Source organism: Lepidochelys kempii, chromosome 9, assembly GCF_965140265.1.
Source record: "Lepidochelys kempii isolate rLepKem1 chromosome 9, rLepKem1.hap2, whole genome shotgun sequence".
NCBI lineage: Eukaryota > Metazoa > Chordata > Testudines > Cheloniidae > Lepidochelys > Lepidochelys kempii.
The window spans coordinates 28611990-28756168 of record NC_133264.1 but is presented as its reverse complement, the minus strand read 5'-3'; the positions used below and the strand labels follow the sequence as shown (position 1 = coordinate 28756168).

General features: G+C 41.3%; 3 protein-coding genes and 2 long non-coding RNA genes across 12 annotated transcripts; 3 read left to right on the top strand and 2 right to left on the bottom strand.

Moving 5' to 3' along the window:
- Positions 1 to 7583: 7583 nt before the first annotated feature.
- Positions 7584 to 24123, top strand: LOC140916885 (mast cell carboxypeptidase A-like). Its single transcript, XM_073358775.1, has 11 exons — positions 7584 to 7654; positions 7743 to 7818; positions 9977 to 10101; positions 12322 to 12424; positions 13086 to 13187; positions 14550 to 14651; positions 15896 to 16006; positions 18015 to 18105; positions 18285 to 18490; positions 21661 to 21745; positions 23935 to 24123. The coding sequence occupies exons 1-11, from the start codon at positions 7584 to 7586 to the stop codon at positions 24120 to 24122; spliced, it is 1260 nt and encodes a 419-aa protein (XP_073214876.1). The 3' UTR covers position 24123.
- A 23134-nt stretch (positions 24124 to 47257) lies between these two features.
- LOC140917277 (uncharacterized) lies at positions 47258 to 51108 on the bottom strand. Of its 2 annotated transcripts, XR_012160769.1 has the most exons (3): positions 50452 to 51092; positions 49665 to 49874; positions 47258 to 47366 (listed from the first exon to the last, which is right to left on the bottom strand). It is a non-coding gene; the product is annotated as an uncharacterized lncRNA (long non-coding RNA). The 2 variants fall into 2 exon arrangements; XR_012160768.1 differs by having other exon boundaries at positions 49665 to 51108.
- Positions 50245 to 75687, top strand: GYG1 (glycogenin 1). 4 transcript variants are annotated; one of them, XM_073359726.1, is made up of 9 exons: positions 50484 to 50798; positions 56627 to 56750; positions 56908 to 57043; positions 62013 to 62187; positions 62487 to 62649; positions 69549 to 69675; positions 73256 to 73475; positions 75117 to 75167; positions 75416 to 75687. In XM_073359726.1, exons 3-9 carry the CDS (start codon positions 57039 to 57041, stop codon positions 75599 to 75601), a joined length of 927 nt encoding a protein of 308 aa, XP_073215827.1. In that variant the 5' UTR covers positions 50484 to 50798; positions 56627 to 56750; positions 56908 to 57038; the 3' UTR covers positions 75602 to 75687. The 4 variants fall into 4 exon arrangements, with proteins under 4 accessions (XP_073215824.1, XP_073215825.1, XP_073215826.1 ...); XM_073359723.1 differs by lacking the exons at positions 50484 to 50798; positions 56627 to 56750 and adding an exon at positions 50245 to 50359; XM_073359725.1 differs by lacking the exon at positions 56627 to 56750 and having other exon boundaries at positions 50483 to 50798.
- An 8409-nt stretch (positions 75688 to 84096) lies between these two features.
- Positions 84097 to 132409, bottom strand: HLTF (helicase like transcription factor). Of its 4 annotated transcripts, none has more exons than XM_073359718.1 (25): positions 132245 to 132409; positions 129398 to 129608; positions 128269 to 128435; positions 125226 to 125359; positions 123001 to 123098; positions 121910 to 121984; positions 121441 to 121632; positions 121256 to 121351; positions 119329 to 119377; positions 114517 to 114607; positions 112660 to 112739; positions 112539 to 112583; positions 111354 to 111443; positions 111036 to 111133; positions 107768 to 107911; positions 105137 to 105275; positions 104009 to 104144; positions 103556 to 103735; positions 102038 to 102162; positions 99483 to 99661; positions 94294 to 94419; positions 92945 to 93057; positions 92495 to 92675; positions 89520 to 89600; positions 84097 to 85808 (listed from the first exon to the last, which is right to left on the bottom strand). In XM_073359718.1, exons 1-25 carry the CDS (start codon positions 132355 to 132357, stop codon positions 85656 to 85658), a joined length of 3096 nt encoding a protein of 1031 aa, XP_073215819.1. In that variant the 5' UTR covers positions 132358 to 132409; the 3' UTR covers positions 84097 to 85655. The 4 variants fall into 4 exon arrangements, with proteins under 4 accessions (XP_073215819.1, XP_073215820.1, XP_073215822.1 ...); XM_073359719.1 differs by having other exon boundaries at positions 111354 to 111440; XM_073359721.1 differs by lacking the exon at positions 132245 to 132409 and adding an exon at positions 132190 to 132218.
- Positions 132410 to 132501: 92 nt separating this feature from the next.
- Positions 132502 to 143908, top strand: LOC140916884 (uncharacterized). Its single transcript, XR_012160679.1, has 3 exons — positions 132502 to 132805; positions 133831 to 133939; positions 143570 to 143908. It is a non-coding gene; the product is annotated as an uncharacterized lncRNA (long non-coding RNA).
- The last annotated feature ends 271 nt before the right edge of the window (positions 143909 to 144179 follow it).

Below are 144179 nucleotides of genomic sequence, written 5' to 3'. Positions count from 1 at the left end.
ATATATGTCCATATCTCCTGATCCGTACTAATGAAGAGTTAGATGCACATCTCAACTTTTTATACTTGAATTTCACTTTTTTTAAAATAAAAGTAATGACCAAGGAGCATTTCATACCTGTAACTGAAAAGTTCGTGAAAAATATGTTACCTTTAAAACAGTAAGCTATTGTGTAGCTAGAAGTGGTCAAATACTGAAATGTTATTCATTTCAAATCTCCAAAACCCAGTGTGGATTAAGAGCTGACATGTTTTTTAAGACAATTTACCCTATACATGCCAGATTTCATAGTCCATGTGATGTCAGAGTGTTTATAATAGAAATGCCAGATACAGTTTTCAGAGGCCTGAACAATGGGTGTGCTGCACAAATTCTAAGTTATTGTACACACAAACCAGGTAGTTGTACATGCAGCCCCAGTAGCATGTATCCATTTATACAGGTGTTTGAAGATTTGTTCAACAGAGTTTAAAACTGTCAATGTCACTAATGAGCTTCAAGAGCATTCTGAATGTTGCAAAGTCAAGCACTCAGAAAATAGGAATTGTCTGTGCAACCTAATTCTGCATCTCCTAAATTCTGAATGCTTGACTTTGAAACCTCATTAATATTTTTAATATAGTTCATATGTTATTTCCTAGGTTTTTAAAAAAGCAAACGAACAGATATTCAATCATGTGCCATCATATGGAAACCACGAGGTCCTCAGTCGGGTTGAAATCTTTAGATCCATAGCACATATCTCTGCCTCTTGAGCTAATAGAGTAACTGATAGCAGTTGTAGGTTGTCTTCTTTTATGTGAACTAATCACTAGAAGCGAATGAGACTCAGTGAGTTTCACAGATATTTGCTAACAGCAGAGCAAAGGTGAGACTCAGGAATCTTGAGGTCCATTCCAGTCTCTGGAAGGCAGTGTGTTCTAGTGGGCATGAACCTTTCTGCCCATTACTCTAACGTTTGACCCCCATCTGCCTCATCTCCTCCAACTTGTCTTGGTCATAGACTTGTCTTTTCCCCACCCCTGTATCCCCATCCCATTCTCCTCACCTAACCAGTCCGAATCACCACACCTTAGGCTTCCCAGCCCAGTCCTACTCTCAGCTCTCTAGGAACCTTGACTCAGTCATAGAATCATAGAACCATAGAATTTGAGAGTTGGAAGGGACCTCCGGAGATCATCTTGTCCAACTCCCTGCTCAAAGCAGGACCAATCCTCAATTTTTGCCCCAGATCCCTACATGTCCCCCTCAAGGACTGAACTCAAAACCCTGGGTTTAGCAGGCCAATGCTCAAACCACTGAGCTATCCCTCCCTGCAGGTAGTCCCAGTCTACCCTCCCAATTTGCAGTAAAAGTATCGCTGCACCAACTCCCAGCCTCCTTGCCCAGACATTCATCCTCTAATTCGTGGCTCTACCCACAAAGTCCCTTGTAAATTATTATAGTTTCATTTACTGTCAAAAGTTTTTTCCCCAGTATGTACACAAGACACCTATTACACCTGCACTTCTGATGATCTCAGACTTTACAAACATTAATGAAATAATCCTCTGAAAACCACTGTGAAGTAGGTGAATGTTATTACCCCCATTTTAAAATGGTGGAAATGAAACACAAAAAGATTAAGTGGCTTCCCCAAGGTCACACAATGAATTTGTGGAACAGATGGAAAGAGAACCCAGATTTCCTGACTCCTAGTCCTGGGCTTAACCATCAGAACTTCCTCTCTAATCATTTGCTTTGTGATATTTCTCTTTCACATAATCTTTGCTATCTCTATTTTACGGACCCTGCTGCTGGTTCATCTGTAGACTAGTCTTATGATCAGAGCATTAAGTATGCCTATGCCTTTGAGTTCCATGGCAAGGGGAAATATGGAAATATGGGGAAATATGGAATCTCAGATAAAGTCAACCTGTAAAGAAACTATGCAGGCAGACAAGTATATTGCCAATTACCTCCTTAGCTATGTTTTATGAAAGCTTTCTATTATTATGAATTAATGAAATATACTAAAGATATTTGCTTTTCTTGCCATTAAAATTTTCTTTCTTTCTGAAACTACTGTATCTCAAATACAATAGCAAGTTAAAAAACAGTATCCTGTACTTGATTTTTATGGCTTCTTTTATATTTTATACCAGCAGAAAGAGATAACTAGAGAGTACATATCAAGTGCTGAAAGTTTAGTGCTTCATATATTCCAGTTCCAGTACATCTCAAATCAGAAATCTGAGGCATTTATGCTATCATTTTTTCTTTTAAAATATTCATGTACATAACACTCGACACTAGCTTTTCTATACGTTCTGGGTCTGCTTCTTTTCTCTGATCAGTTTTATGACAGCTTAATACCATTGTAAAGTTACTCTTGATTTGTCCTAGTGTACTGAGGTGGGAGGCAGACCCCACTCCAAAACCAAACTAGAAACAGAGGAAATTAAAAATAGTAATAAGTTATAACATTTAATTGTATTTTCTTTTCCCTTTTTGTTTTCATGCTGCTTCTGCCAATTCTTCAGTATTTTTTAAAATGTGACCATTAAATGATTACGTAAATTGTCTGAATAGTAACCGTGCTATTTTATACCGATTTCAAACAGATATTCTTATGTTTACTCCCTAAAAATGGAAATACTGTTCATGGAGCTGAAAGTTGCTTTTAAAAATCCTAAACAGAACATTTCCAGTTCTAACAGAGCTAGACTTTCTAATGACAAAGATGTTTTACACTTTGCTCTGCTTCTTTGAATGTGCTTCTCTGAATCATGTTTGAAGAATTACAATATAATCCTTATAAATGAAATGTAGCTTTATGTAGTTTAAAAGGAAGACTGGATAGAAAAATGTTTTATGTTTAGCTTTGGTCACCATTATTCCTTTCGCACTTTCCAGTTGTAAGTTGTGCTGTCATAGACAATCGTGGTGGTGACAATATACTCTGCAATAAAAAACTTCTTTTAAAATAATCAGCATGTTCAATTTTTCTTACCAATTTTTTGTAAGTCCACACAAAATGAACTTACATCACATTTCTTTCAAATAAGTCAAACATTAAAGAAAATTCACACTGAGACAGTTAAATAGTTAAAGAGCTAGATTCTGACCTCCCTCGCACTGACGTTAGTCTAGAGTAAATCAGTGGAGCTCTATCTATATACCCGTGCAACATCAAATTCTTTGGGTCAGATACTTTCTTAACAGTTTTCCAGTCATTTGTACTAAACAGACTCAAAGTACTAATCAAAGCCTTTTTAAAAATTATTATGGGCCAAGTGACAGCTGACTCAGTATGGGTGTGCAGTGAGCAAAGCACTCAGGAGCCTGTCCTTCTCCTAGCACTTGTACACAGGAGTCAGCCACAACAGAACTACCTGCATTCTCTGAATGGAAGTATGAGGCCTCTGCTATCGCTAGCACTGATGAGTGCCCTAGAGGATGCAACACAGGTGACTGTTGTCCCCTCCCGCCGCAGAAGGGGATGACTAGTGGCTGGAAATGCACCAGCAACACTTTTTGTAAAAATATAGCAAAGTACACTAGTTATACGTGACAGGTTTCAGAGTAGCAGCCGTGTTAGTCTGTATTCGCAAAAAGAAAAGGAAAGGAGTACTTGTGGCACCTTAGAGACTAACCAAAGGTGCCACAAATACTCCTTTTCTTTTTGCGAATACAGATTAACACGGCTGTTACTCTGAAACCTGTCAAAAAGAAAAGGAGTACTTGAGGCACCTTAGAGACTAACAAATAAATTGGTTAGTCTCTAAGGTGCCACAAGTACTCCTTTTCTTTTTAGTTATACGTGGTTAATTACTATGATATCTGATGCCCTGATATGCTCCTGGCATCCCCATGCATAAAGCCTCCAGCTATCACCACTCATGTGGGGCACCTTCACTCCCTTCCGAGTGGCTCTGGGTACTGGAAATGATTTATTTACTTTTAAATCCTGGAGCCCTGGCAGACTTTCTTCTAAAAAACAAAGATTAAAACTAACAGTCAAGTTATTTGTATCCATTGCCATGTCTCTAACACCAGATACCAGTCAATCTCAGTGTGTTTTAGTGTCAAATGTGTACTTCTCACACAGAACGCTCCAAAGTGTAAGTCGCTTCAAGTGCAGCTGGAAAAAGGATATGTCGCTATTCACACAGATGATGAAAAACAGAATGACTAATTCATACGTATCCACGTTCATAAGGAAGAAACACGTCGCTGATTCTGATCTCACACCAATTTTATACCTTTTGTTTCAGTGGAGATGTGAGAGCAGATTCAGACCCACTATTACCAGGAATTGTTAAGACCCTTCCAGTAATGTTCTGTGAAAGTCCTCATTGATGACCATTTTCATCCAGAGTCTGGATTAGCAGTGGGCAAGCAGATTCCTTCATTCTGCCTGCCCTCTCCTAAGGTAAAACCTCACTGAGCAACATTCAGCCCTAGTGACCTTTTGTTGTGACTTATACTGTTCCTAATAGCTTATCTTTGACATTTCCCCCCAGAGGGATATTGATTCCCTCCCAATAAAAAACCCCAATTATTTTTTCCTAAATTTATTTTGCTCAGCCTCCCTGCCTCACCTCTATGAGACACAATTCAGGAGCCAGGGATCTATGTCACACGCGCCAAAGAATTTCCCCAATGTGTTAGCTGCAGCCAAATCCTCAGAATACTGTCAGAGCCTGGATTAATTATTACAAGGACTGGTTCACTTTCTCATCTCCAACATCCCTAAGAAATCTTGGAGTCTTGAAGATTTATTTCCAGAACTGCTGCTAAACACTAGCAAATCTTGTGTAATTCACAGTAGGTCTTCTCCTGGTTATGTCAGGTGAGAGAAATCCTCAGGCAGTTGAATGTAAGGAATGTAAAAGTGTGCATCATATGCATGGAATGCTACTGCATGATGCTCATTGGAAATATTCTTTGGTTGCTATGGAGCCTCCATCTGTTTATAAATGTAAAGAAAAATGGGGATTCAGTATTCCTTTATATGAGAAAGACTTAAAAGAGCTTAACAAGTTTTTTTGGTGGGGGGAGATAAGAGAGAACATAGCATAAGGTTTCTCTACAGTCCGTGCTGTACCTCTCATGCTGTTCTTTCTTCCTGAGAGAGAAGAGAGACTGTTTCATCTACAGTTCATGTGAGGAACTGCTAGGTAGAAATAGGTCAGAGTAGATAAACTCAGCAGCTGTTTATACCCATAAATGACAAAATATTACCCATTTTCATAGGCTGTATAACTACATTTGAATGACTAGGACTTGGAACTTAACTCTAATGCCCGAAAAACACTAACAGAAGCTGAGAACTAAAAAGAGACTGATATACTGAAAGCAAGGCAATTAACACAGTTCCCAATTTATTTATGCACCTCCTAGAATGTCCACAGTTTCTACATTTGGAGGATGATAATCCGAGCAATAGTAAGAGCTAATGGCATTATCAGACATAGCTATAACTACATTGTATTTGTGGCCAAAGGCTCAATGTTGCTCTGAACTTAATTCTTTCAGCCATCAGCAGAGAGAATTATGTACACAATAATGCAAAACCCAGGATTCTTTTGAATTGAAAAGCAACATTTTATCAGAGAAATGGACTTCATCCTTACCAAAACAAGTCTGACTACTAGTGTGGAAAGTAATCTGGCTAGCATTTTAGATCAATGAAAGAGAGACAGGAAGAAGAATTTAAAGGGAAGTTCATGGATCCCTAATTAAGACCCCAAACACTTACACATGTGCTTAAATTTACTATCATGATTCACTGCACTGAAGTGAGTGGGACTGTTCACAGTTAAGCACAATAAGTATTTGTAGGCTCAGGGCCCAAGGATAGAGAAAGGGTGAATAAAGGGGAGGTAAGAAGGGAAAGTGCTACAGAAATGTTAATTCTTTTAAACCGAATCTAGAAATACTGTATGCATATGACTGCTGAATACTTTTTACTTCGTAAACATTAAAATAGCAGAGATATGGTTGAACAAGGAAAAATGGAATTTACATGGTATAAAACTTTTGAATAGATAAGTAAATACTTTTAAATAACAAATCTAGTAGAGAGGAAGATTCTGAAACCTATAAAAATAAGTATTAAAATAGATCATTAAAACAACATCAAACTGGAAAGAATATTCAAACAATACATTTAGCAAACATATCTGTAGTACATGAAAGTAAAAATGAGAAAGTGGGTCAAATTCAGCCCTGGTGTAAACAGGCAAAACTCCATTGAAATCCATTAAGCACTACCTGCTTATATAAGCGCTGAATTTGAAAAAATGGGGAAAAGATTTCTCTCAACTATACCTGTGTAAATGTGAGGTATTGATTTTATTATTTGTGCAGCAGTAGCTCCTGGAGTCCCCAGCAAGAGACAGGGACTCATTATGCTAGACACTGCACACATATAATAATGAAAAGACAATCCCTGCTCCAAAGACTTTACAATCTTTCTCTAAAGTTACAGGGGTGTAACCGAGAGCAGAATTTAGCTCGCAGTTGATAGCAGAGAATGTGAGGAAGTCAATGCATTGGTAAGCACTTTTGCAGAAGAGTTAGATAGTACACATGTAACAAAGGAAATGGATATGAAAGACTACTATTGACAAAAAGTACTAGATCCAGATAAGACACAGTATGTGTATATGTGATAAAGGACATGGGGATAAAAATCAAGCAGGTCTTAACCATCATTTTTGACATTTTCTGATGGCAGTTTAGATTTCTGAGGAGTGGCTGACACATACATAACACTTGTCTGAAGAAAATGTGTCAGCCATCTAAAGACGTAGTGCCAAATCCTGTTCCCATTGAAATCAATGGCAAAACTCCCATTGACTTCAATTAGCCAGAATTTGACTCAAGTCTAGAAAAGGCCACAAGCAGAAATAAATGAGTTATTTAAATGAGCAAGTTAATCTAGACACAAGCTGGGATAACTCTGTGACTCCACTCCCATATGCATCTGCACAGTAAAAAAGGAGGGGAAACCACAGACATCCCCTGAAAAAAAATCTAAATAAGTGTGTCTTATTTAACTTGCCCATTTCCCACAGTCCTTTTAAAAATAAGCTCCCATTGACTTCAATGGGAGATTTGTAGGTGAAAGGGCATGGGTAGCCTGTTGCTGGCTGGGTTCTAATTTATACAAATCACATCTTCATTCAAGTAACTGTTTCTTATTGTACCTTTTAGCCAGACTGACCTTACTCACAATGAAGAGTACCTTGCTTACACAACTAACTGAAACAAATGAGACTTCCTGTGGAGTACGTTACTAATCACTGAGACTTTTATTCACAAGCCAACCTCCAGTTGTGGGGTTGGTTTTTTTCAGATGTTAAATGTAGATGATCACACAAAGTAGGCATAGTGTTCTTCTCCCATCTAGCCTGGAATAATTAATATGAATCTTAATTACATTAAATATGCATGTAGGTTAAGTCACAAAACCTCACAAAACCACCTCATGCTGTCCAATAAAACCCCAAGAGGAAGTCAGTTGCTCACAGAGCAATAAGAAGACGAGTAGAACTGAGCTGACAGACAGTATTTGCTCTAGAGAAACAAGAAACATGAAGTCTATGGTGCCTTTAGGCTTGATTGTAGCTACTTTTGCTCTTACTTCTTCTTGCTGTTTTGACAGGTAGAGCTTTCTCACTTTAACTGAACCTGGATAGAAACATTTTTGATGCTCAGATCTGTTACTCACTTCTTTCCTTTATGTTTTGAAGTGCAAAGGTATACCGTGTGAAGCCTCAGAATGAAAAACAAGTGAACTTCTTGAAGTACCTGGCCAACATTAAACAGGTGAGAAATTTTATGGGGGATTTGGGTTCTGGTTATTCAATACCTGGTACGTTGTGGTGTGGAAATTTTTAAATAACACTATATTACAACTGCAAAGAGTCCTGTGGCACCCTATAGACTTACAGACGTATTGAGCATAAGCCGTTAGTCTGTTAGCCTATAAGGTGCCACAGGACTCTTTGCCACTTTTAAAGATCCAGACTAACACGGCTACCCCTCTGATACTTGACTATATTACAAGACAATGTCATATTTTTATTGAGTTCTGACAACGTGCTTGGGACTGTACAGACATTAAACAAGACACAGCCCTTATCCTCAGGGGCTTCCAATCTAGCTTAGAGACAGATAAAGCAGTTAAGACATCACAAATTCTGTATTAACATATATATGCACAGCTGCCATTGAACTCAATGGAGGTTGCTCTGTGCTACACAGGGTAAAATAATGCACCCCAAAAATCCCCTACTCCCACAGAGGTGGTCAGAGCTGCAGCTCTGCTGAATTCTTCCCCATAGTCCTAGACTATTCAAAAGCTCTTTCTCTTTGCAAACTAGACAGATTTCCAACTGGAAATTTCTGCTGATTGGACAAAGATGCAGAGATCTTGAGGGATCTATGGATTTAATGGGAAAAATTCCCATGCCAATTCTGAGGAAAACCCATTTCTCTTCCCAGATGGAATGAACCAGAGGAAAATATTTTCTAGCTGCTATGTGGCCTTTATGTTAACATAAGGGTTTTCTACATACAGAGCCTTTTAGAAAGTACTGTACCTAGCATTTTAATATTACAGCAACTCCAGGGCTATTTTACTTAGGAGTCTATCAGAAGTTTATAAATCAGTCACAAAATGTTGCTCTCATGTGAACCTTATCATAAAAAGATTTCTGTTCAGAAAAGAGGGCACTAAAATAGATATATGGCAAATTCAGCTGCTTTCAGCACACTTACCTTTCCATATCAACCTTTGGGTTTATGTATGTTCAAGATGTTTATAAAGCAAAACTGTAAAATAGTTTTTGAAAACCATGCAGGGGTTCCACGACATTTTAATGGAACTGTTATGACTTCAGTGGCAGCATGACAAGCTGACTTTTCCACACTGTAGCCTAAGGACTTTTCAAAAACTATGTTACTATAATTAATCCAAATAAATAAAAGCAAAAAGAAGCACTAGTTTATAATCCAAATAACATTGAAGGGCTACAAAAATTTTTCAAATTAAACATATTTTTCCTCCCCCATCAAGAAAACATCTAAAGTCACTTAAAAATACTGAACAAAACTGGACCATATTTTAGGAGAATAAAAAAACATATTGTTTGAAAGTTTCCATAATTTTCAGCATGATGCAATGTAAATTGTATGCAGTCTACATCTCCAAAAAGAAGTGTTGATCTTGGAATGCCTAACACATTATTAACTATACTGATGAAAATGAAATGCTGTGCATTTACATAATATCCTCTTGAGAGCCTGGTCTTTCTCCCATTGAAGTCAATGTCAACATTCTCTTTTTGTAATGGGAATTTTGCCATTGGCTACAATAACAGAAGCATTGTGATTTCTACTATAATATGAAAAGAAGTTCTGCTAACATCTAAACAGCAGCAGAACTGGAGCATCACCTTTTCATAAAAGCATGGGATGAATTTTAGATTCATGCTTACATGTTTTAAATGAAGGACCCTCCTGATCGAGCTCCAATTGAAATCAATGGGAGTTTGAGCAGACATGTAATACCTTTTCATTGGGGCCCCAGTTTCAGTTTCTTCGAGTTTGTTGATACGCTAAAACATGTTTTGTGCGACTGGAGCAATGATTGCAGTTCTTTTCTCCTGTTTGCATTCAAGGGAGTATTTTAGGAAAAAATATTTTTTTAAATCATAATCTAAAATGACACCAGTTATGATTTAGCAGTTATTGTTGAATGATCAATCCCAGAGCAGTTGAAAAACAGTCCTTCATAGCAGACTCGAACTTCTGAGATGGTTCCATTCTCAGAAATATATAGAAATAGGGCTTTATTTCAAAGAGAAAACAAAACACTGACCGACAATGGTTCTCCTGAGCATTAAACTACTCACCATTCACAAGTGCATGCTTGACTTGACTACATACTAAAATGAGACAATTTGAATTTCTCCCTGTGCAGCTTGACTTCTGGCACCCAGATTCAGCCCCTCATATAGTCACTCAGATGCAGGTGGATTTCCATGTCAGTACACATCAGTCTAGATCTGTCCAGACCCTCATGGAACAGAATGAAATACAATATGAGTAAGTTTTACTTAATTATTCTAGCCCAATGCAGAATAAAAGGAAGTTGTCTGGAGACCAGTGAGGGGGTTTTCAGAAACACCTAAGTGTCTAAGGAGCTCACATTCCTCTGACTTTCAATTAATCCCATATCTGTTGCACTCCACTCAAACAAGAAAATCTTTACACAGGAATACCATTGTTTAGGGTTGTGAAATGTCCAAGGATTTAGATTTTACTTTGGTTCCGAGTGCTAAGATTTTTGCATTTTTCCTAAACCACTTCTCTGATTTGTTTTAGTGCTACAGAATCCCAACAACACAACCAAGGTCCCTAGTATTGTAAAGGATGTATGGGGCCAACCCTTACATATACATGGAGTCCCACTGACTTTGATGAGCATTGTGGATGTGCAGTACTGCTGAAAATCAAGCCCAATGTGTCCTCAGATGGATACCCCCAAAAAAGGGAAATCTGGGTGTTAACCTGCTTGTCACCATCTGTAAAATGAGGATAATAATTACATCACAGCGAGACTTAATTCATAAGTGTCTGCAAGTGCTTTGACATCCTCAGATAAAAGACCCTAGAGAAATAGCACACGCTATTAATATAGTGGGCTCAGCAGAGAGAGAATGATTGAGTACCTAGAGACCTAAAACTTTCGTCACCGCTTTTAAGCCATCGTCTGAAGTAAACTCAACTATACTAAAAATAATGTCCTGGAAGTTTATTATCTTTCTGAACCAAGTACAAGGACTTTACTACAGTTAGTCTGTACAGCGTTTTTCTTTGGCTTGATAATACTATGTTCTTAAATATACCTGATCAGAGAGGAAGGATGGTCCAGTAGTTAGAGTGCTAGCCTCAGAATCAGGAAACCCACAAGCTCAATTCCTTGCTCTGACACATAATTTGTGTGTGACCTTGGGCAAGTCTCTTAGGGCTTGTCTACACTTAAAACTCTACAGTATGCTTAGTGCCCTTAGATCTAGTATGGGTGCTCCACTGTAGGTGCATCTGTGCCTCTAATCGGAGAATTTTGGTAGCAGAGTCCATCTGGCCCACACATACGCCCTCCCTCCCTCATGCTCTGCCATAAGGCTATCTAGCGCTGCACAGGCCAACTGCCCTTTGTTCCTTCTCAGCCACCCTTGCCCTGAGACGGAACGAGTAGCAGTCCAGTTTACTTACTTACGTTATATTTAATAGTGTTAGTTTATAGTTCTTCTTAGAGTTTCCATTCTTTTTAGTAGTACTTTAAAATTTCCGTTCTTCAATTCAAAAAAAAAATCCTGCAGAAGTGCACCTTCTGCCAACAGTTGAAAGCTAGGTCCCGAAAGAACTGGGAGCTAAAGCTGAAATTCCTCCTCATGGAGGGCACTCTTAAACCAGCATCTGACCCAGTCCTAAGTCCTCTCCAGGACGCAGATCATCCCCAGAGCTATGTGGCACTCTATTGGCAATATATGTAAAACATGCATTCTATATTGTTTGTCATAACTTTTGTGTATCTCTGATGAGAAGGAGAAAGTGTGTGCAGGCATTTATGACAACTCTTAGTTCCAAAAGGTTGTTATGGAGAAACAATTCCATGAGAGACCACTTGCCCTGGATTTTGCGGTCATTTAGGTGGGCTTCCCAGCCTATTAGAGAGGCATCTGTTGTTAGAATCAGTGTTGGTGGGGGTTGCATGAAAGGAATGACTGCACGGACGTTGTATGGTTCTTGGATGTTGTTTGGTACAGAGGTGGTAGCTAGGTCGACAGAAGAATTCTTCTAATGCTATCTACACAGGGACTTAGGTTGGATTAGCATCACTGCATGGGGGCGTGGATTTTTCATACCCCTCATCAGTGTAGTTAAACTAACCTAATTTTCTAGTATAGAGTAGGCAAAAGTATTTCTGTGCCTTAGATCCTCATCTATAAAATAGGGATAGTTCTTCTCTATCTTACAGAGGTGTTGTAAGAATAAACTCATTGAAGTCTGTGAGGTGCTCACAGACTATGCCAATGAGCCCTATAATTACCTTAGATCAGTGGTTTTCAACCTGTGGTCCGCAGTCCCCTGGGGGCCCACAGACTATGTCTAAGATTTCCAAAGGGGTCTGCTCCTTCACTTGAAATTTTTAGGGGTCCACAAATGAAAAAAGTTTGAAAACCGCTGTCTTAGACGGACTTATTGAATGTGATTAATATTTTCTTTACCAGCCAGCATATATATTATTTTGTATTGTAGAATTGTATTGCATAACCTGCAAGAAAAGATTGAAAAACAGTTTGATGGCAAAAGGAATTTTACTAGCAGACACAGTTACACGAAGTACAATGACTGGTACAAGGTACGGTACAAAGCTTATGGATTTACGGGCAAATCCTGGTCTCCCCTTCACAGCTGCAGAGGTCTCTTTGGCAGGATTTGTAGAGGCCTCTCCAGCAGAATTTGAAAAGGCCACAGAGAAAGTGTACACCTTTTGTACAGCATGGGGCCCCATCCCTGTGGGTTAGTCATGTGCAATGGGGTTTGGGAACGGGACATTGTGGGGGAGAAATGGAATCAGATAATCTGCCACCATACAAATCTTCTAGTCCTGCTCTCTGCACAAAGGGAGTGGGAGGAGGGGGAGAAATTACTGAGAGGCCATTCCAGCTTCCAAGTAGCCACCAAGGAGCATCTCTGCAGTTCCCCTGAAGCCTGGAAGAGGGAAGGGGGAAATGAGATTGCTCCAATTTTCCCCTGTATATAACCCAAGCAGCCAATCAAATTACTCAGGTTGGGGAAAGGATATTTAACCCTTTGAGGCAAATGGAGCCCTGAATCAAGAAAACAAGAAAGCATGTGCTTAAGTCCTACTGGCTTAAATTTAAGCATGTGATTACATGCTACCCTGAATGAGGATGCTTTCCTGAATCAGTACTGTAATCAGAGACAGCCTCCCTTTGATTCTGAATCATATTTAATCCAAAACTTGTTCCGTAACTGCACATGATTTGTTAATCTAGATTGCTGCCTGGACTGCTAGAATTACTAAAATTTATCCAAAACTGGTCTCCCGCATCCAGATTGGAAGTACTTTTGAAAAGCGACCTATGTACCTCCTTAAGGTATGCATTTCTTTCCGGTGAGATTACGCACATGAAGAGTGGTTCAGATATTCCAATATATAACAAATTAATTAAGTAGAGGTGAAAACAGCATCATACATAAATAATACTGCTCTAGTCTATTACATTTCCAACGCTAATATGAAGAAACACATTTAGATGACATATTGCCTGAGAAAGTGACCAGATTTAACACTGACACTGCAGTTGGGAAATAGCAATGGAGATACAGGGTTTGCAGAGACAGATAGGATACTGCAGTGATGTATGTGGTAAAAGGACCCAGACAGACGGATATAAGCCAATACTGAGTACATTAGCTATGGTCCCTTAAATATGGTCTAGATGCTGAATACCTAACAAAAGATCTATGAAAATACACAGATCAGCGGGTCTTCATTTAGAGCCAAATCCCGTAAGCCTTACTTAGGCAAGACTTCTGTGAGAAGGACTCAAATCTCATGGATCGCACCCACGAGGTGAGGATGGAGTGCTGCTCTCATAGCATTTCCCTCCTCTTTTGGGACCATGGAGAAACTCCTCTCGTGCACAGGGACTCTGTGGCTGACAGAAAGAGAGGTGGAAGAGAGGCCCAGCCACTTTCTGTGACACTGTCTCATACTGAGGCCATGGATATCCAATAAGGAATTAATCCTGCTTGAAATAACATTTCCCATCAAGACTTTTCAATTCGGTGTCAGAGGATAAAGGCATTAAAAAATGCTGCAGCCAGTATAAAAGTGAACTGGGTTCTAGCTGTACACAAAATACCTACGGTTTAAAAGCCCAGTATTCTTGACTCTCAGTTACCCCATTCAGACTAGGGGCAAAATAAATGAGTTTGATGACTGCATTTTTAACACTTGATAAGTTTTCTGCACACAAAAACTATATACTTTCAGCGTGAATGACTTTCTGTAGGTTAAGAGAAAACAATCAGAACAAAAAATAGTAAAGTCTTCATGAGACAGCAGCGTGTTTCGTGTCTCACGAAATGGCAGTTGCTTCTTCAGACAATAGTCTATGTGATATTTAAAGCAACCATAAAAGAAAACAAAATCATAGTAGTTATATAGCTGCAAGCACCATAGGTAACTACACCGACATTTTCCTTCTACCATACAGAAGAGAGGGGCAGGTTTCATGACATCACTATTCATATCAGATCTGAATGTTCTACATATAAAGTGTAGCATTCACTACTTTGGATACTTTTTTTTTCCTGTAAAGTTCTCTCAAAGGGCCACAGGCTAAAAGGGCCATGTTTTTTCTTGTAGAAGTGTCAGTGTGGGCTCTACAGGGCCCAGTTAATAGAGGAACAGCTCCACAACGAAGAAGAGTAACATCTTTGTCTTTGAGCAGGTTGGGAAGGAGAGCGGCAGGAAGAAGGCCATTTTCATGGACTGTGGGATCCATGCACGAGAATGGATCTCACCTGCATTCTGCCAGTGGTTTGTGAAGCAGGTGAGCAAACATGATCTCATTCAGATACTCCACATCCAGAATTTTGCTAGGGGTTACATCCTGGCCTACTTCCTTTGCTGTATGGAGCTATGTAGGCCTAGCCATGCTCAGTTACCACAGAGTACTACTCGTATCCTATAGTGGGCGCTCCACCAAGAGTAGCCAAATATCCTTTCCCCAGCAATTAAATGGAATGTGAAAGATACCTCATAGACTGTAATAACTGTTCTGTAGGAGAGGGGAAGAAAGCCAAATTGGAGACTTGCCCCTTTTCTCCGATGTGGCTGTTGTGGGGGTGGAGTAAGGGAAGCAGGATCTGAAAAAGACCCCTCTGGGTGGGGTTTTGGTCTAAATTAAAAGGCAAATTTATAATGAAAAAGATCTTTTTGATCTCTTGGCATATTCTGTGTTAAAGTACTTGTTTGCTGAAACTCATCTGTATTTGTGAAATCATTTTTTTATTACATAATTGGAGTCTTCAACAATGTAATGCTGGGACAGAGCTGCACTAAACCAGTGGTTCTAAAACTTCTTTTCTGGCGACCCAGGTGAAGAAAATTGGTGATGCCCACAATGCAACGGAACTGGGGATGAGGGGTTTGGAGTGTGGGAGGGCGCTCTGGGCTAGGACAGGGGGTTGGGGTGCAGGAGGGGGTCAGGACTTTGGGTTGGGGGTGCTGGCTCAGGGTGGGATCAGGGTTGAAGGGGTTGGGGGTGCAGGAAGGGGCTCCTGGTTTGGGGGGCTCACCTCGGGCAGCTCCCAGTCAGAGATGCAGCGGGGATGCTAAGGCAGGCTTCCTGCCTATCCGGGCACCGCAGACTGTGCTGCACCCCAGAAGCGGCCAGCAGCAGGTCTGGCTCCTAGGTGAAAGCGCACAAGCAGCTCCATGCGGCTCTTGCCTGCAGGCATCGCCCCCTCCCCCAGTTCCCATTGGATGGTTCCAGGCCAATGGGAGTCCGGAGCTAAGGCAGGGGCAGTATGCAGAGTCCCGTGGCTCCCCAACCTAGGAGCCGGACCTGTTGCTGGCCGCTTCTGGGGCACAGCGTGGTGTCCGAACAGGTAGGAACTAGCCTGCCTTAGCCTAGCACGACCGACAGGACTTTTAACGGCCCGGTCAGCATTGCTGACCAGAACCACCACAACCCAGTGCTTTACATTCCACGACCTAGTACTGGGTCGTGACCGTCAGTTTGAAAACCACTGAACTAAACCATACTTCTGTGTACATGTCTCTCTCTTACAGGCAGCCAGCACCTATAAGAAGGACAAGATCATGACACATCTATTGGACAGTCTGAACTTCTATGTTCTCCCGGTGTTCAACATTGATGGCTATATCTGGAGCTGGACTCAAGTACTATCCACATTTAGTTATTTTCTATCACTCACCTATTTTAGTGTCTGAGAGTCATTAAGATTTTACATCCCCACTTAAAATAAAAACATCTCTCTATGACCTTGAAGTTATTATTCCTGAGAGTACAACTTAGAACAATACTGTAACCAATTATTTAATAGACCAAGGATTCCCTTAGATTGCCAATACTTCCCTCTAGTGCAAAGTAATGTACATTGGAAAAAATTATCACAACTATACATACAAAATGATGGGGTCTAAGTTAACTGTTACCACCCAAGAAAGATCTAGTTGTTATTAGGATATTAGAAACCATTAGCAAAGGGATAGATAATAAGACTGAAAATTATAAATCCATGGTACACACACACCTTAAATACTGTGTGCAGTTCTGGTCAACCCATCTCAAAAAAGATATATTAAAATTGGAAAAAGTACACAGAAGGGCAACAAAAATGAGTAGGGGAATGGAACAGCTTCCATATGGGGAGCAATTAAAAAAACTGGGGCTGTTCAGCTTAGAAAGGAGACCAACTAAGGGGGGATATAATAGACGTCTATAAAATTATGAATGCTGTGGAGAAATTAAATAAGGAAGTGTTATTTACCCCTTCACATAACACAGGAACTAGGAGTCACCTGATGAAATTAATAGGCAGCAGCTTTAAAAACAAACAAAAGGAAGTACTTCTACACAATGCACAGTCAATCTGTGGAACTAACTGCCAGGGGATATTGTGAAGGCCAAAAGTATAACTGGGTTAAAAAAAGGAATTAGGTAAGTTCATGGTGGATAGGTCCATCAATGGCTATTAGCCAAAATGGTCAGGGATGCAACCCCATGCTCTGGAGGTCCCTAAACCTCCAACTGCCAGAAACTTGGCCTGGATGACAGGAACTGAATCATTCAAAATAGTCCTGTTCCGTTCATTCCCTTTGAAGCATCTGGCACTGGCCACTGTCAGAAGACAGGCTACAGGGCTACACGGATCATTGCTGTGAGCCAATTTGGCTTTTCTAAGTTCTTGTTCAAGACTGAGAATCACATCATTTTCCATGTAGAGGATCATAGGTTTTTTATTTTTAGTTCATGTCACTATCAAAATCTTAGGATAAAATTAACCCAGGTAAAGTAGGAGTGCTTGATCAAAGTCCTTGATACCGTACAAGTCCCTCATTGACCTTTTGTGGAGATGGGGAAATGGATGAAGAGGTTACACAGCCAGTCTTTTGCATCTTCTGCTAACCATAGTGGGGCTCTACACTGGCCCTAAACAGGCTGGTGCAGAGAAGACTATTTAAGTTGGAATGGGATGACGATACGTGGATCCACACTTACACCAATCCAATTGCCCCAACCCCATGCATAGGGGACACCAAAAGCTGTGCTCCTTATTCAGACAACATTGGTGGAGGGGCTGTGTTGCAGTCCATGGACTGGATGTGAGGGGTAGATTCTATCCCCTGCCCCTGTACAAAGCTTGATTACATGGGTTATATGGATCAGGGGGTATATATGAATTTCAGCCATTAATAATTACTCCATTGCTTCTCAAATATGATAGATTGTTCTAAGGATCAGAACAGGACGCTTTCTCTTTGTATTCTCTGCAGTTCTCAGTACTTTATCTGCAGTCACATCAGGTCCTGTGTTTATAGTTACTTGAAAGCATCATATATAGCCAGCTGGGAACCGAAATCCAAGCAAATGGGAAGAAAAATGCCTGTTCTAATTGTTCAGTTCTTTGCTAACACATTGTAGACTTGAGGTACAGTTCATGCTTTGGAGACTCAGACTGACACAGGAAAAATTCATTAGATGTGCATTCCCTGTGGACTGCTTTTCCTTTGACTGGTATTGTCTTTTATTTTAAAGATGAAAGTCCTCCTGTTAACCATGTGGATTTTAGACAAGTTCTGAATCAATTTTTACCTTCCACACTGTGCCCAATCTGAGAAAATAAGGAAGATGAGGTTTAAATACTTCAATCATTTTGTCTTGCAGGATCGTATGTGGAGAAAAAACCGTTCCAAAAACTCCAGCACCAAATGCATTGGCACTGACCTGAACAGGAATTTCGCTGCTGCGTGGGGCAGTAAGTAATTTAACTAAAATAAAGAAGATATTAAAACTAATCAGCAGGAGTTGGTTGATGATGTGGGTAAATTGGTCAGTCAATGAAAATGAAGAAGTTTAATATTCCAATTAACACTTAACTGAATTTAGGCTGCAATTCAAATAATGATAAACTGTGAATACGAATCTTATTTGCAGCTACTGGTTTCATCTCAGATGACCCATGCAATGAAACCTACTATGGATCTGCACCAGAGTCGGAGGATGAGACTAAAGCTGTTGCCACCTTCATTCGTAACCACCTCTCTTCCATCAAGGCTTACCTGACCATCCATGCTTATTCTCAGATGTTGATGTTCCCTTATGGCTATACTTTCCATAAAGCACCTAATCACGATGAACTGGTATGTAGAGAAAAATAGACCCATGATGAGTTTGTAAGGGCTGAATTTGATCTCATACATCACTGACTTCAGCAGAGCTATTCATGCTTTACACCAGGAAAAATGAAATCAGAATCAGCTTGGGTAGCGTACTCATGTAAACTTTTGGAAACTATGTACTCTGAGATACTGAGACCTTCACATGGGTTCTTGTGTGCCTTCAATTCCCATTTAGAGCTGGTGAAAATTTTTCAACTGAAACTTTTTAAAAAATCAAAAAACGTTTTTTTTTAAATGTGAAATTTTCACAACTTTGTGTTGCTTATATTTTTTATGGAACTGGAAAATGAAACATTTAGTCAGATTTTCTTTCTCATTTTCTTTTCAATTTAGTATTTTTTCTTTTTTAGAGGCAAAATAGTAGAAGGAAATGAAGGTGGAAAGAGGAAAGAGGGAGAAATGGGGAAAATAAGATAACTTAGTTTTTTTTCATATTCTGTTTTCAACAAATATTGTGAAATATTTCAAATAATCAGAAACATTTCTTTTCAAAACACATGGAATAAACATGACTTCAAGTTATTTGTGATTTTCCCCCTCCCCATTATCAATCCATCTCTGCTCCCATTATCTACACAAAAATCCATTAGCACCTCAGAGGAGGAGATCATACCCCTCTCTACATTTTCAGCCAAACTCAACCTTTTCTTACCGGATCACTGTCAAATTTAACAAACTCCAAACTGCACCCTCTCTAAATGTCCACCCAATAAAGAAAAAAAATATATATACTGTGACAGGGTCAGGCCAGATGGCTACAGGAGAGTGATCCTATTGAGATCCGGGAAGTGGTCGGGCAAAGCCTGCTCACTGCTAAAGGATCCCCCCCCACCAGCCTAAGAGGGGGATCCACAGGACCTGGCACCAAATAAATACGGGGGACAACTAATGAAATAACAGGGACAGGAGTGTGGTCAAAGGGTCAAACAAAGGGAACCGGACGGGGACACCGAGCAGAGAACCCCGGACAGCGCCCACTGCTTCTCAAAGGCATCAAGAGAGTCAGTGGACGCCGCCCAGAGGAACTCTGCCTGGATACGTGAACGGACCAAGGATTGGAAATAGGCCCCACACTCACAGGAGACTCCATCGGCCAACCTCCTCACTCTGGTTTTATAGATGGCCATTTTAGCTAGGGCCAGGAGGAGGTTGACCAGGAGATCCCGTGACTTTGTGGGACTGTGGATAGGGAGTGTATAAATAAGAAGGTGAGGGGAAAACTGCAACCAAAAGCATACTAAAATATTCATGAGGAGCCGGAATAGGGGCTGCAGCCTGGCACACTCCAAATATATGTGTGCCAGGGTTTCCCTCACACCACAAAAGGGGGCTACAGGAGTGTGATAGAAGGCAGATATATTAGCCCCAGGTTAAGTAGGTCCCTTTTCCCTGGGTAAGGTAACAAGGAAGGTTCCAGAACAATCAGGAACTTTCTGGAAACAATTAAGGCAGATGGGCTGATTAGAACACCTGCAGCCAATCAAGAAGCTGCTAGAATTAATTAAGACAGGCAGGCTAATCAGGGCACCTGGGTTTTAAAAAGGAGCTCACTTCAGTTTGTGGTGTGCGTGTGAGGAGCTGGGAGCAAGAGGCGCAAGAAGCTAGAGCGAGAAGGCATACTACTGGAAGACTGAGAAGTACAAGCATTATCAGACATCAGGAGGAAGGTCCTGTGGTGAGAATAAAGAAGGTGTTGGGAGGAGGCCATGGGGAAGTGGCCCAGGGAGTTGTAGCTGTCACATATCCGTTACAGGAGCCACTGTAGACAGCTGCAATCTACAGGGCCCTGGGCTGGAACCCTGGAACCCTCCATTCCTCCAACTCCCTACTTGATACCGGAGGAGTTGAACTGGACTGTGGGTTCCACCAGAGGGGAAGGTCTCTGGCCTGTTCCCCGATCCACTAGGTGGATCAGCAGAGACTGTGAGGAATTGTTCTTCTTCCTTTGTTCTTCTTCCTTTTCCCCATGCTGGCCAGTGATGAGGTTAACTGAGTGAACGGCAGATTTGAGCCACGAAAGTGGCCAAACTGTGGGCTAGTGTGAATCTCTGAGGCGAGCAAATCCGCCAATAAGCACAGAACCCACCAAGACAGAGGAGGAACTTTGACACAATACCAAACCCTCCAATATAAGTGTCTCCTCCAGCTGCTTGCTTAGCTAGGCAATCCAACAACAAAGCCAGGGTTATTAGATTGGCTGGACCTTTTTATTAGCTGCTTGTTGCCCCATTTCTCTGTTTGCCAGCTGCAGGTGATCAACTCCTGTTAAATATCAGATTTTATCGTAATTGTTCCGTGAGTGAATTTAGAAAGGTGACTGGCTGATCTAGAGCAAGCCCATCTGTAGGGATAGAGGTCTGCTTGCTGAGTCCTTACCCACTCAAGTAAGACTGCCACAATGGCATTTGTGGTTTGGACACAATAGGAAATATCCTAAATCCACCAAATGAAAAATAAAACTGGCCACTAAACAACAACAAATGTCTAATCATTCACTACCCTACCAATTTGTGCCACATTCAGACCAGTGATTTAGGTCTGGGGCAGTACTGCAGTTTTATTCCAAGTTAACTCCAAAGGAGTAACACCAATGCAGAACTGGAGTAATACAATGGTGAACTGGTTCAAAAGGATCCCCATCCAATTACCAAGCCCCTCAATCTTTGTAATCCTTCTTCCAAAAGCTACTGAATGAGGCCACAGAATAAGTGATTCCTTGATGACCATTTCCTTGGCCACTTTTGCTCTGAACTTAATTTGTAATTTAAGAATAATGTAATCTATCCCCTTTCTTACAGTATCACCTGCCAGATGCCATGTGTGGAGACGAGACTCAATCCCGCTCTGCTGAAATCAATAGCAAAACTCTTGTTGATTTCACTAGGTGCAGGACTGAGCCCCTAGTTACCAATAACAACTTTTACACATAAGAGTCAATGTATCTTTCCATAGTTATGATGTAATGTTCTCCGAGAGTACAGGCAGAAAGAGGCAGGCACGTTCTAATTGTTAAGAAGACAGACTTTGTTCAACAAACAAATATGCTTTCATGGCATTTGCTCAAAGTATTTAAATCTCCAAACAACTAGCTCTCCTTTTCACTCTCTCTCATTCTTCCTGTTGAAAACCAGACCGAAGTTGCAAAGGCAGCCGTGGAAGCTTTATCCAGCCTGTATGGTACAACATACGAATATGGTGCATCGGCCACTCTAATCTGTAGGTGTCTGAATCCATTTTCTTTTAAACACAAACCACTCATACCACAGTTATTTAGTAATACAGGGACTTGCTGCCCCTTCCACCTCCAAGAGAGAAGGACTGAAACCTGGGCAGGCCCCCAACTGGGTGCTGGCAAGGACAGGGCAGTGAGGAGTGTTGCCTCTCGTACCATTCCTAACTCCCTTCCCTGACCCCATGGGAGATACTAAATCTGTAGCTGGGGAGGGGATGGTCAGGAAGTGTGGGGTGGCTACTCTCTGTCCAATCAAACCTGTAGGACATTAGTATTAACCCCATCAGCTTTAACTTTAATTAAATGAACTTTCCTGCTTTCATAGTAATCCCTCCAGAGGAATATTTTCTGGAGCAAGGTAAACTCTCTGGTAGCCAAGGAGGCAGAAGGGATCAAAAGGAGCCAATGCACACGCACACACACACACACTCACACACTTAATGTGCCTTACCCTGCTGCCCCACCCACTGGAAGATAAAGATTTTCTTCTCTCCTACATGGGAGAGACCCATGTGAAGGACAGTATGTTCCTCTGGTACAGCTCTCTCATACACAATTGCGCACAGTGTTTGTGAGATCTATAATTGGGTCTGATGGAAGAAATACAGCATGAAGCCCAGGTTTTGCCATGTTTGTCTCTACCAGAGAAGAAGAGTAGAAAATTACATCAAAAATTATAATAAAGAATGCAAACTCATCAATATTTTGATCACCCAAAAAGGAGCAGCTTTAGTGTACAATTGTCATGCAAAGATGTGAGATAGCCATATATAATTTTACAGTAAGATTCAGGATCCAAAATGTATTTGGTCCAGGAAAGACATTTCACTATATGCTGCTAGCATTTAAGTTTGCAAATTAAAGCATAGTAAATAAGAGAACCCAAACACCCTTGGCAAATAAATTCACTGAGCAAAAGCTTTTTTTTAAAAAAAAAAAAAATTAAAAAAACTTCTAGGCTATAACAGCAGAGACCAACAGTTCATGTGGACTGTTTACTTGTTTTATTGTTTACATTTACTATGTAATGATTGGAATTAAAATGTCCATTTTGCAAGCCCAGATACCATGAGGAACATGGATCATATTAGAGAGACACTGTCAAGTATCCAAACAGGTTTTCTTTTTTATGTAACTTTCCACTGTTTGTACAAAAGTTTGGAAGCTTGAAATCAACATTAGTTTTATCCTTTTTATTTGGCAAATGCTGATTTTGTTTTCTTACAGCATGTAAACCAACCTACCATAGTTTGCTAAGTGTTTATTCTTGTCATCAGCATTAGCAAACTTGTTATGAAGAGTGTCATCATGGTTTTGGGAATAGGGCTCATTATTAATAGGCTTCTCATTCTGACTGGTGAATCAAAATATTACATGGTCTTGCATGAAAACAAAAAGGGTGGTACATTGAACTATGTGACTTATAATTTTGCTCTAGAGATTATATCTTTCAAACAGAAAGCTTGTTTTGATACATGATGCTTTTTAAGCATCTATCTGTTAAGTCCTTGTACTTCTTCTTGCCCAGTTCCAGTAGAAAACAACACAGTAAACATGGCAACTGTCACTCATTCCACCAGTGTTAGAAAAATAGGACCTTTTCCTGCCACTATCTTCAATAGTATTTCCATAAAAATTGTGACACGAATTCTTCCTCTTGTCATTATTAGAAGAGTAGCCTCCTGCTTTCCCATAAGTAGCCACTATACCTTTTCATTTTTGTTTTAAATTCTTTTTAGCCAGAAGGACTTCTTCACTATCGCCGAATGAATTTGTCTTTGTTTAGATATCATCATATTGTTACACTTCCCATATTCAATGAATGGCCATATGCTTTTGATCAAAAGTACCTTTATTTTAGATTAAAAGAACAACACAGGAAATGAAGTAAAATCTCTGAGCCAGATCCTCCCCTAGTATAGTTCAGTCCTTTTACATACTAGTCTAATACATACTCCTGCAAGCTCTTCTGGGCAGGGACCTTGTCCTCATGCTTGACTACTAAGCGCCTAGCACATTATTGGTGCTATATACACAATAATAATAATCTCAATGACCTCCCCATCCCTCTGACACACAGACCCTCCTATTTAAAAGGGTTTCTTGCCCCTTTTCTCCTGTCACTATGTTTCTGTAGTACCAACTAATTATGCTAATATTGTATGTTTTACAGACCCTACTTCTGGTAGCTCTGTGGACTGGGCTTATGATCAGGGCATCAAATACTCCTTCGTCTTTGAGCTCCGTGACAAGGGCAGTTATGGTTTTCTCCTCCCTGAATCTAAGATAACGTCTACTTGTAAGGAGACTATGCTGGCAGTCAAGTCTATTGCCAATTATATCCTCAGCTATGCTTCATGACTCTTGCCATATGTACAAAGTATATTTTGTTTTCAAATAGTTAGAAATTGATTCCCTTCAGAGCCACTTTCAACCGATAGAAGAAAAAACAGTACCTATTAGTAGCATTTGTTGACATATCGCTGATATTTACAAACCAATAAACAAGTTTTTAAAATAAGCCAACAGAAATTGAGTTCAAGAAAACACTAATATTGAGCATAAGAGCACTTCTCATTCTTAAGCCCAGATTCAATAAGGTTCTTAAGCATATGCCTAAATTTAAGCACATGAATAGTCCCATTAATTAGTAGAACTGGTTGAAAAAACAAAACATTTTTAAAAAGACATTTTCTCTTATTTTTTCTGGAAATGTTAAAATTTCCAACTCCCCTTTATAGATGAGGAAATTGGGATACAGAGCATTTGGGGCACCAAATTTTTTACATTATTTTACAAAAAAGAGCAACTAATCTTTCACTTCCAATTCCAGATTTCCTGTATATCATTTTGCGCCTTGGGCTACAGGAAACCACCCCTCATGGATTAGATTTTTAGTCCACTATGAACATAAAACAGTTAGATAAATGGGCCCAGCTTATTTCCTCCATTTAGGTGAATGGCAAAAATCCAGTGTGGGTGGAGTAGAATCCCCTCACTTTTGGAGTGGAGGGAGAATCATGGGACACAGTGGAAACTGTTACACTGGTCTACCGGGAGTACTGAGCTCCTTGGGTTTTGAGAGAGAACAGCTGGGATAAAGATGCTTTCACCAACACCATCGCCTGTTGGCCCTGTGAATAACCACATGAATATCCCAATGAGAGTTAATGCTGCCTCAGGCAATGTAAGCTTCCGGGGCTATTTTGGTTTGCATTTGGTTGGTCGATGGAAGGGGAGCACTTCAAAAACGAGTAAACTGTATCAGCTTTGAGACACTCCCCCGCCTCCCTGCAGGTGTCCACCCAGCATGGTGCCTGTGCTGGGGAGACATAACAGTCATCCACACACAGGAAGCCAACACAAACACAAGAGTAAATATAGAAGAAATCAGACCAAACGAGTACTGAGCGTACAGCTCACTGCAGTGCTCTATACCCTGGCACCACAGGATCTCAACTAGTGGAGCAGGACATGTGGTGTGCTAGGAATAGATCGCTGAGCACATGCAGCCAAGTGCAGTAACAGCAGGGGGAGTTTCTCCCTCAGTACGTCCATGTTTTCAGTCGCTTTGTTACTGAAGTATGAGCTATAAGAGAGAGACAAGGTGGGTGAGGTGATATCTTTTCTTGGACCAACTTCTGTTGATGAGAGAGACAAGCTTTTGAGCTTCCACAGAGCTCTTCTTCAGGTCTGGGAAACTAACTCAAGTGAGGGAGGGCAGGCAGCTGCAGCCCCCCGGGAAGGTGGGCAGCACACGGCCCCAGTCTCCCCAGCCCCAGCCAGAGCACTGGGGACTGGAGGACTAGAGCCAAAGCCTGCAGACATATCTCCACTGTTCAAAGATCAACACACATACACCCCGAACACACCTTTCAAGATCTGTGGCTCCTACTCACACCTATAACAACATGTGGGGCACCTCATCCAGTGCACTAAATGCCCCAATAGCAACTAAGTGGGTGAAACCAGACAATCACTACGCTCTTGTCCACCTTGTCTCTCTAATATCCTGGGACCAACAAAGGTACAACACCACTCCATTTTAGCTATAATGGCAGAATAGTCACAAGTGTATGATGGACAAGTTTATTTGCATGTGTCATACAAGCACTTCATGGGCCTTATTCTGCAGCCGCTGACCTCAGTGGGAGTTGTGCTGTCAAGTGCACGTACAGCATCAAGCTTAATGAAACCTGGCAAACCTGTTACACAGCTATACACACCATTTTCATTAGAACACCATTCTGGGAAGCCATAGGCTTTGAATGAGAAAAAGAATTCTAAGGTGCTTACAATGGGGGAACAGCACATTTGGGAACCAACGTTCAACAGCCATTTATCACGCAGAGACCAAGAGGTCTTGAGAGTTCAGGTGACGACTGACACAAGAAACATTTCATAATTTTGCTTCTCTTTATATATCTTCCGCTGCCAGAGAACATTCTAAATTGGATCAACAGTGACACTCTGTGGGCAGGTTTTGCCACAACAGCTTAAGTTGTTCAGAATGGTGCTCTCTCAGATGCTTTCAGACATGTATACTGAAGACCAGTTACTATAATTCCAAGGCTAACAAAGGCCAATTTCCTCTCTTTTCATGCTCAGATACCATGACAACCCACTGTGCCATAAATACATAGACAGAGATAGAAAATAAACAGGTAAATTATTCATGGGGCTGCAGTTGCATAGCTATGAGGGTACAAGCTCAGTGATTTGTGCAGTCAGGAGTCAATCATCCAAATCCTTCTTGTGTTTTATTACATTTTAATGGATTTAAGTTTTAGATTTACACCCAGCATAGACTTCTGCCCTTCCTCTTTTCTCTTTAGCACCGTTTTCATCTCTCCCTCTGCTATGACCCTTACCCTTACCTGCCCCAGATGTTACAGTTTAGATTTTTCCAAAGCCCCAAAATTTTCTTGATTGCTGCTCCCTCTTGGGGTGGTGGCTGCCACTTCAGAATACCTCTCAGCCCCTCTTCTCAGATCTTTTATGGGCTGGCATGAAAACGCAGCAAAGGAGATGGTGAGGAAGCCATTGGGTGGTGAGACAACTCTACGGCTGGCTGACTTGAGTCCTAGTCTCTTGTGGGCTGTAATATTTTGGTCTAATTTCAGTAGTTGAATTTATTGTGCAGGAGTTGGGTGGTGTTGGCGTTCTGTGATATATAGGAGGTCGGGCTAGATGATCTGGTAGTTCCTCCTGGCCTTAAAGTCCTTGACTCTATGTGCAGAAGTGGAGCAGACAACTTCTCCCCTATTCTTGAGTTACAGGAAATAGTGGTTGCCCATTATATTAAAGTAAGGGAGACAGCAGTATTCCCTTCGCAACCAGGGATGGCCTACCCTGGCTGGACACCACTGAAATAGTTGGTTTGAAATTACTTCAGTTGGCAGGAAGCAGCAAAGCTGCAGTGGGGAGAAACTGTGGGGTCTAGAAGTAGAAAGGACAAAATAGTCTTCTTTCCTGCCCTGACTATTCTCATGGACTAGAAAATGGTTGGAGAGAGAAGCAGACCAGGGGAAAAAGGGAACATACAGCTCAACCAGGCCAGCTGAGTCCAGGAAGTCTAGGCAAGAGAAGAGTTAGCAAGTGACAACTATTTGTATTCTGGCTTATCAAAAAGAAGGGGCCAAGACAGACCTGGTATAGAAATTTAGCTAATAAACAATGGGCACAAATGGGCTGACATAGATCAGATGGCTGGCCTCAGGAGAAGGGGCCCTCTGAATACAGACAACGAGAAGCACACAGCTCACAGCCAGGCCTAAACTTGACTTCCAAAAGAAGTTCCAGACAATAGGTCTAACTGCCAATGGAATCTAGAGCAGTGCAGACAAACCAGATAGAACAGAATCTTAGATACAGCAACCAATTTACCTTAGACCAGAATCAGCTGCAAAAACCTAGCAAGTTTCTGCTCCAGAATTCATCAAAAACCCTAAAGGGTAGATGTACCAGTACTAGGGACTGCAACTGGAAAAGCAGTTTGGACTGTGTTTGTGATATGAGTTGGGGTCCTTGCTTGTTAGATAAGAATCTAAAGACAGTTGTGTTCATCCTGTTCTATTATGACAGCGCCCCCTCTGTATGTGTGTCTGACATGAACTTCCCTCAAGGGTATGTTACATATGCAATCAGATGGGTGTCAGTAAACTCCACAATGGTCATTACTGCATAGAGCTAGTCAAAAAAGAAAAGGGAAGAGATTTGCAAGAAAAATAAAATAAGAGTTTTAACATTCAAAATGTCAAAATCTGAAAAAATTTGACCAGCACCATAGTTGGTTAAAAATGAAGGGAGAAATTTTTCCTTTTTTATTTTTCTCTTCAAAATTTCAACATTTTGAAGTTCTGAAATTTTGACTCTCTCTCTTACCTGATAATCCCTCATCATTATACGTGTCATCTCCTCATTGTTCACAAGATACCTCACAGAAGAGTATGACCACATCCCTTGGGTTTTAAGAGACTGTCTCTTCCAAAGGGAGAGAAGGGACCCAAGTAGGTTACATAGAATACAGAAACATTTCTCACTCCTTAAGTTTGGTGAGTGGGGGACAGCCAAAGATGCCTTCTCCAGGGGAACCCCCATCATAGAGTCAAGTCTATGATGTGCTCTCAAGTTTTAATTGGATATATTTAAAAGTCAGACTCTTAGTGAGTTAAGTGCCTTCAGGACATCATACAAACCAGCAGTCTCAACTCATGATAAGACAATAGAAGCCACCAGCATTAGCATGGTTAAATGACAAACAGTCATATGAAGGTTTGGGAGTTATAAATTAGGTTATTGCAGCAGGTGCTGAAAGCAAAGCAAATCTTAAGTTCCTGGTTTGGCTGGAAGATTTGAGAATAAACTCTGGCTCTTGGCTTTAGGGCTCAGCAAACAGAGACCTCTTCATGTTAGTAGAGACGTTCTGCATCTCATCAGAAGCAGCGCAACCCCACCAGGGACTTCTCTATTGCTAACAATTTGATATGGAAGGCACTCAGATACTACAGTGATTGATGGGCAGTAGCATAAAACCCTAAAATAATCATCACTGCTTTTATACCTGATCCTTAATAGCTCCCATTTAAGTATGCTCTTTCCGGGGCTGGCAACTCAAGGAGATTCTTCAGGATGGGGCAAATTTTCTTGCTATCTCCAGAGACAAATTTTATCCCCAGCCTTGCTCTGCTGGTATGGAGTACATACACTGCATCACAGCAGACTTCCCTACGCTGCCCTGCCTCTACCCTGATCCAGGGCTCGTCTACCACACAAACACTCATGGCAAACTGGGGTGTAAATCTCCAGCACACTAAGTGTCCATGCAGACCCTGCTGCCAGTCATTAAAAGTTCCTTAGTGTGCTTAGATCTACCCTGCTTTGAAATGACGGGGCCAAATTAAAGCATAGTAGGAAACTTTCAGTGCGTGGCAGCAGAGTCCACATGGACACTTGGCGCACAGCAGGTTACTGCAGGGTAGATTTAAACCCCAGCTTACTGCAAACTATTTGTGCAGACAAGCCTCCAGAGGAACCAGCTCATGGACTGAGAAGATAGGTTGGGCATTATTGACCTTTCAGTCCTGGGTTAAATCTTCCTGCAAGTGGTTAGTAATAGTGTTTTGAAACTGTTATCTAGGAGTTAGACAGAGATCCCCCAGCTCTGTTTGCACAGCCAGGAGATAGGAAAGATTTTGCCTGTTTTGTTGGTAACAATTATTTCAGCTTTATCTTAATAAATCAGCTTTGTGCACCACTTTCTACCATGATGTCAGCACAGCTCTGAGTAAAGTGCTTAGCTGCTGCTGCACAGCCAGAAAGGGAGCAAAAAAACATTATCAAATAGCAAAATTACTGGACTGTTTCCTCTTATTTCTCCACAGTGGGGTGCTGGTTTAAATATATATATATGCTTAAATTAGAGGGCTCTTCCCATTCAATTAGTAATGAGATTGTAGGTCAGATCTGGAGCAAAATCAACACAGTATCACATAAAAGAAGCAGGTTGCTTGCCTGGACAATTTTTGGAAAAGCGAGACAGCATATGTATGAAATGAAGCAGCAGAGCACACTCTTACTTCAGACTGACCTCATCTCAACTTTTAGTCCCTGATCTTCCATGAAATCACCACAGATTCCTTCCTAGATGGCTCACGGCTATTTCAGCCACACTGTGTGGGAAGCGGGGAGTGACTTAGAGAAAAAGAATTAGAGCAATGGCCATATTAAGAGAATAGAAGGGCCTGTGCTTACAGTCACAGGCAGCTTTTGAGACTCAAAACACAGAACCAGGGGTGGAAGGCTCCTTAATTTGTGGGAATAGCATTGAATTTAATCCCAAGCCGAGGGGTCTGCTCTTGTTTCAGTGCACCATTTGGTGCTTTGCTACCTATGTCTAGCCTAAAGCACAACTAGCAGAGGTAAGGTCAGGGCACTCTATGCGAACCGACCTCCTTCTGACCCCTAAGGGGCAAGATGCTTTATCTTCACTCCCTCACCTGCTTAGGGAGTTGAGGATGGTAAATAGAAGAGTGGAGATAAGGCAGAGGAGAGTGTGAGGGGAGTTATGGGAAGGACTTTGAGTAGAATAACCTCTGGGGGCTGGGGGAGGGTAAGTAAAAGACACTACGTTGTGCAGTGTGTACCAAGTGGGATTTGATGGTACTTCTAAAGGGCTTACAGCATCATTCTCAGTAGAGACTTTAAAATCATAGATTAGCCAAACTCAGGAAGGCTGATCAAAGCTGTTATCACCATTTCTGAAAGTGTCGCCTCCTTAGTCCTGCATTCCATACAGTCTTCCATTAATTATGTAATAATCAAAATATGGTGCACTCCTGTTCCTCAGGATTGGTCACTACAATGCTGGCTATTGGTGAAATTCCTGTAGGGGCCTTGATAAGAGCCAGGGAGTCTCTATTTGGCCCATCTCAACTCAAAGGACCAAATGATCCCACCACTGTGTGCGCCATGCCACTCAGCAGCATTACTGAACACGGAAGCAACACACTGACACAGAGCCTCAGGTCTATTCAGGAAGCACAATGCAGCTGGAAAGCTAGATAGCTGTATATCCAAGGGCTCCCATAGTTTAAGTGGAACCCCAGTGTGGCATAGATTCTTTAGGATGGCACAGTGCCTGCCCCCAGCATAGGGGATATTTGTCAGGAGAAAGGGATGTGCATCCCTATGCCCCAGCAATTCCTTGCTGCTGAAATAGACACATTTGGCCATGGTGTAATTTAGAGCAGGACTGAGGTTGGATTGATCCCTGTCTGGCCCCAGAAGTGGGGAAGCATAAAGCGGCATACAGCCATATCTATATCTCCCCACACTCCTTGTAAACTAAAGTCAGTGCAGCTTGGATGCAGCCCACGATAAGGCCAAAGTACTATGCTGAGGCGGCTCTCCATCAAAATTGTAGGTGGGTCACTCTGGTTCTCCTTAGCCCCTTAGCATCTGCTCTGGCTGGTGGGCTGTTCTCTGAATTATGGATACTCTTCCTGAGTTTCTGCTGTTGCTTTTAAAGATTCATAGATTCCAAGGCCAGAAGGGACCACTGTGATCATCTAGTCCAGGGGTAGGCAACCTATGGCACACGTGCCAAAGGCGGCACACAAGCTGATTTTCAGTGGTACTCACACTGCCCGGGTCCTGGCCACCGGTCCAGGGGGCTCTGCATTTTAATTTAATTTTAAATGAAGCTTCTTAAACATTTTAAAAACCTTATTTACTTTACATACAACAATAGTTTTGTTATATGTTATAGACTTATAGAAAGAGACCTTCTAAAAACATTACAGTGTATTACTGGCACGCGAAATCTTAAATTAGAGTGAATAAATGAAGACTCAGCACACCACTTCTGAAAGGCTGCCGATCCCTGATCTAGTCTGATTTGCTGCATAACAGGCCATAGAACTTCCCCAAAATAATTCCTAGAAAAATATCCAATCTCGATTTAAAAATTGTCAGTGATGGAGACTCCACCATGACCTTTGGTAAATTGTTACAGTATTTACTCTCACCATTCAAAATGTACATCTTATTTCCAGTCTGAATTTGTCTAGTTTGAGCTTCCAGCCATTGGATTGTGTTATACCTTTCGCTGCGAGATTGAAGAACCCATTATTAAATATTTGTTCCCTATATAGGTACTTATAGATTGAATCATGTCACCCTTCAACCTTCTCTTTAAGCTAAATAAATTGAGCTAACTAGATTGAGTATCACTATAACGCATGTTTTCTAATCCTTTTAGAATTCTTGTGGCTCTTCTCTGAACCTTCTACAAAATATCAGCATCCTTCTTGAATTGCAGGCACCAGAACTGGACACAGTATTCCAGCTGTGGTCACACCAGTGCCAAATAAGAGAGGAAAAATAACCTCTCTCCTCCTATTCGAGATTCCCCCATTTATCCCAGGTTCACAATAGCTCTTTTGGTCACAGCATAACGTTGGGAGCTCATGTTCAGCTGATTATTCACTACAACGCCCAAGTCTTTTTCAGAGTCACTGCTTCCTAGAATAGAGTCCCCCATCCTGCAAGTATGGGCTGCAGTCTTTTTTCCCCATATGTATATGTGACACAGCATGCCATGTTCTTCATAGGGATGATAATATGATATGATTATGGCACAATTTTGATGCATTTTATGCAAGATGGGTCGTGTGAGATGTCATTGGAAAAGTTATGATTTGCTGAATATGATTATCCTATTTATGTGTACATATTATTTTTGTATCTGAAGTTATGAATATTGACTATGTAACTGTATTTCAAATGTAGTTACACCTGGATAACGCCCACTAGACAAAATGCTTTCAGTCTAGATAGCTGATTAGGAAGGACCTATTCAGGGCAATGAGCCATTAGGGAAAACAATACGCCTTAAGAGAAGCTTATCTCCCACCTGGTGAGTCTTCCTGAGAATGCTTCAGACAGCCTGTGAGTGATGGCTGCTATGACTGTACAAGGACATGTGACCAGGCCACATGATGCTGGACTCCATCTTGGGATGTCAGTATTTTTCCACAATCTGGTCTGGGAACCAAGCTTTGGAACAAAGAGTTCCCGCCATATGCAAAAGCTATATAAGGCAGGGAGTGACATCATCTGTGCTTCTTCACTCCCCATACTAGAAGACTCCTGGAAACACCTGAGGAACAAAGACTGAACTCGGGGAATTGCTGGACCCAGGCTAACGGGATTTCTAGCCTGTGTATCAAACACCAGGAGATTCCAAGCTGTAAAGCAAATGAAGCTTGCCCCTTAAGAATCTGCAGCCTGTTGTACCATCAGTTAGGTGAAAATCTGCTATTCATATCCAATCTATTGAGTACATTAAGCTTAGTTTGTGTTTTTGTTTATTTGCTAGGTAATCTGCTTTGATCTGTTTACTATCACTTATTATCACTTAAAATCTATCTTTTGTGGTTAATAAACTTGTTTTTGTTTTAATCTATACCAGTGAGCTTTGACTGGAGTGCTTGGGGGAAATCTCTGCTAGGTTACCACAAGTATGCATTGTCCTCTTCACACTGAGGGAGAGGAGGACCGGGTATTAAACCCATATACTGTCCAGATTTGACCAGGATAGGACAGTACAGCTCTGGGATCCTAGCCTGGGAAGCTGGTGGTTAGAGAGCCTGCATCTAACTGCAGCTGGGTGTGTCCCTACCTGTGTGAATGCTAGTGAAAATGCAGACTGGAGGGCTTTGCAGCTTGTCACAGCAGTACAGAGTGAGAGGGAGCCCAGGCTGGTGGGTCAGGGGGCTGAGTGGTACCCAAGTTCCAGGTGACACCCCAGGGGGAACCAGTCACAGTGTACATTTAGCCATATTAAAACACATTATTTGCTTGCACCTAGTTTATCAAGTGATCCAGATCACTCTGAATCCATGGCCTGTCCCCTACATTATCTATCACTCCCCCATTTTTTGTGTGATCTGCAAACTTTATCAATGATAATTTTATGTTTTTTCTAGATCATTGATAAAAATATTAAATAGCATAGGACAATGAACTAATCTGTTCTGGAAGCACACCCATTCAATGACAATTCCCTGTTTACAAGTCCATTTTAAGACCTATCAGTTAGCCAGTTTTAAATCCACGTAATGTCTTCCATGTTAATTTTATATTGTTGTAGTTTTTTTTTTAAATCAAAATGTCATGCAGTAGCAGTTAAACGCCTTAGAGAAGTCTAGGTAGATTACATCAGCACTATCACTTTTCACAACCAAGCTTGTAATCTCATCAAAACAAGATAGCAATTTAGTTTTACATTACCCCCCTTTAATTCTTTATTAATCAAGTCCTGTATTAACTGCTCCATTATCTTGCCCAGGATCGAAGTCAGGCTGACAGGCCTATAAATAACCCAGGTGATTCAGTTTACCATTTTTAAAATTGGAACAACATTATCTTTCTTCCAGTCTTTTGGAATTTCTCCAGTGCTCCAAGGTTTATTGAAAACCAACATTAATGGTCCAGCAAGCTCCTCAGCCAGCTCTTCTAAAACTCTTGGATGTAAGTTATCTAGACCTCCTGATTTTAAAATGTCTAACATTAGTAGTGCTGTTTAACATCCCCCAGAGACACTAGTGGAATGAAAAGAGTGTTAGCAACAGCAGCTGTATCTTCCGTAGCTCCCTGCTGGAGTGTGTGCTACACAGTCTGTGGCACTGCATTGCAGCTGTCCCCAAATGGACACTTCTACATGCTACATGGCTAAATAGCTGTAAATGATATATCGACTTGGGGAGTTAAAATAAAAGTAAAGTAAATGTTTCACTTAGTGGGAAAAGGCCCCAGGTGTCCCAAGGGCAGAACTGCCACTGGTTCCAGCAATGAGCTTAGAAATAATTATTTTACAAAAATTGGAACATCAAGATCAGAGAGACCATTGAAAAGAGAGGCTGATGCTGTAAGATACTTTTCACATGGCAAACGACCAAAGTGGTAATGATTGTGTATATCACAGTATACAGCGCCAGCCATATATATATATATATATATATATAAAGGAAGTGTGAGAATTGCCTGGGGAAACTAATTCCTTTATTCCCCCGCACTGTACCCCCCATCATTCCTCCTAGGCCCCCAAAGCTCAAACAAAAATTGCTTTATGGCTGCTTAGGGGGTACCAGTGTCAAGGGCTGGCATGACCCTAGGACTGGCTCTGCTGCAAAGCACTGTAGAGTTAAGCTGTCCATTTTGAGATTTAAACAAATAGGACTTGGTCCAAACTATACTGAGATTGTTCTGTTCTCAAATAAGCAATGGCGGTGTGCCAGTTCCCATCATCAGGTGCAAGTCAAGGATACCCTTTGTCATCTCTGCTTTATGTTCTGTCTCCAAGATGTCTGAATTACGCTCCCCTGGGTTACGTGCCTGTAGTTTTCCAATCAATAACAGGCAATTCAGTTTCTAAAAGAACAAAATAACTTTGTAGCGCACTATTATAAACTTTTAGCAAATCTGGTAGGAGGATCAGCACAGTTACTTTCCCTGATTAGTAATTTACTGAGTGCCAATACTGTGCATGGTGCTGTACAGGACATGGTCCCTGCCCTAAGAAATTTACATTCTAAAATTACACAGAAAATACAGTTTAGATACAGTGCATCAGACTTGCCAGGAGATGCTGCAGTCCCAAAGAAGTGCAGATTTTTTTAATGTTCGTCTGGCTTTGGTAGATTAACGAGGGTAGGCTTTGAAAACAAATGTGTTAAGGAACAACTGGAATAAAAACAAGGTGGTCATTTGACCAATGAAAGGCAGGGAGTTCGAAGAGTAATGTGTGACATGGGAGAAGGCACCACTACGAGAGTGGCAGAAGGAAACAAACAGAAAGTTAAGGAAGAAGGCATGGGTGAAACTGTGGCAGTAGGTGGGAAGAAGGAGGATATGAGAGCTACAAACTCCCCACCAGACTGCCTTTCCAAAGCAATTTCAATGAAAGCAGGAAAGGCTTTCATAGGACTCATCAAGCTTGAAGGGGTTGACTGTTGCAGCAAAATACTACCCTGAGTTGGGGTGATGCAGACTCACACCACCTCCGTAGAAGCTACAGAAGGGATTGAGGAGCCTCAGGAAGGTACAATCCTGCCCAAAACACTCAGGTGCCCAGGGTAGTGTGCTTATTGCATCATCCCTTAGTGCAGAATAATCCCATCTCCACAGCCAGATAATGCTGCTGATCTGGTGGTGGGAGGGGGGCTCCCCTGCCCGTTTTGGGATAACATATTTCTAGAAGTGCTAGGACACACGGGGAGTGCAATTGTGCTAGGACACTGCACAAGGAGAACAGTGTGGGGAAAGCTTCTTCCATCTTCCCTCTTGCGCAGCTGGTAAGCAGCAAGCCACTTGACCTGAAAAATTTACACATGCCTTCTGGAGGGCTTCCACTGGAATAACAGCATACAAAATACACTAGTACTAGACTAGAGTACGAGCTGCAGAGCAGTGTTAGAAAATGTTATCCATGGGTGTGATGTCTCAATAAAAGGAGCTTTCAGGTTCTCAAGCTAATTTAACAAGAACAATCTCTGGATACCAATAGGGAAAGGACACATTACCTGCCATACACACTCTTTAAAAGAGAAAATTAGAACATTAAATACTTGTGAGTGAATATATCTAAATCTCGTAATGAACTTTAGTCCCTTCATTATTAACCTCCCATAGCCCAAACTAAAGCCAATTTGTCAACAGGATTTATCCTTGCCCTGTCTGCAGTTGGCAGGCTTAGTATGATAAAAATGAATGTGCTGGCAATGTTTCTCCCTCTCTCTCACTTGCCACTGATCTGTACAGACAATTTCTAAAACAAATGTTGGTCAGTTTTATTTGGAATAATTGCGTTCCTGTTCCAGACAGACAAGAAGCAAGTCTCACATTTTTGAGCAGGGTCTCTGTTCATAGCTGGCTGTAGGAGTTGAAATCTAACTAGTGTTTATGGAGCTTTACTCTGGGGGAGGATACAAGTCTTCTGCAGTTAATAAAACCAAGAGTTTGTAAAACTGAATCCTGAGGAAAAGAATGTTGTCACTATTGAGGATCTGACTCTGGCCTATAAAGGGGCCCACTCTACACCTACTTTATACCCATCTACTTTACATCTCCTTTCCACTGCCAGTGCGGTATACAGTAGCTAGGATTGCCATCTGGTTCTTTTTTGTACTGCTTTGCCAGTTAAAACATTTAATGTGCCTTTCTCTCCCCAACCCCACTTGGAACACGTTACAATTCGCTACAGTTCACACCCCTGTAGACCAAACTGTGGTGCCGTGTTAGGATAAGGTCAGAAAAATGATAAAATAACAAAAATCCACATATTGTGGGTTTTTTGGTGTAAAATGGTTCTCTAAAACATTTTTGTAATAATTAGCAATAGTCAGCACTAGGGCACTTTGTGTTGGCAGTGGGTTGCCAGAGGTGGTTTTTTCTGTCTCTCAAAGGTGGCAAGCCAAACAGCAACCTTAGTACAAATGAGAATCAGGACCTAGGTCTGCTGAAAAAAGTGTAGAGAAAGGGGAAGAAATACAGTTTTATCAACTGAGATTTATAGCAGGACCCTTAGCCCAGTTAACTAGTTTCTAGGATTTCACAAATGTGACTTCATTTATCTTTGGCCAGAGGTTTATATATTCAAAATGTGTCTTAAAATTATTCAGCAAGTCACTGACTTCACTTCAGTGGAGTTACATCAGGGATGAATTTAGCCCACTGGGCTTAACCATTTTTTACACAGTAAACCACAAGGGCATATAAATACCTCTCTTCAAATAAAAAAAAAATAAAAAATTGGCAACGCATTCTGTTGCAACCCAAGAGTCATTTTCTGTAAACCACACTAGTATTCATAGTGACCAGTGCATCAATGGCGCCCTTGATCCTTCCAAGCAAAACATTCTTAAAAGTAAAAATATCAATTTATTTTTATGTTTTCTGAATGTCGATTATGGACAGAAAGGGCCTGTATTAATTTCTTAGAAAGTATGGACTTCACCACTCCACCCCTCAGCTAACAGTGGGTGCATTTTACTTTATCCTGTTTGATGATTTCTTAAGTATTTACATGTTATCACCAATAACCCATATGTATGATCTGGGGATTTCTTTTACACACAGTGCCCAATGTTTAAATCTAAAATCCTATAAAAAGATAGATTTAAAAAAATCCGAGCTGAATCCTCTTTTTGCATCACCCGTACAAGACTCTTCCAATGATGAAGGCTCTCGGCGTATACATTTTCTAGTTTTCAACATGAACATTGCTCAAACAGTTATAAATAATGTTATCATCCATGAAAAGGAGGCAGGACTATGGAACAGCAAGAGAGAACACTCTGAAGAATAAAATCACTTTTATAGTATAAGATTTTCATTCTTTCAAATCTTCATACTAATCCAGGGGGGGAGGCAGAAATCCAACAAGACGTGCATTTTGAATGACTCTACTTTTGTGCACAACTTTGCAAATCTGACCCATCCTTAAGGTTCTCCTGGATATTCAAAACCAAGTCCCAGTCACTGAACAATTTACATTATTCATTATTTCAAAGGAAAACAAAGGACAAAGAACACTAGTAGCAGATATGTCTCAAACGCTGAGGCAATGGTTCTGTTAAGGAAAGATGGTTTCACCAAAGTTGGAATGAACAAACCCATACCCCTGAAGCGCCATAAGACACACAAAACCCCACTGAGATTGCCAACACAAGTTACTTCCTTCTCTCTTGCTCTCCACAAATTCTCTGGGCTCACTTTGGCCTCTGCAGCTTCTTCTTCTAAAGAAGAGTCTTTGGCTGACTGCCATCCTTCCTTCACAGGGCTTTCCTGGCAGCAGTTTTTGGAAGCCACTACAAGTTTTCACCCACTGGAAAAGCACTTCTGGCCTCCTCTTCTTCCCCTCTAGACTTCTCTATTTAAAATCCCTCAGCCACCTCTATCTCATTCATCTCATTCCCCCAAACTTCTCTCTCTGCTCTCAGCACCCATCTCTTTTCTGAAATTCACCTAATTCCCTCCCTTACCCCAAACACCTAGTTCTCTCCTCCCTAGCTCTCTAAATAAGTCTCTCCTTCCCCAACTGCCCTTTCGCAGTTCTCACCTTCCCCAGCCCCAACCTCTCCCCACCTTCTCTTTTCTATTTCTGCATATTCCCCCGGCCTAAAATTTCCCGAGTTTCTCCTTCCACACCTTTATAATCTCACTTATTCTCTTCTCACAATTGCTAGTGCCTGTGCCCTCTCCCAAAAATCCAGTCTCCTGCCTTTCACTAAATTTCCCCATCCCCTTCCTTTCCCAAACTCACCTCATTTTCTCTCACCCCAAATCACTTCAGAACTTGTGTTTTCCTTCCTGTATGCATTCTCCCTTCCCCTAAGGCTCTTCCTGCAATCCCAGCTCACTGCTTGGTTGCAGAAAAGTGGGTTGCAGACATGGCAGCTGAATACATCTCCTCTCACTTCAGCTCCCTTACTGCATGCCCTAGCTGCTCTCTCTGCTCTACCCTGTAATAAAGCAGAATGCTGCAGTGTGGCCCAGAGAGGTTGCTGTCTGATGACAGACCTAGCTGTCTCTCTTTGCCCAGCCAGCAGGGGATCGGATAGGACTATAATGGCTTGAGGGAGGTCACTCAGAAACCTAAAAAACAGTCAGGGTCAGCTGAGACTGGAAAAATGGGAGCTATGAGGTAACAATTAGAGTTGGGCAAATAAGGGATATTTCAGTTTGCTGGCAATTCCAGAAAAAAAACTAAAAAACATTTTGTTTTAGATTGAACTGAAAACATTTTTTTTTTTTTAATTCTGGTAACTAAAGGTCAGGAAAAAAAATCAAGTAAGGTTGAACAAAATGTTTTGTTTGACCCAACTCAAAATTTTTCATTTTGATTTTGGGTATTTTAACAAAAACAAACAAGGCCTAGATTCACAAAACAGCTGGAGGAGGAGTACCCAGTTTCTCTGTAACTTTTAGCCCAGTGGTTAGAGTACTCACCTGGGAGGCAGAAGACCAAGGTTTAGTTCTCCCTTTGCCTGATATGGAGAATGGAGATGAACTTAAGTCTCCTACATGGCAAAAGGGCATGTTAGTCACAGAGCTATCGAATATTTTGAGGTGTGCTTTTTCTCTCAAGCTCCCCTGCTGAAGATGTTCCACCTTGTATAAATAATAAACTAATCATTTGAACTTGGGTCTCCAATTTACTGGGTAGGTGCCTGAACCACCAGGTTACAGCATCAGTCCTAGTACTGCTCCCTGGCACAATGACTAATCATTGTCACTATGAATTACTATGATTTGTAATGATGAATGACTATGAAGTACCACTATGAAAGACAATGAATAGTCATTGGGCGAGAGAGAAAGAGTAACAATTCTGTTATAATTCAATGGTGTTACGATGCTCACCTAGAATGTAGGGTACCTACCCAAGGTTATAGGTTGTGAGAATGAATGTTTGTGAAATGCTCAGATACTACAGTGATGACCACCACAGAGAGGCCTGAAAATATGGGTCAAATTCTATTATCCTTAATTAAGAAAACCTCGCATTGACTTCAATTTCCAAGTTGGTAGTTTTGTTCAATGAAGGACTATGAAATTTGACCCTAAATATATACTGCAAATACAGATGAGGGCATGACACTCCTCTTACAAATACAGTACAATGGTATAGGTATTTTTAATTAATATCAGAACATAACAATGGTGGGTTGGGTTTTTTCCCCCCAAATCTTAACCAATTGACTAAATGGGGTCCAAACTCAATTTTCCAAAATATTGAAAATAAAATATTCTCACTCAACCCAGTGAAAGGACTGCTCTGAATCTCAGGACATTAAGAAACTTCTCAATGTCACTTACCAGCTTTGCTAGAGAATACTCAGAACTCACTAGAACTTATAGGGAAGTGATCCTCCCTATGAACTCAGTATGATCTCTGTCAATTCAAATGTTCCCAGTGTTTCCCAATCTCTAAGAATTAAAAATACCATTTTGAAATCATCAATAAGTATAGAAGGAAAAGTCTTTCATAAATTTACCTTTTTCAGAGGTCGACTGTAATATATCATTCGTAGTCTGAGGAAAAACTACGTTTAGCTAAACTAAAGATGGGTCTGACTCTGACCCACAAAGTTTGTTTACCTTTGGATTTTGGTTTAGGCAATTTTAGAAATGAAGTGAATTTCAAATCCATATATAAACTTCTCCAAACTTCAGGGATATCAGATTTGGTACTTCGGTTGGGCTCAATTCTAATCTAACAGATTCTGAAAACATAACCATCTAAGCATGACATTTTCTTTCATAAATTGTCACTTTAATTTCCTTTGAAGACATATAGCTTTTTAAATGTGGGGTTAAATTCTTTGTCAAGAATAAGAAGCTGTAAGCCTGCCAAACAAAAGAATGTTGGTCTGAGCAGTAACAAGCATAAGTGTTTCCAATATTTTTTTCTAAAGCTGTACAGTAACTCCTCACTTCAAGTCATCCTGGTTAACCTTGTTTAATTATTACATTGCTGATCTATTAGGGAACATGTTTAAAGTTGCGCAATGCTCTCTTATAAGGTTGTTTGGCAGCTGCCGGCTTTGTCCACTCCTTGCAGGATTCCCTGGAAGAGCAGCCCCTCCTCATGGAGATTGGGGGGGGGCAGCAGTCCCCTCCCCCCCCCCCATCAGCTCCCCTACATTCCCTGTAAAGTATGTGGCTCGGCAGCTGCCCAGCAGCAATTCAGCTGTCCCTCCCCCCACTGCCATGCTGCTCCTGCCCTGCCCTCTGCCTTGGAGCTGCTCCCGGGAGCTTCCTGCTTGCTGGGGGAGGCGGGGAGAGGGGTGCTGATGTCAGGATGTCCCCTTGTTCCTGTCCCCTCTCCCCCTTGCGCCATACCCCTTCTCCACAAAGTGGAGGAAGGGACAGGGCTGGGGACAGAAGAGGGTGGGGAAGCTTGCAGGAAGCTCTTGCTTCCCGTGTGAACTGACTGATCTGCTTAAAAGGGCAACATACTTGAAGTAGGGTCAGCACACTTAAAGGGGCAATACACGTCTCTTTCTCTCACTCACGCATGCACCCCCCAGCACTTTGGAAAGTCAACACCTGTGCAGCCGTACATGTGCTGTCAAGAGGAGGGAGTGGTGTGCTTCAGCTGGATAGCATGGGCTCATCATCATGTTCAGATTTTGCAGGGAAGTGTTTGCAGTTTCTGCCCTGCATCTGTTGTGTTTCCTCCCTCCTGCCTCAGTCCATGCTGCCATGTAGAGTGTCAGGCTACATTAACAACAGCGTATTAACCCTTGAGGGCTCAGCCGAGTGCTAGTTCATCATTTAGCAGCAAGGCATTCCCTGGGAAATATTCCACCCTCTTACTCCGCCACCTCAACCAAGCTTTACAATCATTCATTGCTGTGTACAATATTAAACTGTTTGTTTAAAATCATTTAAAACTTATACTGTATATGTATAGAATGTCTTTTGTCTAGCGAAAAAAATTTCCCTGGAACTACCCGCCTCCCCCCCACACATTTACATTAATTCTTATGGGGAAATTGGATTCGCTTAAAGTCGTATTTTTCAGTAACATAACTACAACGTGAAGTGAGGAGTTACTGTATCAATAATTTTCATTAGAGATTTCTTAAACCAGTGATCAGCCAAGACTCCATTTCCTTTGGGAATGAAACTGGATACCAGAGGGCCATGATTTTTTTTTAAATCTTCTTTTCTCCGCAGCTGTACGTCAAATGCTGCTTATTACGCAGCTTTGTACTAAGGTATGGAAACTGAATATACTTGCACTCTGTAAATGTTGGCCATGTATAAACTTGGTTTTCTGTTTCTCTGTCTTGTTATTCCCTCAAAAGTAATTTAAAAATTGTATTTTAATTACTTTTAGATGTACATAAATACAGTTTCCTTCCCACACATGTGACAATGTGGCACAATTAAAGCCTTTCCACACGTGACTCAAATATTAGCTGTGGCCCTCAAATAAACCTAAAATATCTATAATGGGGTGGGGGAGGGAAGAGCAGTAATTTTAATGAAGATACTGATATTAAAGGTAATTCCAGAACTAAAATATATCTATCATCTTTCTTCAGAACTGTAGTTTTCTGGACCAACTGAAGTCAACTCTCTGTTTCTTTTTACTGACAGAACAAAACATTTCCCCAATCCATGTTCACGTAAGTGATGCTCAACTCTGTCTATCCAAATGGTCTTCCTGAACATAAGCCATATCAACATTAAGTGCCTAATACAATACAGGCTAAAATCTATGCTCTCTCAGCTGGACAACTATATCCATTAACATTTAATGAAACAACTTTAACTTTATCTATAAATGTATTCCATCTTATTTTTCTAGCAACATTCTTAACACAAATCAGCCAGTATTAGAAGCAATAAAACAAAATTTAGATTTAAAATAATGGCTGTGAAACTCCCTAGCTATAAATTATTTTTATAAAGATGTTCAGTAAAGTAGGCATGCTCTCAGTGGAAGATGGGATTATTTTAAAGGCACATTTTGATCTAAACTATGCTGCGTACCTTGTAAAACAGGACTGTTTCAAGGTTATAGAGCACCCCCTCCAAATATCAAAACAGGGGCCTCTGAACCATTTAGAAGACATTGAAAACTATTCCCACTTTAACCAGTGCTTCTGTTTAGAGATACTGGAGAATTCTGAAGTGGGAGGGTATCTACAATCTATAGTTACTATTTTACACAATGTAAAATTAACCTGTGGGAACTCACTATTACAAGACAATACTGCATCCAAGACTTTGGCAGGATTCCAAAATGGTTTATTTAAATAATAAAAACACTCACAGTTACATCAGACAAGATTCAAAAATTATGGAAGACCAAAAATTACTCAAAGCCACATGCCTCAGAGAATAAGCACTGACTACGCGGTTATGTAGAAACTTCCGCAAAAAACATGCTCTCTGAAACCTGTACATTACAGGATTTCTTGCATCTTCTTCTGAATCACCTGGAACTGGTCAGATACAGGGTACTGGACTTGGTGGACCACTAGTTTGATTTGGCACCAGATCCAAACTTCCACGGGGTTTGGATTCAGGTTTTGGTTCATTCCATTATAGAGCTATGGGCCAGCCACCTAGGGTTAACCAAACCTTCATGCAAGATTCAGTGTTGTTCAGATCTGAGGGTTTGCTTTAGGCCCATCTAGAATTTTGACATTGTTCAAAGCAGGAAACAAAACATGTCATGAAAGACATTGTCTTGAACTTTAAAAAACAATTAATAAATTTCAGTAAATATATATGCATCGAACGACATGTGGTACTACCACTCAGCAACATGTATGTTACCACTGATCCTCTCACACCTACACTATTCCCAAGCGAACTGTTTCTCCCTATAAAGAAAGGCTCTGTGAAAAACTGCACAAACCCAGTTTCTTGAAACAGGTTACAATTGTGAAGTTTATTTATCAAAATTCAATGGAGTCAAAAAAGACTAAAAATGGGGAAAATATGCAGGGAGTAAGATTAGAACCACGGGGCCAACAGTAGTCAACATAAATAACATCTTGGAAAAGAAAAAAGTGAAGGAGGGTTTGTTTTTTTAAAGTGGGGTGATATGAACTAAGACAACAGAGGAGTGAGTTAAGTACATTATGGGCCTGCCACCTTATGCGGGGCAAAGACAGGTCACATATGAGTACAAATAGCCATCAAGCCAAGTCATGAAATGCAAATGTAGGCTAGGTCTACACCATTAAGGGATTAAAAATCAACAGCAACCACTTAAATTCAGTCTGCCACTTTATAAACAGGAAACAGGGCAGGTGTAAGATGACTGCAATTGCTCAACCCAGTGAGAAAACATGCTGCTCCATTCTGAACAATCTGCGAGCAACAGAGATGCTGAAAACCTCACAAGAAGGAACTAAGTCGTGCAGTGAAAAGGACATGAGTTGCTGTTGTGTAGTCTGTGCAAACCATGTGGAAAAACACCTTCATACTATCTCTGACACATGGGGGCTAATTTCTGGAAAAGGCATAGTCAAAAATGATACCAAGTTTCTTAACTTGAATCACTATTTTAAAGAGATAAGGTGGGTGAGCTAATATCTTTTATTGACCCAACCTCCGTTGGTGAAAGAGACAAACTATGGAGCTACACAGAACTCTGAAGAAGAAGAGCTCTACATAGCTCAAAATCTTGTCTCTTTCACCAAAAGAAATTGGTCCAATAAAAGATCTTCTCTCACCCACTTTGTTGCTCTAATATCCTGGGACCAACACCACTACAACTCTGCTATTTTGAAAGCATTTTTAAAATTGCATTGGATGTATGCAAGACTCTTAGCTACAGCTAACAGATGTGAGGACTGTGACACAGGGAGTAAATTCAGATATTGAACAGTTAATGTAGGGGGAGTTATTTGGAGCGATACAGCTGAGATGGCAAAGATACTTGGTACAGCTGTTATGGAAGCTGTAAATGTGACACAGTAGGAAGTTGCTTTCTATATTTTGAAGCAAAAAGAACAATTATTTATCTTATAAGAGCTATACTATTACTATAATCTGATTTGGGAGGGAATCCTTGGGGTCTGGTTTAGTTAACATTTACTTCTGACCCATGTAGTCATTACTGTGGCAGGACATCTTCCCTTCAGTGTATATATGCTGCTTACATGATAGGCTTTAAATTCCATCAGTGCAGCCTGTTTGCACGGCTATACAGATGATAAAAGGGACCTCTCTCCAATCATCACTCTAGTTTAAGCCTTGACTAATGAATGGCCGCTTTTATATGCAGACCTGCCAGTCCTAGAGATTTCAACTTTATGAAACTGAACTCCTATAAAAAGGAAGCCTTATTAATCTGCCCCCATGCACTGACACACCTAGGTCAAGAACCCAGGAGTATCTACCTGCAGGCTCACACTAAGTCTACTGTGTAATATGATGAGTAAAGGCTTGATGACTGAGAACAGATCTAGGAGTGGGTTCTTCTGAATTCTGATCCTAGCTGTGCCACTGATTTGCTGCATAGTCTTGGGCAAATCACTTAGGGCCAATGCTCTAATTTACACCAGTATAAGACTGAAGTAACTCTCTTGAAGTCAATTAAGATAAACTCCAGATTAACTCCACTGTATTTTTACACTAGCATAAATGAGTAAAAATTATGCTCTTTAATCTCTATGAGCCTCATTTTCTTCCTCTACAAAATGGGGGTGATAATACCTGTGTCATAGCTGTGAGGATTAATTGATTAATGTTTACAGAGCCATTTGAAGAAGGTAACTGCTAAGGCCTATTCTTACTGTACTCCCTACCTTGCAACACTGAAGCTGTTTGCACTTTTGGGGCATGAAATGAGTGGACGTGTCTCAACTTGACTACAGCAAATGAGTTTTCCCAGAGGGGTGTAACTGACAGAGTCAAATAAATACAGTCAGAAACAAAACTGATCAAATCTACATTGGGTCAGTCATTTCCAGCATGTAATCCCTTTTCTCAATCACTGCACCAGCCCTTAGTAAAATCCAAGAATCGCCAAACAGGGTGGGTGGAAAAACAAGGAAGTCTCAGCACAAATATTAAATCAAAGCCTTTTCTTAGGTTTGATAACTATGAGTAAGTATCACCCCTGCTTCTTCCCAACCTCTAGAAAGATGCCTACACTTCCTGATCTTGAGATTTCAGAGAATCGCACCATTTTCTGTGCTGTCTGCTGTCAATTTCAGGGCTTCCTGGCAGGAGGGATGCAATAAATTCTGAAATGCAAGATGCCTTACAGTTCATTCAATGTTAAGATAACAGCACAACAATGCTCACCAGAGAGAGTACAAGACTTTAATATTATTATTCACAGCACCTAGAGACCACAACTAAGGAGAGGATAAACTAAAGCTTGCTGAGTAGTCTGGGGCAAGGTTGGTTCAGATGATAAATGGTGGTTAAAATAAAGTATAAATAGTACAACTAAACCATACAATATGCCTCTTTAACAATCACAGATCATTGTGGACAGAATAGCTCATACTCCCTTCAGAATCAGAAAGTAAAATACTAAAGAGAAAATATTTGCATTTTAAATACTAAGAACTACATTATGGTAGCCCCCAAGCAGGGACAGTGCAAGGTTCAGCAACTGTGGAACATAGTTACTAAAGATTTGAAATCAGAAAATTTTTGTTGAACATTGTGGGCACTCTGTATCAAGGACAGATTGTTATAGCAGTCGCACTGTTGTAAAATCTGGAGAATCAGCAGTGAGGTCAGTGGAGTTACTCCAGATTACACTTGTGTAAACTCTAGCAAAATCAAGGGAGTTACTCTAGATCTAGATTTATATCAGTGTAAAACTCCAGTGATATCACTGGAACGACTACACATTTTACATGGGTGTGAATAAGAATCTTGCCCATAGAAAATAAGCTGTGGTAGACTGAAGTGAATAGTTGTGAACATAGAAAGACCAAATAAATAGTTTGAACATTTATTACTTAAAAGCTTAGTGTGTACAGAAAACTTAAATCAATGCACTATTTTAACTCTGATAGGGTTTCAAGTTTGGAGGAGTCCAAGGGAGATCTGAAAAAGGTTAAAAATTTCTGTTTAGACAGTCAAACAGTTTAGACGCTTATTCTCCCTTATACAAACATTTTTAAGGTTCCCTTCTTCTACCAATGCTCCTTCTTCCTCCCTGTTTCAAAGTCAGCTATATTCTCCTCATTCCCTTCAAAAGCCCCATGCTTCCCCAGAACTCTATCTCCTTCCCAACAACCGCAGTTCCCTCTCCAAGGCCATGTTTTCACTAGAAAAACAGGTGGGGTTTTTTACCATATGTTAGCTAACAAACATGGTAGAAGACTAGTGTGGACAAGGCAGGTACAGTTCTAACATAGGTTAGCACATTGAGGTAAACATTAGGCTATCCCCTAATGTGGTTTAAAAAAAAAAAATCACCTTTTTTCCTAGTATGGATCTACCCCAACTCTGCCAAGCCCCTCTCTATAATCCCTACCTTTGGGGATGCTCCAAATGGGTGATAGTACAATCCAGTTCAGAGGTGGCCAAACCATGGCTCACGAGCCGCATGCAGCTCTTTTACAGTTAAAGAACGGCTCACGGAGCACCCCCACCCCATTCTCCACCTTCCAGACTGGGGTGGGGGGAGCTTAGGGCTTCTGCCCTGTGGGGAGGGAGGGTCTTGGGCCTTCAGCCCTGCGGGAGGCACCTGATGCTCCAAGCCCCAGCTGACACGCCTCACAGGGTTCAAGCCAGGAGCCCCGACTGCCACACCCAGCTCTCAAAACTTCTGAAGATCATCATACACAGCTCAGAGAGTCAGTAAATTTGGCCACTCCTGATCTAGTGGCTAGGTCACTTTCAGAAGGATCCAGAAGACCTAAATTCTAATCCCAGCTATGCCACTGATTTGCTGTGTGGCCATGGGCAAGTTGCTTCACTTTTCTCTGTCTTTGTTTCCTCCCATCTTATATATTTAAACTATAAATGTTTTGGGGCAGGAACTGTCTCTCACTACGTGTTTGAACATCACCTAGCAATGAATCAGTGCTCATCCCTAGCCTAAAAAAATAATCTAAAGTAACTCCTCGCTTAACATTGTAGTTATGTTCCTGAAAAATGCTACTTTAAGCAAAATTATGTTAAGCGAATCCAGTTTCCCCATAAGGATTAATGTAAATAGAGGGGTTAGGTTCCAGTGAAATTTTTTTCACCAGACAAAAGACATATATACACACACACAGTATACGTTTTAAATAATTTTAAACAAACTATTTAATACTGTACTCACCAATGATGATTGTGAAGCTTGGCTGAGGCAGGGCGTAGTGGGGTCAGGGCAGGGGCTTGCCCCATTCTGCCTGTCCAACGCTCCTGCTGGGGAGTAGGGTCAGGGGCTTGCCCGCTCCCCAGCTGGAATGCTTGGTGGGCAGAGTGGGATAAGCCCCTGCACCCCAACCCCGCTCCCTGGCAGGAGCACCAGGCAGGCAGGAGGAGCAGGGTGAGTCAAACAACCTTATAATGCAGGGGTGGGCGAAATTGTATGGCGGGCCGGGTAGGGAAGGCTGTGCCCCCCAAACAGCCTGGTCCCCACCCCCTATCCGCCCCCTCCCACTTTCCACCCCCTGACTGCCCCCCTCAGAACTCCCAACCCATCCAACCCCTCCCTGCTCCTTGTCCCCTGACCGCCCCCTCCCAGGACCCCCCACCCCCTATCCAACCCCCCTGCTCCCTGTGCCCAGACTGCCCCATCCCCTATCCACACCCCCTCCCCCGACAGGCCTCCCCTGGGATTCCCACACCCTATCCAACCCCCCTGTTCCCTGACTACCCCTCCCCAGAACCTCCACCCCATCCAACCGCTTCCTGTCCCCGACTGCCCTCCGGGACCCCCGCCCCTAACCACCACCGCGCGCACCGCCACCACCCCCTTACCATGCCGCTCAGAGAAACAGGAGCTCACAGCCCCACTGCCTGCGCTGCAAGCTAAGACTGTGGGGGAGAGGGGATAGCAGGGGAGGGGCCAGGGACTAGCCTCCCCAGCCAGGAGCTCAAGGGCCTGGCAGGACCGTCCTGCAGGCCGGATGTGACCCCCGGGCCGTAGTTTGCTCACCTCTATTATAATGGAACATTGCACAACTTTAAACGCATATGTTCTCTAATAGATCAGCAACCTAATAACGAAACAATGTTAAAGGGGACAACTTTAAGTGAAGAGTTACTGTATCACCCTCAATACAGTGCCTGTGGGTTAGCCGGTTTGAGCACTTTCGTTTGGCTCCTGAGGAAATGTATTTACTTCTAGTCACAAAAATGACTATGTAAAAATGTTAAGCAAATTTACTTCCTGTAGCTACTCACCTTACTGAATCAAATAAGATTTTATTTGTGTTATCCCTGCAGAGCCAACACAGCTTTGGAACAGGCAGCTGGATTCTCTCTCTCTCATATGCATCATCAACAGAATCCTTCAGGGTGGAGTTGTGATTGCCCAATATTTATTAGCAGCAGTGATGCAGGCAACAGGCAAAATCCAGCCTGACTCTCAGGTCCTAGGTGGAGATTGCAGCACTAGGAGGTAGAAAACATATATTTTTATTTGTAAGGTGAACAAATTGGACCTGGAAGTTGTTGAGAAAGAACAATACAAAAAACTCACTTCACGGGGTCACTTATCAGAACATAACCTGTGGCTGGCCAAAAGCACAAGCAAAGAATAGGAGTACTCGTGGGACCTTAGAGACTAACACGTTTATTTGTTAATCTTTAAAGTACTACAAGTACTCCTTTTCTTTTTGCGAATACAGACTAACACCGCCGCTACTCTGAAACCAAGCAAAGAATAGAAACTGTTTGGGGTCACATTCTTGGTGGGAGTCTTGCACCCCACACAAACCCTGCAACGCATAGGAAGGCTACAAAACTCTTCCTAGCAGTGGGAAAGGAAGAGGAGGCAATGCCACCCCCCTTCAGCAAAGCAGGCGGGAACCCTTTCAGATACCCCAGCAATGAACGTGGCGGAACCATCTTCATGTCGGAGAATTCCCTAGCACCAGGTGAATCCCCAGCGAGGCAGCCAGGGCAGCTTTCCGGCTGCACAAAGCACCTGGGAAAGGAAGGGAGGAACTGGCCTCTTAGCACACGGTACCTAGACCAGGGCGGTGGGTGCGTGCAAAGCAGATACAGGGACTGGAAGGAAGGCATTAGCCCGAGGAAAGGCTGTTCTCAGGCAGGCCTGACACGGGGGATAATCCAGCTGGCGCCGTGTCCGGGGGCTACCCCGGGCGGCTCCTCGCCCCGTGCTGGGAGCCCCACGACCGGCGAGACTCCCCGCGCCAGCGCCGCGAAAGGCTGCCTAGCTGCGGGCAGCGTACGTGCCCCACGTGGCTCCGCCCGCCCAGATATAAAGGGCGGCTCCGGTCGCGGCTCGCGAGTAGCCGGCGGCCGCAGCATCTGTCCCGGGCGGAGGGGCCAGCAGCACCGGCACCATGGCTGGTAAGTGCGCCCTGCCCGAGCCGGCCCGGCCCGGCTCGGCCCGGCCTTGCCAGGCCTGGCCGCCCGGCCGCGGGGGCTGATCGGCGCTGACGGAGCTGCGGGAGGGCTCCCGGGGGCGTCTCCCGCGGCCGGGGCTGCGCTGAGACCCCTGCCCGCACGGCCCCGGGCTGGCGCGACCCCTGGCTCGGGCCAGGTAGCGGGAGAGCGGCCCCTCCCCCAGAGCGGGAGCTGCCGCCGGAGGCTCGCGGAGCAGGAAGGAAGCGGAGCTCGGCCTAGCCCGGTCCCCGCTGCGGGGACCCAGCGCGCGCTCGCTCGCTCGCTCGCTCATGGCGGCCCCTGTTTTTAGGCTGGCTGTGCTGCCCGCCTGCCCCAGGGCTCCCCCCGGCCAGCGGGCGCCTCTCCCCCGCTGGGCAAGCCCGTCACACAGGGCCACCCCCGGGTGGAGGTCTAGGAGCCCGTGTGCGCCCAGCTCGGTTCAGCTTCCTGGGAGCGTAATTTACAGAACCGATGGGCCTGGCCCCAGATGTCCCCTGAACTTTGGGGGAAGGTCGGGGTGTGGACTTGACGCCTATGCCTTGAAGTGGAATCCAGGGGGTGTATCTCCAGGAAGTCAAAGTCCTGTTCAGCTTCTTGATCGGGGCTTGTCAAACAGCTCAAGCTTAAATTAGAAAGAGAGACAAGTCGAAATCTAGTTGCCCTAAAACGACTTAAAACTACCTTCTGGTGCTATGCTTGTTCCTGGGGTCCTTAGCAAAGTTCTCCCTGTTGTGCTCTTAGAGACAGCTGCCCCCCAGCTGTAACACCCCTGTGCATGGTGGAAACTGACAAGACCACGTCCTCCCGATTGCATGAAGTTTAACAGCTCTGATCCTTCAGCTAGAATACTAGCTCTTGTAATAGCAAATATCTCTCAGAAAAGTGTGGCTAACAAAAAATGGAGATACTTTTAAATGGGTCTGAAGATGTTCGTTTGATTCTGCTTTGCAAATGCTAAAGGGATGCTGTCCACTCAAAACCTTTATTAATCTTTCCTAATAACACTTAATCACAAGAATTTCTTATCTGTCATTACTAGTGGCCCAGGCCAAGAGAAGTGGAATGAGGAAGTCAGTTTTGCTTTCAGATTATTAGTACTGCTTGTCTGGGTTTAACACACTTCATGGTAATTATTATTATTTAAACAACTTTCCTTGCAGCAGCTCATACAGATGCCCCTATTGATCTGACATAGATTTTTCTAATTAAACTTGTATTTGCAGAATTTAAACTTATTACCGTCCAAAACTCTGAAAGGCTGAGTCTGAACACACACACTCTCTCTCTCTCAAAAAGAAACTACCTAGAATGGAAACAAAGAGCACATATAGACTTGTAAATATAATGACCTCAGGCATATGTGAAGGAGGGCTGCTCCAGGGAAGGTGTTCGGCCAGTCACAATTGCTTTTAGCAACAGGTCAGTCCTATATAGCTCTACACTGGCTAAGACAGCCTTTTGAAGGGAACCAAAAGCTTTATGTTCAGGCAAGTAAAGCAGGTGCCCCTAGGCTATAGATCTGCACATGTGTCCACAGTACCTCTCTGACACACTACTATGCAGGGTACTCCCCTGTTCAGCTGCTGTAGCCTATAAATAGAACAAAGTGGGGAGGGGGGAAGAAATGATAGCTAGGGGACTGAGTTGATGGAAAGACGTTACCAAAAAGTCAATTGACAACATAGCCGGTTGATAGCACAGTTTGGAGCAACTTCATTATTTCTGACAACTGTTGTTTATTCAAATTTAAAAGTGGCCTGGATCTCCACACAAATACAAAACATTAATAACCAGCCTAGAGAGGGTAGATTCCATGTTAATACTAACATGTCCTGTTTCAGACTGCATAGACTTGAGCTATGTCAAATGACCCTCCTCTGAAGGGGTTGCCAGCACCCCACTTCGGTTAAGCAAAAGTAAATAAAGCCTTGCTGTCCCAAGGGAGAAAAACTAGCGAGTAACTCAGTAGTTGGGATTTGCCTTATTTCTAGCTTTCCCCATACTTCCTCTGTTCATCCTCAAACTTAATTTAATGTTTGTCTGACCATAAACCCTTATACATCTTATGTTGGCTACTCTAAGAATTTTCTGTATTGCTCAGTTGTCCTGTTGGGTTAGTAAATCCAGCAGTGTGGGACTTGAATATGCAGTTTCAAAAAGGCAGGCAGACACCCTCCCTTCCCCCCCCCCCCCCCCCCCCCAAGGCCATACAAAGATCTTAACAAGTAAACAAAAGGGTGTTAGATCACTGGAAGAGCCATGTTGCCTAGAAAACATCTGGACAAAGATTTTTAGTTTGAATGATGGCACAAGCGATGCAGTCACTTGTTTGCAGACTATTATTGTCTGTACAATCCCTGTTTTTAAGTGTAATACGCTGGTGGCTCAGGCCTAGTGAATTCTTAGCTTTTCAAGGCAAAACTTTTCATTTATTGGGAATGTGAGAAGAGTAATTTGCAAATCCAGGGACAAGAACACAAGTGTTTGCTACTAGAGGAATGTTTACACTGCTTAAGACACTAACAACTTGCTTGTCTGATACAGTTCATGCAAGCAGTTTATATAACTTCTGCATTCAGACTGGCTCCTTGGGGGCAGAATGGAAAAATAGTTCTTCAGAATTTTACCAGATAACTACACCTACAGTATGCATGACTTCTAGAGCTGTAGTTTACCATTAGTGCTACTAATTTCTGAAGTTAACAGACTGGGAATTGTTCTGTCTATACAGGCCCTAGGTACACCAAGCAATATGGACTACTACAAATCACTACTCAGTGAATTTAAGTAGGAAACCTATCCCCTTCCATTCATGACTCTGTAGAAACTCTTCTGAAGTCTAAAACTTGGTTAGGTTGAAAACATTTATAAATAGCTTGAGAAGCACTGATCTAGATTACGCTATCTGATGTGGGGGACTGGCAATTTTTTCCCCCCCAATATGCACGCAGACTGGCAGCCGATGGCTCGCGGACCGGCACCAGTCCATGGACCACCACTTTGAGTAGCACTGATCTAGATGACCCAAGATTAAATTAATTTTGTTGCTATTCTAACCAAAGGTTCTCAGATTGATTTAAAGAACTTGTTGACCACAAGGGTACTGGCTATGTAGGTTCCAGGTACTAAACTGCCCTAAAGTACATCAGACTCTTACAATTGCTTACAATTTGCCATATAGGCAACTTCTGCTGTAGTTGGAAAAAATTAACATGTATGCCTTAAAGAGGACCCCTTAACTTCTCACTTCTAATATCAAAGATGTGTCCCACCCTATGAGATTGAGAACACCACTTCCTTCATCTACAGCAGCTTGTTACACTAGTCAAGATTGACTCCACACAAAATTTTAATGCAAAAATATAAAGTTGCAATGTTAGATAGAAATTAAATGTGAACTTTAATATCTCATTTCAAATGCAAGGACTGGATTTTATTGTAATAAGAATCTTAATTTGATTCCTAACTAATGTGGCCAATTTACTATAATTTTCCACTAAAATTTTAGGGAGTGGTGGTGGCAGCAAAGAAGTGTGGCGGGGGGGAGAATCTCCAGTTGCCATTTTGAGGCTAAGACAGGGGTCTCAAACCCACGGGCCGCATACGGCCCACAGAGTTATTTCCTGCAGCTGCCAAGTTCCCTTCCCTTGCTCCCTCCCTCGTGTGCCGTGTCCCTGCTCCTCTGCCTACCTTCAGGTGCTTCCTGCTGCCAAACAGCTGTCTATCAGCACTTAGCGCTTTCCAGGAGGGAGGGAGGGAGGACCAGGGAGCTATGGGCTCAGGGGAGGAAGCAGAGAAGAGGTGGGGCAGGGATTTGGGGAAGGGGTTGGAATAGGGGCAGGAGTCTTTGGAGAAGGGGCAGATTTGTATCTTTATATGAAAAGGTGTCAGTGATGTAGCCCTCAGGCCAATGTACTAGTCCTCACAGAATATCAGGGTTGGAAGGGACATCAGGAGGTCATCTAGTCCGACCCCCTGCTCAAAGCAGGGCCAATCCCCAATTTTTGCCCCAGGTCCCTAAATGGCCCCCTCAAGGATTGAACTCTCAACCCTGGGTTTAGCAGGCCAATGCTCAAACCACTGAGCTATCTCTCCCCTCATGGTGATTTGAATTTGAGATCCCTGGGCCAAGACATAGCTGCAGACCTCAAATTCTAATCAAACCATTCTTACACAAGAACTGTCACAGCAATATGCGCTGCACACTCAGGCAACTCTCTGAACAGCTCCCTAAATCTGCAGTTTGCATTGTGGACTGCAGTAAGTGAATGATACCTGCCACTGAGTTGCTCCACGTGGCACTCAGAAAATGTAGCCTCTTCTGTGCAGAACAACTCCTGCAAGAGTGTAGCCCTTTGACAGTGCTAGTCTACCTCAGCTTGTCACACCTTCAAGGTTTGTGTCAAAGCTGTTAAACTGGCAAACTTTTTAAGTGGTCACTATTTCTTTTATTCTACATTCAAGTAAAACGTGCAATCACCTGAGGTGCTCAGAAGTCTCTGGTTACTAAAAAGACGCAAAGAACAGCTCTGTGTAAGTTTGAAAGCTTGTCTCACCAACATAAGTGGGTCCAATAAAAGATATTACCTCACCCATCTTGTTGCCCGAAGAATACCTGCAGTCACATTTCTGTATCTTTCAAAATATGAACTAAATTAATGTAATCTAGCTAAATCTCCTAAAGCAAAATAAAAATTCTGAAACTTGTTTCAGTAAACACAATTCTCAACACAGCTATCCATCTTCCTTGGCAGCAACCCAGGTGGACTTTAAATTGGTGGTTGAAACTGCTTTGATTTAAATCAGCAAACAGAAAATCTTGATTTAAATCACTTATTTAAATCACATTTTGCATATATATATATTTTTAGTAAAATAAAAATTGATTCTTACTAGTTAGTTGCAAACAAACATTTTAATGGCTACCAAATAGAGCCTTTACACCAGGGATCGGCAGCCTTTGGCACGCGGCCCGTCAGGGAAATCCACTGGCCAGGCAGGACGGTTTGTTTACCTGCAGCGTCCTCAGGTTCGGCCGATCACAGTTCCCACTGGCCGCGGTTCGCCGTTCCAGGCCAATGGGGACTGCGGAAAGCGGCGTGGGCCGAGGGATGTGCTGGTTTGAGCATTAGCCTGCTAAATCCAGGGTTATGAGTTCAATCCTTGAGGGGGCCATTTAGGGATCTGGGGCAAAAATTGGGGATTGATTCTGCTTAGAGCAGGGGGTTGGACTAGATGACCTCTTGAGGTCCCTTCCAACCCTGATATACTATGAACTTCTACAAGCTTAACTGTTGCCACAATTTAAGTTGCAATTCACTCCTTTTCATATTACTAGATAGGAGCTAACAAGACACTTCCCATTAAAAGCTTGTATTCTCATTGTAGTTTTGCAACAGTTTTGCTAAACACATCTGCAAGGTCTGATCAAATTTCAGAATACGGTTACTCCATATGTAGATCTCAAATGTACTGACACAACTCCCTGAATATTCAGATTTAAACGCCTCTCTGAGGGACTGATGCTAGAACTAAAGTAGTACTATCTGGCAGACAGATACTCACTGCAGGCTGGCCAGAACAAAAACACCTTACATTTGCAACTGATGTCTACATCCCAGCTAGCAGTCCATGGTGTGGATTTTGAGTTCCTTCTGGATGAGGAATTTGCATCCAGGTCCTAGTTGAGTTGTATCCACAGTGTATATTAGAATGAAGTTTCTATTTGGTAAACTAGAGGGTTGGATAATTTCTCTCCACACAATATGGAATGTGCTTCCTTCTACATTTAGGACCATGTCTGTCAATGCACTGGCTGATCTAATCAAGACATGTTGCTGTAGCATACCTCAACTGTGCCAACCTCTTCCATAAATGTTGTGCATGCCTACTAATGTACAAGGGATCTTAAACACAGTGAGTGGTTTATTTACTCTTCTGAGGCTCCTCAACATAACTCTCTACCTAGCACCTTCTGGCGTGAAATACAATGGTGGAGCTGAATAATTTTAGCAAGCATACTTTGATTTAAAACTAAATGTGTATACTAACAGAACTTCTCTTCCTTTTCAAGATCAGTCTTTTGTGACTCTAGCTACAAATGACTCTTATGTTAAAGGAGCACTGGTCTTGGGTTCATCTCTGCAACACCATAGAACGATAAAGAAACTAACTGTGCTCATAACGCCTCACGTCTCTGCTCCCATGCGGTATGTCACTTCATGAGTATTTTCACCTAGTTGTTCATTCAGTGTTCTTGTTACAATAATTTTTAACCCCCAAATGAAAGCTCTCTGTAGTGACTTTCTAAAGCTGGTCAGAATATTACAAAACGCTAAGGGCAGTAGATGCCAATTAGTATTCCATGAGCTTCTATACACTTGCTGCTTCCAGCAGTAAACTATCCAACCAGAGCATACTGGTTGACAAGTAGTACACTGAAGAGACTGACAAATAGCTAAACGTAAGCCACTAACCAATGAGAGGAAGGATGGTCTTGTAGTTAAGGCAGTGGTCTGGGACTCAGATCAAAGTTCAATATCTGGATCTACCACAGACTTGCTGGGCAAGTCATATAATCTTTCTCCGCCTCCCTTAATCCAGTAAAATAGAGATAATGCTTCCTCTCCTACCCTTGTTTTGTGTTGTATTTTAAGGCTATATCTATGCTACCACTTATGTCGATAAAACTTACATTGCTCAAGGGTGTGAATAAACTACCCTGAGTGACATGAGATACACCAACAAACGCTGGTGTGAACAGCACTATGTCCGCAGGAGAGTTTCTCCCACCAACACTTAAATGTATACCCCAAATTAAAAAACCCAGTAAAAACTAAAAAAGATGTGGACAAGGGGGATCCAGTGGACATAGTGTACTTAGATTTCCAGAAAGCCTTTGACAAGGTCCCTCATCAAAGGCTCTTACTTAAATTAAGTTGTCATGGGATAAGAGGGAAGATCCTTTCATGGATTGAGTACTGGTTAAAAGACAGGGAACAAAAGGTAGGAATAAATGGTAAATAGTGGCATTCCCCAAGGGTCAGTCCTATTCAACTTATTCATAAATGATCTGGCGAAAGGGGTAAACAGTGAGGTGGCAAAGTTCGCAGATGATACTAAAGTGCTCAAGATAGTTAAGACCAAAGCAGACTGTGAAGAACTTCAAAAGGATCTCACAAAACTAAGTGATCGGGCAACAAAATGGCAAATGAAATTTAATGTGGATAAGTGTAAAGTAACGCACATTGGGGGGAAAAAATAACCCCAACTATACATACAATATGATGGGGGCTAATTTAGCTACAACTAATGAGGAGAAATCATCGTGGATAGTTCTCTGAAGACGTCCACGCAGTGTGCAGTGGCAGTCAAAAAAAGCAAACGGGATGTTAGGAATCATTAAAAAAGGGATAGAGAATAAGACTGAGATTATCTTATTGCCCTTATATAAATCCATGGTACACCCACATCTTGAATACTGCATACAGATGTGGTCCCCTCATATCAGACAAGATATACTGGCATTAGAAAAGGTTCAGAAAAGGGCAACTAAAATGATTAGGGGTTTGGAACAGGTCCCATATGAGGAGAGATTAGAGGCTAGGACTTTTCAGCTTGGAAAAGAGGAGACTAAGGGGGGGATATGATAGAGATATATACAATCATGAGTGGTGTGGAGAAAGTGAATAAAGGAAAAGTTATTTACTTGTTCCCATAATATAAGAACTAGGGGCCACCAAATGAAATTAATGGGTAGCAGGTTTAAAACAAATAAAAGAAAGTTCTTCAGTCAGTGCACAGTCAACCTGTGGAACCCCTTGCCTGAAGAGGTTGTGAAGGCTAGGACTATAACAGGGTTTAAAAGAGAACTGGATAAATTCATGGAGGTTACGTCCATTAATGGCTATTAGCCAGGATGGGTAAGGAATGGTGTTCCTAGCCTCTGTTTGTCAGAGGGTGGAGATGGATGGTAGGAGAGAGATCACTAGATCATTACCTATTAAGTTCACTCCCTCTGGGGCAGCTGGCATTGGCCACCATCGGCAGACAGGATACTGGGCTGGTTGGACCTTTGGCAATACTGGGTCAGACCATTCTTATGTTCTTAACACAGCTAACGCCACTCATTGGGGGTGGATTAATTATGTTGATGGGAGAGCTCTCTCCCCATTGGCATAGAGCAGCTACATTAGAGAGCTTACAACAGCGCAGCTGCGCTGCTGTAAGATCTCTAGTATAGACATTGCCTTAGACTACAAGCTCTTCAAGGAAGGTTCTGTTTTGCTGCCTAGCACAACTTACATTAAAAAGGGGGGGAAACGGCCCATTAGTTTAGGGCACTAGCTTGAGACTCCGATCAAGGCTGAGTACCCTGCTCTTCTTCAAAGCTTCCTGTGTGACCTTGTTCAAGTCTTAATCTCTCTGCCTTTGTTCCCATCTGTAAAACGGGGGAGACTTGTCCTTCTCTAACTCATAGGTGTTTTGAGGATAAATGCATCAAAAGCCGAGGCACCTGGATAATGGAGGCCATATAAGTAAATTAGATAGAGTTTCAAATTTGAAACAACTCATGCCCCCTGCAAACTTTAATACTTACAAAAAGAAAAGGAGTACTTGTGGCACCTTAGAGACTAACCAATTTATTTGAGCATAAGCTTTCGTGAGCTACAGCTCACTTCATCAGATGCATACTGTGGAAAATACAGAAGATGTTTTTATACACACCGACCATGAAAAAATGAGTGTTTATCACTACAAAAGGTCCCCCCCCCCCCCCTGCTGGTAATAGCTTATCTAAAGTGATCACTCTCCTTACAATGTGTATGATAATCAAGGTGGGCCTTTTCCAGCACAAATCCAGGGTTTAACAAGAATGTCTGAGGAACAGTGGGGGGCGGGGAAGGAATAAACAAGGGGAAATAGGTTACTTTTTATAATGAATCAACCATTCCCAGTCTCTATTCAAGCCTAAGTTAATTGTATCCAATTTGCAAATTAATTCCAATTCAGCAGTCTCTCGTTGGAGTCTGTTTTCGAAGTTTTTTTGTTGAAGGATAGTCACTTTGAGATCGGAAATCGAGTGACCAGAGAGATTGAAGTGTTCTCCAACTGGTTTATGAATGTTATAATTCTTGACATCTGATTTGTGTCCATTTATTCTTTTACGTAGAGACTGTCCAGTTTGCCCAATGTACATGGCAGAGGGCCATTGCTGGCACATGATGGCATATATCCCCTTGGTAGATGTGTAGGTGAACGAGCCTCTGATAGTGTGGCTGATGTTATTAGGCCCTGTGATGGTGTCCCCTGAATAGATATGTGGACACAGTTGGCAACGGGCTTTGTTGCAAGGCTAGGTTCCTGGGTTAGTGGTTCTGTTGTGTGGTATGTGGTTGCTGGTGAGTATTCGCTTCATGTTGGGGGTCTGTCTGTAGGCAAGGACTGGCCTGTCTCCCAAGATTTGTGAGAGTGTTGGGTCGTCCTTCAGGATAGGTTGTAGATCCTTGATAATGCGTTGGAGGGGTTTCAGTTGGGGGCTGAAGGTGACGGCTAGTGGTGTTCTGTTATTTTCTTTGTTAGGCCTGTCCTGTAGTAGGTAACTTCTGGGAACTCTTCTGGCTCTATCAATCTGTTTCTTCACTTCTGCAGGTGGGTATTGTAGTTGTAAGAATGCTTGATAGAGATCTTGTAGGTGTTCGTCCCTGTCTGAGGGGTACTAGGTAGTTACAGTGCTAATAAACAATAGTCACATAAACACCACCCTATACCGGAAACCTACTGACCGCTATTCCTACCTACATGCCTCCAGCTTTCACCCTGACCACACCACACGATCCATTGTCTACAGCCAAGCTCTGCGATACAACCGCATTTGCTCCAAACCCTCAGACAGAGACAAACATCTACAAGATCTCTATCAAGCATTCTTACAACTACAGTACCCACCTGCGGAAGTGAAGAAGCAGACTGATAGAGCCAGAAGAGTTCCCAGAAGTCACCTATTACAGGACAGGCCTAACAAAAAAAATAACAGAAAGCCACTAGCCGTCACCTTCAGCCCCCAACTAAAACCCCTCCAACGCATTATCAAGGATCTACAACCTATCCTGAAGGACGACCCAACACGAAAGACTGTTGAATTGGAATTAATTTGCAAATTGGATACAATTAACTTAGGCTTGAATAGAGACTGGGAATGGTTGATTCATTATAAAAAGTTGACAATCTGGAGGGTAAAGTTGTAGTTCAAGACCATTCAGCTTGTACACATATACAGTTTACTCCCTGATAGCAGCTCAAAATACTCAGGACATTTATGGGTTGGCTAGCCCAACTTGACTACCGGCATTAAACGTAAAATGTCAAGAAATCTGAAGCCATAAGCATTAGTCCCTCAAAGTAGTCTGTAGAAATCAAGATCTCTCTATGGATACTGATTAATTTTAGTAGGTTGACTAAATGATGATATAAATTGGACTTGCATAACTGCCAGGAGCTTTAAGAACTCATAGTGTATCTTATTTCAGTTTAGCTCTTCAGCGTTAATATGATGCTTTTAACTCACAGTGGACACAACATTGTTCCAAGAAACCATTTCCAAGTAAAAAGAAGTAAACTAAACTACCTAGATGTCTACTGCACTCACTGCCACCTGAAGAGCCATGGCTAAGTAAACACTCTCTTGATGAGCCAGATAAACTAGCAGCAGTTGGGTCTGGTCCTTGTGGCTTTAAAGAGCAACAAGTACTGTTCAGGATTCAGCTGCTGTCCAGAGTCCTGCACAGACCAGTCTAATAGCTTCCTGTTTCTTTGCAATAAGCTTAAAATAGTCTGTCACCTCACCAAGAGGCAGTGTTCTCAGGTCTGGCTGAAAAACTGGGTGGGGGGCTCAAACTACAAGACATGATCTGCCTGACTTGTGTATATACACAGCGCTTCAGTTCTCATTGCTACTGCTCCAGCACCAGTCAGCAGTACTAACTGGTAACTAAGGTATTTCTATGCTAGAAACTTGACAAGACTGTAGCGCACCTGTTTAAATAAAAGTAGACTAAATACAAGACAGTCAACTCCTTATTGTGCACTAAGAGTCTAGGCAATACAAAGCTGCCTTGGGGTTGGGGATATTGGAAAGACTAACTCCAAAAATAAATCAATGATTCCTACTTTCCACAGGAAAGTGCTAGAAAAAGTCTTCGATGAAGTCTTATTGGTAGATGTCTTGGACAGTGGAGATTCAGCCCATCTAGCACTAATGAAAAGACCTGAGCTGGGTGTCACTCTAACAAAACTCCACTGCTGGGAACTGACTCAGTTTTCAAAATGTGTGTTCATGGATGCGGACACAATGGTAAGTTATATATTTGCTGTTCAGAATACAGTTCCGTCTAGTGGCTTGCAATAGGAACCTCTTCTTATTGGGGACCTGTAATTTGGTATGCAGGGAAGTGCTCTTAAGCCTACAAAACAACTTTGTAATTGGCAGTAATAAGGGAATATCTCTGTCAAAGCTGTCCTCCATAAAAATGAGACCTTTGATATGAATGCTTACCTTCATATCTTGGGGTGGATGGCAAAATCAACAAAACATAATGCTATGAAGCGTCTAGCCTAGAAAACAGAAAGCAATTTTTTCCCCCCCACAACTAGGTTTTAACAAATATTGATGAGCTTTTTGAGAAAGAAGAGCTATCTGCAGCACCAGATCCAGGCTGGCCTGACTGTTTTAATTCTGGAGTTTTTGTTTATCGACCTTCCATTGAAACATACAATCAGCTGTTACAACTTGCCACAGAGAAAGGCAGCTTTGATGGTATGTATTGACTCCAACTCCAATTTTCAAGTTTAGATTGTTTAAAATGATGGGGGCAGCGGGGGAATGTCTCAGATGGGCATGCCTTAGAGGATACCACTTACATTAGAATTCCAGCACCTCATTGGAAAGAGTACTCATGTTTACAGGAAACTCATATGCATGGACTCTTATAGATAGATTTTCTGACTATAGTGAAGTCAGACTCAAACATCAAACATTAATAAGTTTATCTTGTATTAAAGGCCTAGATGGACTTCAGAGGCACCTTAATGAGTCTTAAGTGGCAAAGGTAGGCCAAATTAAACAGCCATTTCTAAAACTTTCTGTAGCTCTCAACTAGAAGAATGAACATTCTTTGGATTATAAACCAGTATAGTATCCTACATTTTAGATAAAAACTAGTCACTAATGGATTTGATTGTGTTGGCATCTTAAACATTAAATCAGTGAAAATAAGCTTCCATTAACTCAACTTTTCACAAAAATCATTTGTGGATATCCTTAGAGATAAGGTGAACATGATGTTGCCAAAGTTGGATTGCTCTACGTGGCTTTTTGAAATGATTTGTTCTGAAACGTTCTTCTACTCTCAGTAGCTAGTCAAATAGCTTTGAGTAAAATTAGGTGTTTTTATCAATCAGTAGCAGCATTTCCTCAAAAAAAAAGGGGGGGGGGATTTGTCTCTTTGGAGACAACAGTGGTGTTACTCAGAGGCAATGTGTGTGGGGGAAGCATGTAGGGTCCTGTGCTTCCCTTCTCCTGCACCCATTTGCGGCTTGGCTTGTACTGAGCATGCTCAGTAACAACTGCTGAAGTCAGCTGCCCTCATTCTGCTATCCTCCTCCTCCCCCCGAACACACACTGTTGGCAAGCACAGGTCGTCTCTGGTGTTACTAACTAGTTTTAACAACCTTGTTCATGCTGTTTTGAGTAGCAAACTGTCTTGCATGCTTCTTACCTCCAAAGAGTTCGGATCTAATAGTCCCAAGAGTAAATGTCCTATCCCATTCAGTTGTTTGCTTTTTTGTATTCATTCTGGCAGGTATTGCTAATGGGCCCCTGAATCTAGAATGGTGGCCAAATGAGATTCTACAGGTGGCCTACTGACTGTAGGTGACCTGTGTTTAACTTCCTTTGGAGCACCATTTTCAAGTAAGTTGGTAGTACAGTTGAATTTGCTGCCTCACTAAATAACTGGACATGCCAAAAAAGGGATTCTGGTTCAGTCCAGAAATCCCATACAGTTGCTACATTGTGGACCAGCAAACTAAACAGGACTATCACTTTGAGGGATATGAGAAGACTTGCCATAGGTAGTACTTAATGGTAAAGAAACTCTGCCCTTACTCAGGTTTTAGCCCTCAACTGCAATAAAAAGCAGGGATTTAGCCTTTGAATTAGTCAGTGTTAATCCCTATTAGAATTCTAGTAATGAGAAAGTTTACAGACTGAAGATGAATTAATCACAGCCAGTGCTAACAAGTATAGAACTTAGTTGCAAGCTATGTAAGTACAAAATTACTTGATGTATCAGCCATACAAGAATACACTGAAGTTAGACTAATCAGCTTCTGGAAACTGCTTTTAGTATTTCTGTAGTACTGAAGCTTTGACTCATATGTGGCTGCATTAAGTTCAACTTCATGAAGAAAACCGCGCATCAAAAAGGGTAACTTCAACGCCGTGGGTTGAGTAACCCCATGTCACCTGGCTCTACTCTAGGTCCTGCTGCACTTCATGTTTTTACATATGCCACAGGCATTTTGCTTGATATCGTTATAAAATGTCAGTCAAGCAATATGCCTGTGGCATACGTAAAAGCGTGAGTAAACAGGCTTTTGATCTAATTTAGTATCAAGAAATACCTCTCCAATCTACTTGGGACAAATTCCTGACAACTGGTCTCCCACTAACTCTGTAGTACCTTTTAAACCTTAGAGGAGCTGTGGTTCACTTGAAGCTTACGGTTCTTCCTGAGAATAGAATAGCTTCCTAATCTATAGCTATCCTAAAATACTATTTCAAATTAGGTTAGCTTGACAAACTGGTGTTTGAGACAGGAAGTTTATAACTTTAATCTCTATCATGCAAAATCCCCAGTGTAGCCATAAAGAGCTTGATAAAGCAACTAGTGTAGCACACAGCAAACTTAACAGAATAAATCATGCTTGTGCTTCTTTGGGGTCAGACAATAACCTCATCACTGACAATGGTACAATGGCGAATGATCTAAAAGTGCAGCGAACCAGCATGCCTGTCTCAAATTATTTCAGTGAGTGCTAAACTTGGGCATTCTTCAAACTTTCAGCTAGTCCCATGTTTATAAAGCAGTGGTTCTCAATCCGTGGCCTATGGGTCACTTGCTGCTCAATCAGTACACAGCTGTAGCCCATGGACATCCTCAGGGCCCTACAGGTAGTATATATGTTGTGTGGATGCGGCCCACGTAACACAGACTAGAGAACTGCATATGAGGCCCACAATGGTAAATAAGTTGAGAACCACTGTTTATAAAGCAAAAGTTACATTACTGCTATGATAGGGACTCTAACATGGTAGTCAAAAATCTCACTTCTAAACATGGGAGATGAATTGTCAGTATGTCACCATCTTAAAAACTTTGTGCATAAGCATTATTAGATCAATAGGTTTTAATGTAACAGCTGTTTTTTTTATAGACCTGGTTATATGTATTGAATCTAGCAACAAAAAAGAAGCAAGCCTAAGGCTGACCTATAAGGGTAGTGGAGGAGCACTGTTAAAGTTTTTTAACTCTATTCATACCGTTTCCACCACTGGGTCTGTTATACTCCTACACCAGTCACTGACTAAAACAGGAGCACTTTATTAAATTTCTGCCGTACTCCAAAAAAAAAAAGCTCGCACATGTCACTGCTGAAGTCTTCCAGTAGCATGCCATTCTGTTGTGAACATATCTGTTCACCAGAGCTATCTTCATCAGAGCACCAATCCTTAAGGGATCAGGTACAAGAAAATATATAGCTCAGGTATTACACCCTGGTAAACAAGATTCACACTAAAATACTCATTTTAACTCAGTGCCACTTTCTGCCAGCAGATCGAGGGACGTGATCGTTCCCCTCTATTCGACAGTGGTGAGGCCTCATCTAGAGTACTGTGCCCAGTTTTGAGCCCCACACTACAAGAAGGAAGTGGAAAAATTGGAAAGAGTCCAGCAGAAAGTAACAAAAATGATTAGGGGACTGGAACACATGACTTATGAGGAGGGGCTGAGGGAACTGGGATTGTTTAGTCTGCGGAAGAGAAGAATGAAGGGGGATTTGATAGCAGCTTTCAACTACCTGAAAGGGGGTTCCAAAGAGGATGGATTTAGACTGTTCTCAGTGGAAGCAGATGACAGAACAAGGAGTAATGGTCTCAAGTTGCAGTGGGGGAGGTTTTAGGTTGGATATTAGGAAAAACGTTTTCACGAGGAGAGTGGTGAAGCACTGGAATGGGTTACCTAGGGAGGTGGTGGAATCTCCTTCCTTAGAGGTTTTTAAGGTCAGGCTTGACAAAGTCCTGGCTGGGATGATTTAGTTGGGGACTGGTCCTGCTGTGAGCAGGGGGTTGGACTAGATGACCTCCTGAGGTCCCTTACTACCCTGATATTCTTTGATTCTACAGAAAGAAAGCAATTATCAGTGGCCATAAGACTTGCTGAATATTTTAATACAGCACACAGTGGTTACAACTGTTGGATACTAATTCTTTATGTTCACAAATTTCTTGGGGACCTATCTTCCAGTATGATACTGCTTGCCTCAAATGTTGGTAATACATGACTACAAAGTAGTCAAAATGTCTATTTCGTAAGACAGACTAAAAATATCCACTAGTTTTCCATTTCTGGGACATGACAAATTGATCTTATCTGTGAACTCAGCTATCCTAAAGGTTTAGGATAACATGATGCAATAATCTTGGTCCACACTACTGTACCTAATGGGGAGGGAGAAGGGAAACTGAACTTCATAACGGGAATGGCCAATGCTTACCTTCAGTGTTTCTAGCAAACTTCTAAAAACCTGGGGCTTTATGAATTTAAAAGCAAGACTAGCTAAAATAAAAAGTCTGCTTATCTTATAGTTTAGAGCAGTGCAAGGGAAACTTTCCATAGGTTATGTAATTTACTAGACTTCCTTCTAGCCTGGGATCCAAGCTGGTATTTGAGCAGTTAATAGTTTCAGATCTAAAACAACATATAGATGTAAGATACTAAAGTACTGATTATACCTGCAACTATAATAGCATATGGCACAATTATTATACAGTGCTAAGTTGAACTGGCATTCCCTTTGGTGGGATTGGAGGGGCTCTTGGTTTTCAGTAAGACTAGGACACTGAAACTGTCCATAACATAAGGAGCGAAGAATATGCAGTGGAGAGGAAGTATTGGATGATGGTGTTTGGGAGGAATTTAGTAACCTGTACTATGCAGGACGACTAGTGCTATGATGCAAAACATACAGCTGTTCTTTAGGTCTACACACATCTGTTCCAAACAATCACTCAGGATAGTAGAATCACTTAGTCTAAACTTACAGACAAACATAAAACATGGGAGGTCATGCAAAGATGCTTTCTAATATGGTAGGAGTCTTACAAAAGAAAGGCATGCAAGTTCCCAACATATAGTAATAGTTGCATATCTCTTGACTTAGAAGCGCTTTCCTAATAATATCTGAGGACAAACTCCCTTAGCTTCTGTGCTCTCTCATATTTATCCCACATGGCTAGGGTCCTACCAAATTCATGGCCATGAAAAATGCATCATGGACCATGAAATCTGGTCTCCCCTTGTGAAATCTGTATATTATAGGGTAAAGCACACAAAAGGCCAGATTTCACAGAGGAGATCAGTGTTTCTCAAATTGGGGGTCCTGAGTCTGACCCAAAAGAGTTGGGGGGGGAGGGGGAAGAAGAAGGTTGCAAGGTTATTTTGGGGGGAGCTGCAGTATTGGCACCCTTACTTCTGCGCCGCCTTCAGAGCTGGGCGGCCGGAGAGGGGTGGCTGTTGGCCAGGCGCTCAGTTCTGAAGGCAGCGCCTCACCTGCAACAGCGCAGAAGGGTGGCAATACCATACCAGGCCACCCTTTAATTCTGCACTGCTGCCTTCAGAGCTGGGCAGCCAGAGAGGGGCAGCTACTGACAGAGGGCCCAGCTCTGCAGGCAGCTGCGCAGAAGCACGGGTGGCAATACCATATCATGCCATTCTTGCTTCTGCTACTGGCACGGCTCTGCCCTCAGAGCTGGGCTTCCGGCCAGCAGCCGCCGCTCTCCAGCTGCCCAGCTCTGAAGGCAGCGCCGCCGTCAGCAGCAGCACAGAAGTAAGGGTAGCAGTACCACAGTACAGCCCTACAATAACCTTGGGATCTCCCCGCAACGCCTTTTTGGGTCAGGACCCTACAGTTACAACACAGATTTCAGATTTCAATCGCTGAACTCATGACATTTACTATCTTTAAAATCCTATGACCGTGAAATTGACCAAAATGGACCGTAATTTGGTAGGGCCTTACACATGTCACTTCTAACTTACTGCTGTATCAATTGGCTGCTTTGGCGAAAAGCTAACAGTAGATCACTGCCATGATTTCTTCAGAATTGTTATAGCTCACCTTTTGGCTCCGCTAGTGGTGATTTCATTCTGACAAGTGATCGTCTGGTGTCTCATGCACTTTTTTGCCCAAACTGGCTGGCTGGAGTAAATATAGTGGAGTTGTAAGTCAGACTAACAATGCGGGGAGAGTAGTAATACAATCATTTTAATGCTACCTTAATCCAGAAGCATACATCAGGAATCTCACTTGTGTGTCAAAGCTGTCTTCTCTTTACCAACATAAGATCAAATTCAAAATAGCACTATCATGTCCTAAAACAGAAATGGCCCAGTTAAGGGGCTGAGAGAGGGACTTGCATAGTTCTTCGTCTGGAAAAGTGCTGACACTATTTCTGTAAGTAAAGAACAAATGTCAAGGTGAACACCACAAACGAAATCCATTTCTCTGACTAATCCACTTTCTCGTCAAATTCCTGCATTCTGTTCAGCATTCCAAGTCTCTTAGGAAAACACATAATTGCTCTGCATCCAGGCAGTCATTTACTGTCTTCTGCTGTTGTAAACTAGCCTACATTCAAAATGGGGGTCTGAACACTTCGTGCATGCATCAACTGAAACATAAAACTTCTAGTTTCACATAAGCTTATGAAGCTAACTAGGAGCTTTAATATAGTTAACTTCTAGTATGACATCTCTCAGAAAATGTAATGAAGGCCTAGATTTGCTTTTAGCAAACCAATCAGTCCTTGATCCAAAAAAGCATTTTCATTATGTACAGGACCGCTGAGCCACATGTGGGCCTCTAATAATCAACCGTGGGTCAGAGTTATCTTGGTTACATGTGTAAATCTGGAGTGACAGATCATAATCTGGCCTACTGTATTTGCCTCACTGCAACTGAAATAACAAATCTGACACTTCCAATGTTTACTACTCCAATTTAACTCCACTTCAAGTTGTGAATGGAAACTGAGTTGCATCATGCAAGACCAAATGCATGTTCACATGTAAATTATATCACTAGGGATTCTAAGCTTTTGGCTGTCTTCTGGGAGGTAAAATAGCCTAAAGTATGAGTTAAGTTTACAAATCTGTAGCTGCCTCTGGCAAGAGGAAGAGGGCTAATGTGCCCTCCCAAGGGTGAAAATGTTATAGTTTAAGAAAACTAACTTCTGTAAATAGAATACTACTTTATTGCCACTAATTCCTACTGGGTATGCTAGCTCACGTGACTAAACTGAGTCTTGAATCAGTGATTTAGTGAAGAAATTTAAAACAGGAATACTGATAACTCTCCATCTTTCCCTTTCAGGTGGGGACCAGGGGTTATTAAACACCTTCTTCAACAGCTGGGCAACAACAGATATCAACAAACACCTGCCATTTATTTATAACTTAAGCAGCATTTCTCTATACTCCTACCTTCCAGCATTTAAAGCGTAAGTTCAGCATTCTTTCTTGTAGAAAAATGATTCGTAATCTAGTGTAGCCATTATATGGGCCAGATTTAAAAGAGCTCTTGTGAAGCTGACCTATCTCTTACTAGATGATGAAAAGGCTGTATAAAATCAGTTCTTTGACTCAATTTCAGTTCGGAGATTCAAGGTTAGGCCAAATGAAGGGTATGTGATAGCTAGTGCAATCTCTTAATTTCGCTTTGAACCATGTAATGGTTTAATTTAGATAAACTAATCAATGGAAGTATTGATTATGGAAGTATTCTTTACATGGCTGTGGCCTAAACTACCTCTGTCAGTGGCAGCAGCTCATTCTTTGAATTAATTTACCTAGCACAGGTGCATTTGACAAGGACCTGTTCTATTGCAAGAGTATAACTCAACACTCTTTTAATCACAGGTATACTACTGTGACCAAAGAGGCATTATCTGCACAGCAGTTGTCCTTGTTAAAGAGTTTAGTTGAGTGAGGTTTAGCCCAAACCAGTGCGGGCTGGGTATGGTGACAACTTTTATATAGATCAGGGGTGGGCAACCTATGGCACGCGTGCCAAAGGCGGCACGCAAGCTGATTTTCAGTGGCACTCACGCTGCCCGGGTCCTGGCCACTGGTCCGGGGGGCTCTGCATTTTAATTTAATTGAAGCTTAGCATTTTAAAAACCTTATTTACTTTACATACAACAATAGTTTAGTTATATATTATAGACCTAGAAAGAGACCTTCTAAAAACATTAAAATGTATTACTGGCATGCGACGTTTTCCCCATGTAATGGTACTTTGCATTGTTACTGGCCTAATTCTGATCTAAACTCTAGGATTGTTACAGCATAAAGTGTGAAAAACTATTCAAACATGGGTGCAATTTACGATCTTTTTATTACAACTGGACCATGTTAACTGCTAGCTTCAAAAGCGAATGAGGAGCAATTGCATGAAAAGGCCAACTGATCTTTAGATGACATCAAGTTGCTAGAGATTAATGCAACAGCTAACATAAGCAGTATTGTTGCTGGCTCAAGTTCAAACCATGTCTTGTGATCTGAACGTCTGAAATATTGTCAAGTTAAAATTAGAACGCTTATTTTAAGAAGAAATACATGCAAGCCACAGTGAATACTCACTACTGAGTAGTCAAAATAAACAGCATTCAGTAAGCTAAAAGCTATTGTGACGTACACCGTACTCTCCTCAGCTACTCCCTTGCTGAGATTAGTCATGCCACAAAAAAAAACTTACAATTGACCTTGTTGCCATGAAAGGTCAGCTGAATCTGCCTGACCCAGGCAAAAACTTCCTTCAAACTGAACGGAGTTAGATGCACATAATGAGCTGTTTAAAGATAGTGGTTTCTGGATTTTGAAAGTAACACATGGGCTGTCAGAATAGGCATTCTAGATTAACTTATTTTTGATGTAGATGCCCACATCCACTAGACACAGTTCAATAGCTGTAATGAACCAAACTTGAACCCTACTCTGACATCATTATCTAATCCTTCAGAGCCTCTGTACCATGAGGCTAAGATTCACACCTGCATAGAAAGTCATACATGCTGTCCAGCTTCAAAGCACTGGGTGGAGGTACCCCTGGTTTGGGGGATGAGGGGGGAATCCATTTGAACATACTTAACAGTTTTCTATAGAAAATAAAGGCATTTTCATCCTGACTGACTCTAAAATGAGCAGCAGCAGAGATCAATCCAGGAATGCATGGAATGTTCTAGTGTAACTATTGTAGAAGACCACTTTCCTTTACAAGTCTAATCTTATTCACACAACAGGAAGGATCAGCCTAAACCAGCACTTCTCAAATGTGGCGACCAATGCGGCCACTATAGCTACCTGGAGCCACTAGGGGCTTTTTGTGCAGCCACAGCCTACTGGGCAGTGATTGAGGGGGAAAGCAGTGTTCACATACAAATATCACTTTTCACAGAAACAGACTTACTTGCTAGCAAAACACACACACACACACACACAGCAAAAGAAACAACAACAACAAAAGACAAGAATGTGCAAAGCACATTTGTTTCTATTCTCTTTAGGACCGATGTAGTGCTGTAGCGTAGAGTTTCCCTGGAACAGATCCAATTGAGGGAAGGCTGGCCCTCTAGAGGACAAAATGGAATTGTCTTAATTCCATTAAAGTGGTCCTGACTAGCTTAAAAACTAAACTTGGCCATCTATTCTGATCCATTAGCCTCTCAGGCCCTGCACTTAAAGCCTGAAAACAAAGTTCTTCAAAGCAATCTCTTCTATGTTGCTTGTATTTAACAGCGTTTGACCTAAACTCTGGCAGTAAGATTCCTTCCGCTGTATAAAATCAGACCGCCTCAGATCACTTTCAAACATTTATACTGACACATGAAAACATACAATTTAATAAAATTTAGTTTAACTACCACAAAACACTAAATTTTTAACATGCTGTAGATCTTATCAATGGAGCTATGTTTACCCCAAGATCTGAGGAAACGGGAAGTATTTCCCAGCTGCCGATGAGAGAGCCAGGGCATCTGGCACCTGGGAACGTAACCTGGGCTTGTTGAATAATCTGATTTCTGCTGAAATGATCAGCAGTGAAATGGGGAATATGGAGATCAAAAACACTGATTTAAAGTTTTCACTAAAATGAAAATGAGGCAGTTCACTGTTTGGAAGGTTTCTGCCTGCAGACTTGAGAAGACAGCATACTGCTTGACTAGATTCCTGATAGAAAGCTTCCTCTGCAACCGGAAGGGCTAGAAACTCCATAGCAATGTAACACCAAGAGCCCACTGGAGTGGGCTCTCTACCTTGCTAGTAGTAATCTAGTAGGACCAAAGAGACTTCAAAAATACACCCACTATAGCTGCATGATTTATGTAGCCCTTCCATAAAAAAATAAGAGTAATTAGACACTCTTGATCTACCTAGACAGCTGAGATTTTAAGGGTTCTGAACAGCCATGTATTTGAAGAAAGAAATTTGTCGAGGCAGGAGTGGGGTGGAGGGAGAATCATTAAAACACCTCCGTGCAGTCTCTCCATGGCAGGTGAGACAGACTGCATCCTTCTAGGATGTCTGAACTACCCTCTGCAGAGCTGCAGTGGCGGAAGCTTTCTGAAGCTGGATATTCTGACCAATTCCAACCTCCCCTTCTGTAGGGCTGAAGACTTAAAAAACAGTGATCTTATCACTGATGGCTGATTAGGCTAAGTGTATGGTGTCTAGCTATTTTGGATCACTGAATCTGTAGTGGAAACTCTCACTCTTAAAACTTGTTCTGATTGCAACTGCTGCTTGAGACTGTTCCATCCTGAGTTCTCATGGACACCAAACTACCAAGAGACTGGCTGCTGTAAGTACTGAAATGGCCCAAACCACTAGGTTTTGGCTGTTTTCAATCTGAATAAGCTATTTGAGGTAGAATTCTATCTGCATTCTCTTGTTGCATAGTGATGCTTTCAGTGCCAGTAGGCAGTTGCAATTTCTTAGCTTTTTCTTTAGGAGATGGAATGCTATCTTGTATGTACTTTTCCTGGACATCTAATGTCTAATTCAAATTCCTTTGTTTGGCAGGTTTGGCACAAATGCTAAAGTGGTGCATTTCCTAGGAAGAATGAAACCATGGAATTACACATATGACTCCAAAACAAAAAGCATAAAAGGTGACACAAGTGATCCCACAGTGGTTCACCCAGAATTCCTCAACATGTGGTGGCATACCTTCATCACCAACATCTTACCACTACTCGAACAACATGGAATTGTTAAAGATGCCACTACAGGTGTAAAGGCGGTATGTCGTCATCTTCTATCTTAGATACCTGCATTGAAACAGTCTAAATGCGGATGTTCTGTACTTCCCCCATCCCAGACTTCAAATTACTGAAGGCTTCAGGGAGAATCCACTGACTTGAAGCATAGCTTTCTTCAACTCCTTGTTTAAGGTTTGAAATAAAATAGAACAGAGGAAATAACTGGGTTAGTCTGGTCGCTGGTGTAACTGTTTTTACTCACCTCCCTTTCTAAATAACTACTGTGAACTCTAAAGAATTACTGAAGAAGTGGCTACTAACAATTGTGTAGAAACCAAATTGGGGTAAATCCCCCACCACCACCACCCCCCAAACTACATACAGAGGCCTGTCTCTTACTGACTTCAAGCAAACAGACTTGGTCTTCTAGCTCAAGCAGTAAAGGCTAATTGTTTTGGGGGGTCAGTTCCCACAGGTGATACCCAAACAAGAAGGTTGTATGACAAAACAAGGAGTCAGGATCCTGAAGTCCTTAAGTAATTTGTAGCAATTTAACATTTGTACTCACTAATAGGAATTACCTGGCTGTTAACCGTTTTAAAGCTCACCAGATTAAATTTGAATAGTTCTACAACAGGTGTTCCTAAATATGCTGAACTAAATATTCTCTCTAATTTTCTAAAGTCAGCACATCCCAAGTTGGAAAGTGCTTGAACATGTGAGACTAAACTTTGTCTCAGTTTACTTCTAGTATTGAAGTTCTGCTAATACTGCAGAAATATTAACCCAGTTATCTTTTTTTTTTTTTTAAGATTTTTGTCTTGTAACAAAATACTGAATTTTTACTGAATATCAAGACTTACTCTGGATATTCTGGAAATGATTCCATTCAGTGGAAAAGACCATACAGAACTATCTTGTAACCCACCCTTTGCTGGCCAGAGCAAACACTCATCTTATGCTCCCTAAATACTGATGAAGAGCAAAATGTTGATGCTGAATGGCCTAAAATTAAAACTAGGATTGAGGAGGGCCCTCCTATGTTAGAGGTTTCCCCTTATCACAAAACTGAATTCTGAGTATTAGATGAGAACAAGCAATCTCATACAGTGGTTAAGATCTCTCCCTGGATGAGTGTGCGCACAATGATGGCCACCACCGCAATGATATTATATATGGTTGTGATCAGCCTTGCAGTTCAGAAGCTACTCTGTAAAAGTAAACTAACTGCACTAATATTCATGCATCTCAGACTGAGGCTGCAGATAGTTATAAGCATGTTTAAAAGAACTTGGCATGCCATGAGTGCTCCTGCGACACTCCACAAGCTGGTGTTGACCATCCCTCCATGGGAGGGAGGGGAGAAAAAGTGAATCCTACATCGCTAGGGATTCAGTCAGACTAATCTAAAAGAAGCCAGAAAAGCTAGTTTAGGAAGATTGCATCTGTAGAGTAAGTGGAAAGTATAGGTTACAGCAACTTTCTATTTTTATTTTACTTTTCACACATGGAGTTTAATAGCATGTATGGAATGCAGCTTTGCAGTAACTTTATACTAAATTTAGTATAACAGAAAAAGTAGCTTTTAAGTTCTCAACCTTTCTAAGCCCAAAGTTACTGATCTATTTTAGAGCTATGCTTTCTCTTGTCCATCTTACACCTTTCTAATGAACTATTTGCAGCTGTCGGGCTTGGTCTATTCTCTGGCTTTCTCTTGTGGCTTCTGTAGAGAGGTATGAAGAACTTAAACCAATATTGACCAGTACTTTCCTGTGCGCTCTCCATTGACTTCTCAATTTGTTCATTTTTATTTTTTGGCTAGGAAAGTTGTATAACCCTTGCATTTTTTCCCCCCCCAAACAGTGCTTGCTGCTTTGCATGAGAACATCTCATTGGTTCTCCCACCTTCAGCCCTCTATTGCTTGGTTAGAAATAGGCCCTATAACTCTTATACTGTCTACTTACTATGCTCTCCTTCCAGGACGAGGTTACAGAGGCAGTGTCCCACATATCACTTTCAGCAGCAGCACCAACTTCACCACCATCTCCTCCACCAGCTGAATCTTCAGAAGAACGGAAGGAGAAGTGGGAACAAGGCCAGGCTGACTATATGGGAGCAGACTCCTTTGACAATATCAAGAAAAAACTTGACACCTACCTCCAATAGAAGCACTTCTATTGCCGATGTTCACAGAGATGCAAGAACTTGTTCCAGAGCTATAGCAGCTAGGAAAGTGTTGAATATGGTCAGTTAAGCTTGCTAGTAGCTTGATAATACTCATCAGGCTGAAGATCTTTGCAGTACTACAGGTGAGAACTGAGCAAAAGCTATAGAGTAGAAATCCTTGTGCCGGCTGTACCTGCACAATCCTGAAGCCTTCCCTTCTAAGTAAGACTGCTGGATATGCCTATTTTAAAAACAAACAAACCCACCCCTTGGGAACAGGGCACTAAACTGGCTTGACACTTATTCCTTTAAACATGTAGGGCTGTGCTTTACCTCTTAAAAGATGAATGGCGTTACTACTTTTTCTTGCTATCTTATACAGGCGACCCTATATTTTTGGGATTGTTTAGAAGTTGAAGTGGTTGCAACACTGCCTTACTCCAAATGTTTAGTACTAAACTGTTAGCATACATGCAAACTTAATACAACTTCTAACAGCAAAGGCACTGCTTTGTGGTATTAGTCTCACACTGAAGATCTTGACCAGGTTTTAAGTACAGTACATACAGCATGGTAGAATGTTTTTGTTTAGTTCTATATACTATGGGACTAGTAAAACTGAATTTTACCTGTAATATTGCACTCATTGCAAAATAAAAACTCATGATGCATTTCTGGCTTCCCTAACTCATAATCTTGAGCCATTCCAAGTAAAATATTGGAGAAATCTGCAGAGGTCTCAGACTCCTGACTGTTTTTGAGATGGGAGACCACTGCAGTAATTAAAAAAACTGTAAGGTTAGTGGTATTCCTAGTCCAAACCTTAAATTCACAAACTCTTCTATGAATCTACAACTTAATGAACATCTTTATTTTGGTGACATTGTAAGAGTGTTCTAAAAAAGGGACTCAAATAGCCAGCTGACTGGGGCAAGCTCCCTAGTTTCCAGGTAGCACATAACTATCTGGTGTAGCTGCCACTGGATGGATAAATAGTGATGAGTAGCAGTATAAAACACTCACGTTTCTGCTGGTCCGACTCGGAGCAGAGGAGTCCTGTAGGGACCTCTTGAAACAAACTAGTCAGCTAAGCAGACCTGAGATCCAGAGGATCTCATTCCTCAAAGGTCAACCAAAACTGCTGCAGGGTGATCAAGTATACAGGATGTCTGCTTGCTGGAGGGGGCAGATCAGCAATCTAGCATACAACACCTGGGAGAGACTAGCCATGTAAGTAGGCTTACTCCCCAGCCTTAAAAAAAAAAAAAAAAAAAAAACTTCTAACCCTACAGATACCGTAAAGTGTGCTCTAAGGAACACTGTCAGTAGAAGCTGTCATCACTGCCTTGAGTAAACCTGTGGCTTAAAAGTCCACTACACCAGGTTCCAGCATAGCACCCTTGTACATAAATGTACCCCTGATGGAAGAAGGGCTATATAAGAATCGTGCACAGAGTAAGACAAAACTCGCAAGGTACTGTGGCTTGCCTCCTCACCATTGTTAGTTGCTGGCCTGAATGGCAAGGCCACAAGAGGTGAGGCAGTATGTGACAGGAGCACAGGCACTCCACTGAAGCCTAGTATAGCTCCAAGCACATGCCCGCTTCATGAAGTGTGTAGCAGGGGTAGTGTGGGGAGAAGAGAAGCTACAGCTCTGTGATAAAAGAACCACTCATGCTGAAGTTTCAAGGGTTAGACCATCACTCCCACAACTAGTCCATATCGGCCTGTGTCTTTGGATGCAGCCAATGGCATTAGCTTGCAGTCACCAATTCTTCTTACTGTGTGAGTGCCTGATCACTGCTCTAATAGGGCCTGTGCACATGTTTAAAGGTGCATGTTGTCTTACTCAAGATGTAGTGGAGAGTCTAGGCTCATAACTGTATTGACAGGGTTCCAGCTGATAGTTCTGAGTTTAGCATCCTACTTAGCAGGACTAGCCTCATTACCCCAATCCCCTACTACCAGGAAACAGTCCTCCAGAGGCTCTTCCATGGAGGCACACAAACAGTAGTATTGCGACAGCATCCATCTCTGCACACTAATTTATTTACTGCCTGAATACCACAATACTAGCATACTGGGCCTGTGCATACAGCTTGTGGTAGCATGTTTCTCAATGTACTGTTGACCAACTATGGGTGCATAGTAGCTACAGCAATTGTTCTGCTTTTAAATAGAACACTCTCGACCAAGACTGTTTACATCACTTTCATTAAGTGAATCTGAAATGACTTAAAACTCAGCGAGTGCTTTATGACCTAGTACTGTGCTCTCTTTTTAATGGGAGCCTGGTGTGGGCCCTAAGTGGTATATGAAGGTCTGTATAAAAGCATCTAGGTGTTCAGTTAGGAAGGAAAAATTTCCCATGTCCTCTGAAATGGAAGGGGCAAGTATCTGAGCAGACTGCATGCATTTGAATTTTTTTTTTCCTTCAGTGTAAGGAAACAGCCAGTTAAAATGAACTTGATATAAATGAATCTCAGAATTCCTTGGCCATCCAACTCACTAAGGGCAAGGTCTTTCCTTCCCAAGGAGTTTAACAAAGGGCTGCACTTTCACTTAAAGCATAGGAGCTCTTCTATAGCTCTCAATACCACATTCACTAAGAAAGCTGAGGCTTCACCAGTTTGCCACAGAAAAGACAGTAGCCACCTTCTGTTAAGTGTTTCCATTGTTTGAAAAAAAAAAAAAAAACAAACCCTAACCCTGTTAGGTGGAGGATACACAAATCAGAATTAAGATTGTACATGGAACCATACTACTGTTTAAACTCATTAAAAGATGAGGTCCTTAAAGTGTGTTATTTCCAACTTGGCAACTAATTAAGTTTTTGGCCTAAAAGCTAACATGGGAGTTCTAATTTTAGGAGAGATTCTTCCCTGAAAAATATTTAGTGGCTACAAATATTCTAAGTAAATGTTTTATTAAGCAGAAAGACTATACATCACTGCTCCAGAGAGCTGGGGAGCAGAAGCAGTCTTTTAATTGCCTCCATTTATGCCTGCTGAAAGATGCAGTCAGTTCACTAGAGTAGTCTGAAAATTTCTTAAGTATGAGCTAGTTTGATCTCAGAACTTACAAGCATCTGCTACCATTGTTGAAGACTGCAACTTCTTCAATCCATAGTTAGCATAGTTCAGTAAAACTTAAAAGGCCTATTGGCCCAGCCTTGGAAGAAAGCCATAGCTATTTAGCATGTAGAGCTTAAATTCTATACAACATGCTTTTCAATTTTTTAAAAGTAGGGAAAGGTCATTTAAAATTGACACTTACTACAAACTTTTATCTCAAGTAGGCGGAGACTACCATGGCTTTAGTTTTACCAACCACACCATGTGAGCAGACAGCTACATGCCCAGCCTCTGCTGGTTCATTAAATATTATTTCCAAGCTGCAGAAAGATAAAGAAATACCCATTCCCACTACTCTGATCTTTTAGGTGTTACCAAAGTAACACCCTTCCTATCTCTACTTCAAATACTGCAGTGAGATAGGGCCTCAAAATGCAAGTCCCCAATTTTAACAACTCCTAAGTAAAGGTGTAAGGTATAGATGCCTTAATTCTGTTCTCAACACATGGCAAGAAACAGTGTAAAAGCTGAACAAAAAGTTTAACTGCAGTAGTATTTACATTGAGCGGCATGTGCAGTGATCATTCCTACAGCATTTTCCAAGGTTTAATATTGCATGGTCAAATGCATTCTTCCTGTCATATTCTAATGCTGAAGTCAGATGTTCACCATAGCGACAGAAAAAAGGATAAAACACACCTCTGTTCTCTCTCTCACATATTTTCATGCGACTGTATGTTCTCTGCTCTGAGATTTTTGACATATGCACACCTCCTTCCCAAATGATGTAGGTAGCTTGTGTCTTTGCAGAAAATATATCACTTTTGCTAATAAACCTTATTGATCCATGCTATAGGTTAGTACCAGCTTCTGCATTATAAACATGTACCAGTTTAGTGTGTTTTCATATGCCTTACATAAAAGTGCAATCAAAGATGAAAAGATCACTAGTGCGTGACATTAATGCCCCAAGAATCTCAGCCTGCCTTGGATATGGTCAGTGATTCAAGCAATAAGGCTCCAGCTCCTAGAGTGACTACTTTTATAAAGCACAATATTTGAACTGTTCATGCTAACAACACCTGTAACATGGTGGAGAGAGGACTAACACACTCGTGGGGAAATTCTGCACCACTATGCATACGCAGAATTTATGTCCCCTTCAGATTTCTTCACTTCCCTGCAGAAAAATGACTTTCTGACAGGGGAAGCAAAGGGAAGCCACAAGCACAGTCATGCAACTCTCCTTAGCAGTATTTTTTCAGTAGCCAGGGCAGCTGGCAGAGAGGTAAATCACTGAGGGGCAGGGACTGGACTGGGGAAGACCCGGTTGGTGGCTCCTACCCAGCGCCAGGCTCAGCTGCTAGTCCCAGCTGGGCTGGGGACAGGACTTCCTCTTCCCCTGCACGGCATCCATGCTGTGTCAGTCCCACCCAAAGATTTCTCCCATGGCTGGAGGAAGCTCTTCAAACTCCTTTCCCCACCCCCACACACTTCCTGCACCCATCACTCCCCAGCTGCAGGGGGAGGGATCACTGTGCAGGTAGCTGTTTGTTCATCTGCCCAACCCCATGCATCCAGACCCTCCCGCTGAGCCTCACCCCTGCCCGCACCCAGAACCCTCCTGATGAACCTCACTCCCCCTACACCTGGACCACTCCAATGAGCCACCCTCACCTGGATCCCCACCACACTGAGCCCCATATCCCCAGCATCTGGACACCCCCCAGCTGAGCTCCCCACACCCAGAACCCCCCACCAAGCTCTATCCCCCCACATCCACCCCACCCCACACTGAGCCCCAACTACCTTCACCTGGACCACCCTGCTGAGTCCCATTACCACTGCACCCAGAACCCCCCAACAAGCCCAACAGTGATCCCCCACTGAGCCACCCACACCCAGGTTACCCCACACAGAACCCCCTCAACCCACACCTGGCTTCCCCAATACTAAGCGCCTCTACACTTGGATCCTACTTTGCTGAGCCTGCCTGCCCACACATGGTTCACCTGGCATAGAGGGGCAGGCCTGGTCCTTGCGCTGTGTCAGGGTTGGGTGCAGCCTCACCGCTGCGTCCATGTCCCGGGAGGGAGCTGCACAGTGATCTCCCATCTCTGTGCAACCAGTGGCCTGTGCTCCCCAAAGCCATGCTGGAGCCACCACATTTATTTGACAAATAAAATTTGCAGAATTTTAAAATATTGTGTGCAAAATTTTTAAGTTTTTGGCACAGAATGCCCTCAGGAGTAACTAACAAAAGGAGAAGCCCCTGGCAAGGGGCATTTTAAATTGGTATTTAATGTTGCCCAAATTTGCACTCCAGGTTCTTCCCCTATGAATTACTGATACGCTTTCTTCCAGAATCAGACAAAAGCCCCATTACCCATTCCTTGGCAGCCAGGGGCACTTCAAATGGAACAGTCAGTAGTCCCAAAACTCATTTTAAGAGCAAAGACTGAAGCATATTGTTACATTTCACCCCAAAGGGGTAAATAACCACTTAGAACCCATTCCCCCCCCCCAATCAATCCCCTAGAGTCTTTCATTGCTCAGCCCCCTTTAACAGCAATAAGTGGAAAGCCACTCAATACAGCCAACCACAATTAAGACAAGTACCTATCTTATCTAGACATACTGCAGGAAATACAGGCCCAGAAAAGAAAGCTCTCATCCTGAGCTTTAACTACTCTCTTCTCCCAAACAATATACTAGTATGTAGGTGAGATCTCCCACTGGCTGTTTATAAAGTTGCCCAGCACCATTGTACCTGAACATTCAATAGAGTGGGGAAGTAAATTCATGCTCACATACAGGAACTGCTGCAACATGGAGGGTGTCTACTGGGAGGCAGAACTGGATCAGGACTAGGGTGGAGCAAGTCTCACCATAGTTTACCCTCCCATGGCACTTTGCTCAAAACAGGCAGCATGACTGATTAAAGTTAATATTAGGTGGCCATATTCAAATTGAACTGGTGGTACTATGAAGAAGACATGCTCAACGGGAGTAGAAGTATCAGACGAAATTTAATATCCACCTATAGTATAATGGTCAGGTAGATTACAGGCAAATTATTTAAAGTAGCCTTTTTGAAGCCATCTGTATCCCTAAAGTATTTCTACTGAAAGCTGCCTTCATTGTGCAGCATGTGGTAAAGCACAATCAGTTCAGAATCAAATGCTTTTTTGGGTTCCAGAGAAATGCCATGCTGCATTACACTAAAAGGATGAGTGGGCCTAGCATCTCATCTTCAGCAGTGAGCAATAGGGTAGTGGATTTTTAAGAGGAAGGTGCAAAATTCCCCATCATGTATCTAACCCTGCATTGGGTTATCACAAAGAGACTTGAATGTCAGTTTGTGAGCAGCTTTTGTTACAAAGTCTGAGGATTAAGCTTCATTGTAGTTGTACCTAATATAACAGCAGATGTTTTTATTTACCTAAATATCTAGTCCTTTTAGATGTATTAAACTATTGGTCTTGACTTTTAGGTAAGGGGGCAAATCAGTGACTTGGACATTTGCTCCAGCATGACACCCCATTCGTATCTCTGGGACATGCTATTTCCCAGCTCAGTTTAGGCAATACTGATATAGTCAATGTATGCTTCCTGGGGCTAGACCTGTGGTTTCTGTCCTTCAGCATCAGAGCAGCACGCAATGATGAATTAGCAGGTTCAGAAGGAAGGCAGAGGCCTACGGCTAAACTGCAGTTTCTAATCACTACAAAACATATACAGCCCCCTTGAACTGCAGCAATAAAGGGCAAAATCACTCACCACCCTGCCAGCCACAATTAATTTTATTCTGCTTCACTCCAGTAAGGAGGAACTCAGCTGCAAACAATAGGTATGTCTACACAGCAAAGAAAAACCTACGACTAGCCCATGCCAGCTGACTTGGGCTCACAGGGCTGTTTCATTGCTGTGTAGACATCAGGGGACAGGGAATGGGGGGGGATGGGGCAGGAGTCCCAGGGGGGCCATCAGGGGACAGGGAAACGAGGGGGGATGGAGCAGGAGTCCCGGGGGAGCCATCAGGGGGCAAGAAGCGGGGGAGAAGGGGGTGTCAGATAGGAGTCAGGGGCCGGGCCACCCCTGGCCCACCATACAATTTTGGAAACCCGATGTGGCCCTTAGGCCAAAAAGTCTGCCCACCCCTCGGACAAATTAAACATTAAAAGGCTGATCAGGAAGAGCATACAATAGCACCAGTTCATGTGTAACCTGATAAGATTCTTGGGAGGGGGAGGAGGAAAGTTAGGCAAGGAAGATTCAATGCTAAACCCACCTCTAATCCATAAGCAAAAACATTTCCCACTTCTAACCACAGTAATTGGATCCACACAGATATCAAGGAAAACAACTTGCCAAGGGGCATAACTGCATAAGAGTGACCTGTTCATATACACCTGCTCTACATTTGTTCCAGCATGAGGTTTAATGCACTGAATTTATACAGTGGGCATATGGGATACCTGCTTGTGGCTGAGTGGGATCATACAAGCTATTTGAATGGCAAATACTAAGTCACACACTAAGAGTCATCACTCCTGAAACTATTTTCTTAGGCTTTGTTACTGGCAGCGGTGGCTTCTATGGCTCCTGGCTTCTATGACTTCTCCCTCTGTCTTGCCCCACACATCAAGGCAGCATCCAAATCTTGTCAGTTCTTCCTCTATAACATCTCTAAAATCTGACCTTTTCTTTCTCACCACACAGCTTAAAACTCTCACCCAGGCCATCATCTCCTCAACCACCTCCCTAACAACCTGTATTAAGCCACACAAGTCAATTGAAAACAAAGCTGTTAGAGATCATGCTTTTTTTGCCTGCCTTCACCGTATCACTCCTCTGAGTCCCTCAACTGGCTCCCCATTTTACAGAATTCACCCAGGCCCTTCCAACTTATTTGCACATGTATCTTATGTCATGCCTTCATATAGTTCTTCCCCTCCATCCTTTGTGCATAAAATGTCCACCCCACCCTAGTTTATGAAGGTCCTATCCTCTTCTCCCCAAGACACATTTGTACTGTAAGACCTGCATCAAGTCATCAACTGATAATAGCTAGGCAGAAGGTAAATTCATGCAAATAACTAGGTAAATGTGAATTACCAGTTAGCTTCATCCTCCCTCCCCATTCCATACTACTGTTTCTTACACACACTTGTTGCATCTTGTTTTAAATTATATTTGTAACCTGCTGGGGCAGGAATCATGTTTTCCTACCTATTTATGCAGCACCTAGCACAACGGGCCCCTGATTTTGATTGAGTGCCTTTGGGCACTATGGTAAGAGACTAAATAAATATTGCCACCATCATAGAATTATCCAGTCATGGAATTAGCCCTTCCTGTTCGGACCATTAAATCAGAAGGAAAAATATAAATATAATGGATTTGGATCTGTTATTTTATATCTGAACAGAATAGGGACTTTTACCTTTTATATTTAATTTTAAGAATTTAAACTATTACACACAACTAATATCACTGGATGTGCAGTTGCTGGTCAGTTACAATTTTGCACTAAGACCTAGAATATTGACCAGCTGATGGTACATGGAAAGAGGAACATGTCAAAAGCAAATTTTGACCCACTTCCCTGTTACTAGAAACCCTTCTTGAATTTCCCCAGACACAATTCCCTGCTTCTGATTCTGAGCCCACGCTAGATGAGCCAGGTGTCAGTTATCACACTGGAGGGCAGCATGGAGGAGTAAGGAAGCACATGTCTGGGGATAGAGGCAACTGGGAGGAGGTAGTTGGGGAGGTGATAGCACTGAAGAGCTGAAGTTGGGTATTTACTAAGTTTGAAAGAACAGAACTATAGATTCTCAACTAACATTTGAGTTTTTTTATCAAATTGCTCCTTCCCCTGTAAATCAAGTTCTAGACAGATCAGTGTTCCATGGCATCTGCCAACTTTTTTTTTTATATTATATATATATATATAAAATGATGGGGGGAAAATTATAACACTTCTAACCACTTAAAAAAGGAAATTAGTTATTTTCCAATGTCCAAGTGGGGTTACAAAAAAACATACTTGTATATTGCATACAGCGAAACTATATATAGTGACATGTTCCAAAATCCAAACACATAGATTGGTTACATGTAATAGTACTAATGCTAAAACCAGAATTTACGTGTTCTTTCCCACATATCAAAAAAAATTCATATAGAATTACAATTTTTATACACTTAAATGGAATTGTTTAACAGAAGGAAAACATTAAATGTAAGTATTTTACAATTGCAGTTAAAATAGTTCACTGATAAAATCCTGGATTCTTGAGGAGCATTCATTCCCTGTTGCAACTGTACATTATACACAAAAGTGTCTTCCTCTATGTTTTACTTATAAAATATTTTAGACCTACCTATACAGACTGACAGAAAACAAATCCATAATTAAATATCAGTCTTCAAAAAGAGTTACCACATTTTGAGTTTTGCAATTACTATTAACTATTTGTCCTGAAACACAATGAACAACACCTGATTGGTTAAAAGAAAGTTTTATGTTCTAGTCTGCATTTTATTTACATTTTTTAATGTTTCCATTTTTGGGGGGCAGATGGTCATATTTTCAGTGCCAGAAAAATACAATTTGCATTTTCATTCTAGAAATAGGTCAGAAACTTACAAATAAGAATGCACAGTTATATCATTCTGTTTTGAATTTTTTTTGGTCCACTTCTCAAATAAACTACTTGTATGCAGAAATGCTATAAGTTTGAAATATGACTTTTTATAAGTTTAATGAGTATAAAAATATTTAAAGAATTTTTTTAATTAACATTTAAATAGGCAAACCAATTTTTATCCCTGTCAGCTGATTTCACAGTCTACATACTAACAGCATAATTATAAACACACATGGAGTGTGTGCACATAAAAACTAATGCTACATCAACAGTAGTACTATATCCTTTATTCAGAAAGAATGATTGACCTATCCTCTTACAAAATTATAAATCAATCAGAGTCTTAATTTCATTGATCTTGGTTTGTTTTACTTCACTAGCAGTAAGCTTTTTAGATGCAAAGGCTCCTGCTGCAAGTTCCCTCTTCTTGTTCTGGATTTTCAGCATATTTTCTTCCACTGAGTTCTTCACAATGAACTAACATACATTAAAAAGAAAAAAACAATACACAAAGTAAAAGGCAGACATTTTCAAAAATGGGTGCCTAAATTAGGCACTTAAGTGATTAACTGGAATTACTCTGTACTTAGCACATTTGAAATCAGGCCACTTATTTAAGTGCCTATGTATGGATTTAGAAATATAGGCCCATGTTTCTGGAAATTCTATCGATATGGTAACACTCTGAAAGAAGCGTGGCTCTATCATTCACTTACTTTGCCAAAAGAGTGAGTGGCAAAGTACACAGACAAATCTTGGGTCTTGGGGGGGGAAAGGAGTAATCTCTCTTTTGCCTCCATTTTGATTATTGGAACAACAAATTCTTCCTACTTGCTGCTGCTATCAGAAGAGGAACAACTCCAATTTCCTAAATGTGATTCCCCCAGTTGGTGTAGGAGGAGGAAGGGGAGACAACTGGCTGGTGAAGAACAGATCAGCAGCTAGGAGACCTGTAGTGACATAAGGAAAAGCACGTGGGTCCCTCCCAAAGACCAACAGCCTGGCTGGCTAGACAACAATAGCATGCCTAGGGACCTACAGACTGGGGTACTGGCTAGATTCCATTCAGGCTTCTGGAGCTTGAAAAACCCTGGGAATCCAGAGCACAGAGGCTCAGATTCCTCTCTCAGCAGTTCTAGTGGGTAGCCAGGAAGGGGCGCTTTCTAGGATCTGAGACAGAATGGTGGCAGTGCAGTAATACACGAAGATTTTTACAACACTGTTGCAAAGGCTTATACTTTTGCTCTTTAAACTGAAAGCAAGAGCAGGTCTGTTCATTTGTCTCAGGTAAAAGCCATTTAGCAAGCACAAATTACAAGCAGTTCATGAAGAGCAGCTTCTGGGCCTGTATGCGCAGTGAAGTCTACCTGCTGCTGATCAGGAGAAACTGGAGTTGGTGGCCAGGATGTACTCACGTGCCATGAGGCACAATGGGTCACCTGCTCCAAACCAGCAGCCAGAGCGGGTCCCTTTTTCTCCTACAGGGCATGCAATGACAAAGCAGATGGGGTCAGATGATCCAGCAGAAGTATCTGCAGTGACTAAAGGTCCAGAGCTGTGGAGGCTGAGGAAGACACTGATGGAGCGTGAAGCCAGACATCAGAGTGAGGAGAGAGCTGGAGCAACAGAAGTTTGCTGACCTGGACAAAACGCAGGCAGCTCAAACGGGAGATGAGGGTCAAGTCACGCCCATGGGACCCAGGAGCAAGGACATAAGCGTATGCCTCATCAGGGGCTAGTATACAAATATATGAGGGAATGATGGATTCTATCATTCTGCCTGCAGCTGAATCACTAGGGATGCTAATGTTTGTTCTGGGATTCTGACTGTGGGAAATTATTTTTCTTGATTTTTTCGGTAGTAGTGTACCAGGGTCACATTCTGAGGGTTCAGGTACAAGCCCATCATGACCAGACTCAGTGGTTGAGGGGAGAGCTCAACATCTACCTTCACTGGGGAAATTGAGTCAGTGCTGAGTGTGTCTGTGGCACATCTAACAGTTGCTGTGGCTCAGAATCTGCTGGGAGCAGCAAGATAGTGATACAGCTAGGAAATGCTGTGGACCAGAACCCCACTAGAAGTACAGAAGATTACTGGGGGCGGTGAGACACTGGCGCAGCTAGAAGGTGCTGTGGACCAGAATGACGGTGGGAGAAGGGAAACTAGGTATGGCCATAAGGTGATGTGCCTCAGAACTCCCCTGGAATGAGGCAGACTCTGGGTGGTAAAAATGCTGACAAATCCATGCCACCTAGTAAAGGATGGGAAAAGCCCAGACAGGTTATAACCACTGTGGCAAGTGAAGATGTTAAGAAGAGGGAAAGATGCCCTTTAATCTGTGGGTTTAGAGTGGTCATGAGAGATATAATTAAACCTGAGGGGGATGAGAGAAGGAAACACACCTCACCTCTCCCCAAGGGGGGAATGAACATGGGAACTAACGGATGACTGTATTTTAGTTTGATTATTGGAACAGTTTACTGGCTGAATGAATGTATGAAGTTCAAATTAATAAGCTGATACCCTGTCCAGACAGAGGGACTTTAAACCAAGATCTGTGGAGTAGCCAGTAGCTAATCCTAATGAGTCTACAACAGGGGAAAGCTGACACACAGAAGCCCATTGGTACCACCTGACAAAGGATTCACTGTCCTGTAACAGCAACTCTTAAGAAGCCTGACAAAGTCAGTACAGCTAAACACACTGCTTTGACGGTATTTATCCATAAATTATATCCTGTAAGGTCTCTAATATAAGCTTATGTCATACTAATCCTCACAATAATTGCATTATATATGTATGGATGATATTTAAGGAGTTCGTGTATATGTAGTGAAAATATAAAGACTGTCACCAATCAAAGAGAAAAAACAAGGTTCTTCCAGACAGGAAACAGGATGTATATTCACCTCTCTCAGTTCACAGGTAAATTAAGCATGGTAAGTCACTGGAGACTAAACCACAGAGGTTGTCCTGCCTCTACGGAGGGAAAATGAACTCTGAATAATACAAATAGAATGCAAGGAAAAGTCTCATCTATTCACTAAGAAAAACATCTGGTAGAAGGGGATGCTTCATGAACACTTGGATCCCAGTTTGCCTGAAACCGGCTAGCTCTGCAAGTCAGAACCCTTTTTTTTTTTTTGGGAGGGGGGGAGGGGGGAGGAATCTACATCATATAGGAAAGATAATGATTTCTAAGTTTCAGAGTAGCAGCCGTGTTAGTCTGTATCCGCAAAAAGAAAAGGAGCACTTGTGGCACCTTAGAGACTAACCAATTTATTTGAGCATGAGCTTTCGTGAGCTACAGCTCACTTCATTGGAGCTGTAGCTCACAAAAGCTTATGCTCAAATAAATTTGTTAGTCTCTAAGGTGCCACAAGTCCTCCTTTTGATTTATAAGTGTAGACCCTGGTTTGTATTTATTATTTGATATGTAAAAAACAGTTTTGTTTCTAATTATCCTTACTCAGTATCTCTTAAATCTTAATCTTTGATAATAAACTTGTCTGTTTTCATTATGAATATATTCCTCAGTGCTATGATGTCATATAGGCACTGATCCTCAATTGCATCAAACAAGTTACTTAGTGTGTATTCAGTCCATTTCGGGATAGCAAATCTGGTAATTTCTGAGAGTGTCCAGTGACAGGTGCTGGATACTAAGGGGGTATGCTTCAAGAGGGCTCCAGGATTGGGGGGCATCTACTGATAACCTGCAAGGCAAAGAAAGGCCTGGCACAGCCCTGAGGAGACTGTAAGGGTGGCTAACAGACTGGTGGTGTCAGGGAGCCGCTGGTACCCAGTTAGGCATCTGCAAGTCTTCCTCTGACTGGAGACAGTGAGGGGTAAGAAGGTGACTCGGAGTCCTGGGCATCTTGAGAAAGCATCACACCTACCCACCTTAAGATCTCAGCCAGGAACAAGCAAACTCTGCTTCAAAAATTAATCTCTCTTCAGAGAGAGAGGTCATACCCTATTATTTTTGCAAAACTTTAACAAAATTTCACATTTTTGTAAGTGAGGAAAACAACATAGCCCGAGCTAACATTTCAAAAATGGTATCCCAACTATAGTTATATTTATGTTATACTATAGCTATATCCTCTGCCCAATTCTTTTAAATAAAAAGTTGTTTAAAAGAACATCACTCCTATATCAAAATCACAGTTGTTCAAACAGCTCACCTTAGTGATAACAACATCTTGCTTCTGGCCAAGTCTGTGACATCTGTCAAAACACTGGTCTTCTGCAGCAGGATTCCAAGCCTATCAATGATGCATGATCATCAATCTAAACCTTATGGTGAACAATCAGTTTTTCAAAACTACACTTCCAGTACATTAAGACACTAAGAAATTTAAAAAATGAATTCACTAAAACATGTTATCATGATAGTACGGCCTATGATAAAAGTAGCCATGTGATTAGCACTGTTTATTTTTATCAGTAACCTGTTGTTCTTAGGGTATGTGACATGATCACACTATTCTATATAAGGCTGTAGGGTGGATTTAAAAAAAAATTTAAGTAAAAAAAGGCATTTATATTTTCAGTAAAACCATAGAGGAGTTTGTAATCAGGACCAGCAAATTCCAGCAAGACTCCATAGATGAAAAGTTCACTCAGTTCATTTATGCAACCAGTTCTCCCTTTTGTTTTGTTCAGAACAAATATTCCATTGACATGGTTCAGTCATTACAACAACTACACTTCACCCAGCAGAACAGACATTGCTGGAAGGTTGCTGGATACAGTGAATGAGAAGGAAACTGAACAGTGTGCAAAAAACAGTGATGAGAAATTCATTAATCTGAGCCTTGATGCATGCAGCAATGTACACAATGATTTAGTAATATGTGCTTGTGTGACAACAGAAGATGGGTTTGTCAATCTTTCAGAAAAAATGGATATGTCAGGAAATGCCCATGCAGCAGAGTACTTAAAAAACGGGCAGTAAAAGCTATAACAAAAATTCAAGTGTCAAGCACATAGCTTTGTCACTGACAATGTTGCAAATGTAGCAAAGATGAGAAGAAATCAAAGAGGGAACCTGAAATTTATGTAGATGCAGTGCTCATTTGATGCATCTTTTAGCCAGAGACTTAAGTATGACTCCAGGAATAAATGAAAATGTTGCTGAAATTGCAAAATACTTCATCACTTTTCTTCAGCTTCACTGAAAAGAGCAAGATCTAAACTAATTCTCCCCCATGGTGTACAACTGAATTCAGTGGTTGACTGCTTTGAGCTATTTATTAAAAAAACTTGTCTATTCTGATAACAATTTACAATGAAAATCAGGACAAAATAAATGGAACTATCACAGCTAAAGTAGTCAACATCAGACTAAACGGAAATGTAGAAGATATGCTGAATGTCACAAAATCCATTTTCATTGCCTTGAACAAACTGCAGAAAGATTGCTGCTGTATTGCTGATACAGTCGACTGAAGAAAGACTCCAGCAACAAAAGTTATATTGCAGGTAGTAAAGAAGAGGATGGATCAAGCACTTACTCCACCTCAATTTCTTGCCAATATTACCAACCCAAAATACTAGAGTAGATATCTCACTATTGAAGATGATGCTGCTGCAATAGCATGGCATCTAATCTCATCAATAATGCCATAATAGATTTCAGGACTGGAGGTGAACCATTCTAGTAATACATGTTTGCTGAAGATATTTTGAAGAACATCATACCACCAAACTTGTGGTAAGTCCCTAGCTAAGCACCTGGAACCAGTTTGTTGAAGTGCTAAATCAGCTTTTAACAGCAATAGCCTCTTCTGCAGGCACAGAAAGAACATTTTCTTCATTTGGACTAATTTATTCAAAGTTGAGAAATCAAATGGGAGTTGAAAAAAAAGCAGGAAAATGTGTCTTTTCCAGTCTATGAATAAAAACGATGAAGGAGGGGATGAGATCTACTAGTTTTAAAAGTTTGAAGAACAGCCTAAGTGACTTAGGAGACTGTGCTCTCATTTTCAAAATACTTAGGTGAGTAGAAACTTGAGCTCCAGTCTAAGCTAATCCTAAAAAATACATGGTGAATCACATAGTGCACAAGAGAAGCAAACACTGCCAAGGGATTCCTCTTGCAGCCATGGACATGAAAAAGGAACATGGGGCAGGTGAGCCTGCTCCACTGCTTATGCCCTCAGTGAGGGATACGAAATGGTATAGAAACAGCCCCAAAAGAAACTGCTGGCCAAAAAAAAAATCTGATCTCAGGCGTATGGGGTGCATGTGATCCATGAGTGGAATCTGTGTGGACAACACAGAAAGAATAACCTTCTGTTTCTCCATCTGCAGTCACTTCATAACAGGAGAAGAAAGAAACTAGAGGAGAGTTGTGCTAAACTCAAAGAAAGATGTGTAGAATGAAAATGGCTCATGCACAACCCCAGTCAGCTGCACTCTGCAACCTGGTACAAAAAGTACAGGACTTTTGCATGCAAACACAGTGCTATCCCCCTCTTTGATGCCTCTCAAAAACAGGAAGCAGGACACAAAGAACAATGGATAGAAGAGAGGATTAAAAATATATGAAAACCAACAGAAAACAGTGGTAGTTTTTAAGTATCTCACATGATGTTCCACTAAATTTAACTTTTAGCAGCCAGCTCTACTACTATTGCACAAATAGTTCTGTCTTTTCCAATTTTTTTGTTTTGGTTTGTTTTTTTTTTGTTTTGGTTTTTTGTTTTTTAAGAATACAAAGAGTGCTACATTGCCAAAGAAAGACACAAGATATTCTTTCCTTCCTCTATCTGCCCCTTGCCCAGATAGCACTAATGTCATTAATTCTTAGGGTATATCTACACTGCAATTAGACCTGCAGATGACTCTGGCTAAGAGGCTCAGGGGCTATTTAAATGCAGTGTAGACGTTCAGGCTCAGGCTGCAGCCCACGCTCTGGGCCCCTCCCACCTCAGAGTCCTAGAGCTCAGGCTCCAACCCAAGTCAGACTGTCTATACACAATTAAACAGCCCTTTAGCAGAAGCCCTGGGAGCCCAAGTCAGCTGGCACAGGCCAGGGTTGGGTTTTTAATTGTAGTATTGGCTTTATACCTACCGCTTCCTAAAATCCTGAGGGAACTACAACTAGTTTTGTATAGATCACTTCCAACATACCAGTGTTAAGTCTATTACTTACAGGATCCATTAAAAACACTCGTGAAGCAGCTGTCAGATTTAAACCAACTCCACCAGCTTTTAGGGATAGCAGCATTATGGTCGGGGACCCTTTTTGGCTGTCTTGGAAACTCTGAATTGCTTGTACTCTCTTCTTCTGTGGCATGGACCCATTCAAACGAGTAAACACAAACCCTGATTCTCTGCAGTAAAGAAAAACAACATTTATCAAGTTACTATGACAACAGGAAACATCTATTTAAAATCCTGACCTCTGCTGTGAATGTTTAAAAGGTTATGCTTCTAGTCAAAACAGAAGTTAAGATACATGGATCTATACCACTAAACAAAGAGTAATAGGATTCTCTTATATTCTAAAAGAAAAGCACATTTTGTTCAATTTATTTGAAATGGACATTTCACAGACATTTCAGCCACTAAGAAGTACAAAATTATAATTAGTTCAACTTACTTCAGTGGAGTTTCTATTAGAGACAGGAAAGTGGTGAACTGAGAAACAATCAGACACTTTACAGCTGGATTCTGCTTCCTTAGGTCTATCAAAGCATGCATTAGAGCACTGATCTGAAATGCCAAAAATTAAGATTTATGCAATAGGGTTATGATCCCAATCTTTTGGATACTTCAAAAGCTTTGTGCTTAGGTACTGTGCTGATGGCTGATAATTTACCCTGTAATAAAACAGGGTAATCCTAAAGAAAATTTGTTTTTTAGAACAACTCCTGAAAAGAAAATAAGAACTGGCCAGTTTTTATGGCTATAAAGGTAGCTATTGGGAAGTTGGCAATGTTTGGAGAAAGTTTCCTGAGGAATTAATATCAACCTAATCTGTGTATCCAATGCACTTTTCTCCTACTGACAAAGCGTCAACAACCTTCTTCAGGCCAGAAAGCATGCAAAGAGGAAGGACGTGGAGGGGGAACTCAAAGCAGTGAGACTGAGGTAGGGGTTCTGGCCGGGACCAGTGCTACAGAACATCAGAGGAGGAAAAGGAAGATCAGATTCCTTTTGGAGCTGAGAGAATAAAGAATGATCTCCTTCCACCTTTGAGCCCAAAGGCCAAATATTTTTGTTCTTCAGCTTCTATAACTGTCAGGATAGAGATATTTTTAAGGGCTCAATATATACTGACTTTGAAAGGGCAGTAACCTTCTTGCAAATTTAAATTAAGTTTGTTGAGAAACAGTCAAATTCTGCAATTAAAACCAAAAAAAGAAATCAAATGAAGACAGGAAAATTTCAGATTTGGCAGTAAGACCTTGTACACTGATGAGGTTGAGGCTAAACAAAAAAAGGTAAACTTTATAAAAAGATATAACCAGCTGGGTAAACTAGTGAAATAATGTTTCTTAATAAAACATTTGTGAAATATAATGTCTGAAGCTCATTTATTTTAAGAATTTTAATGTGTGAAGCTCAGCAATTTTAAGAATTTTCTAAAGAAATGTATTCATTCATTTCTGATAAATTAAAGAGGATTTCCTTACATTTAGTTACAAAATATATCTTCAAAAGAAAAAAACATTAGAATTTCTGCTCTTTTACTGAAACAGTATTTTAATTAGTACACTCCACAAACAGCCCTTCACTAAGGGAGCTCTAGGTCAACAATACTACTTAGCTGCAATTTGCACTACTTTTGTCTGTTTCCTTGTTGCAACCAAGGCTTGTGGTAGGATTTTATGGTTTTAGTAGTGTTGTATTAACTTGATGTATACACCGAAAATTCAATTTTAAAGCGGAGAAAACTATTTCTATATAACGTGCTAGATTTCACTACACAAGACAGTGGGAAATTACTTTTGAACTGGATATCCATTCCCGATCACCCTTCTTCTCAAGGCTAGAATCCGACTCCTCCAGAGGACATTCTACCAAATGTTCTACTCGAAGTTCGTTCCTACAAAGAGGACATTTGGCATTTGGCTATAAAATAAAAAGGGAGTTGAAACATTAGGAAAAGCACTTTCTTCATTTTAGATCAGATTAAGAGCATTTTCCCCCTGAAAAGCTACTTTATCACTTGCAGATCAAAGAGTTCCAAGATTGCCTTTATGAAGTACGTTCAGTGAAACTGAGAATTGCATTCTCATCCATGCTAATTCACACATGGTACATTATTCCACATGATATAACTCTTCCAGCCACACCTGACACTGCAAAAATAAGATGATTGTATGTGCTACACTATGAAGACTACACTGACGTTTCCATTTTAATACTATTTTATTCACATTTCTTAAAAAACAAAATTGAAAATATTTGTTTGGAACAATGCAAACATTTGTTTATTTTTAAACTTTGAGCTAAATATGGTATATCATTCAGGTCCTCTGGAAAAGAGAGGGAAGAGAAAAACTCTCTGTATTCAAAATATCAGAAGCAGAAAAATAAACCATTTTTTAAAAAAATCTGAGTTCTTAGATCAAGGACAGTCTTCTCTTTAAAAATGAAATGTGAAAGATTAACTGCAAAGTTAAGCACATCCCTACCCTTTTGCTGTATTTAGGGGCAGATATTTGGACACTGGCGGTCATTTTTTTATAGGTGCAAATAACTGCAGACATAATTTTATGCCTGCAAATATTTGCTCTCACTGAAAATAGAGACCTGGTTAAGGCAGGGCCAAGAATTTCTCTATTAACATTTCCATGGGGCAGTATTTGACAAACATAGTATGGATTGTCTGTGTTGCAGGAATGGAGAAGGGCAAGAGTTTTAGTCTACCATCTCTACAGAAGGAAAGGGAAAGGGAAACTTCTTCCCCCCGTTCCCCTCTCCCCGGGGGCATGGTCACTAGGTAACTCGAGGGGATGGAAGACCACGAGTGTCGATGAAGCCCCCTCGCACTAGGCCCCGGTGTCCTTCCCCCCGCCCCCTCCTGCCTGGAGGCACTCGCAGCAGCTCTGCGTACTAGGCCCAAGTGTCCTTGGCCCCCCCGCCTGGAGGCACACACAGCAGTTATGCTGAGAATCTGCAACAATATGTTGCAGAGTCAGACTGCCTGAAACTAAGCAAGGCCAAACAGGGGAGATATGAAAGAACAATGCTGAATAAAGCAGCTTTATGTATAGTTTAACAAATGATACAGAGAATCAGGGAACTAGCTGGGAACTGGATTGGCTGGCTATATGGATACTTGGGGCAGCTTGCTATTGGATAAGTATGCTGGGAAAAAGGATGTATAAAAGCCTGTGTAACTTCCTGCTCTGTTGTGCAGGATTTGAGATTTTATTCTCCCTGTACCTTTTTGCAGCTGCAAATAAACTTTTCTGCTTCTCCACCCCGTTGTGATTATTGGGTGTAGCACACCGGGTAACGAACCACTCAAGCTGTTGTTCAGCCTCTCGGCACTGGGTGCCGGCAACAAAGGGAAATGGAAATCATGCCTCACCAATCTATCAGAATTCTTTAAGGGAGTTAACAGCCATGTAGATAAGTTGACACACTACTTGAATTTTCAGAAAGCCTTTGACAAGGATCCTAATCAAAGGCTCTTAAGGAAACTAAAGTAGCCATGGAGGGAGGGTCCTCTCATAGATCAGAATTGATTGAAAGATAGGAAAAAGGCTAGGCATATATGGTCAAGTTTTCACAATGAAGAGGTAAACAGCAGGATCCTCCCAGGATACAGAGATTGGAACCTGTGCTGTTCAACATATTCATTGATGATTTAGAAAAGGGGGTGAAGTGGCAAAGTTTACAGACTATACAAAATTATTCAACATAATTAAGTCCAAAGCAGACAGCTAAGAGTTACAGAAGGGTCTCACAAAACAGGGTGACTGATCAACAAAATGGCAGATGAAATTCAATGTTGATATGCAAAGTAATCCACACTGGAAAAAATAATCCCGATTATACATATTCAATGATGGGTTCTAAATCAGCTATTACCACCCAAGAAAGATCTTGGAGTCAAGCATGGATAGCTTTCTGAAAACTTCAGCTCAATGCACAGTAGTGGTCAAAAAGGCTAACAGTATGTTAGGAACTATTAGGAAAGGGATAGAAAATAAGACAGAAAATATTATAAAAGCCACTATATAAATCCATGGTGTAATTACATCTTGAATACTGTGTCCAATTCTGGTTGCCCCATCTCAAAAAGGATACAGTGGAACAGAAAACATTCACAGAAGGGCAACAAATATATATGATCAAGTGTAGAGAATGGCGTCCACACAAGGACAGACTAAGAAGATTAGGGCTATTCAGAAAAGAGACAACTAAAGGGCAATATGATAGAGGTCTATACAAATCAAAAATGGCATGGAAAAAGTGAATAGAGAAGTGCTATTAATGCTTTCACACAACACAAAAACTAGGGGTCACCCAATGAAATTAATAGGCACGAGGTTTAATACAAACAAGAGGAAGTCTTTTTTCCACACAATGCATAACTAACCTGTGGAACTCATTGCCATGGAATGTTGTGATAGCCAAAAGCATAACAGGATTCAAAAAAGAAAAGGTCCTATCAATGGCTATTAGCCATGATGGTCAAGGATGCAACCCCATACTCAGGGTAACCCTAAACCTCTAACTACCAGAAACCCAGAGTGGAAGAAGAGTGGAACATTTCATAATGCCCTGTTCTGTACACTCCTCCTGAAGCTCTGGTAATGGTCACTGTTGGAGACAGGTTACTGGACAAGACGTACCATGGTCTGGCCTAGTATGGCTGCTCCCATGTGAGAGAGACAGGGCAGGTGAGGTAATATGTTTATTGGATCAGCTTCTAATGGTGGAAGAGATAATCTTTTGAACTACACAGACCTCTTCCTCAGGTCTGGAGAAAATAACCAGAAAGTAACCAGTCTGAGCTAAATACAAGGTGGGTTAAGCATAGGAGGTTCAACACATGCTGCAGGAGACCACTTAAAATGAAGTGGACAATTAAGGATTAGCAAGCAAGAGGGTGTGTGACAATTTCCCGTAGTAAGCCATAAAAATCAGTGCCCGTTTTTAATGTCCAGCAGAGTTATGAATTTAAGTTCCCAGGCTTGTCTTGAGACGGCATTATGTAGGTTTCTTTTGAGGACTGGGACCAAGAGGTCAGATATGGAGTGATCGCTTTATGACAAGTGTTCATCCACAGGTGATATGGTGTTTTTGTCTTTTATCATTTTTCTATGTGAATTCATTTGACAAATCACATCCTGGAACAGACCACCCAAATACCCCAGAACTTTCTGCAGCACAGAAAACAACAAACCCATGGACAGCACACCCTTAGTTGTCACCTACCATCCCCATACTGGAACCCATACAGGGTATCATTAAACAATTACAACCTATACCTGATGGGGACCATACAAGGAAATAAATCTTTACTAAACACCCTCTTCTGGCCTTCAAACACCATCCAACCTCAGCAAGCTCATCATCAGAAGCAAGCTCCTCAGAGGCCAGGATACAGCCAACTCAAAGCAGGGCTAAACAGATGCAAAACATGCAGACATATCTCCACAGCTAAAGTGATCAAATACCCCTGACAAACACACCTGTCAAGATGAATAGGTCTTACACATGCCTAATGCAACATGTAGTGTACCTCATCCAGTGCACCAAATGCCCCAAACACCAAGAGTTGAAAATGGACAATCAGTATGCTCTTGAATGAACTCACACCGAAAAATTTAAAAGACAAGAACACCAAATCATTCCTGGCTGAACACTTTTCACAAACAATCACCTCAAATCTGACCTCTCTGTCCCCTTTCTCAACGGAAACCTGCATAATCCCTTCAAAAAACAAGCCTGGGAACTTAAATTCATAAGTCAGCTCAACATTAAAAATCATGCACTTAACAGCGACTTATCTGTCACACCTTGTATTTAGCTCAGATACAGTGGTTGCCTTCAAGACATGAGAAAGATCTCTGTGTAGCTTGAGAACTGTCCCTTCCACCAACAGAAATTGGTCCAATTAAAAAAAAAAAAAAAATTACCTAACCTACCTTTCCTCTCTTAGTTTTCACTATCTTATTCTATCATTCACCAACCTTCCACTCAGTTTACTATGGGGATAGACAATTGCTTCACCAATCCCAATATAATGTAGGTAACCTCAGAGTGAACTATTATAAAATGGTTAGCACTGACCTCTGGTGACAAATCTAGAGAGTACACTCAGTGCATATGTATGCAGTTTGAACAGATGTCAGCTGGCATACAAAGGGGTTGGTGGGTCTGCATGATGCAGGGGAAATTACAAGACTGCTGGGGCTTCCAAATTATCTTTTTTACTCACTTGAACAGATTACAAACAGAACTGCTAAAAAGGATCAGTTTTCATTAGAGTCTCCTATATGATGCTACTGACTGCTTCAGTTATTGAATATTTCTTTTTAAGTTCCAGTTAAATAACTGCTTTTAAACAGTTTAATTGAAAGGTGTTTTTGTCCTCACTGGGGAAAAAAAAAACAACAAACAAAAAACCACACACCTTACTTTTTAGATTCACTATTAATTGGTCATCTTCAAACAAAGTAATTTTGATTTCTTTTAAATGCAGATGGAGAACATGCTAGCCAAAGGCTTGAAAAAAGTATGCATGCAGCATACCCACAGTGATAGTCCTGTGGAGGTACACAGCACTATACATGATGCTCTCATATTCATTTCCAAGACTAAAAAGGAGTGACCTGGTAAAGCACAGCAGTAATCTCAAAAGATTAATCCCATTTTATCGTGAGAAAAAGTGAACAATGACTGGTAAAATCTGCACCGGAAACAGTTGCGAGGCTCTCATTAAAGTTTATGGGATATGCGGGTGCAAATCCAAAGACAAAATTTGGGCCTTGGGCTGTTCCAGTAGGCTTAGCATACATCAGTATATTCTTCAGCCTTAAAGCTACTCTGTTTATTAATAGGATTATGATATGTCATCTGGAACGCAACGTTACCTCCGCTCTGGTCCAGATTCAATCTTTGTTGCTTTGGGATTAGTCACTACGATTAAATGCAACAACAAAATAGCTAACCTGTTCACTTTGGATGACTTCACAAATGCATGGTTTACAAAACACATGTGCGCAGTGTGTTATCACAGGAAGGTTCAGAGAATCCAAGCAAATTGCACATTCTTCATCTGAGCCAGAGCTGAGAACCAACTTCATTTTATTTACTAACTTCTCACGTAATTCTTCAGGAGTATTATAACCTAATATATATAGAAAACAAAGTTTTGTAAAACAAAAACAAAAAAAGATTTTACACATGGGGCCAGATCATCAGCATAGTTCCATTAAATTCAACAGAACCATGTTGATTTACACCAGGTGAGGATCTGGCCCAAAATTTATAAACACACTTAAATATGGCAGAATCAAGACTAATTCTGTATTACTATCTAAAAACATTTTTATGAATATTCAATTTGAGTCACTCAGACTAAGCTCAAGAAACCCTAACTGACTAAGGGCACACTGATCAGTACAGGGTGCAACGTGCTCAGTGAATGAGGGGAAGAGAGCAATGTTTATGCAACAACAGTTTTGGACAGTGATTCTATTATGGAGATATTGGTAGCTACTCTGTAGTTGGGATTGCACTGTGATTTCTGCTTAAAAGGAGGAACTAATCCAACTGTTTCACACTAATTGAATGTAGCGTCCAAATTTAGCACAGTAAAACTCTACATGGAAAATGTATGTCCTATGAATTTTTTTTTTTTTTTTTTTTAGGAATAATGTTTAGCAACATTTTAAAATGCTCTTTGAAGTTTTGCCCCATTTTCTCAAATTTCTTTGTTTCCAGAAGCTCTAAACTTCATACTGATCCTGATGACATCTTAGATATATGATCATTTTGAAATTTTAGAACTGGGCATCAGAAGTTATTCCTTATATTCAGGATATCTCAACTGGACTGTGCTAAATGCAGTCAATGGACCTACTCAGATCCAGCAGCTACTTTCCATTTTCTGAAGTTACAGGGGCATCTGCCTCTGCAGTGGAGCTGCACACTCTTGGATTCCAAAAACTTGGCCTTCAACTCTCACCCTTCCCCCCACCCTGCCATAGCCCCTATAATGGCAAAGAATCATGAGGAAAGAAAAACCCATAGCTTGCAACTCCACTACAGAGGCAGTTTCTCCTTCTGATAAAGCTGCAGGGCTGTCCCCCAATGCCTCACTCATCCTTTTGTCCTCAGAAGGGGAGAAGTGAGCCCAAGACATTAATAAACTTTCTATGGCTCAGCAGAGCACAGCCGTCCTCTGATAACCCTCCTGCAATTCACCAGTCAAGAGCTTGACTGAGGTCTGTAACAGCAGAGCTGTCAGAATCAGGGAGGAGAGTATCATCTCCTCCCTGTTTTTCGCCTCCATGACCTCCCATACTGCTCTGCTTCCCCCACATGTACTTGTCAGACATATTCAGCTTTTAAATGTGTACTAGTGTTGATAGATCTACATTAAAAGCAGAATATAGTAGGAAAGGTGGACAACATGGTGGGAGCAAGGCTACCGGGGGCAATTTAGGCTGTGAAGGGTACTGGGGAGGAGTAGGTCAGGACAGGGAACAAGGCATAGGGGCAGGGGAAGGAAAGGAGGTCATGGGAAACACCAGGGCTTTGCAAAGGGCTTACAGGGGAGAATACGTATTAATACCAAATAGCTAATCACATGTATTAAAAAGAAGACGGTCAACACTGGTATATACTCATTAAACCCTGGTAATTTCCCCCACCATAAAAACCAAAACATGTACCTTAAAAGTTAAGTTTGCTAGACTGTACATCCAAATTCATTAAAACAAAAAAATTGCAGTTAAGACATTCAACACCCTCCTCCCATCTACATGCCACTCCTCATTCCTCCACTCATAATATACATAGGTCCATTTTCATCCTTCAAATCAACATGTAGTTTTAACTCAGTCCACAAATATAAAATTCACTAGTGCATGCATATGCGGACTTTACATAGCAATTACAGAACTGATATCAAATTTAGAATGACAGATCACCCATTCCCAAATTTTCATAAGCATTACAGAAAAAAACAAAAACAATCTCACAGCCACCATTTACAGAGACCACATACCTCATTTATTTACACACTTATACAAAATCATGTATGGAACTACAGTACAATTTATAAAAGCCACCCTAACCCTATATTCATGATTAAAATACATCAAAATTTGAACACTCAGAATGGTTGTTTAAGAAAAAGATATTGGAATGAGATATTAAAGGATGACAATGTGAACCAATGAGTGAACTGTAGATGGGTTGATGAATGACTCAGCTAGATATTTTGGGTTTTTTTATGGCTTGCCTTTGGTGGGATATGAAGACTAGCATAGATGACTGTAAGTTAAGGGGCGCGGGTAGGTGGGGGGATGTTTTAAAGATCAATCTAAAATTCCAAATACTGTAGGTAAAACACATTAATATACCCAATTAAAGACTAATTGTTTTTGTCCATAATACAGCAGGTAAAAAGTCTACCAATAACATTTCTATTCTTGGGACTTGAACTAAAATGCTGTTATAGTTTTTAGAATAATACACGGAAAGTACATCTACTCACCTATTTGACAACTGGAAGACGATGTATTTGTGCAAAGATGAGGATGACAACACAGCTGCCTCAATCTGAGCAAGACACCAAGGACATCTGCATAATGTGCCAGAACAGTTCCTTCATTAAAATACCTGAAGAACAATTTTAATATTATAGTGTGAAAAACATTATACCCTAAATACATGGTCTGATGGGTCAAGTTCAGCAATCTAAACCATGTCCTATTCTTACAGTCACCTTTTACCTGTTTTTTATGCAAAACACGCCCTTTCATGTGTTTTGTTTTGTTTTTAAATGCATACATACCCGAATGACAAAACTGGAGCACTGCCATTTATCTAAACAGTGGTGTCCTGAACATTAGTGTTATCCCTGAATCTGACCCAGACTTTAATGGAATTGCAGCCAATTACACTCTGCACTTTAACTCACAGAAACCGGGGACATCTGGATGTCTGAACATTCTCAGTTATAAAAACTTTTTGTTGTGTAGATTTTCAAAGAGGTATATGAATTTTTAGTCACCTATTTTACATTGGCCCTGGTTCTCCACTCACCCATACTAGTGTAACTTCATTGAAGTAAGTGGGCCTCCAGCTAATATAAACTATGTGACTGAAACCTTGTGCAATGCTTTGAAAAAATTACTGCTCTGGGTAAGGTGTGCGTGCCACAGTTTCTTTGACCTCAGTTTTGTTAAAGCTGTGAAATGCAAAAGCAAAACTGAAAATCCTTCAAGGTTATCTAAACTTACTAAGCTATATATATGCACTTACCATACAGGTCAAAGTAGGAAGTTCCATATACCATCATATATCAGTAACTAGCTCCTAAGACTCATTTACATTTAAGTTCTACTTTTTTCAGAAATAGTGTATGAGAATATATGTGATGTTCTACAGAAACAAGTTTTTCAAGTGCTAAAGAATTATTTTTAAGACTACTGTTAGTGTATTTTGTATTATTTGCTTCTCTCAAAGACAGTTAGGCTCATTTATGACATATGCTAGACCATTCTTCATTTTCTTCTTCATGCTGACAATTGAACAGATGTTACCGTCATTTGCAGTTATTAATTCAGGGCACACTAAGAGTGAAAAGTGGGGGGGGGGAAGGGAGAGAGAAAGAGTTTGGCATATTTTAGATACATTCAAGTTGCAGTGGGGGAGGTTTAGATTGGATATTAGGAAAAACTTTTTCACTAAGAGGGTGGTGAAACACTGGAATGCGTTACCTAGGGAGGTGGTAGAATCTCCTTCCTTAGAGGTTTTTAAGGTCAGGCTTGACAAAGCCCTGGCTGGGATGATTTAACTGGGAATTGGTCCTGCTTTGAGCAGGGGGTTGGACTAGATGACCTTCTGGGGTCCCTTCCAACCCTGATATTCTATGATTCTATGATTCTATGATTCTGCTATTACAGCTAATATGCTTGAAATATCTGGACCAGTAGTTTTCAGAAGTCAGACTACAAAGAAAACTGACAACTCTAATAGCAACTGCACAATTTATCTTCTTTCTATCTACCTGCTAATAGCAGCTTGGCCTTCGTTCTTCACAGACTGATAGATTTTTCTCTCTTCCTCTGTAAGCGTAACATGCTGAATAAATACCTTACGTTCTGGTAACTCCAAAACAGGCTTTCCTTTAATTTTGCTTGTTTTCGTTCTCCTAAGGGTGATGTTTTTAATTAGGGACTGTAAACGCCTAGAAAAGACACATGAACCAGTCTTTAATACACTAACACAAATTACTAACAGTTTTTTATTCAGTTTACTATATAACTGATTCTTTTGCATAAAATCTAAGCTTGATAGTATGCTACACTGCACTAAAATTAAGTTATATACAATATATTGCATTTAAAACCAAAAATATACATTATGTTTAAACAAAGTACAAATGCATAAGTTTGTCATGACGCACTGGCAATCAAATATCAGATTTATTATCCACAAACATTTTACAAGCTCTTCATACCTCAGTCCCCCTTGGTCTCCCAGCATGACAGGGCGCTGGATTGTTCTGTGCCACCACTCTCTATCAGTAAAAGGTTTCAGTTTTAAAAAGGAGAGAAGAGACCACAAATCCTTTAAGGAATTCTGGATAGGAGTACCTAAAATAAGAAAAAGAATCTGGAAAACCTTAAGAACCAAAAATATAAATTTGATTAAAAGTAGTCCACCCCTCCACAAATATATAGATCAAGGTTTTAAAACCCAGAACACAGAAATTTTTTTTTTTCCTTCAGATTGAGTCACAGATCCACGATATGAAACAAAGTACTAGTCTTCACAAACAAGGCACCATTACACTAGCATACACTTTTTCAGGGGAGTCTTTCTGCAGCTATCTCAACTGCATATTTTAAAATGTATTAGTTTTGCCATATAGTTCCACTTTAGAGAAACAGGCAGAAATTTTGTTCAGTTTTTCAGAATTGACAACAAATGGAAAAAAATCCATTATTCACCCAGCTCTATTCATAATACATGCCTTTGGGGCATTATTCCTTAGACAGCACATGTTTGCAGGTTGTTGTAGATGGTTTGCAGTTCACTTAGGCCCCAGTTCAGGAAAGCATCCCTACTCAGGCCAACACTTAAGCAGGTGATTAAGTGCCATTGATTTAAGTCAAACACCTGCTATGTGTTGGCCTGAATCAAGGACTAGGTGAACAAAAAATCTGGGTTTCAAGGAAATTGAACATGTTGGTTGGTGAGCCAGTCCCTTCCTTCTTTGCTGATCATATAAAATGAAGTTGGGATAATAGCATTATTTTAAATAGTTCAATTTGGTTGCATTCTCATCAAGTTTTATAAAGATGATAGCAGCAGCAGCAACTTTCTATGGACTTCTAATTTGCTACTGAGGACTTACGAAAAACTCTGACGTTACTTTTTCAAAACCGTTTTAAGATCTTCTTTCTGAACTAAGATTAATTTAAGAACATTCCAAAATAAGTCTGAATTTAGAGCCCAGCAGCCAAAATAAACGTTATGTTTTCTGGATAAAACCAAAATGAAAACATTTCTTTAAAAATGTAGGGTCACTGTAGTACAAAAATAAAGGTTAACACTGCGATTACTGTGGGGTAAAATATTTCACCTGTCAGTATCCATCTTCTCTGTGCCTCCAGATTTAATGCAGCTTTAGTTTGCTGAGCATTTGGGTTTCGAATAGTGTGCCCCTCATCCAACACCACTCTCAGCCACTTTAATCTGTGTAACAGACTATCACCTCTGCTCTGAAATACAATTTTATTTTTGATCCTGTAACTCAAATCAAAATAGATCTTTTTGAAACTATGATATAGCAAGTCATAGATCTAACACATATATAGCACAAGTAAGGTAGATTTATTAAAACAGATTAGTAATAGTAGAAAATATATTCATTTTTATCTTGCTTACTCATCAAAGAATAGTAAAACGAGGAATGTGAGGAACCCACTCTTGGATTTAAAGAATCCCTGGAAACGTACATCATGTGCCTGGGACTAAGAGGATGCAAAAGGGTGACCAGAGTGAAGTCATGGAAGCCAGATCAGAAAACAGAGGAGCGGGAAGGGGGCTTACTGATGCTAAATTAAATAGGAGGGACCATTTGAAAGATCTGATACCCAGATATTTAAAAAGGACCGAGATTTGTATGAAAACAAAGCTAGCCAAATGCATGAATTCACATATAACGGCTATCCTTATTCAGGAAATCAATATATCCCTCAAAAATAATCAGTTTTTACATACTTTCATAGATTATGCATAGGGCCCTACCAAATTCAAGGCTATGAAAAACTAATCACGGACTGTAAAACGTGGTCTTTTGTGTGCTTTACCCTATATAGATTTCATGGGGGAGACCAGCATTTCTCAAATTGGGGGTCCTGATCCAAAAGAGAGTTGCAGGAGGGTTGCAAGGTTATTTTAGGGAGGTTGTGGTATTGCCACCCTTACTGCTGTGCTACCTTCAGAGCCGGCACTCAGCTCTGAAGGCAGTGCCCCACCAGCAACAGTGCAGTTCCAATCCCATGCCATCCTTACTTATGTGCTGCCGCTGGCAACAGTCCTGCCTTCAAAGCTGTGATCCCAGCCAGCAGCCACCGCTCTCCACCTGCCCATCTCTGAAGGCAGCGGTGCGGCCAGCACCAACCCAGAAATAAGGGTAGCAGTATCAAACACCCTCTTCCCCCCTCTCTCCCCCACCCCACACACAATAACCCTGTAACCCCCTCCACAACTCCTTTTTAGGAAAGGACCCCCTACAATTACAACATCGTGAAATTTCAGATTTAAAAATAGATGACATTATGAAATTTATTACTTTTGAAATCCTATGACCATGAAATTGACCAAAATGGACTGTGAATTTGGTAGGGCCCTCACTATGCAATTCAAAAAGCTTTACTGAAGTGCCATGGCTGTGTAAAATTAAGCAGCAGACAGGGTTGGAACATTTAGATCCACTGCAGAGAGCTCTCCAAATTGAGCTAACAGAGTAACTAATAGCAGTAGTACGTGGTCATCCTTAGTGTGGATCAGCAATAGAAGGGGATGGGACATTTTGCCAGAGGGTTTCACAGATTTTTTGCTGACATCAGAGGAAAGGTGAGACTCGGGAATCTTGGGTTCCATTCCAGGCTTTGGAGGGGAGTACACTATATAGTGAACACAAACACTTCTACCAAATTCCCTTCCCTCCCCCACCGCCACCCTTCAAATTCAACCTCTTCTGCCCGGTCTCAGTCCTGTGTCTTTTCCATCATGGCTCCTTGTCCCAGTCCCATTCTCCTTGTCTACCCAATCCCAGTTCCCTTGCCCAGAAAATCCTTGCCTCACCCCTCAGGATTCCACGTCGGTTATTCCCCTCCCGCACTTTCATTCCCCCTGCCCAACCCTAATTCCCATCCATCCCCTAGCTTCCTATCTCCAGTCTCCTTGCTCACACGATCCTCTGCCTCTTTTCTATCCCAGAATCCATCTGCCCCTCCCTCCACATTCCCCATCCTGACTGGCCTCCAGGGATTCTCATTCAGTTTTAGTGTCCCGCATCTCCCCAGCTCTTTGTCTCAGGTCTCTTTTCCCAACCAGTCCTTGTTCTACCTTTGCACCCAAGTTCCTTATCAGTCTTCCCTCCCATCTTATCTCCTCCCCCATTGGTTCTAAGTCCCAGTCTCTCCCTCAAGCTCTTCATCCAATCTCAGTCTCTACCCACACCTCTATCTGCTGCCTCTCAGCCCATCTGCCCCCTCTACTCCTAGTCCCAGTATCCTGGCACAGCTAGTCCCAAATTACCAATTGCCCACCCCACCCCAAGTCCCAGTTTTTGCCTTCCCTCCAGTTGCCTATCCTAACCTGCTCTCCACTCAGGTCTGACTCTTGTCCCCCTCTGCAAATGAATCAGATAGCTTCCTCCTCCATGCTGCCAGGGCACTGAGCACTAAAAGATACACTCTCCCTGCTCAGTTCAGGTGCTCAGATCCAGCACAGCCCACTGCTACCCAGAACTGAAATTGTAGGGTAAACCCTGCTCAGCCCCAGGCTAGATCAAACCCAATGCAGTCAGAATCTGTGGGGAATTTAATTGCTAAAAATCAAAGAAATGTCTACTAAGCACTTAATACAATATACACATTCAAAGAAAGCCTCCCACTCTCCATAAATGGCCATTTTGGGTTTGTTTGGTTTTTTATCATCTGATACAAAAAGTTGCTATAAAGATATTTAGTATTTTACTTACTCCATAATCGCTGGCTAAAATGTTGTAGGTTGTTAGTACTATGTCTTGTTTTGAAATAAATGCTGGGTCTTTGCTGCGGTCAGGACCATAATAAACATATATATTCAAACGAACATCTGATCTGATATGTTGTTCAAACTGGTCCTGAAAAGAAAAGTCATTAACAGAAACTGCAATTAACCAAATGTTGCCACATAACTATATTCCTTAAGGATGGCTTACAAAACAACTGTAGATTCTGTTCCGACTCTGTGGCATACTGCAACTACCAATGGTGGAACATAGGACAGACATAACAAAAGTCAATTGTTTTAGGATAAGAGAGGCAGAGGGAACTGAAGCAGCCAACTTAGTTACAGCAAAAACAGAGCCAAAAACAAAGCAAAGCTGTATAATCAATCACAAGTAATTGTACTGCAATGGAATTGAGGGGAGGGACAGAGGGAGGAGACCATTTTTTACACATGTAAAATAAAGCTACAATGGCATTTCTGAATAAATAAGAAAAAATAAATGAAAAAGTGACTGGTTGAAAATTACTAGCATTTTTTCAAGATCTACTTTTCATCATTAGTGTTTAAATTTTTGCACTTCTTTTAAATAAAACAGCTAATCTTCACTTGTCACTTTCATTTTTGTTTCTAAAGTGTTTCGCCTTTGTCGCTCTCCAGCACTGGCACCATGTTGCAGAATTTGAGCTGCTGACAAAAAGGAGGGGTAAAGTCTAAAGAAACCGATTTCAATAAAAAGTATCACAGTTCTAGGACACAAATATAATATATGGAGGGAGTAATTTAATCTCCCTCAATCAGTTCTCCACACAAAGCTTCATTTGTAGAGTTTTCTGCAAGTTTCTCCATTACTGAGTAAGTATTAGGCAGCATTTCTTCTCGTAATTTTATTCCAGCATCTTCATGAATCACCAGACTCTAGAGAAGGAATTATAGCTAGAGATAGGCAAGATTTTTCAGATGAATAGTTTATTCCCCCCCAAAATTGCAGTTTCAGTTGATTCAAAACTATCTGCGAATTTGTCAGTTTCAAACAATGAAATGAAAACAGTAGTTTCAGATGCTAAAGTCCAGAGTCCAATTTTGTAGTTTTACCAAAAAAAAAAAAAAAAAATTAACAGGCCAAGAAAAAAACTGAAAAAGCAAAAGTATTTTCTCTCATCTCTTTTCAATTTTAATTATCTCTGTGTTGTAAAATCCGTTAGCATAAAGCTTCAGCAGAGACATGTGATTTTTAAGCTGACTATCCCTTTAACATGTTTACAAACAATGAACAACTCTCCTGCAATAAAAAAGGAGGGTGGAAATGTGAACCGGTGTGGAACCCATTTGCTCAGTAATGACTCCCCTCACAGGGTGACCAGTATTCATAGCTCTTTAATGGACATGAAATAAATCACATGCATCAGTGAATAAAAGCCATTCAGTCTCATGGCTCTATGATGTCACTTCAATTTGTTCTAGTATCAAAAATTACTAGGGCTGTCAAGTGATTTAAAAAAATAATCGCAATTAAATCACCCTGTTAAACAATAATAGAATACCATTTATATAAATATTTTTGGATGTTTTCCACATTTTCAAATATATTGATTTCAATTACAACAAAGGGAAGTGTACAGGGCTCACTTTATATTTACTATAAATATTTGCACTGTAAAAATAAAAGAAACAGTATTTTTCAATTGACAATACAAATACTGTAGTGCAATCTCTTTATCATCAAAGTTGAACTTACAAATGTAGAGTTATGTACAAAAAATATCTGCATTCAAAAATAAACAATGTCAAACTTTAGAGCCTACAGGTCTACTCAGTCCTACTTCTGGTTCAGCCAATCGCTCAGACAAACAAGTTTGTTTACATTTGCAGGAGATAATGCTGCTTGCTTCTTGTTTACAAAGTCATCTGAAAGTGAGAACATGCATTCGCATGGCACTGTTGTAGCCGACCTTGCAAGATATTTACATGCCAAATGTGCTAAAGATTCATATGTCCCTTCATGCTTCAACCACCATTCCAGAGGACATGGATCCATGCTGATGATGGGTTCTGCTCGATAATGATCCAACGCAGTGCAGACCAACACATGTTTATTTTCATCATCCGAGTCAGATGTCACCAGCAGAAGGCTGATTTTATTTTTTGGTGGTTTGGGTTGCTGTTTTATGACTTCTGAAAGCATGCTCCACAGCCCGTTCCTCTCAGATTTTGAAAGGCGCTTCAGATTCTTAAATCTTGGGTTGAATGCTGTAGCTATTTTTAGAAATCTCACATTGGTGCCTTCTTTGCGTTTTGTCAAATCAGCAGTGAAAATGTTCTTAAAAAGAACAACATGCTGGGTCATCATCGGAGACTGCTATAACACGAAATATGTGGCAGAAAGTGGGTAAAACACAAAGCAAGAGACATACAATTCTCCCCTAAGTTCAGTCACCAATTCAATTAATGCAGTTTTTTTTAAAACAAGCATCATCAGAATGGCAGCACATCTTCTCGAATGGTGGCCAAAGCATGAAGGAGCATACCAATGTTTAGCATATCTGGCACATAAATATCTTGCAGTGCTGGTTACTGAAGTGCCATGCAAACGTTTGTTCTCACTTTCAGGTGACATTGTAAAGAAGAAGTGGGCAGCATAACTCCAGTAAAATGTAAACAAACTTGTTTCATTTAGTGATTGGCTGCACAAGAAGTAGGACTGAGTGGACTTGTAGGCTCTAAAGTTTTACATTGTTTTGTTTTTGAGTACAGCTATGTAACAAACAAAATCTACATTTGTAAATTGCACTTTCATGATAAAAAATTGCACAATGATACTTATATGAGGTGAATTGAAAAATACTATTTTTTTATCATTTTTACAGTGCAAATATTTGTAATAAAAACATTATAAAGTGAGCACTGTTCACATTGTATTCTGTGTTGTAATTGAATAAATAGATCTGAAAATGTAGAAAAACATCCAAAAATTTTAATAAATTTAAATTGGTATTCTATTGTTTAACAGTGTGATTAAAACAGCAATTAATCTCAATTAACTCAAAAAAATTAATTGCGATAAAAAAGTCACTTGAGTTAACTGCAATTAATCAACAGTCCTAAAAATTATCTATTTTTTGAACAACTGCTTTATTTCAAAATTAGGAGAAGCAGTAATTTTAGTCACATGACATGTTACTGGAGCAATGTATTTGTATTGTCATAATTAAGAGTAAAAACATATTAAAGAATTAACATGATAATGTAAAACCTACAATCCAGTTGCTTAGGACAGAGAGCGGACAGATGATCAGTGTTGTTCTGGGACCCTCTTCAGAATCATTTTTCTTAACAGACTGTACAATTGCAGTACCTGAGAAAATAGAAGTGACACTTAGCAGGATAATCATTTACCTTAATCCTTTATTTTGAAAGATTATAACAAATACGACGCTAAAAAAATGTGAGTAGTTCCCTGAAGTCCTTTCGGAGGTCCCCATCAAAATAATGCAATCTTCACATAAGAAAACATCTGTATAGTATTTCAGTTTGAAAAGAAAAATTCATAAGGCTTGTGTTTATTTCTTCATTACCTTTTTTCTTTGCTTTCTTTTTTAATGGAGCGGATGGAGATGCAAGAGCAGACGCAAAGCCTGTGTCTTCTTGAATAACGCAAGAAGCTGCTGACAAAAGACCACATCCAAATGCAAGACATTTTAAAAATGTGTGCATGGGTAAGTATATTTTTATTACATTTATGTTACACTAAGTATTAACCAAATGAACTGATTTTCTCACTGTTTTACAGGTAGCTACTAACACGGAGTAACTCTCAAAGGGACAGAATCTATCGGCCATTAGGACAAACGATTTAGCACAAGTTTCACTTCAGGAGTACACATAAACATAAAGTACTTTAGACTTGTTTACACAAACACTCAGCACACATCAAGCTGGGGTGTAAACCTACCCTCTGCTAGCCTACCATGCATTAAGTGCCCATGTGGACCCTGCTGCCAAATACTAAAAGTTCCCTAGTGTGCTCTTGTTTCAAAGCAGCATAGATCAAAGCGCACTAGGGAACTTTCAGTGCCCGCCAGCTGTGTTCTCACAGACACGTAGTCCAGGCAAGGTAGCATAGGGTAGATGTACATCACAGGTTGCTGCAAAGTGTTTGCGTAAACAAGCCCTCAATGCAGAGTACCTATAGTCTTTCAGATTTTCTTCCATGAGAGGTATTTAGTCTGACAGATAACATATGTTCTTGTATTTTTAGATTAGCATCTAAGCATTTTATCTTGTATAATAGCTTTGCCTTTCAAATGTGCTTTTTCCATTTCTGTGCTTACATACTACTACATCCTTGTCAGAATCTAAAGCATCTCGTGTTTCCTCATTACACCTTCCACCATCCCATCCCTTTTACCAAGGAGGAAAGGATTCTCTTCAAAGCCTGTCACATCATTACTTACTTCTTCAGCCAGAAAAGCTGTTACAAAACATAAGCCCAGGGAAGGAGTGCATCACCACTAGGCTAGCTGAATAGTCCTTTCTTAAATAAGAGTTCAAGGTTCTACTTCTAACTGATAAATTTACTCTTATAGGTGGTTAAACCGAGTTACATGCTCACAGCATTAAACACACGTCCACAGGAGTTTTACTGAAACATTTTAATATAGATTCTTTTCTTGATAAAAAGTTGGTCTGAAGTATCTTCTGGTGTACAATTTCTACTTAAATTTCTGGTACGGAAAGATTTATACTCCAAAGAAACATACTTTTACTTCTCTTTCTGGTTGCTGGGAGATCTTTTTCACATTTGCCTGAAAAGAAAAACAACTATTTAAAAACTGAATGAAATTAATTCTATTTTAACCCAATTATTTAAGTATAACTTACTTCTTGTTTGTTGTGGTAGCCACTCTTCAGATTCTTCTGAGTCACTGCTTACTGTATATTTGGGTTTCTCAGCTTTAGCTCTAAAATATTAAAACAAAAACCCCTCACAACCAGTATTAAAACTTGAAGAGCATGTTTTAGCCACACAGACTAACATGCAATAGATATGACCAATGTGCTTTGAAAAGTTCCCTTGGAGGATGGAGGGGCGCAGGGGGACAAAACAAAACGTACTCTGCTCATTGTTGCACTTCAATATGCAAAAAAAATAAAATAAAATCTGTGAACAGACTATTTTCTCATAAATGTAAAAAACAAAACAGATCTTTACACGAACCAATAAAAAGAACAATCTGTGCCATGATGAAATGGCATGAACATATTAGTATGTTTCAAACTCAAATCAAGCCAAAAGCTGCCCCTTTTGTCTACAGAACAATGTATCTAAAGCAGCAGTTCTCAGACATCATTGTACTGTGACCCCTTCTAACAACAAAAATTACTACAAGATCCTGGGAGGAGGGGACCAAAGACTCAGTCCACCTGAGCCCCGCCGCCCTAACTCTGCTGTGACGGGGTGGGGGCCAAAGCTGAAGCCCAAGAGCTTCTTCCCTAGGCAAGGGGCATGTAATCTTAGCCCTGGGCAGTGGGGCTCAGGCTTCAGCCCGGGGCGGTGGGGCTTGGGCTCTGGCCTCCGCCCTGGGCCCCAGCAAGTCTAACATCAGTCTTGGCAACCCCATTAAAATGCGGGTCCCGACTCACAGTTTGAGAACCCCTGATCTAGACATGAAACACTGACAAAAACTATTGACATTTAGCAGGACATCAGAAGTTTATGTCAAGTTTTTTAAACAATAAATACAGACTGATTAATTTTAATTGTGAAGTAGATACCTGGCACTGCTATCATGCCTATCGTTCAATTTCAATTAATGGTCTTTGATACTTCCCGCCTTATTATATACATTACATCATATTTCTGACAACTATAAGCTGAAGCTTGGGAAAGCAAAAGGAATATTGCTGCTACGGACACTGGCAGATAAACAAAAGCAAAGCAATCTAACCTTGTTGTTTACATTCTTTAAAAAAAAAATTGAAGACTGGGTATCAAAACAACATTACTACAAGAATGGATTACAGTTAACACCTTTGATACTATTATACTGACAAGAGGAATAATAAAAATTTAGAACAGGCGTCTCAAACACGAGGCCAAGCTCCCCATGGGGCCCCCCCACCACAGTTATTTCCTGCGGCAGCCAAGCTCCCCTCACCCGTCGCCCCACCTCCTCCCCAGTGCGTCGCATCCCTGCTCCTCTGCCTACCTCCAGGCGCTTCTCACCGCCAAACAACTGTTTGGTGTCACTTAGCGCTTTCCAGGAGGGAGGGGAAGGAGTGGGGAGCCATGCGCTCCAGGGGGGAGGCAGAAGAGGTGGGGCAGGGGTGGGGATTTGGGGAAGGGGTGGAGTGGGGCGGGGCCTCATGGAAGGGGTGGAGTGGGGCGGGGCAAGAGCCGGGGGCAGGGAGGGGGCTTTTGTATCTTTATATGAAAAGGTGTCAGTGATGCGGCCCTCAGGCCAATGTACTAATCCTCATGTGGCCCTTGTGGTGATTGGAGTTTGAGATCACTGATTTAGAATGTAGGCAAGAGTCACTTAGAAAAAAAATTCATGATGGGCAGAGGACAGGACACCAAACACTTACCGCCTAGATAAGATCATCCCTACTCCAACCCAACTGATGTAAAAACCTGAAAGGGACTGCATCTTCTAGTTTTTTGCTAATAACTTTAACTTTATTCAAATGTCATGTAGCAAGCCAACAAAAGAGAAAAAGTGTGTTTCAGGATATTACCTTTTTGGTCGGGAACTAGAACATTGTGACTGAACAGTTTCACTCTTCTCCTTTACATTAGAAATACTGGGCTCCACATTACAGCTGGTCTCTTCAGGAAAAGAGAGAAAAGAAAAGAGAAAAGAGTTATGAAAAGGAAAATACAGTCTTTTTGCCTGAAAGCCAAGTTACTTGATGAATAAAACTAGTACAGATTTAGATCAAAAATAATGTTCTCAATTCCTCAGAGTGAAATTAGCATAACTGGCACTTTGAGTCACGATTGTAAATGTGAGATAAAAATACTATGAAGATCTTCCTAATATATTTCCAGCCATCTAAAATGCTGACATATTAAAGCAACCACTCACCACCTTGCCCAGATAAATTTGCATACAAAAGAAGTCAAAAAGTGTTAACGGCCTGTGTGAATGCCCCTGCATTCACACCCTACACACTATTGTAGTAATCTTTGTAGAAGGTGTGCTTTTGTAAAATATTTGAAAACTCATACTTTGCTGGTCAATATTGACCTGATAACATTCGTGTGGCAACATTGTATGTGAAGTTATAAAACTACTGTGTATGATGTTCAAAACTCACGTTCCACCAAAGTGGTCAAAAAGTCCTGTCTTGAACAAAGGAGTACGTTTGCCTTAATTTGCATTTAAGTAGTAAACAGAGTCATCAAGTAGGAAGGGAAAACAAAGGAAGCTCAAACAGGTAGGAAAAAAAACAGCAGGGAACATCCTTCCACACAGACTTTTTGTCTCCTAGTTCCCAGCTGGAAAAGTTTTTTCAGGAGGGAGGCGGGGATTAAAACTTTCAAAAGAAGGGGCAAACACCCCAAGACTCCCACTCTCTCTCCGTCTGTCTCTGACATTGCACCTAAGATGACAAAGAAAAAAAGACGTTGGAATCTGAGGGGCGTCCATACCTGAAGAGTTTGGTCAGTTGCCTTGCTGGAAGCAGGTGTTGAGAAATTTTGCTTGAATTTAATATACTTTGTTAGAACACTTATTAGTGCCTATCTTGATTTTTTTTTAATAACCTTTTCTGACTTTTATGCCTCATTACTTGTACTAGCTTAAAATCTCTTTGTAGTTAATAAAGTTGCTTTACTGTTTCATCTAATCCAGTGTGTTGAAACCAAGCGTCTGGGTAACTCTATTTAAGATAATAAGCTGACATATTTTTCCCTTAAAGGAAGAACAGACATAATATATTTATACTGTCCAGGAGAAGGCTGACCAGTACAGGACATACGTTTCTGTCAGGAAATCAGGGACTGGGAGTGTGTTGAGGTTCCCCTGCAGTATATCCCAAGCTGGTGAGAGCCAGTGGGTAACTAGCAGGCTGCAGTTACACCCGGACACTCAGGGAATAGCTTGCATGCTGGAAGGCTGTTTGTGAGCAGCCCAAGTGGGAGCTACTTCAGCAAGGCATTGTAAGGCACCCAGGGTTCCAAGCCAGGGGTGACACAGCCCTGCAACTGATCTGAATTGTACCCTAGTATCCACAGTCTGGTTCTGGCTGACAAAGCTTTGACTTAGATTTCCAAGCTAAAGATACAAACTAGCTTTCTAATCAGACCCTGAAAGGTATTCTAATACATTTATTGGCTTTTGTGGGTTTATTCTAGACCCTTTTTATTTTAAAATCATTTCTGAAATAGATGACCCTTTTTAAATGTTAGCTTTAAAAAGAAAACAACATTAAGGATGGGCCTGTATTTAGATACTATTTAATATTTTTTAGATCATAAACAATAATTTAAATGTCTAAGAATAATGTAAGCATCAGTACAGACTATCATGTAAGTTCATACTTAACTACAACGCACTTTGAGAAAAACAACTTGTCCCAACAGACCACAACACTGTTTACACCAGGAGGAGAACAGATATTGTGAAATGGAGAAATATGAAACCAACATTGAGCTGATGAAGAGCTAGAGAGCAGAAATAACTAGAAATGAGTTACAACAGAAAAAAGTCTTTCCTCTATGGTGGGATACAGTGACCTTTACCTTACATTAAAGTACATAATAATAAAATCTTACACTTGTGTGCAAGATCAAGGCATAAAACTGAGTCTTACCACATTATTGTAGTAGACCCAAGTACAAAACTTACAAGACACAAGGAGAAAATTAATGTAAATACCATACAGATAGCAAGGACAGTGCCAACAAAGCTATGTCAGGATAGAGCACTTCCAAGATGAGCGTTGTTCTAGCTGCAGGCTTGATTAATTAGGGATATCTGAGTTTCTGGGTTACCTAAAACTAGTTAAAGTCAACAGGAACAGAGAGATATGTTGTAACTGATCCATAAGTAAAAAAGTAAATAAAATTATTTAAGATGAAGATCTTATCTGTTGGAAAAAAAAGAAACTAAGAATTCCCAAGAAGAATATACACAAAAGTGAATTCAAGAGATAAAATGTAGTAGGACAGCCCTGGCGGAGGAAAACTGAAGCAGCTGAACTTGAAGAAGCAGTTTTGGTGTAAGTGTAAATAGTACTCAAATTTGTGCAATTAAATACCAGCAAATAAAAGGTGCAGAAAATAAATAGGGAGGAAAAAGCATGTGCCGTATGCAATTTTTACTCTCTCCAACTCAGTAACTTTCCTTTCATAATGAGTTCACCCAAATGAATGCAATGGTGCTACACTTTTATATTACTAAAAAACCCTCACAAACTTGGGGAAAAAGAAAAGGAGTACTTGTGGCACCTGAGAGACTAACCAATTTATTTGAGCATAAGTTTTCGTGAGCTACAGCTCACTTCATCGGATGCATACTGTGGAAACTGCAGAAGACGTTATATACACAGAGACCATGAAACAATACCTCCCCACACCCCACTCTCCTGCTGGTAATAGCTTATCTAAAGTGATCACTCTCCTTACAATGTGTATGATAATCAAGTTGGGCCATTTCCAGCACAAATCCAGGCCCTCTCACCCCCCCCCACCCACACACACACACAAACTCACTCTCCTGATGGTAATAGCCAATCCAAAGTGACCACTCTCCTTACAATGTGTATGAAAATCAAGGTGGGCCATTTCCAGCACAAATCCAAGTTCTCTCACCCCCCCACCCCCATACACACACAAACTCACTCTCCTGCTGGCAACAGCCCATCCAAAGCTGGAAATGGCCCACCTTGATTTTCATACACATTGTAAGGAGAGTGGTCACTTTGGATAAGCTATTACCAGCAGGAGAGTGAGAGTGTGTGTGTGGTTTTTGGAAAAGGGGGAGGTGGTGTGAGAAAACCTGGATTTGTGCTGGAAATGGCCCACCTTGATTATCATACACATTGTAAAGAGAGTGGTCACTTTGGATGGGCTATTACCAGCAGGAGAGTGAGTTTGTGGGGGGGGGGGGGGGGGCGGAGGGTGAGAGGGCCTAGATTTGTGCTGGAAATGGCCCAATTTGATTATCATACACATTGTAAGGAGAGTGATCACTTTAGATAAGCTATTACCAGCAGGAGAGTGGGGTGGGAGGAGGTATTGTTTCATGGTCTCTGTGTATATATTGTCTTCTGCAGTTTCCACAGTATGCATCCGATGAAGTGAGCTGTAGTTCACTGAAAGCTTATGCTCAAATAAATTGGTTAGTCTCTAAGGTGCCACAAGTACTCCTTTTCTTTTTGCGAATACAGACTAACATGGCTGTTACTCTGAAACCAATCGTGGGGAAGAGAGTGGAAACAACAACTCAATTTGACAAGTCAGATGGCCTCCATATACCTCAGTTTAAATGTGTATTTTATTACTTCTCCTAGAGCTACTAAGAGGCTTAACTAGTTTGTAAAGACCTTTCACACTCTCAGAGAATTGCCATTGTAAGCAGACCTGGCCAAAACTCAGGATTTTTGATTAATCAGAAATTTTGGCATTTCAAAATCTGGTATGGAATGAAACCAAAATTATCAATATTTCTCACAAACTGGAAATTCTAAAAAACTATTGTTTTTTGGAAACAATGATGTTTCTGAAACAAAATTTGCTCTCTGGGACTACAGCAGAGGTAAAACTGAGAAGAATATCAATTTCATCCAGCAGCTGCCAGAGTGACCAGGATCTGTGGCTCCAGGGTAACCACACCATACTTACCGCCAAGGGGCGGAAACCCAAGGGCTTCCAAACTCATGGGTTAGCTGGCTCCCCTGGAGTCTGAAGGCTCTGGGGTCCCTGACCTGAGGCAGTATGCATGGCAGGGTTACCCTGGAGCTACAGATCCTTAGAACCCAACCCAGGACTTCCAGGCTCCTAGTTCTGTGGTAATAATCCTGAGAGCTCTCATGGCTTCCCAGCTTCCTACTGCAGAACTGGGAACCTCAGCTGAGAGCCCTGGCAAAAGCCCAGTTTCTTAGGGCTTCCAGACTCTGTGCTGCAGAGCCAGGACCCAAGACCCAGTTAGAGTCAGGACTTCCAGGCTCTTAGCTGCCTAGGAGCCTAGAAACCCTGGCTGACCAGAGCCATGGACCTTGCAAACCCCAGGGCAGCCCACATGGTGGGGATCCTCAACAGCCTGCCAGGCAAGCTTACAGGGTTCCATTGGGCTCTGCCAGAACCCTGCTTGTGATGTGGCAAAAGTTCATCAAAACTTTACTCATTTTTGTGAGCAATTTCAAGTTTGATAAACCGGCATTTTCCAGTTTGTTTGGGAAATTTCCAATCAACTCTAATTCTAATTGCATATTGCTATTCTAATAATATTAGTGTTGTTGTATACAACTGAGTTAACAGATCTAGCGCTAGCATGTATTATTCATAATTCAAGTACTATTTTGTTGTTTAAATTTTACTGTTACCTTTCAAAAGTTTATGTCCTTCATTTTTCACACCAGTGACAACAGATTCCTAAGGAAAAACAACAGTTTATTCTGTAATGTAGTAACAACTAATAGTGTAATATGGTAGTTACGGGTTTAATCTGAACAGATAATTATTTTTTTGCATGCCAAAGATTGGTATAGTGATAATACATTAATCAAAAGCTTAAAAAGTTATGGAGTTTAACACATTCATATAGTAAAAAAAGCAGATACACCAAAAGGGAACTGTAGACAGGCAGAAAGAAAACTTTAAATTACACAGGTATATTGGAAGGAAAATAAACCACTAAGCTTTTTAGACTATTCTGAGCCCAAACACAAAGTATTACCACGTAATTTTGATGCAATCATGGTTCTTTTTTAAAAAAAAAAATTCTAATTCCTGTACAGATTACAATAAAATAATCAGACAATGCTCGTACTTACTCTTTCCACTGCATAGTTAAATAAAGTTATGGAAAGGGAGTGAGTGCAGCAGAACAGACAGTTGGATTAGATGATCCAAGAGGACCTTTTCAATCCTCCCTCCCCCCCGCCCCTTTTTTAAACTATTTGGTAAGATGGTGTTCCACAAAGTAAATAAATCTGAGGTGTTTCCCCCCCACATTCAGATGCTCTGCTTCATATTTTAGGTATAGTCTCTTCAATGCATGGGAATTATGTAAGCAAGTCCTTAGAAGAAAATGTACTTATTTGTGTATTCACGACAAAAGGAAAAATTTAAAAAATAGACCTTTATATTCTATTTTATATGAATTAACCCAATAGAACTTGAATGAAGTATGTTTTCATGATCTAAGTTTAACTCTTCCCTGGAGTACATCATTTCAAAGTTCAAACACACAGACTATTTTGTTTCAGAATATATTTAAATTAAGTCCTCTAATTATATCTGACCTGGCGGTGTAACATTATACCATTCTGCTTCTTACTTTGTATTACTGGATATTAGAAGCATAAAAAGCTCATATCAACTACAAAAATGATATGAGGTTGCCATAACCATAGGGGTTGCCTAAATTCCTCCTGAACTGTAAGGATTAAGAAGCTCAAGTAACCTGGTTGGCACCTGACCAAAGGAACCAATGAGGACAAAAGAGACTTTCAAAGCGGGGGGGGGGAGGGGAGAGGAGGAGGAAGGGGCTTTGTTCTGGGTTCTTTGTGTTCATTCGCTCTCGGGACTGGACATCAATCCATGTTCTCCAAATCTTTCTAAACAAGTCTCTCATATTTCAAACTTGTAAGTAACAGCCAGGCAAGGAGTATTAGTTTATCTTTGTTTTCTCAACTTGTGAATTTTCCCTTTGCTAGAGGGAGGTTTATCCCTATTTTGTTGTAACTTTGAAACTAAGGCTAAAGGGGATTCCTCTATGCTCTCTGAATTTTCTGCTAATCTGTAAGGTTAACTACCAGCCTAAGTTTATAGAGGAGATTCTTTTACCTTTTTCCTCTTTAAATAAAATCCTTCTTTTTAAGAACCTGACTGATTTTTCCATTGTTCCAAGACCCAGGGGTTTGGGTCTTTGATCATTTTGTAACCAATTGGTTAGGATTTTATTCTCAAGCCTCCCCAGAAAAGCGGGTGTATAGGCTTGGGGGAATAGGACTCCAAGTGGTCCTTTCCCTGATTGCTGGTTAAATCACTTGGTGGTGGCAGCGATCCCAAGGCAAGAAAGAAATCTGTGTCTTGGGGAAGTTTTAACCTAAGCTGGTAAGAATAAGCTTAGGGGGCTTTTCATGCGGGTTCCCAAATTGTACCCCAGAGTTCAGATTGGTAAGGAACCCTGAGAGAGGTAAGGATTTTTGATTACTTGCTAGAAGAAATTATTTCACACACACAAAACCCTAGTCATTGTGTGTGCCATCAAATACGTTTATAAAAAAAAAAAAAAAAAACACTCACCTTATGCAACTGATCGCTTTTAATCTTTTCAACAGAAAGAGGTTTGCCATCATGAAAGTTGGTAAGAATCAATGCAATTGTTGCAAGTGTTTTACCCTAGATAAAATGCAAAGGATAGAATTTATGATTTTTCCAGAGATAAGTCAAACTGTATTCAAATACACTAAAGCACTATACATAGTTACCAATCCCATATCATCAGCCAGTATTCCTCCAAGTACATTTTCTGGTCGTTCTTTTTCAGCGAAGTTTGTAAGTGTATTATAGTAGAAATTATTTTTCTCTTCCCAAAACAGTGGCAACTCCTTACTGTTCTCACGTGAAACCATCCAAGCTAAAGCCTGCTTTTGGTGTGGGAGTAATGGTGTTCCAACAGCCTATAAGTCAAAAAAGGAATGTTATACCTCTTTCACATGAAATAACCCTCTTCCCTTTGGGAAGTGGGGAGGGGGGGAAGGGGGCAGGGAGATAACATTTGATTAATTGCTCTCTTAAAACTTATTTAAATTAACTGGTATCTAGGGCAACTTATTAGTCTTGCATGACACTGCTAAACTTTGAAGATGTGTATAGATGTTAAAAAGAGAGTTTGTAACACAGAATTTAAGGCCTGATTTAAAAGCCTATGTAAGACTTTTTCAATAGAACAAATACCTCTGCTCCTTCCATTTCATGAGTTTTATCATCTTCTTTCAGATCTTCAAACAATTTGTCAAACTCACTTTTAAGCTGCAATGCATAAACACAGAAGTTGCAATTAAACTCAACTTCTACATTAAATAAATACTTGATGACATAACGGATGCCAGTCACATGGCCATACGGATACCCAGATCTCCAAATGACTTCTGGAGCCACTAGAATCTGTAACTGCTGCTACTGGGGAGGTAGGTAACAAAGAACATGTGGCAACCTGAAAAAGGAGAAGAAGTGGGGGAAAAGCTGAAGTAGTGGGAGAAGAGCCACATTCATATTCCAGCTTGGCATTAAAATATGCATTAAAATAGGATGAGGTATACCAGCACAGGTGTGTGGAAAAAAAAATCTTCACACTGCTGAGTACATCTTCTTGTGAACTGTTTGAAATGGGCCACCCGGATTACATTGGCTTCATTACCACTACAAAGTATTCTACTGTTGAGAATAGTCCATTTCCACCTTAATGGAATTGTCTCGTTAGAACTGACCCTCCCACTTGGTAAAGCAACTCCCATCTTTTCACATACTGTGTATTTATACCTGCCTACTGTATTTTCCACTCCATGCATTGGATGAAGTGGGTTTTAGCCCACAAAAGCTTATGCCCAAATAAATTTGTTACTCTAAAGTACCACAAGTAGTCCTCATTGTTTTTACACATTGTGTTTCTTTTAATTTTAAATTTGCGCATTTGATAGCACTTTGTGTCCAATTGGTTTCACTGCTGCTGTATGTAAAGCCCACTGAAACAAGGTATAGAAAAGACATTTAAGAAAATAGGAGAATGGCTTTAAAACCATAAAAACTGGCAAATGGACTCTGGAGCAGGTGTAGTAGCTGAACCTAAATGGTTAAAAAAAAAAAACAAAAAACCCCCCCAGATTTCAAGTTGACTGTGCCCTTTAAAAGATATTTGTTTCAGAAGGGAGAAAAACAAAATACTTCAGTGCTCATGAAAAAGGACTAATCCTCACTTTTATGAGCAGCAAGTTCCCTTTTTTAAAAGTATATATTTTCAACTAACTACCAAAAAAACTACCACACACCTGTTCTGTTGTCATCTGCATAGCAGCATGTCCTGGAGCACTATAGCTTGGTCCAGCTCTCCCAGAAACCCAGCTTGATCCAAAACCAAATTCTGAACCTGTGCTCCATTAAGAAAAAACACAAACACAGCAGTTAGAGACTTGGCTTGCTCAGATGACTAACAACAGAATATGGTGCCTTTTTCTCCCCATTTGTTTTTTATTCAACTATGTTCAGTAGAAACCAAAAGTTTTTACCAACTAATGGCTATTTGTGGCATATGGGAAATGACTATGAGCGTAGTTCCTTGTGAAGAGTTGTATTGCTTACCAATTAGACTACTAAAACATTACAAAACATAAGAATAAAAATGCCTAACAATTCAATGCACAATTAGATCAACAAAAAAAGGAAAGTGCTGAATAAGATTTTGCAAGTATAACATATCAAAGCATGACTTGTTGATTTCAAGAACTCTGGTACAAGGAGTTTCTGGAAAAAAAAATGTTGACATGATTACATTTCTGTTATAACATGGTTTGATTCTTCACCATGCAAAAAGATGAAACTGTGTTCCAATCACATTCAGATCAGGACTATAATATATTCAAAACAAAGATGAAAGAAACCATACTAAAGCACTTACCGGTAATTATAATCTACATTCTCAACAATTTTACAAAAACACAACTTTACTAATGTCAACATTATACAGTAACTCCTCACTGAACATGTAGTTATATTCCTGAAAAATGCGACTTTAAGCGAAACGATGTTAAGCAAATCCAATTTCCCCATAAGAATTTATGTAAATAGGGGGGTTTAGGGTCCAGGAAAATTTTTTTCACCAGACAAAAGACTATATTATATATATATCTACACACTGTGTAGATTAGATAGATAGATTTAAGCAAAATTTAATATTGGTACATAGCGATGATGATTGTGAAGCTTGGTTGAGGTGGTGAAGTCAGAGGGTGGAAGAGGGTGGGATATTTCCCAGGGAATGCCTTACTGCTAAATGATGAACTAGCAATCAACTGAGCCCTCAAGGGTTAACTCACTGTTGTTAATGTAGCCTCACACTCTACAAGGCAGCACGAATGGAGGAGGGGAGACAGCATGGCAGACAGACACACACACACAGTGTGAGAGAGAGAGAGAGAGAGAGAGATGCGCATTGCCCCTTTAAGTACGCTGACCCCACTCTAAGTACACTGCCTTTTTGAGTAGATCAGCAACTTGAGATGGAAGCTGCTGCCAGGAAGCTCCCTCCATCCTGAGCCCTGTCCTGTCCCGTCCCCCCCCTTTGGAAATGAGGTAAGCGGGGTGCAGGAGCAGGAGGGAGGGGGACACCCTGACATTAGCCTCCCCACTTCCTCCCCCCCGCACAACAAGCAGGAGGCTCTGGGAAGCAGCTCCAAGGCAGAGGGCAGGAGCAGCACATGGCAGTGGGGGGAGGGACAGCTGAACTGCTGACAATTGATAACCTGCTGGGCCGCTGCCCCACAGGGAACTTAGGGAAACAGGGGGCTGCTGGTCCACCCTGGTTTCAAGCCCACATCAGCTAGCAAGCAGTGGACAAAGCAGGAAGCTGCCACACAATGTTATAAAGGAGCATTGCGCAACTTTAAACGAGCATATTCTCTAATTGATCAGCAACGTAACAATGGTAACAGGGATGACTTTAAGTGAGGAGTTACTGTATGTTCATCCACCTTTAAATTATATAGCAACTCTATGATCTATCCCAGTCAGAAACAAGGAAAAGAAATGGGCCTAATTCTATGCCAAAAGCCAACAGGCTCTCTTTTGCACACCTGCAGGGGAAACAATATTTTGGGTCAACACTATGAAAAGAATTAGCATGAACATTTGATCCCCTTTCTTTCACAAGGAGGTTAGTGATACTACCACAATTTCCAGGGTGAAAGACAGAAAAGGGTTAAAAAAAAAAATTCCAGAGGATAACAAACATGCTTTGCCACAACCATCAACCACTTTTTCATGTCTACAAAGTCAAGGAAAACCCACATTATAGCACAGATGGAGCACAACTGCATATTCACTATGAACCCAGATCTGGCCAGTTTGGGGCTGGTCATATTCCCAATGAATCCACAGGAATATTACCATTGACTTCACTAGGAGCAGGATCAAGGCTTTAAAGTCTCTTCTAATGACTGGGGTTTTGCAAAGCTCATCTTTAAAATATTTTAAAGACAAAAACTAATCTATAACTTACTTTTTGAAGGAGGAGCCAATTTAAATCCATGCATTTTCAATTTATCTAGAACAGCTTGCTTATTTTCTTCTTTTCCCCAAAAACTCATTTGCACAGGCATAGTAAAGGCATTCTGTGCTCCATAAGGGACAACCCTTAAGAATAAAGGGAAAAAAGGAACATACTTCTCACTTAAAAAGTAAAACATTTCATAGCAGACTCCTACGGAGAAAACACAATTAATACTTCCATGAAATAAAGAACCTGTTATAATCATTAGAACACTGAAACAGTAAGTCACAAGTTCCACCAAAGAAGCAGACTCCTAAGAAAACTATCAGGCATTCATTGTCATTCTGTGTGTCACTATGAAACCTAGAATTTCCATCACGTCAGTATCAACGATATGGAAATGGCTACAAGCATGGTTGAGAGTTCTTCTTGTTCAGACAATCATCACGTTGAATCATCAATGGAATCTGTGGTGTGTTACCAATTTGTTTTAAGTTCTCAGCCATTTTGACTTTACGAAGTATACCTATGTGACACACAGCTACAGTAAGACAAGTATTTGTGCCATACCAGAGTCCCTAGACCATCGTGATATCAGAGGGAACTCAATCAATCATCGTTGCTCTACAGCTAATTTTCATGCAACGATTTCAATTGGCTGTATGAGGCAAACTGCACAGATAGTGGATTACGAGGCCCAAGTGCTATACCCATGTAACAGCACAAGCTTTCAGCTTCTACTACAGTATTAAATACACAATGGGCCAGATTCTCATTTGTCCAAAGACCTATTTTACACCACTATGGCAGCATATAACCATGCTTAAACTAACTTTATGCTTATTTTAAGCCCCTTTATCCTACCAGAATAGTGTAAAGTGCCCCTAGCATAAATAAGAATAAGGCTCAAAATAAAGTATTTTTATATGATATTAATACATTAGAGATGGAGCAGTTAGTTCCACAAAAGTTACAGCTGCCTTAACACTTTCAATTATAAGATCCAGTTTTAGTTACTTACAACTTTTTGAAACTTTGCCCACTCAGGCTAAAGTTTTCCATGCAAGATGTCTGCCTGGGGCTGAATTTTTCTGGGAAGTTTCAGCAAACACATTTCGACTGCTCCTCAAAATTAGTTTAGGGGAAGGAATAGATTTAAAAAAAAAAAAAAAAAAGCATGGGCAAAATAATGTTACAAGTATTTCACTGGGGAGCTCGAGTACTTCCATTCTTTTGGAGCAGGGACTTGAAATTTAGCAGGAAACAAAGACACCAGAGTGCCAAGAACAGAGCTAGGGAAATTGGTAATCAAATTTTTTTTTGGTGAGAGGGCAAAAAACTGCAGACTTGACAAAAACCCTTTCACAAATTCATATCAGTTCTGTCAAAGTTGCTCATGTAAAAAAAAAAAAAAAAAAAACCCTGAAATTGAGAAAAAGTTAAAACCTTTTGTTATGACATTTTCTATGGGAAATGTTTCAAATTTTTTGGTTGAAAACAACTTTGTTTCAAAAATTTCCTTTAATTTTATAAATAAAACCAAACATTAAAAAACGCTTGAAATCAAAACAAAAAGTTCTGTTTTCGGTTGTCCTAGACATTTTATTTGACCTAACACATTTTTTCCCCAGTTTTCTGGAATTGCAAGTGAACCAAAAAAAAAAAAAAAATCCATTGTTGGCACAGCTCTAGAAATGTTCCTTTTGCTGTCCTCCATGAAAAAATGTCCAAATTTGGCCAAGTCAGAAACCTACAAAAATATCTCAGTTCCCACATGCTCAGTAGACGCATCTTAGAGGCTGACAGCATTATTAACAAGGTTTCCAGAGGATGCTATTTGTGAAGGACAAAAACAAAAATGACAAGAAGATGAGTCTGCAAAGAGAACAAATATAGTTTAAAATAGTGCCAGAGTGGGAGCTGGGATGGGTGAAGAGAATGGAGAGCAATCACTTGTACAGGACAGTTTACACTTTAAGAGCTCAAAATCTGAAGACAATGTCCAAATTTAATAAAAACCTAAAAAAAAAAAAATTATTTAAATAGTTTCAGGATTTTTCCATGCATCTCAGCAGGTGTTCGGATTTTTGGATTATTGGAGTTTGGCACTAATAGTCACAGAAAGATAGTATTAGCAAGAGTTAGCCAGGACTGCCAAATTTTCATGACAATTTTACAAGAACACTTTTACACCGATTTAACGTTATATAATTACTGCTTAACATTGAACATTTTTCTGATTGTTACTGCGAATGAAATCAGAATCAAAAACTGATTCACAGCCACCTATAATTAAAAATTTGCAAAATCACAATAGTGTTACAAATTTTGTCATTTTCCAATAGGACATTTGCTCAGAAGTACCAATTTTATTGTATGTACATGATGAGAAACTTTTTGCCACATTCACTTTCAGGGAAGGGGAAAAAAAAAATTCTTTTACAATAAGTCTGTATAACGTAAATATAGAATTAGTCCAAATTTTTCCCACAGAAGAAAAATGATCAGTGAAAACAATCTTTGGTTTTTGTTGAAATTTATCATGGAAATATTTTAACTTTCTGAAAATACTGAAAGATTTCAGCCAAAATCTTTCTGGTTTGGAACAAATATTTTTATGAATAAACAAAAGTTTTCCGTGGAAACGAGACACGGGGGTGGGGGGGGACACATCATTTAGTCAAAAATCCAAGTTTTCCATCAAAAAAGAGTTTCAAACAGAAAATTTTTCACCCGCCCTACTAGAATGCTTTGAAGGAGCCAAACCACTGTGTAAGAATTACAAAAGTACACTTTTGTCAATTCAACTCTCACGGATGCCTCTAGAATGTCATTTACAGAGGAAAACGAACTGCAATCTGGATGGTTCATAAAGGAAGCCTATAGCCTGCAGCTATGACACTTAAATCCTGTTATGGCAGCCTCACTGTTACTGTCAGTAACCTCAGCGAAAGGATATACATTTTAATTGTTGCTACATAAAACATACTAAAAATATTAAATTGCCATTCCCTTATAAAAATGAAACTAAATATTTCATCTGCCCACTTACCCTTCAACTATTGCTAGCTTGTTGTCCATGATGTACGCCAAGGGTGCTGCAAGTTCTTTTTTGATGTGGCCTACCTGGTTTCCATTCACATTATTTACTTTTACTGCATTTTTATCATAGAGGTTATTGGGCTCTCTCTGAAGTGCAACCATTTCATTATTGTTAACCTGCAAAAAAGAAAAGAGCACAGACTTGTTTAGTTACAAGTTATTTACAGAAATACCTAAACGTATAGCCATTCTGAAGCTACATTTAAAGATTATTTTAGCATAATAGGCTGTTTTTACCTCCAGTAATTCTTTATTCAAAATACTAAAGACTTTAGAAGTTAGGTAAGAGGTGGGCTTTAGAGTCCAAGCTCCATCCTGAGCTGCAACTTCAAAGCACTGTCTACACAGCTATTTTTAAAGCACTGGCACAAACCCTGTTAGGCCAAGTCTGTTGACCTGGGTTGGTAGGTTTGCTGCCTGCAGGCTGGTTAGACATACCCTATAATACTTTGTACTTATTCAACTCTTCTCATTTGCAGAATTCACGGCTCCTTACAAAAAGCTAGTAAACATCATTCCCCTTTTACCATTGGAGAAACTGAGGGGCAGGTATGTTAACTGACTTGCTTAAAATCATGTGGGCAGGATATACAATCCATGTCTCCTGGCTTCCAGTCCTATCGAAGTGCTATACCATCAAGTGTCTCCTCCATCCACCAACACTGTCAAGACTGTGGCTAGGAGGACTGAGCTAGCTACAAGTATGTTTGCACAGTCCTAAATGAGTGTAGTCAGAGAAAGCAGGAAGGGGACGGCGCTTTGAGAAGGGAAAACACCTTCCCTTCCACTACGCTCAACTTCTTGGGGGCTGTTCTTATCTCACCTGAAGCTAGCTCCAGAGTAAATACCTTAACAATTCCTGAAATTTAAATTGCGGGTTTTGACTACTGAATTCTTCTCTTGGAACTGTGTAGAATCTTAAATGCACTGATAACAAATGAATGAGAAAACCCTAGGACTTGTCAGAAAATTCTGGAAAGCTGTGAAATTTTAACAACAAAAAGGCAAAATGTTAAATTTTTGTCCCACTTTTCAACTACCTCTGCTTAGTAGCAATTTATTATTCATACTGCACTTACAACCCCTGTGTAATAACGTAATCCAACCACATTTCCTCGCAAGGTTCCAAATAAGACAGCTGAATCCATATCTTCATCTGTCCCAGGAATGTCATCTGTACATAGAAAGTCTTCTAACCCAAACTGAGAATAAAAATCACGAGAGGTATAATGGGAATAGTTCCTATCTCCTCCATGATGGGCAGATTGTAAGTATTTCCAGGCAGAATCTCTGCAGAAAGACAGAATAGAAGTTATTTGACATTATATTTAAAAGAGTAGTCCGAATATTTCAGTTACTGTTGATCCCCTTTTATAAGTGTCAATTTAATTTTCCCTTTTATAATGTGAATATTTATATTTCACATCTTTATATAATCATTCTACCTTACCTGGCAATTTTCTCCTAAGTTATACCCTTAAAAAAACTGTCTCCAGGACATTATAGGCTCACACAAACAACACATAGTCAAATTATTTTTACTATTTAACTGACTAGAATATAATCTTCAAGCACTCAGAAAAAGAGTCAGCACTGTAGAGTAGGCTCTTTTGGCTGCTTTTAGGGCAAGATTGAGCAGCAGGAGCAGATGACTAAAAGATCTTCATTGTTTTTATTGCTTAAGACTTTTTTTGCTGCGTGGGGGATCAAAAGAGCAAAGGGCAGAAGAGAGTAATGTCTCACACAACAGAGGACCAGAATACTGAGTTAGTCAGGGTTTCTCATGCTCATGGGCTTATAATTTTCCGCTAAAAAAGGATACACAGACTTTGCCGTGGCAAAAATGCTTTCACTTCATTCTTCAGAAAGGGCTGGAAAAAAGGGAAACACTGGCATTTTTTAATAGAACACTTCCCTAAACTTCACTTCCCCCCATGTTCCTAACTTTGTCAAAAGTCATAGAGAATACGCAAAAAAATTGTGTTTTTCCAACTTAACAGAGTCCTCTATAATAAGTGCTTTACAAACATTAGTTTATTTGCCATGGGTTCTCTCAAAGAGAAGAGTGGCTCTTCTCATTGATAATACCTGATCACTTCTGCCTGACATCACATTTATGGACTGTCAGAATCCACAAGAGACAGCAAGTCTGAAGTGATATAAACAAATTATTATCTGCATTAGAAATCTACACTTTTCAGGGGAGATACAACGAGGTACAAAGCCAAAGCATAAGTTGCTTTATTGAATACAGTACACTTCAAGAAGTAAAGTTATTACTTTTATAACATACTTTCCAACACTTCTGAGACAACTGCTCAGTCCTGACACATATAGTCATACTGGATACTCACAGTAAGAATTTTCACCAACCAGGTGAAGATTCTCTCTTATTCTCCTTCTTTCTTATTAGAAAGAGAAATCCTCAATAACACCTTAGTATATTGTACTTTTTGGCTAACTCACAAAAACTTCTGTGACCACATATGTCAAATACATGTTTTCACATCAATGCAAAGAACAGTACTAACGCTTGCCGAGCTTTACAAAAGCAACACAAAAATGAATGCTCAGTGCTTTGGAAGGCTCAGCTGTTAACAGTTAACAGCATAGCACATTATAACTTTGCACAGCAAGACCTTCCTGCACAAAGGTATTATTTACTTAAATTATCTTAAACTACTGTCAGGGAGTGTGACTAGGCTTGCAAAGGCTGTGTATCTGGAGCTTTCTCAGGATCAACTTTGGTTTCTTTTGCATAATGTCACTCCTTTTCTTTTTGCGAATACAGACTAACACGGCTGTTACTCTGAAACCATCCAAAATTAGAGTAATCCTGGCTGAGTAAGAACCATGGAATCAGATCCACAATTTAGCCAAGGTTTACCACAAAGTCATCTAAGCTTTGCCCACCTGAGGGCTATACTAGCAACTTGTCAGTTCAAAAGCCACATATATGTTGTGCCACATACCTCTTATGTTCTTACAGGACTAAACTGGCATTACATGGGTGTGTGACAGGGAAAGTGAAATAGGCAATCAACTCCAGCAGCTACTGGGTTGACATGGAAGGGAACACATACCATACCCGTATAAAGGGTGGCTGAGCAACTGCTTCAAGGTGTGCTTGCTTCCTGTGGAACTCCAGGTGAATCACCCATAATTTCTGCTGAGACGCCTGAGGCAGCACTTTCCTCTCTATACACTAATTCAAGTAAAACATGTGCTTTAAAGGCGCAATCCTGCCCTGATTTTGGAAATGTGCTGGTAGCAGAGAATAATGACCTAAATGCATTAATGTAAAATGTGTATAACTGAAGTGGGATGCCAAGATTTAGGGAGCACTAGAGCCCAGCTAAGGAGAAACAACAGCCCTCACAGGATGGGTAAGGGAGGATGGAAGAGACAGGCATCTCACACCAGTGAGAACTGCTCGCTCTCTCGCCATTATATCTGTCACATGCTCTCAACACTACAAATGATAACTGTCTCCACTCTAAAAGAAAAAGAGGACTTGTGGCACCTTAGAGACTAACCAATTTATTTGAGCATGAGCTCACGAAAGCTCATGCTCAAATAAATTGGTTAGTCTCTAAGGTGCCACAAGTCCTCCTTTTCTTTTTGCGAATACAGACTAACACGGCTGTCACTCTGAAACCTGTCTCCATAATAGCACCACTAACCCCTCCTGGCCCAGGGTGCCCAGCTTCCCCCGCCCCGCCCCTTCCGCTCCCCAGCCCCCACCCAAGGCTCCCAGCCCCGCCCCGCCCCGTCCCGTCCCGCCCCCTCAACTCCCCCAGCCCCCACCGGACCAGGGCCTAACCCTTCCCCCAGCAACCGGCCACGCTGACCTCAGTTACACGAGACCTACCCGCGCCTTCCCATCCCGGCCTCGCCTGCCCGCTTTGCCCCACGCCGGGCCTCACCTCATGAACATCCAAGCCATGGTGCTGCGGGAGCCGCCGCACGCCGTCCGTGACAGAAGAGCAGACCCAGCGCCCGGCAAAGAGCCAGAAGACGCGCAGCCCTCCAGTGACATCAATCCCAAGCCCCTCACCGTCAGTGCGGCGCTTAGCGCTCCCAGCCTGACTGACGCCAACAGCACCAATCCCACCCAGGCTTTCACAGACGCCAGCCAATGAGAACAGGGCTGTGAAAGAGGGGCGGGACTTTCTTCATGCGTTGTCTGTGCGACAAGAGCAGAGCCCCCAAACCCTCCATCCGCCGCCTCCGCAGTGTCCCTCCGCCTCCCTTCCACCGTCGCTGCGAGGAGGCTGCAGGACGGACTAGTTGCAAATTAATCCCCCCTCACCGTAAGCGGCCACCCTGCTACTGGCATCTCTGCCCGAGGTGGCCTTCGGTGGGCTCCCTGTTCGACACAACACTCATGTTGCAAAGCGTGCAGAGAAAAGATGCAAGCAGGGGGTCAAGGTCGTCTGGCTCACCTGCCTCCTACAGCTCCAGCTACTTGGTTTATCCAAGAGCAGGTTAAGATCTGGCTTAATTTCATTGTGGTCTATAGCTACCTGTATGGGAAAGAAAAGGAGGACTTGTGGCACTTTAGAGACTAACCAATTTATTTGAGCATAAGCTTTTGTGAGCTACAGCTCACTTCATCAAGTGCCACAAGTCCTCCTTTTCTTTTTGCGAATACAGTCTAACACGGCTGTTACTCTGAAACCTGTATGGGAAAGAGATCTCTGAGCTTAGATGGGTCTTTAATTTAGCAGAGAAAGGCATTAAAATGAGGAAATTTTAAACTGGGTGGGTACCCAACCATTGCAATAAAAACCACCTGCGGAGGTGGTGAAGTCTCTAGCACTTGCAGTCTTTAAATCTGGACGGGATATCTTTTTAAAAGATATGCTATAGCTATAGCTCAAACAGAAGTTATGGGTTTGATGCAGAAGTTACTGCATGAGATTCTCTGGCCTGTGTTAGCAGGTCAGACTAGATCGGGGTGGCCAACCTGTGGCTCCGGAGCCACTTGTGGCTCTTCAGAAGTTAATATGCGGCTCCTTGTATAGGCACCGACTCCGAGGCTAGAGCTACAGGTGCCAACTTTCCAGTGTGCCTGAGGGTGCTCACTGCTCAACCCCTGGCTCTGCCATAGGCCCTGCCTCCACTCCATCCCTTCCCATCCCCTCCTCTGAGCCTGCCTTCTCCTTCTCCCCTGCCCCCAGAGTCTCCCGCATGCCACGAAATAGCTGATCGGGAGGGAGGGGGAGGCGCTGATTGGCGGGGCTGCCGGTGTATGGGTGGCCCTGGGAACGGGGGTGACGGGGAGCTGATGAGGGGCTGCTGACATATTACCATGGCTCTTTGCCAATGTACATTGGTGAATTCTGGCTCCTTCTCAGGCTCAGGTTGGCCACCCCTGGACTAGATTATAATAATGATCCCTTCTAGATTTAAAGACTATTAATTGGATGTCATCACATCTTGATGTCAGTTACTGGCTGAGTTTGTGTCATCACAACCTGACAAAACCATGGTGTTCCATATCATAAAGCCTAGGGTTGCTAAGTATCCGGTTTTCGACCAGAACACTGCGCCCCATGGCCGCACCTGTGCCTAGGAGACAGAGAGACATGCTGACCACTTCCCAGGAGCCACCTGAGGTAAGCGCTGCCTGGAGCCCGCACCCTGAACCTCCCCTGCACTCCAATCCCCTGCCTCACCCCAGTGAAAATGAGTGAGTGAGCGAGGGTGGGGGAGAGTGAGCAACGGAGGGAGAGGGGATGAAGTGAGCGGGGGCAAGGCCTCGGAGAAGGGGCGGGGCAAAGACAGGGGCAAAGGCAAGGGTGTTCGGTTTTCTACAATTAGAAAGTTGGCAACCCTAATCAAGTCACAACCCAACATAAAAAAGACATTTATTCACTCCTTCAAGTGTTACTCCTGTCTTTGTCATCAAATCAATTTGACACATTAGCTGGATGTTCTGCTTTCACTATAGAGATAAATTGATCACTTCACACCTCTCTGAGCTATTGTTTTAGGATGTCTGCAGATTCAGGACAGCATTGAATCACTTACTTTATTTTTTCAAGTTTTTCCACAACCATGAGAACTAGAAGTACAATTTTTTTTAAAAAAATGAAAACTTAGGTTCTTGAGTATCAATTTGATGACATATATGTGATAAGTATGGTTATTAATGAGCATTGTAACATATACACTATTATTAATACCTATATTAAATTTAAATCACAATGCAATCTTAGCTAAGGAGCTGCTATGCTGCTTCTGTACTTGAGAGCCAATTCTACTCTTATTGTCTTCAGGGGAAGCAGGATAAAGTCTATAATGTGTAAATTTATCCATAAGAAATTCTTGAAAATTCCTTCTCATTATCCCCACAACATCTTGCTGCTTACTGAGGCTATTTTTCCACATCTGGGATATGGGAATTTGCTATTGACTTCAACAGGAACAGGAGCAGGCCCGTAATAGGTGTATTTATTACTAAGAAAACCTTTTACAGCTTCTTCCTTTCCCACAACTTCCTGCCACCTCTTCAGTCTGAAAACCTGTTATCTACCTGTCCAGGATGCAGTCTAAAGGGGTTTCCTATTTCTGGGATGCTGCCATGGTGGAAGAGCGAGAGTGAAGGGTGAACAAGGCAAGGGGCCTCCACCATGGCAACACAAGTATTCATGTGGTTGGACTGATGCCATGGAAGCCAAGAAGATATTTGGGCAGCCATTGAGACAGTAGGGAAGGGATCATTCTTCTATTGGTACCTGACCCTCTAAAGACTACAGGGCCAGAAAGCCAGCCACTTTCATGGCTGAAGAAGTACTAACTGCCACATAGCAAGAAAGGTCCTATAAAAGCATTTAGCTTTATAAAAGTCAGACTTGACTACGGGAGTGCAAAGCTTGACTACATAAGTCATAAGCAATATTGACACTTGGGTAGTCTTGGCAAAGCATCCAAAGCCACTAAGCATAAATACTAGTTACTAAAGAGTGGGGAAGGTGGGGTACTGATGTCCCTCTGCGACATTTTGGGGTCAACCCAGATCACTAAGAGATTGTGTCACCTCCTGCCTTACAGCTCTGGAGGTCTTCAGAACTATGCAGCTGTGGCTCAGAGCCCTAACACAAACAGCCAGTATTCAAGCCTATAAGTCACACCCTGGCTTTCACCCTGCCACCCACTTGCTTTTCGCGGAGTGACCCTAACACTCTCCCAATCCTGAATTTCCCCAAAATTATCTGCCAATGGGGTGATCTGCCAAGAATCCCGGAACTGCGGATTACTGTTACCCCTCTCAGCCTCAGCAAGTGAGAGTTTTGCTACTGCTAAGTTGTGTTTCAACTCCCTGGTACACCAGCTTGTCTGTCTTGCCAGCAAACTCTTCAGGACTCTGCCAGTCCAAACTTTGCCTTGCAGGTAACAGTGAACCCTAACTCCCAAGTTCCCCAGAGATCTATCCCTGCAGCACCCAGCCATCTCCTGGAACACTCACAGCAGTTATTAAGTTTGTTGCTCCTTTAACAAAACAATACATTGCAACTCATTAATTTAACTAGGCTTTGACAAACTCTTATTTCAAATCACAGCACTGAATTGATTTATAGTAAAAGTAGAACAAGATGATTTAACAAAAAGACATCATCTTAAATTATATGAAGTATAAGGACTAAAGATAGGAAGGGTTACAAGCAAATAAAAGTAAAAAATACACTTTTAAGACTAAAACTTAATTTCAGCAAGTTACAATCTTTGCCTAAGCAGGTTTCTCACCTACACTCACTTCCCAGAGACTTCAACCCCATTGACTGAAGGAGCCAACATTCTGTGATTTCAAGAGCTCTGGCCCCTTTAATCCCCCAAGTGATGGCTACCAAAATTGCTTTCCATTTCTGCTTATATCTCCCAGAGTTCATTGACCCTGTTACAAAGGGCAGGAATGTTGTTGCTGTTCTTCCCTTCCTATTGAAGTGGGGCTTCCATTGTTTTGATTCCATAATGCTTAATTTACACTGGAAACAGATAGATAGCTACTGCTATCTGGGAGCCTTTGCTGAGTTTGGTTACAGACTTTAAAGCATAATATCAGTGAGTATCCATAATTCCCCACATACTGTTAATGCATACATTTCACACAATGATATTAATCACCAGTGTGTCAGAGACTTTAGTAAAGAGACATTACGCAATACATTTTTATTATACACTAATATTGTATACAATCAGTTGATTCAATTGCTTATCATTTGAGTATCAGACACTGTCTTTATAGACAAGTAAATCTTTGAAATATATTATTTGAAAAGTAAGCCCAGAACAAGCTTCTCTCTCTTACTGGGATATAGATGTGATGCTGTCTTGACACTGCTTTAAGATGTAGGAAGGCTTCCTGGGGGTGCAGTCTCTGTCCCCTGAGATTGGTAAGCATTCATCTTTCCCCACTTGGTCTCCTGATGGCTTTATTTACCTTGCATGTAAATGTGCTTTTCTTTGTCTTTGGTTACACTCTTGCCTAATATACATCAGAGACACCTTCAGCCAGGTGGAACCACATTCCTTTGTCTGGACAGGGTGTGGCTTAAGCACTGCTTGCCAAATACATTGTAAAGAACATAATTCTGTCATAATTCTATAACTCTTTGTACACACCCTGTACATACACCACACAATGATTTTTAGGACCAGCGTGTTACCAGATTGTATATGATACCTTACGTGACAACTTTTAGCTAGAGATTATGACAACAGCGTGCTAGATGTAGTGAGTATGCCAGGCCTGACAAGAGATGCTGACAGAGTTGTGAACCACCAATGGGTCTCTGTGTCACAACCACCCACTGCTGCTGATGATGCAAGGAAGAAGGGGAAAGAATAAAGACGACATATTTTTCAGGGCTGGGGTTGGAGAGGATATCTTATTAAAATAAGATTAAGATTAAGATTAGATGATAACACGGATGAGAGAGGGCAAATATTTGTTACAAGATAACATTTTTTATTTAATGGACTGTCCAATTTAATAATTTATTGGAGACTATGTAAATTTGGCAGATGGTTGGTAACATCAGGGTACAGTATTTTTAAAAAAATCAAATTACAAGGATGTAGAATAAATGAAACAAATCACAACAATTACAGGCTACAATCATAGGGTGCAAAGACACCAAGTCAATAAAACATAATGTTAAGGAACAAAGCATTAGACTTTCAGGACCCAATCTTCTGATGATCGAGCTCAAAAGATTGAGCCTAAATTAGAAAGTATATTTTTTTAAACATACCAGACAAATGCATATTCTGTCTACAGCATGCAATTAGAATCTTCTGAAATGCTGAGTGCTTCCACAGAGGTGTTTACTATTCTCAGCTCCCATTGGTGTCAACAGGAGTCAATATCCTAGTAAAGAGAAGAGGATGGAAGTTGATAAAGTACAGGTAGCATTGAAGAGAAATAAACAAAAAAGAGTACTATTTTATTACATGACGTGAAGGCAGACAACTAAATATTGAAGTGCTTGTATATAAATTCAAGAAGTCTAAATGCTAAGATGAGTAAACTTGAATGCCTGGTATTAAATGAGGATATTGATATAATAGGCATCAGAGAAACTTGGTGGAATGATAATCAATGAGACACAGTAATACCAGGGTACAAAACATATAGGAATGACACGGAACTCTACTTCTCCCTGCTGCAAGTTCCCTCCCAATGGAGCTATCCTGCAGGACCTAGGTTCCCCAGGGCTGGGTTCTTCCAGCCCCAGCATCAGACGAACACACACACACACACAGAGCACTTCTGAGAGAACCAAGTTAATCAGCACTCTCAAGCTGCCCCCTCATAGGCCCTTGGATTCAGCAGGCTGGGTGGAACAGCACCTCCAAGCTGTCACCCTCATATGCCAGGGGCACAAAACCGGCATAGAGTACGCCTGAGCAGGCTGGGTCGAGCAGCACTTCCAATCTGCCACCTTTACGTGCCCCTAAACTCAGCAGACTGGGTCGAGCAGCACTTCCAAGCTGCCACCCTCATATGGCCCAGGTTCAGCACGTCTCTATCCTGACTTTCACGTTACAATTGTTTGGGTAGTAACCCACAGGATTTGGGGGCGCTGCAGGGATCTTTAGCTTAAGTACAAGGAGCATTGCTGCAGAGCGAATGAGGAAGCCAAAAAACACCCACGAGGGGCTCAGAGAGAGAAGCAACCAGTTTAACCATGAAAGTTATTTATTGCCAGGTAATAACCATAGGGGAGCCAAACAAACAAAACAGTTACAATATTAAATCTAACTTACATTTGATTATAAAAGTCAGGTTTAGAAAACTATAACTGATCACACAAGTCAGGGCCAGAGAGAGAGAGAGAAAGAGAGAGAGAGATGGGTTCTCACCACTCCGTGAAGCTTGAATCAGTTGGGGGTCCCAGGTGATGATGGTAGCTGAGAGTCCGGAGTGCTGGAGACAGGCAGAACCCCCAGCATGATCAGTTAGGAGAAGATGAAGTCCCAATGGAACTGATGCAGATTTTGGATCCAGGCATCAGAACACTTACTTGAGCATGGGTAGGGTTTTTTGTAGGGAAACAACAGTGGTTCAAGGGAGAACACTAGATTTGTTTATGGGTAAACTGGTGGCTTAAGGGGGTATACCAAAGTTGTTTTGTTCAGGCTAGACAATAGGAACTGATCATTCCTGGCTATGGACAGTGTTCCTTGGAGGGAGCTCACAATGCATTTAGGGAGCTTCACTATTTTGGATACCAATAAAGGATTTATTACTAGAATTGGTCTGATAACTACTGAGCTGGGTGTATACAGGCGTGGGTTCATTAACATCTGGAGCCAGAGATCCCCCATCATGCAGTGCTTCCCTGCTTTTCTGGTCCCAGAGTTCCATGTGGTTCTTGCCTTGGAATCTCTGTTCTCCATTCTGTATGCTACTAGAGATGCCTCCCTGTCCCATCTTCTATGCAAATGAGGCTAGGGGAGTTTCCTTAATCCTGTCACCCTTGTCCCAGAGGTTTAGTTGTGTCTCCCACTGCCTTTTCATTGCTTTTTGTAAGTCTTTCTTCTGATCAGTTTTGATTCAAGCAGAGGCTGTAGGGGGGAAGGTCTTTCGTGAGTCAGACAGGCTGGTACTGCACCCTGGTTCCCCAAGAATACAGAGTTGATAGGTAACAATGTAGGAAAAAAATTAGAAAAGCTAAGGCACAAAATGAGTTTAAACTGGCTAGAGACATCAAGAGCAAAAAGAAAACATTCTACAAATACATTAGAAGCAAGAGGAAGACCAATGACAGGGTAGGCCAATTACTCAATGACCCTGTGAGGTGTGAGGGTCCCAGAGCCTGGGCTCCAGCCAGAGCCAGGAAGTCTACAGAGCAAAGAAACAGCATGGCAGCCTGAACCCCATGAACCCGAGTCAGCTGGCACCGGCCAGTTGTGGGTTTTACTTTGCTGTGTAGACATACCCTAGACAATAAAGGTACTAAAGGAATATCAGTGAAGACGAGGCCATTGCAGAGAAGCTAAATGAGTTCTTTGCATTGGTCTTCACTGCAGAGTATATGAGGGAGATTCTCACCCCTAAGCATTCTTTTTAGGTGACAAATCTGAGGAAATGTCCCAGATTGACATGTCAGTAGCGGAGGCTTTGGAACAAATTGATAAACAATAATAAGTCACCAGGACCAGATGGTATTCACCTACAAGTTCTGAAGGAACTCAAATATGAAATTGCAGAAGTAATAACTATGGTATGTAACCTATGCTTAAAATCAGACTCTATACCAGATGACTGGAGGATAGCTAAAGTAATACCAATTTTTTAAAAAGGCTCGAAAGGCAATCCTAGATATTACAGGCCAGTAAGCCTAAGTTCAACACCAGGCAAATTGGTTGAAACTGTAGTAAAGAACAGAAATATCAGAAACAGAGATAAACACGATTTGTTGGGGAAGAGACAACATGGCTTTTATAAAGGGAAATCATGCCTCACCAATCTATTAGACTTTTTTGAGGGGATCAACAAGCGGACAAAGGTGATCCAGTTGATACTGTGTACTTAGACTTTCAGAAAGCCTTTGATTAGGTCCACACCAAAGCCTCTTAAGCAAAGTAAATACTCATGGAATAAGAGGAGAGAGTCCTCTCATGGATCAGTAACTAGATAAAAGACAAGAAATAAAGGTTAGGACTAAATGATCAGTTTTTACATGGAGAGAAGTGAATAGCTGGGTCCCTCACAGATCTGTACTGGGACCTGTACTGTACAGAATATTCATAAGTGATCTGGAAAAGGGGATGAACAGTGAGATGCCAACATTTGCAAACAATACAAAATTATTCAAAGCTGACTGCAAAGAGTTACTGTCATAAATATAAAGGGAAGGGTAACAACCTTTATGTATGCAGTAACATAAAATCCCACCTGGCCAGAGGTACAGACAGAGGTACAGAATCATTTTACCTGTAAGGGGTTAAGAAGCTCAAATAACCTGGTTGGCACCTGACCAAAAGGACCAATAAGGAAAGAAGATACTTTCAAATCGGGGAGGGGGGGGCGGAGAGGTTTTGTTTGTGCTCTCTTTGTTCTCTTTCGGACAGAGAGAGACCAGGGCAGGAAAAAACATATCCTAAATACATACCTGAAATGAGCATCTAAGATTACAAAAGTTGTAAGTAAACCAAGGAAATGCATTAGATTATCTTTTGTTTTATCTTGTAAATTTTCCCTATGCTAAGAGGGAGGTTTATTCCTGTTTTTGTAACTTTGAAGTTGAGCCTAGAGAGTGTTAAGGAAAAGTTAGCACATGTGACTCCATTTTGGTTTGGGGCCCACCATTGTTTAAATGCCAGCACATCATACACCAGGAGGAGTGATCCTTAGATACTGAATCCCTGTGAAAATCCTCCTCCTTGTTTCCAGCCTGCCTTGACTCCCAGTATCTGGTTTTTGTCAGTCTCTAACTCCCAGTCTCTTGGCCTTGATGTGAGGCCTCCCATCCTGATAATAAAGGTTACTAATGCGTGGCTTTAGGACCATGCTGTGTAATTAACATACTGGTATAGCACGAGGAATGCACCAAGCAGGGACAGGTGGTAGATAAGACAAGGGTTTGTTTATTGGCTAAGGTTTCCGATGCACGAGGGCAACATGCTTTGCTAAAAAGTATATAACCTTTGTATAATCTGTATTCAGGGACCCCTCCTGGCTAGCAGGGGGGCACCACGCTCGAGCGTAATAAACTTGGTGTTTTTTGGGAACTCTGCAGTTGTGGACTTTGTTTATGTGCCTCAGCCTAGATTTGAACTGTGCGTGACCTATCAGGTATAATTCGCAGCATTTGTGTGCGTGTCCTACCAGGTGTAATTCGTAGCATTTGTGTGCGTGTCCTACCAGGTATAATTCGTAGCATTTGTGTGCGTGTCCTACCAGGTATAATTCGCAGCAGTTGTGTGCGTGTCCTATCAGGTGTAATTCGTAACAAGGGGAATCCTCTGTGTTTTGAATTTTTTTATCACCCTGTAAAATTACCTTCCATCCTGATTGTACAAAGGTGTTTCTTTAACTTTTTTCTTTAAAATAAAGTTCTTCTTTTAAAAACTTGATTGATTTTAGTGCCCTAAAAATAAAGGGTCTGATCTGTACTTTTATTAAAGGCAATTGGTTGGTATATTATTCTCAAGCCTCCCCAGGAAAGGGGGTGAAGGGAGTTGGGGGGATATTTTGGGGAAATAGGAACTCCAAGTGATCCTTTTCCTGAATCTTTGTCTAAATCACTTGGTGGTGGTAGCAATACCATCCAAGGACAAGGAAAGGATTTGTGCCTTGGGGAAGTTTTTAACCTAAGCTGGTAGAAATAAGCTTAGGGGGTCTTTCATGCAGGTCCCCACATCTGTACCCCAGAGTTCAGAGTGGGGAGGGAACCCTGACAGTTACAAAGGGACCTCACAAAACTGTGAGAACGGGCGACAAAATGGCAGATGAAATTCAACATTGATAAGTGCAAAGTAATGCACATTGGAAAACATAATCCCACCTATACATACAAAATGATGAGGTCTAAATTAGCTGTTACCATTCGTTCTTTGAAAACATCTGCTCAATGTGCAGCAACAGTCAAAAAAGCTAAGCAGAATGTTAGGGAGCATTAGGAATGGGACAGATAATACTGAAAATATAATGCCATTATATAAATCCATGCTACACCCACACCTTGAATACTGCATACACTTTGGGTTGCCCCATCTCAATAAAAGTATATTAGAATTGGAAAAAGATACAGAGAAGGGCAACAAAAATGATTATGTGTATGGAACAGCTTTCATATGAGGAGCAATCACAAAGACTGGGGCTGTTTATCTTAGAAAAGAAACGAATGAGGGGGAACATGATAGAGGTCTATAAAATAATAAATGGTGTCAAGAAAATGAATAGACAAGTATTATTTCCCCCTTCCCATAACATAGGGTTACCCAGTGAAATCAAGGCAGGAGTTTTAAAACTAACATAAGAAAGTACTTCTTCACACAACACATAGTCAACTTGTGGAACTTGTTGCCAGGGGGTGTTATGAAGGCCAAAAGTATAACTGGGTCCAAAAATGAATTAGATAAGTTAATGGAGAATAGGGCCATCGATGGTTATTTATCAAGATGGTCAGGGATGCAACCCCATACTCTGGGTATCCCTAAACCTCTGTGCCAGAAGCTGGGCGTGGATGATAGAAAATGAATCATTCGTAATTGCCCTGTTCTGTTCATTCCCTCTGAAGCATCTGGCACCAGCCCATAAGCACTGACTCCGTGGGTGCTGCGGAGCTGGAGCACCCACTAGGAAAAATCAGTGGGCGTTCCGCACCCACTGGCAGCCAAGCTCCCCCCACCCCCTCCTCGCCTCCTCCTTCCCTGAGCGCATCACGTCCCCGCTCCTTCCCCTCCCAGCGTTTCCCACCCGCTGCCTAACAGCTGTTTGGTGGCGCTTAGGACTTTCTGAAAGGGGGGGGGGAGTGGAGACACGGCACGCTTGGGAGAGGAAGGGGTAAAGAGGCAGGACAGGGACTTGAGGGAAGTGGTGGAACTGGGGCGGGGCGAGGGTGGTGCAGGGGTGGGGCCAAGGGCAGGGGGAAGGGGTCAAGCACCCACGGGGCAGAGGGGAAGTCGGCACCTATACACCAGCCTCTGTTAGAAGACAGGATACTGGACTAGATGGAACATTGGTCTGATCCAGTATGGCCATTTTTATGTTTTAAAGTACTTGTCTCTTGCAGGATTGGGCCTGTTGACAATAGTTTCGTTATGGGTGCACCAAGAAGTGACACTGAACTGAAGCTGGCTACCACTGCTGACACAACTGTAACTGAATGAGCTGTAATTTGAATCTAAAAGCTATCACTGTAATTGATTAATGTTGAGGAGAATACAGACACAACCAGTTTTTTGTTTCACAACACAAGACTAATGCAAAATAAAAAAAAGAAGAGAGAGGAGGGAGAGTGGACTTTTCAAAAGCTTTTTTGGCTGCATACTGTATAATACCCCCACCATTCAAGGATACATGAGATTTCAATAAAGAAACTCAAAGGATGATTTCTGAGGTCATTAAGGAAATCATGCTATTTAGTGAAACAATGGGTCTTTTGGAAGGGGGATCTATAATGTAACTGTCACTGATAAATCTTCCTGCTAGCTAGGAGAAAGTCACAAATACAAAATTGAGAACAAGTAGTCCTCCATATTGGGAACCCTCCTTCGTGGAGCATTTGGTGCCTTTTTCCAAAGAGTGGGAAAGGTAGGGTCATGTGACAGCCTAAGTCTGCCCAGCAACTGCAGACTACTTATGGGTGGGTGCACCCATCACTCTGGGCTGTCCATCAGAGT

Coding starts and splice junctions, on each gene's coding strand:
- LOC140916885 (XM_073358775.1), top strand. CDS start 7,584: ATGAAGTCTATGGTGCCTTTAGGCTTGATTGTAGCTACTTTTGCTCTT. Junction 13,188..14,549: donor GACCTATGTACCTCCTTAAG/GTATGCATTTCT, acceptor GTCTTTGAGCAG/GTTGGGAAGGAGAGCGGCAG. Junction 18,491..21,660: donor CACCTAATCACGATGAACTG/GTATGTAGAGAA, acceptor GTTGAAAACCAG/ACCGAAGTTGCAAAGGCAGC.
- GYG1 (XM_073359723.1), top strand. CDS start 50,260: ATGCCACCCCCCTTCAGCAAAGCAGGCGGGAACCCTTTCAGATACCCC. Junction 62,650..69,548: donor AGAGAAAGGCAGCTTTGATG/GTATGTATTGAC, acceptor TTTCCCTTTCAG/GTGGGGACCAGGGGTTATTA. Junction 69,676..73,255: donor TACCTTCCAGCATTTAAAGC/GTAAGTTCAGCA, acceptor TTTGTTTGGCAG/GTTTGGCACAAATGCTAAAG.
- HLTF (XM_073359718.1), bottom strand. CDS start 132,357: ATGTCACTGGAGGGCTGCGCGTCTTCTGGCTCTTTGCCGGGCGCTGGG. Junction 103,736..104,008: donor GGAGACCAAGGGGGACTGAG/GTATGAAGAGCT, acceptor TGTCTTTTCTAG/GCGTTTACAGTCCCTAATTA. Junction 102,163..103,555: donor GGCCAAGCTGCTATTAGCAG/GTAGATAGAAAG, acceptor ATTGTTCTTCAG/GTATTTTAATGAAGGAACTG.